The 124,009-nt window shown below is 32.8% G+C and overlaps 9 protein-coding genes across 13 annotated transcripts; 4 read left to right on the top strand and 5 right to left on the bottom strand.

Annotated features, from left to right (window-relative positions):
• The first annotated feature begins 3,788 nt into the window (after window positions 1-3,788).
• On the top strand, window positions 3,789-7,727 carry LOC137819685 (uncharacterized). 2 transcript variants are annotated; one of them, XR_011082374.2, is made up of 3 exons: window positions 3,789-7,128; window positions 7,235-7,286; window positions 7,368-7,627. XR_011082374.2 is itself a non-coding variant. In XM_068623602.2 (2 exons), the coding sequence occupies exon 1, from the start codon at window positions 3,803-3,805 to the stop codon at window positions 7,118-7,120; it is 3,318 nt and encodes a 1,105-aa protein (XP_068479703.1). In that variant the 5' UTR covers window positions 3,789-3,802; the 3' UTR covers window positions 7,121-7,128; window positions 7,235-7,727. The 2 variants fall into 2 exon arrangements, 1 of the variants encoding a protein (XP_068479703.1); XM_068623602.2 differs by having other exon boundaries at window positions 7,235-7,727.
• A 5,340-nt stretch (window positions 7,728-13,067) lies between these two features.
• LOC137818827 (uncharacterized) lies at window positions 13,068-18,870 on the bottom strand. Of its 2 annotated transcripts, XR_016516164.1 has the most exons (4): window positions 15,516-18,870; window positions 15,358-15,409; window positions 14,825-14,976; window positions 13,068-14,750 (listed from the first exon to the last, which is right to left on the bottom strand). XR_016516164.1 is itself a non-coding variant. In XM_090296192.1 (2 exons), exon 1 carries the CDS (start codon window positions 18,839-18,841, stop codon window positions 15,524-15,526), a length of 3,318 nt encoding a protein of 1,105 aa, XP_090152318.1. In that variant the 5' UTR covers window positions 18,842-18,870; the 3' UTR covers window positions 15,130-15,409; window positions 15,516-15,523. The 2 variants fall into 2 exon arrangements, 1 of the variants encoding a protein (XP_090152318.1); XM_090296192.1 differs by lacking the exons at window positions 13,068-14,750; window positions 14,825-14,976 and having other exon boundaries at window positions 15,130-15,409.
• Window positions 18,871-26,859: 7,989 nt separating this feature from the next.
• LOC137819090 (uncharacterized) lies at window positions 26,860-28,112 on the top strand. The gene is made up of 4 exons (XM_068622830.2): window positions 26,860-27,011; window positions 27,057-27,090; window positions 27,235-27,879; window positions 28,050-28,112. Exons 1-4 carry the CDS (start codon window positions 26,860-26,862, stop codon window positions 28,110-28,112), a joined length of 894 nt encoding a protein of 297 aa, XP_068478931.2.
• Window positions 28,113-31,784: 3,672 nt separating this feature from the next.
• Window positions 31,785-35,436, bottom strand: LOC137818966 (uncharacterized). Its single transcript, XM_090296211.1, has 2 exons — window positions 32,085-35,436; window positions 31,785-31,978 (listed from the first exon to the last, which is right to left on the bottom strand). The coding sequence occupies exon 1, from the start codon at window positions 35,405-35,407 to the stop codon at window positions 32,093-32,095; it is 3,315 nt and encodes a 1,104-aa protein (XP_090152337.1). The 5' UTR covers window positions 35,408-35,436; the 3' UTR covers window positions 31,785-31,978; window positions 32,085-32,092.
• A 7,641-nt stretch (window positions 35,437-43,077) lies between these two features.
• On the top strand, window positions 43,078-45,050 carry LOC137818656 (dof zinc finger protein DOF5.1). The gene is made up of 2 exons (XM_068622204.2): window positions 43,078-43,241; window positions 43,695-45,050. Exons 1-2 carry the CDS (start codon window positions 43,185-43,187, stop codon window positions 44,637-44,639), a joined length of 1,002 nt encoding a protein of 333 aa, XP_068478305.1. The 5' UTR covers window positions 43,078-43,184; the 3' UTR covers window positions 44,640-45,050.
• Window positions 45,051-64,637: 19,587 nt separating this feature from the next.
• Window positions 64,638-66,683, bottom strand: LOC137818738 (uncharacterized). Its single transcript, XM_068622319.2, has 3 exons — window positions 66,588-66,683; window positions 66,097-66,246; window positions 64,638-65,167 (listed from the first exon to the last, which is right to left on the bottom strand). The coding sequence occupies exons 1-3, from the start codon at window positions 66,597-66,599 to the stop codon at window positions 64,748-64,750; spliced, it is 582 nt and encodes a 193-aa protein (XP_068478420.2). The 5' UTR covers window positions 66,600-66,683; the 3' UTR covers window positions 64,638-64,747.
• Window positions 66,684-81,943: 15,260 nt separating this feature from the next.
• LOC137818822 (uncharacterized) lies at window positions 81,944-87,489 on the bottom strand. Its single transcript, XM_068622439.2, has 7 exons — window positions 85,841-87,489; window positions 85,653-85,743; window positions 85,407-85,564; window positions 83,468-83,519; window positions 83,241-83,320; window positions 82,943-83,036; window positions 81,944-82,804 (listed from the first exon to the last, which is right to left on the bottom strand). Exons 1-7 carry the CDS (start codon window positions 87,398-87,400, stop codon window positions 82,029-82,031), a joined length of 2,811 nt encoding a protein of 936 aa, XP_068478540.1. The 5' UTR covers window positions 87,401-87,489; the 3' UTR covers window positions 81,944-82,028.
• A 14,228-nt stretch (window positions 87,490-101,717) lies between these two features.
• LOC150024159 (uncharacterized) lies at window positions 101,718-104,721 on the top strand. Its single transcript, XM_090296240.1, has one exon. The coding sequence runs from the start codon at window positions 101,996-101,998 to the stop codon at window positions 103,919-103,921; it is 1,926 nt and encodes a 641-aa protein (XP_090152366.1). The 5' UTR covers window positions 101,718-101,995; the 3' UTR covers window positions 103,922-104,721.
• A 2,683-nt stretch (window positions 104,722-107,404) lies between these two features.
• On the bottom strand, window positions 107,405-123,999 carry LOC137819370 (cycloartenol synthase). 3 transcript variants are annotated; one of them, XM_068623190.2, is made up of 18 exons: window positions 123,712-123,999; window positions 123,384-123,569; window positions 121,960-122,049; window positions 121,684-121,878; window positions 121,519-121,603; window positions 121,224-121,390; window positions 118,538-118,726; window positions 118,267-118,380; window positions 117,602-117,724; window positions 116,929-117,051; window positions 116,037-116,135; window positions 115,386-115,442; window positions 114,619-114,665; window positions 113,846-113,989; window positions 112,916-113,093; window positions 109,467-109,547; window positions 108,422-108,505; window positions 107,405-107,673 (listed from the first exon to the last, which is right to left on the bottom strand). In XM_068623190.2, the coding sequence occupies exons 1-18, from the start codon at window positions 123,988-123,990 to the stop codon at window positions 107,563-107,565; spliced, it is 2,352 nt and encodes a 783-aa protein (XP_068479291.1). In that variant the 5' UTR covers window positions 123,991-123,999; the 3' UTR covers window positions 107,405-107,562. The 3 variants fall into 3 exon arrangements, 2 of the variants coding, with proteins under 2 accessions (XP_068479291.1, XP_090152680.1); XM_090296554.1 differs by lacking the exon at window positions 123,712-123,999 and having other exon boundaries at window positions 121,224-121,368; XR_016516342.1 differs by lacking the exons at window positions 107,405-107,673; window positions 108,422-108,505; window positions 109,467-109,547; window positions 114,619-114,665 and having other exon boundaries at window positions 112,953-113,093.
• Between the last annotated feature and the right edge of the window lie 10 nt (window positions 124,000-124,009).

Raw genomic sequence — 124,009 nt, 5'->3', positions numbered from 1 at the left:
CACCCTAATTTCGGCAATTTTTATTTTGCGTCCGTATTGTGCTGAAAAAATTCGCACAAGTACTTTCATATGTTGTTTGTGCCCAGGTAAGGAGGCATGTCCACAAAGGAATCACTAAAAGAATATACGGGGAAGAAAAGCCAAGACGTTTTGTTTTTGGAAAACCAGTTTTGTTCACTCTCGGTCTGGGACTTACTACTCCTTACCCCTCCAGTTTTTGGTATGACATTTTTACCAGACGTTCGGCACTGTGGCTATTGTGTTTTGGCTGAGATTTGAGCCCCATATTCGTCCCACAAGACTAGCAATAAACTTTTTATTGATCACTACTAGGGTTGAAAGGAAGGTTTTTTGTGTGAAACTGTTTGATTTTTTTCGTCGGTGAATACTCATCCATTAGAAGTGAAATTTGTCGCGTTTTGTCCCGAATTCAGTTGAGATTCTTACGTGGAATCTCAGGAAAAAAATATTTTGGGAGAATTTTTCGCGTAAACCAAGGTCTCTACCAAAACTGGTGAAATTTAACCCTACTTTCTGCAATTTTTATTCTGCGTTCGTATTGCGCCGAAAAAATTCACAAAAGTACTTTCATGTGTTTTTTGTGCCCAGGTAAGGAGGCACGTCCATAAAGAAATCACTAAAAGAATATACGGGGAAGAAAAGCCATGTCGTTTTGTTTTCGGAAAACCAGTGTTGTTCACTCTCGGTCTGGGACTTACTACGCCTTACCCCTTGGGTTTTTGGTATGACATTTTTACCAAACGTTCGATGAGCCCTAGATTCGTTCCATGAGACTGGCAATAAACTTTGTATTGATCACTACCAGGGTTGAAAGGAAGGTTCGTTTGTGTGAAACTGTTTGATTTTTTTCGTGGGTGAATACTCATCCGTTTGACCTGAAATTTGTCGTATTTTGTCCCGAATTTAGTAGAGATTCTTATGTGGAATTTCAGCAAAATACTATTTCAGGAGAATTTTTCGCGTAAACCAAGGCTATCCTCTGCCAACACTTGTGAAATTTCGCCCTACTTTCTGCAATTTTTATTCTGCATTCGTATTGCGCTGAAAAAACTCACACAAGTACTTTCATATGTTTTTTGTACCCAGGCAAGGAGGCACGTCCATAAAGGAATCACTAAAAGAATATACGGGGAAGAAAAGCCAGGATGTTTTGTTTTCGGAAAACAAGTTTTGTTCACTCTCGGGCTGGGACTTACTACGCCTTATTCGTTGGGTGTTTTGGTCTGAAATTTTTACTAGACGTCCGTCACTGTGTCTATTGAGTTTTGGCTGAGATTTGAGCCCCAGATTCGTCCCACAAGACTAACAATAAACTTTTTATTGATCACTGCTAGGGCAGAAAGGAAGGTTCGTTGTGAAACAATTTGATTTTTTTCGAGGGTGAATACTCATTCGTTTGACCTGAAATTTGTCGTGTTTTGTCCCGAATTAAGAGGAGATTCTTACGTGGAATTTCAAGAAAAAACTATTTTGGGAGAATTTTTCACGCAAACCAAGGCTATCTCTACCAAAACTTATGAAATTTTGCTCTACTTTCTGCAATTTTTATTATGTGTCCGTATTGCGCTGAAAAAATTCACACAAGTACTTTCATATGTTGTTTGCGCCCAGGAAAGGAGGCACGTCCATAAAGAATATATGGGGAAGAAAAGCCAGGACGTTTTGTTTTCGGAAAACCAGTTTTGTTCACTCTCGAGATTGGACTTATTACGCTTTACTCCTTGTTTGTTTTGGTATGAAAATTTTACCAAACGTTCGTCATTGTGTCTTTCAGTTTTCGCTTAGATTTGAGCCCCAGATTTGTCCCACAAGACTGACAATAAACTTTTTATTGATCAGTGCTAGAACTGAAAGGAAGGTTCGTTTGTGAATACGCATCCTTTTAACCTGAAATTTGTCACGTTTTGTCCCGAATTCAGTGGAGATTCTTATGTGGAATTTCAGGAAAAAACTATTTCGGGAGAATTTTTCAAAATTTTTCACGCAACCAAGGCCTCTACCAAAACTTGTGAAATTTCTCCCTACTTTTTACAATTTTATTTTACGTCCGTATTACGCTGAAAAAATTCACACAAATACATTTATATATTGTTTGCAACCTGGTAAGGAGACACGTCCATAAAGGAAATCACTAAAAAAATATCACTCTGACTCAAAATCCAGTTCTAAAAGTAATTAACTTCAACTTCTCCTTCCAAGCATAATGTTGGTCGTCTAGTACAGGTTGACTTGAAATTATTGATCATAAACAAAATTACTAAAGCACATGTTAGATGATTCAAACAAAATAAAAGCTGTAAAATATTATTTTTATGATATTTTTGTAAAAATTCTATTATTTTTGAAGAAAATACAAATTTAATAGAAAAGAAGAAAATAAGAAAAAAAAAACACTCAAGGAACTGTAATTTGTCTAGAAAAATACTGAAAAACTGAGTTATCACTGACAAAGCATCTAATAATAAAACTATTAAAAAACACATCCAATTAGTGAGTAATCAAAGATGATTCAAGCCTTAATGATTGAATATTCACAATGACTTCAGACTAAACAAACATTTAGGACATTCCAAATCATTCAGATCTTCATTGAAACTTTTTTTTTTTGTTGTTGTCATGTATAAGATGTTGACTGTAATCTATGTCAACATTGTTGATTCTTAGGGATAGGTACTAAAGCACTTTAAATATTCTGAAAAATCGTGTGGTTAAACAGAATTCCTAATTTCACTTATAGTTGAATAATGAAATGACAATGTGACAATAATGAAGGATGCACCTACTTGCTTGCTATGTCCACAATTGCGTGATGGACTCTCAGACACTCATATCTTATGACTAAGTCAATAATTGGAAATTTCACAAAATTCAATCATGGCAGTAAAGAAAATAAAATTCAACGATTATTTTTGTTTTCCAACAATAATACAAGGAAAAGAAAATAAGAAATTCCTTTTCAATCTTTTATATTCAAAGTATAATCCATATTTATTTTTCATATTATTTAATGTGTGTATTTTATATTTTTATTTTCTAATATTTTCATTCTAAAATTGTTAAGATTTTTATTTTCTAATGTTTTTAAAATATTAAAAATAATTATTTTAACATTAGTGTTCTGAAATTGGCATGAAAGTTACAGTTGACTCAAATTACAAAAATAAGGATGGACTTAAAAAAATTATAAAAGAAAAATGATCACTAAAATATATTTAACCAAAGGCCCGTGAGTGAAGTCACCAAAGTTTTAGTTTTGGAAATAAAATTCTCAAGAATCAAGAGATCTGATTTTTTTTTTAATTCCCTTTTACAATATATCTCTTTAAATTTATTTTTCAACAACTTAATAAAAAATTAAAAATAGTCCTGTTTACTACGAATTTTATTTTGATAATATAATTTACATATTCAAAGTATTTGTTTTAGTCATATTAAAAAATAATTTATTTTTTCCAACAGTAATTAATACATAAATTTATGGAAGCACGTTAAACCTTTCTTAAGATCTTAATTAAAGCAGGGATATAATTTTAAACTTATTTTCATTAATATAACTAATTAATTAAAGTATTAATATAAAATTATATGGCTTTTAAAATTGGTATCAATATTATAAGTTGGTTTAGGGTTTAGGTAAGAAGTGATTTTTACTTCCAAAGTGAGACTTAATTGCGTGATAGACTCGGGAGACTATGAATAGCACAACTTTTGTAGTCTATAAAAGAGAAAAAGATGTTTCAAATGAGAAATATCTCACATCACACACTTCTCATAATACACTATGAGAGGACACATACTTCTGTGCTTTTTTCTTATGCCATTTTTCACAATAAACCATAGTGCCAACGTTTTTCCAGCCAATGGCTATGTGCTTGGCAACGAGTGTTCCATGTTGCATGGTTTGAAAAATAACCTCAAATTCAACCCTGCAATATCCAAAAAACTTACTCTTTGGAATGAAGGTGAAGATTGTTGCCAATGGCATGGGGTGACATGCAAAGAAGGTGGTGTTATAGCCCTTGATCTCAGTGAAGAGTCTATCTCAGGAGGACTTCTTAATTCAAGCCTTCTTTTTGCTCTTCAAGATCTTCAAAGCTTGAATTTGGCTTTCAATAACTTCAGTTCTGTGCTTCCTTCTGAGCTATACAAATTGAATAATTTGAGGTATTTGAACTTTTCAAATGCTGGCTTTGAGGGGCAGATTCCGCATGAGATTTTTCATCTCAGAAGGTTAGTTACTCTTGACTTGTCTTCTTCATTTTCCTCACCTCACAGCCTGAAACTGGCGAAGCCAAATACAGCAATGCTTTTGCAAAACCTTACAGAAATCACAGAATTATATCTAGATGGTATAGCAATATCTGGCAAAGGACAAGAATGGTTTCATGCTCTATCTTCATTGCACAACTTACGTGTTCTGAGCATGTCATCATGCAATCTCTCTGGACCTATTGATGCTTCCCTGGCTAAGCTTCTCTCACTCACTGTTCTGAGATTAAGCTACAACAACATGTCTAGCACAGTGCCAGATTCCTTCACAAATTTTTCCAATCTAGTTGTACTACAACTCAGAAGTTGTGGCTTGAATGGTTCTTTTCCCAAAGATATCTTCCAAATACCATCATTGAAGGTCCTTGACATCTCAGACAATCAAGATCTTACGGGTTCTTTGCCAAACTTCAAACCAAGTGGTTCTCTTCGTGACATGAATCTTAGGCAGACAAGTTTCACAGGAATGCTTCCGGGTGCAATTTCTAACTTGAAAAATTTATCTACAATTGATCTATCTTATTGCCAATTTAATGGAACACTTCCTAGTTCAATGTCAGAACTCACCCAACTAGTTTATCTGGACTTGTCTTCCAATAACTTTTCAGGTCAACTACCTTCTTTTAATATGTCCAAGAATCTCACATATTTATCCCTCTTTCATAATAGTTTAACAGGGTTGTTACCATCTAGTCATTTTGAGGGCCTTCAAAATCTTGTCAACATTGATCTAGGGTTTAACTTTTTCAAAGGAAGTCTTCCTTCATCTCTACTTAAACTTCAATGTCTGCGAGAACTTAAACTTCCCTTTAATCAACTCACCGGTGTCTTGGATGAATTTGTGATAACCTCACCTACACTAGAGATGCTTGATTTGGGTAGTAATAATTTGGAAGGACCTTTTCCTTTGTCTATTTTTAACCTTAGAACACTTCGTGACATTCAACTCAATTCAAACAAGTTTAATGGCACAGTAGAATTGGACAGGATTCGAAGGTTTAGTAATCTAACTACATTAAGCCTCTCGCATAACAATTTGTCAGTTGATATATTCTCTAGATATGATCATGATCCATCACCCTTTCCTGCTCTAAGAAATATAATGTTGGCATCTTGCAAGTTGAGAGGAATCCCTAGTTTTGTGAAAACTCAGTCATCGTTATTATATCTTGACCTTGCTGACAACCAGATTGAAGGAACAATACCTTACTGGATCTGGCAACTTGAATATGTTGTTCACTTGAACCTTTCCAAAAATTTCATAACAAAATTGGAAGGAAATGTCTGGAACTTCAGTTCAAACCTTTTGATTGTTGATCTAAGTTCCAACCAACTAGAAGGGCCATTGCCTTTCCTTCCACCGTTTGTAAATTATTTGGACTACTCAAACAATAGTTTTAACTCCATTCCAGCAGACATTGGAAATCGTATCCCTTTCATAATAGTGTTGTCTCTTTCAAACAACAATTTTGAGGGAAAAATCCCTGAATCCTTTCTCAATGCTTCAAGTCTTCGTCTGCTCGATCTTTCTCGCAATAACTTTGTTGGAACGATTCCCAAGTGTTTTGTTAAGTTGAGTAGCACTCTTCGGGTGTTGAACTTAGGTGGAAACAGACTTGAAGGATATATTCCTAATACTTTGCCAACTTCATGTACTCTAAAGTTATTGGACCTAAATGACAATCTCTTGGAGGGTACTATCCCAACGACGTTAGCTTATTGCCAGCAACTACAAGTCCTGAACCTTCGAAGAAATTCATTAACCGACAAATTTCCTTGTTTCTTAAGTAATATTTCCACCTTAAGAATCATGGATTTACGGTTAAACAAACTTCACGGGTCAATTGGATGCCCAAAAAGTAGTGGTGATTGGGAAATGCTCCATATTGTTGATGTAGCCTCCAATAATTTCAATGGTACAATACCAGGAGCCCTATTGAAGAGTTGGAAAGCAATGATGCGAGACAATGTTAATGTTGGACCAGAGTTTGGCCACTTATTCACTGATATCGTTGATCACTATGATCCCAAGAATTATAAGGATTTAGTGTCACACTTAGACAAAAGAATTGTAGCAATGTTGACTAAACTTGTTACAAACATATCTCGATCTGTTCTTGACCAGGGGTCGTCAGATTTTAATGAAATTGATGGTTCTCGATATCAAAATTCAATTATTATTACAAATAAAGGTCAGCAAATAAAATTGGACAAAATCCAGAGAGCTTTTACTTACGTGGATATGTCAAGCAACAAGTTTGAGGGTCCAATACCAATTGAGTTAATGCAGTTCAAGGCAATGCTTGCTCTTAACTTGTCAAATAATGCCCTCTCAGGTCATATCCCATCATCGATTGAAAATTTGAAGAATCTTGAATCCCTAGATTTGTCAAACAATTCTTTGAATGGAGAAATCCCTGGAGAGCTTGGTAGTCTAACTTTTCTTGCATATCTGAATCTCTCAAACAATCACTTGGTGGGTGAAATTCCAAAGGGCACCCAGATTCAATCATTTGATGGAGATTCCTTTGAAGGAAATGAAAAGTTATGTGGACCCCCACTGACCCCTAATTGCAGCAATGGAATGCCAACACCTGAAACATCTCAATCTCATACTCAGAGTTCAATTGATTGGAATTTATTAAGCGCAGAGTTGGGATTTGTTTTTGGCTTTGGAATTTTCTTTCTCCCTCTTCTTTTCTGGAAGAGATGGAGGTTGTGGTATTCCAAACAGGTGGAAGAGATGCTTCACAAGATCGTTCCCATGCTTGATTTTTCGTATGAACACCAACGTGGGAAGACATATAGAACTCTAAGGAGGAGGAACTGAAATCTAAGGTAAAATACTTCTATTCATTTAGTTTCTACAGTAAGGAACTTTACATATTCTACATAAAATTTCAATGCTATATTTCTGAATCTATTTATCTTTGCTTATGAGCAGTGTCGAAATAAGGATGTTTCCCATTATCCATGTTGGTGAGAATGATGAAGTAGTAAGTAATTTTTATGAATTAGTGGTTGTTTCATAGTTCCTTCCGTTGAACTTACTTTCAGCTGTAAAAGGGATACGGTAGTTGGGTGATGTAGGTGGTAGAAGGAGAATGCTGAACTCAGTACCTTCTGAAAAGTGACAGCAGTTTCATGTCCACCAAAACCAGTTCTGTTCGTGGTTACATATGGAGCAAAAGGCACAACTCTGATGGTCTTTTACATGTTCTTTTGCTTTTAATTAGGTTTGGTTTTGGTGCTATGGTTTGATTATGGCTTAATGTTTTTTTTTATCATGTTTTTATCATGTTGTGGTGCTTATGGTGCTATGGTCTTTCATCATTTTTTTTTTTCTGTTTGTAGGATTGATTTTTTTTATAAGGGGTTAGAGTATCTTAAATATTTTTTTACTTAAATGTATTTTTGATAAAAAAAAATGTGTTTGTTTAAAGTGTCAGCATGCAAAACGAAATAATATAAGAATTCTTATATACAATATATGTTTAATATAAATATATTACTTAAAATATATTTTTATTAATGAATTTATATTTCCACGTACACAACACAATCTAATATAACACAACATAATATAATATTATATAATATGGTAAATTATATTATGTTATGCACATGTAATATTTTAGAAAATTAATTATAATTAATTAATAGAAATAATATTAAATTAAATAAAAGATGTGATAATTTTTAAGTAATATATATATATATATATATATTACATAATTTATTCCATTAGATATTTATTATTATTATTATTTATATAAAAGTAGTTTTTAATTTGAACATCTATTCTTTATAAATATGAATAAAGTAGCATGATAGTTTTTGCAATTAAAGGCAACCTATTAGTTATGTAATAAATAATGTAAACATATTTTTACACTGATTTAAAACTTTTATATAACTTCTTTAGTTTCTTTGATGATGTGTTATTTCCCGACAACAACTGTTTGTTTTTTTTATCATTAATAAACAATAAATTAAATATGGATTACTTCATGAATGATTTAACCTTTATATAGATCCTAACAATCCTCATAACACCAACTCTAGAAATATCCGACAAAATTACATCACTTAACCAATCTCATACAAACCAATGGATCAAGACACTAGTCAGAGTAGAAAAAAAACAGAATGTGATGACTTAGAAGTAATCCAAGACCAAACCTTTAATTGAATTATAACAAACATTTCTAAACAATCAACCACCCCCCTTTGAAAATGACATTATTCCTGTGCTTCCAAATCTCGCAAACTACTGCAATCCAAATTGCTCCGCAAACATCATTAACAGAATCAGAAGCGTTACACAACCTAAACTGAAACAAATTTAACAGTGGATCATTGTAACTCACTAACATTACACCAAGTCAAGTCAAGCAATGACTCCATACAGTCTAAGCAATTCTACATTCAAAAAACAAATGACGACAAGTCTCTTCCTCTACCCCATAAAGACTACATAAAAGGCTTTCAACCGCAATCCCGTGCCTTTCTAAATTGGTCCTAGTTGCAATCTTATTTTCTAGCACCCTCCAAGCAGAGACAAGTGCAGAAGGCATGACTTTACTCTTCCAAAACTTTTTGTACACAAAGACACTATCCCCTTCGTGTGCCCTCGTTAAACAATTGTAAGTAGAATTCACCATATAAACAGGGAATTCCCCATCTTTCCAAACTCAACTATCCTTCTCTTCCATGTCAAAACTCAACCCTTAAAGACCCTGGAAAAAATACTCACCAAAGGCTTTTCCCATTCAAATAGACTCCTCCTCCAAGTTAGTTGCCACTCCCAAGAACCATTAATCCATTTCCCAAGCTCAACCACCTTAGCATCTTTGTAAGAACTCGGGGAGAACAACCTCGGATAAACACGCTTTACAACCCCATTACCCGCCCAACAATCCTCCCAGAATAAAACACTATCTCCATTGCCAATCTTCCACTTGAAAGCATCTTCGAAATTCCTTCCCCATCCTTCTGACCACCAAACCTCCATCAAATCTTTCCACCATAGAGAGGTCCTACCAATGTTCACTCCCTCTCGCAGGCTTCTCCATCCACCATATTTAGAATCAAGTATCTCCTTCCACATACCGCCCTTATCCGACCCCAACCTCCAAATCCATTTACCTAATAAAGTTGTGTTAAAGACCCGCAAGTCTAGAATCCCTAGATCGCTAGCCTCACAAGGGTCACAAACCTTACTCCAGGAAGACCAAGCGATCTCGTCAGCATCCCAACCCCATAAGAAATTCCTTTGAATCCTCGCTAACTCGGTAGTCACTACGGAGGGCATTTTGAATAGAGACAAAACGAAAAGCGGGATAAATATAAGTACAAACTTGATCAGACAAATCCTCCCTGCCAATAACAACTGTACTCTTTGTTATTTTTCGTAATGTGACAACTTATGACAATGATCATGAAATTAATTACAAACTCATTCATGTCCTTTAATTTATAACTTTTATTAACATTCATCGGCACAAAAAAACCTAATTTACATAATTAAAATGACGTGAAAGAGTTAATGGAAAACTAATGCACTTTGGAAAGGGAAAGAGAGAAGGTAATAAACATCATTCGAGCAAAAAATTATTGGCTAAGAAGATAGAAGATGATAAAATTTTAAAGAAGACTCTATATGTGAAAAGTAGGGAACACTAGGATTTTCTTTTTTTTTCGTCTTTATACAAATTATATAAGTATTTATTTCTCTTGTTATTTTATTTTTTTAGAATTTTGTAAAGACATAAAAGGATTTCCTTTGGATATTGATTTGGACTTAAAAAGTCAACAAAAAAAACCATAAGAGACATGACCAACCAAGATATGAACAAGGTGAGGCTTGAAGCATGGAAGTTTTGCATCACAAGGGATAAACCTTTTTTTAGGATAATTCACTATAAAAAAATGTGTATGTGGTGATGGTTCTTTCTTTATAAAGTGGTGTTTATAACCACCACAATATACGTGTGGCAATCTATTCTGAATTGTCATAGCACACGTCATATAATATATTGTATAAAGTGACGGTTTTAAGTGTGTAATTTATGTCAGTTATAAATGTTGTAATTTTCAAATTGGGTAACCAATTTCAATGTAAATAATGACGATTTTAAAAATATTTAATACGGTATAGTATGACGTTTATAATAGCCTTATTATATTGTTTAAGTAGTTTTAGTAACATATGCAGTTAAGTTTATAGTGTAATTACACATCAATTATATTCTTCAGATGTGTGGATGGGTTCTTGTGCAGGGAACAAAACTACACAACATTCTTATCAACCGTGGATAAGACAAGTAACAGTTAATGGCCCCTATATCATCCATGAAAAGAGTTAGTAAATATTTGAAACATGAAATAGTATTAATTGACGACTTATAATTGAACTTACTCATTAATATAAGGGCACAAATAAATTTATTTTCCCTCTAAACTAATAGTGTTAGTGATGTATGACTGGATTTCCGATTTCTTTGTTCCAATTGGATTAATATAATAGGGATCCAAGAATCCATAAACATCTTGATTCCCATCATTAATAGAAACTCCAGACAAATACCTACAAGTTATTAGTTAAAGCATAATCAATAATAATTTAACTTAAAGTAAATTGAAATATAGGTAAAGATACATACATCATAAAAAAAAATTATATTTATATTGAGTTCCTGTTGTCCAATTGCAAATTCTAACAAATCTGACATGTATATGTACAACGACATGTAAGTGTTTCTTCCAAAAAAAGTACCACCCCACAGAATCTCCATAGGATCTTGACTAGTAGCTACTTTTAAGGAATCTACGTGATCGTCAATGGGAATCTCATGCTTCTTTTTTGGACTTGGTTTCTGATGACGTTTCTACAAAATAAAGAATATTTGTATTAAATTAGATGTAATACATAAATATAAATTAATATAATGAAATGAGATTATTATCGGGGGTTCTGATATAATTTGAACAAGGTGTCTAGGCTAGGCTATGAATGCTTGAAACACTTCGACCACAGTGGTAGATAAGTGCCAAATTTCAGTAATATTTCATATTAAAATATAGGCACTTATGAGTATTAATTCCTAAAATAAGCATAAAATAACTCTAAATTTATGAATTTATACCTTTTTACATATTTTATGATTTTAATTAGAATAGGAACGACTTATTTCCAAATTTGGTGTTAATTTCAGGATCCAAGGGGAGAATGGAGATGATTGGGCAGAAGGAGAATATACAAAGCTAAAAAGGAAAAGTTGAAATGCATAAAAACTCACCAAGCTACCAAAAAGTGCAAAAGAACCATCTCACCACCAGGGGAGCTCGCTTAAGCGAACTATATCTCACTTGAGCGAGATAGCACTAGTGAAGTTGGGTTGGACATCATTTTGCTTGCTCAAGCGAGTCCATTCTCACTTGAGCGAGAATCCACTTAAGCCCAATAAAATTTAGGTTAAATAGGGGGCTTGAGGCACAACCCTGGTGTGCAAGATTGAGAGGAAAACACCGTTGAATGATTTGTAACCCAATTGGGAGAATAGAAGGTGTTATAAGATATGTGGCTAAGTCTACCCTTTAGGATTATGAGTAATTTGTTCAAACTCTTATGTATTGAGGTGATCTCTAAACATAACATTTTGTTCTTGATTGATTATTGGTATTATTGTTTTGATTCTAATTCTTAATCTAGAATCTTAAATTTGATTGGAAAGTATTTTTAGGTTCTGACCTAATCAATAATGCTTAACATATTTGAGTGGTAAGAATAGACTTGAAATGTTAATTACTATCAACGTCTAATCAAAATGCTAAGTTGTTTTTATAAATATGCGAGAAATCAATATTTAGGAAACACCTTAATAATTTTATATGCGAGGAATCAATATAAATGATTTTTATATGGACATCAAGATCAATCAAAGGACATAATATTATGAGGTTAATTTAAATACAAAAGAGTGAGAAAGATGAAACCCAATTCCTATTTTTGCAATTAAAGCAACAACTATTTTTCTTGTTTTCTTGTTAATCATTGTCATCACAACAAATTCCAACAAACTTTTATTATTCTATTTTATATTTAGTGAATATTTTACTTTATTATTCATTTGTTCCTTGTGGTTTCGATATTAGTCCTTAGGGACACATTATTACTTCTGACAACGCGTGATACTTGCTGTAAAAAGTCATCAAGTTTTTTGTGCAATTGTCGGGAAACAATTTTATTTTTTAGTATAATTTCCTAAATATTGTGAATATTTTAATTGTTTTTATTTTTTATTATTGTGTTTAAATTTGTTACTGTTTTTAATCTACGTTATTTACATAATTGTTTTATTTTATTTTCTTTAAATCTACAGATTTTCTTTTATTGTTTTAATTTTTATTTGGAGTTTATTTGCTTTTATTTGTTTCTATTTAATTTCAGATTTATTATGTTTTTAATTTAGTACAGATCTTTGAATTTATTTGATTTCAGATTATTTGAATTTATTCTCTTTTATTTGTTTCAATTTTAATTTATTTTTTTAAACATTATTCTCTTACTAGTGAATCCTTGTGTTAACCATTGAATTAGTTGTCTTATATGATATCGAGAGGTCAAATTCTCAAAGACCAATTATTATTCGAAGTAGAGATTGAAAGGGCAGCCAAAAGAAACAGAAAGACAAAGACAAAAGAAAGACAAGGAGATACTAGAGAGGAATCCTCAAACACTTCTTCTTTTCCCACTAATAGTTTTTAGGAGGAAAGCAACATGACAAAAGAGCAAGAACCACCTCGAGATTATGTTGTGTATCAGGTGTCAAGGCATTTTTCTAGTATTGCAATACCTGCTACCAGTAGGGCCTTAGAGATGAAACTCGCTTTCCTTAGTCTCACCAGTACCCACCAATTTACAACAATGGACCATGAGGATCCATACACATATTTGGATACATTTTTTGAATTGGTGGGAAGAATGGACTTCCAAGCATGTGATATTGAAAATTTTTATATGCGCTTGTTCTTGCCGGCATACTTTGGTCGATCCCCGAGTTGAGTTTCGCTTTGACTGGCCTTCACTTGGTGCTCTGAAACACTGGTCCACTAGGACAAAGAGGGCTCTACCTGTTGATTACACTTTGACAATCGAGTCAGTGAGAGCATTCAAACTATAAAATTTGTTTAAGTCTAGAGTATTCAGAAAGCGTACCTTTACCTAGGGTCTCAAACCCCTTTTATAGACATTCCTTCAACAATTTTCATAAATGAGAATATAATCTCAACATCAATAATATCAGTCAACAATAACAATAATCTGTTTGCCGTGTACCTGTTATTTTCAGGTACAAACATTCTTAACTACTTTTACTTGCATTTAATAATATACTTTAACCAATTTAGTTATTCTTGTATACATCAACCAATTCAATTATTTCTTTTGTTATTTTTAATTATCTTTTCCATGTACACTTACTAGAAAATCTAGGCTCACCTCTCAACACACATGTAGGCCCATACTTGGCCTAGACTGAGCTGAGCACAACTCGCACAATCGACCTGGCCATACCTAAACACTTGGACCGAGGTCCCGAGTACATCTGGCCTGTACACAAGCCTCCCAGGCTCGAGCCGAGCTAGGTTAGGCAAAGAGATCTTTCAGTATTGGCAGCTGACATGACGTTTTTCGCATAGGGTAGGTGAGGCGCGGTTGCCGAAGCATTTCTTGATATGACACCTCACTATACTAAATCTGGAGCGTCCATGTGGCTTTGTATAAACGGTGGATACTACTGCTTCAACTTCTTCACTTTTCAAAACACCCCCTTTGTTCACTCACTCCTCACTTTCCCAGTCCACTTCCTTCTACCCTAGCCTCTTACGAACTCTTCGTCTCCTCCTTCACGCCATTGAACACCACCGTCCACTCATCGAAAAAATAAGTATGCTCTTTTCACTTAACTGCACTAATATTCATTCTTGTCCAAAATTTTTGAAAATCTTTCATTAAACGATTCACCCCCCTCTTGTTTAAGGCCTCTCATTCTAACAATTACCTAACCAAGATTTTTCCTCTTGTTCAGTTCCATCGAGTTGTTGCTTTAACTCTTTATTCTGCTTTTTGAGAAGGCGCACCTCCTTTTTATTCCTTCGTTGATCTTCGATGCCTTTTTGAGGAATCTCCTCTACTTGCGCCTGGTGTGTTTGAATTATTGTGATTTGTTCTTCAGTGACCCGATTGTGGTTGGTTGCGTTCCTTGTTGACACCATTGTTGCTAAACTGGAATTGACTGTTATCTTGGTCCCATGGTGGGCGCCAATTGTACATGTATAGGCAAAAGGAGGCTATATAGTACCTGGAACTGATTCTACAATTGTTGATGTGTCGGTGATCCCCTCGCTCTTTCCTTCCAGTCTCTTTCCTCAATTGTTGGTGCTCGGTCAGGGTAGACCTAAAAAAAGTACTCTGAGATCAAGGTAGTACTCTGTGTAAAGAGTATATATTTGTAAACTCGTTAAAGCGTACCTTACACCTCTGCAAATGGTTGATTTATAGTGTTGGTCATGGGTACTCATTGTGATGGGTTGAATATCAGTTGTTCAGTGATGTGTATCGTGATCCCGGATTTATAGGGAAATATACTAGTATATAGGTATGTTCGTATATCTGAAGAATATCTGTATCATATTTCAATTAATCAGTATTTAGCTGATTTGTTGGAGATATAAATGTGACTCATAAAAGATTCTTTATAATTATCGTTGTTGTCATTTATTTAGTGATTTAATATTATATTATATTGTGCTATATTAGATTGTATTGTGTACGATATTTAATTAAAAAATTTAATTTAACACCGAAGTATTACTTTTTGATAACTGTATAATCAAAGATAGTAGTTTACAACCAACTTTACAAAATTTCTTGATTACTTGACATATCCAGATTTCAATAATTTTGGATTGTAAACATAGGAGGAATCTCTCCATTTTACATCTGAAAGTAAATTAAATGGAAGGAACTATGAAACAACCACTAAATTCATAAAAATTACTTACTACTTCATCATTCTCACCAACATGGATAATGGACAACATCCTTATTTTGACACTGCTCATAACCAAAGAAAAATTGATTCAGAAATATAACATTGAAATTTTATGTAGAATATATAAAGTTCCTTAGTGTAGAAACTAAGTGAATAGAAGTATTTTACCTTAGATTTCAGTACCTCCTTAGAGTTCTATATGTCTTCCCACGTTGGTGTTCATACGCAAAATCTAGCATGGGAATGATCTTGTGAAGCATCTCTTCCACCTGTTTGGAATACCACAACCTCCATCTCTTCCAGAAAAGAAGAGGCAGAATGAAAACTCCAAAGCCAAAAACAAATCCCAACTCTGCGCTTAATAAATTCCAATCAATTGAACTCTGAGTATGAGATTTAGGTGTTTCAGGTGTGGGCATTCCATTATTGCTGCAATTACGGGTCAGTGGAGGTCCACATAACTTTTCATTTCCTTCAAAGGAATCTCCATCAAATGATTGAATCTGGGTACCCTTTGGAATTTCACCCACCAAGTGATTATTTGAGAGATTCAGATATGCAAGAAAAGTTAGACTAGCAAGCTCTCCAGGGATTTCTCCATTCAAAGAATTGTGTGACAAATCTAGGGATTCAAGATTCTTCAAATTTTCAATCGATGATGGGATATGACCTGAGAGGGCATTATTTGACAAGTTAAGAGCAATCATTGCCTTGAACTGCATTAACTCACCTGGTATTGGACCCTCAAACTTGTTGCTTGACATATCCATGTAAGTGAAGGCTCTCTGGATTTTGTCCAATTTTATTTGTTGACCTTTATTTGTTATAATAATCGAATTTTGATATCGAGAACCGTCAATTTCATTAAAATCTAAGGATCCCTGGTCAAGGAAAGATCGAGATACGTTTGTAACAAGTTTAGCCAACATTGCTACAATTCTTTTGTCTAAGTGTGACACTAAATCCTTATAATTCTTGGGATCATAGTGATCAATGATATCAGTGAATAAGTGGCCAAATTCTGGTCCGACATTAACATTGTCTCGCATCATTGCTTTCCAACTCTTCAATAGGGTTCCTGGTATTGTACCATTGAAATTATTGGAGGCTACATCAACAATATGGAGCATTTCCCAATCACCACTACTTTTTGGGCATCCAATTGACCCGTGAAGTTTGTTTAACCGTAAATCCATGATTCGTAAAGTGGAAATATTACTTAAGAAACAAGGAAATTTGTCGGTTAAAGAATTTCTTCGAAGGTTCAGGACTTGTAGTCGCTGGCAATAAACCAAGGATGTTGGGATGGTACCCTCCAAGAGATTGTCATTTAGGTCCAAAAACTTTAGAGTACATGAGGTTGGCAAAGTATCAGGAATATATCCTTCAAGTTTGTTTCCACCTAAGTTCAACACCCGAAGAGTGCTACTCAACTTGACAAAACACTTGGGAATCGTTCCAACAAAGTTATTGCGAGAAAGATCCAGCAGACGAAGACCTGAAGCATTGAGAAGGGATTCAGGGATTTTTCCCTCAAAATTGTTGTTTGAAAGAGACAACACTATTATGAAAGGGATACGATTTCCAATGTCCGCTGGAATGACCGAGTTAAAACTATTGTTTGAGTAGTCCAAATAATTTACAAACGGTGGAAGGAAAGGCAATGGCCCTTCTAGTTGGTTGGAACTAAGATCAACAATCAAAAGGTTTGAACTGAAGTTCCTGACATTTCCTTCCAATTTTGTTAGGAAATTTTTGGAAAGGTTCAAGTGAACAACATATTCAAGTTGCCAGATCCAGAAAGGTATTGTTCCTGCAATCTGGTTGTCAGCAAGGTCAAGATATAGCAAAGATGACTGAGTTTTCAGAAAACTAGGGATTCCTCTCAACTTGCAAGATGCCAACATTAAATTTCTTAGAACAGGAAAGGATGATGGATCATGATCATATCTAGAGAATATATCAACTGACAAATTGTTATGCGAGAGGCTTAATCTAGTTAGATTACTCAACCTTCGAATCATGTCCAATTCTACTGTGCCATTAAACTTGTTTGAATTCAGTTGAATGACACGAAGTGTTCTAAGGTTAAAAATAGACAAAGGAATAGGTCCTTCCAAATTATTATTACCCAAATCAAGCATCTCCAGTGTAGGTGCGGTCATCACTGATTCACCCAAGACACCGGTGAGTTTATTAAAGGGAAGTTTAAGTTCTCGCAGAGATGGAAGTTTAAGTAGAGATGAGGGAAGACTCCCTTTGAAAAAGTTAAACCCTAGATCAATGCTGACAAGATTTTGAAGGCCCTCAAAATGACTAGATGGTAACACCCCTGTTAAACTATTATGAAAGAGGGATAAATATGTGATATTCTTGGACATATTAAAAGAAGGGAGTGGACCTGAAAAGTTATTGGAAGACAAGTCCAGATAAACTAGTTGGGTGAGTTCTGACATTGAACTAGGAAGTGTTCCATTAAATTGGCAATAAGATAGATCAATTGTAGATAAATTTTTCAAGTTAGAAATTGCACCCGGAAGCATTCCTGTGAAACTTGTCTGGCCAAGATTCATGTGACGAAGAGAACCACTTGGTTTGAAGTTTGGCAAAGAACCCATAAGATCTTGATTGTCTGAGATGTCAACGACCTCCAATGATGGTATTTGGAAGATATCATTGGGAAAATAACCATTCAAGCCACAACTTCTGAGTTGTAGTACAACTAGATTGGAAAAATTTGTGAAGGAATCTGGCACTGTGCTAGAGATGTTGTTGTAGCTTAATCTCAGAACAGTGAGTGAGAGAAGCTTAGCTAGGGAAGCATCAATAGGTCCAGAGAGATTGCATGATGACATGCTCAGAACACGTAAGTTGTGCAATGAAGATAGAGCATGAAACCATTCTTGTCCTTTGCCAGATATTGCTATACCATCTAGATATAATTCTGTGATTTCTGTAAGGTTTTGCAAAAACATTGCTGTGTTTGGCTTCGCCAATTTCAGGCTGTGAGGTGAGGAAAATGAAGAAGACAAGTCAAGAGTAACTAACCTTCTGAGATGAAAAATCTCATGCGGAATCTGCCCCTCAAAGCCAGCATTTGAAAAGTTCAAATACCTCAAATTATTCAATTTGTATAGCTCAGAAGGAATCACAGAACTGAAGTTATTGAAAGCCAAATTCAAGCTTTGAAGATGTTGAAGACCAAAAAGAAGGCTTGAATTAAGAAGTCCTCCTGAGATAGACTCTTCACTGAGATCAAGGGCTATAACACCACCTTCTTTGCATGTCACCCCATGCCATTGACAACAATCTTCACCTTGATTCCAAAGAGTAAGTTTTTTGGATATTGCAGGGTTGAATCTGAGGTTATTTTTCAAACCATGCAACATGGAACACTCGTTGCCAAGCACATAGCCATTGGCTGGAAAAACCGCACTATGGTTTATTGTGAAAAATGGCATAAGAAAAAAACACAGAAGTATGTGTCCTCTCATAGTGTATTATGAGAAGTGTGTGATGTGAGATATTTCTCATTTGAAACATTCTTTTTCTCTTTTATAGACTACAAAAGTTGTGCTATTCATAGTCTCCCGAGTCTATCACGCACTTAAGTTTCACTTTGGAAGTAAAAACCACTTCTTACCTAAACCCTAAACCAATTTATAATATTGATACCAATTTTAAAAGCCATATAATTTTATATTAATACTTTAATTAATTAGTTATATTATTGAAAATAAGTTTAAAATTATATCCCTGCTTTAATTAAGATCTTAAGAAAGGTTTAACGTTCTTCCATAAATTTATTTATTAATTACTGTTGGAAAAAATAAATTATTTTTTAATATGATTAAAAAAAATACTTTGAATATGTAAACTATATTATCAAAATAAAAATTCGTAGTAAACAGGACTATTTTTAATTTTTTATTAAGTTGTTGAAAAAGAAATTTAAATATATTATTAAAAAGATATATTGTAAAAGGGAATTAAAAAAAAATCAGATGTCGTGATTCTTGATAATTTTATTTCAAAAACTAAAACTTTGGTGACTTCACTCACGCGCCTTTGGTTAAATATATTTTAGTGATCATTTTTATTTTATAATTTTTTTAATTCCATCCTTTATTTTTGTAATTTGACTCAACTGTAACTTTTATGCCAATTTCAGAACACTAATGTTAACATAATTATTTTTCATATTTTAGAAATATTAGAAAATAAAAATATAAAATACACACATTAAAAAAATATGAAAAAGAAATATGGATTATACTTTGAATATAAAAGATTGAATAGGAATTTCTTATTTTCTTTAACTTGTACTATTGTCCACTCGTTGGAAAACAAAAATAATCGTTCAATTTTATTTTCTTTACTTCCATGATTGAATTTGTGAAATTTCCAATTATTGACTTAGTCATGAGATATCAGTGTCTGAGGGTCGTTCACGCAATTGTGGAAATAGCAAGCAAGCAAGTGCATCCCTCATATGCATAATCACATTTTCACATTGTTATTTCATTATACTTTAGAATATTTAAAGTGTTTTAATACCTACCCTAAGAGTCAAGAATATTGACATAGATTATATAATGCATGACATAATAGTTACATTCTAAATTTTCTTGTTGTTTATTTGCATTAATATATGAATCAATGAAGTTAATTTATTGAAAAATTAAAAAAAAAAAATAGTTTCAATGAAGATCTGAATAATTTGGCATGTCCTGAATGTCTGAGTTCCAAAGTCTTTCTTTGATTGTGAATCTGCAATCATTAATGTTAAAATCATCTTTGATCACTGAATAATGTTTAAATGTCTGCTTGAATAGTTTTATCATTAGATGTTTTGTAACTCTCAGTTTTTCAATATTTTGCTAGACAAATGACAGTTCCTTGAGTTTTCTTTTGTTTTTATTTTCTGCTTTTATATCAGATTTGTATTTTCTCCAAAATAGTAGAGTTTTTACAAAAACGTCATAAAAATAATATTTTACAGATTTTATTTTGTTTGAATCGTACACGTGCTTTACTAATTTGAAAGTTCAAATAAAGATATTGAAGTAATGAAGCTAGAAATCGGAACTCGGAGCAAAAATTATGCATACAATCAATAGTTCCAAGTCAACATGCATTAGACGACCAACACTATGCTTGGAAGGAGAAGTTGAAGTTAGTTACAAGTTCTGGATACATCGTTTATGCATGCTTTGTATGTTCATCTTAGAGTATAGTCGAGTGTCTGTTGGGAAAAACGGGTAATTTTTCAAATAAAACAGAACCCTAACAGAGCTACCCGACAAATAATATTGAATAAATAAAGCGAAATAATAAAAGAGATAAAGAGGAAAAAACACACCAGAAAATTGTTAACGGAGTTCGGCCAATTTAGCCTAATCTCCGAGCACATAAAAAACAACTCACTTTTATTATTATGGGAGAAAATATTACAAATTGGGATATATAACAGTGAAGGAGAAGCGTTTAATTTATAACCCTCAAACCTCCTTTCCAAACAATGAACCCACCGATGTGGGACTTGGGATTAAGCCAAAATCAACAAATCTCCACCTTGACTTAAAATCAAGTCCCGCCTAAAACAAATCTTCTCAAAACATAACAAAAACAAACTTTGCAGTGCTTCAAATTTGCGCCTCCGGGTGCCAACTTCAAATGTGCAAGATATTAACCAAGTCTAAACAGTGTTCAAACTTGGTCCTTGTAACCACCTTGGTGAGCATATCTGCAGGATTCTCCGTAGTGTGAATCTTCTAGAGAACAATCTCCTCTTCTTCGAGAATCTCACGCACAAAGTGATAGCGAACATCAATGTGCTTCGTCCGTGCATGAAAGACTTGATTCTTTGCTAAATGAATAGCACTCTGACTGTCAGAATATAACTCAAGTTGTTTCTGACCAACTCCCAAGTCTTTAAGCAACCCATGAAGCCAAATTGCTTCCTTCACAGCCTCTGTAATCGCCATATACTCTGCCTCTGTCGTAGACAAAGCCACCGTAGACTGCAAGGTAGACTTCCAACTAACTGGCGCTTTTGCTAAAGTGAACAAATAGCCAGTTGTAGACCGTCGCTTATCCAAATCACCTGCATAATCAGAATCACAATATCCAACTATGCATTGACCAAGTGATTCATCTTGCTCAAATGTCAATCCAACATCTAAGATATTTTGGAGGTACCGTAGAATCCATCTCACAGCTTGCCAATGACCCTTGCCCGGATTATGCATGTACCTGCTAACAACACTCACAGCCTGTGAAATATCTGGTCTTGTACACACCATTGCATACATCAAGTTTCCAACTGCATTTTCATATGGGACTTTCGCCATGTATTCTCGTTCTTCATTAGTCGTTGGAGATAAACGGCTACTCAATTTCAAATGAGGAGCAAGTGGGGTACTTACAGGTTTTGTATCTTCATGTATACCAAAACGTTGTAGTACCTTCTGCAGATACTGCTTCTGTGACAGCCAAAGTTTTCCCCTCTCTCTGTCCCTGTTTATCTCCATGCCGAGAATCTTCTTGGCTTCCCCCAAATCCTTCATCTCGAACTCTTTACTGAACTGAGCCTTTAACTTGTCAATCTCAACTTGGCTCTTTGCTACAATCAGCATATCATCAACATATAAGAGTAAGTAAATGTAGGAACCATCTTCAAGTCTGCGCAAATACACACAGTGATCATATTTGCTTCTCAAATATGATCCTTCATGAACTTATCAAATCGTTTGTACCACTGTCTTGGAGATTGTTTCAGTCCGTACAACGATTTGCTAAGTTTACAAACCCAATCTTCTTGACCAACAACCTTGTATCCTTTTGGTTGAGTCATATAGATTTCCTCCTTCAAATCACCGTGTAGGAACGTGGTCTTTACATCGAGTTGAGCTAACTCCAAATTCAGCTGTGCTACCAAGGCCAACAAAATTCGAATGGAGGAATGTTTAACAACTGGAGAAAATACCTCATTATAATCAATTCCCTCCCTCTGAGCAAAGCCTTTAGCAACCAACCTTGCCTAGTAGCGAACATCTTCTTTATTAGGAAATCCTTCTTTCTTTGCAAATACCCATTTGCACCCAATTGCCTTCTTACCTTTTGGTAATTGTGCCAACTTCCACGTCTTGTTCTTCTTCAAAGACTGCATCTCCTCTTCCATCGCACATACCCAATTACCACTCTCTGAACTCAGAATGGCTTCTGGGTAAGTGGATGGAATGTCATCAACAACTGGAAGTGCATAGGCAACCATATCCATGAAACGAGCAGGCTTCTAAATATCTCGTCTCTGTCTTCTAACTGCAATTGGCGCCGATTGTTGTTGAGATTCTTGGGTAGGAACCTCTTCCTCATCTGACTCTTCTTCTGCCATAGGAGAGTCGCTTGTGGTATTTCGTGTTGGGATCACCACTGTCGGCTCAAACTCCACCAGCTTCCGGGCACACTCCACCTGTTGTGGAGTACTATCAGCTCCTTCTGGATTTACCTTCTTTAACATGGAAGATTCATCAAAGGTATCATCCCTGCTGATAATCGTCTTCTTTGTCTCTAGACACCATAAACGGTATCCCTTCACTCCAGGACTAAAGCCCATGAAAAGAGCCTTCTTTGTCTGTGGATCCAACTTTGATTCAATCACATGATAATATGCAATAGAACCAAAAACATGCAAAGAATCATAATCAGTTGCAGGTTTTCCAGACCATACCTCTAAAGGGGTTTTGCCATCTATTGCAGATGATGGCAAACGATTGACGAGATGTTGAGCGTATGCCACAGCCTCAGCCCAAAACTCTCTACCTAACTCAGCATTAGACAACATACAACGAACTTTCTCCACAAGTGTCTTGTTCATACGCTCCGACACCCCACTCTGTTGTGGTGTTTTTTGATGACTTTTTACGGCAAGTGCACCGCGTTTGTCAGAAGTAATAATTGTCCCTAAGGACGGATATCGATCCCACAAGGAACAGTGAATTATCAAGTACAATAATCGCTAAATATAGAACAAAACAATTAAAAGTATATTGAAAGTGGTTGTGTTGGCGATGATCAATAAGAAAACAGACAAAGAATTAATTGTTTCAATTGGAAAAATAGGGATTAAGTTTCATCTCTCTCCCTCTCATGTATTTTGATTAGCATGTCAATATTAAGTTCTTTAATTGAAATTGATGCCCGTATAAAAATCATTTATATCGATTCCTCGCATATAAAATCCTTAAGAATGTTCCCTAACTATCGATCCCTCGCATAATTATAAGAACAACTTAGAACGAAGCTCAGACGTTAATAGCAATTAACATTTCAAGTCTATTCCTAGCACTCAAATATGTTAAGTATTGTTGTTTAGGTCCGAACCCTAAAAATACCTCCCGATCAGATTTAAGATTCTCAATTTGTCACGGAAAATTAAAAGTAAAACAACAATACCAATAATCAATCAAAAACTGAATATTAATATATAAGATATCACCTCAATACATAAGAGTTTGAGTAGATTACTCCCAATCCCAAATGGTAGAATTAGCCACGCATACTTCTATTACCTTCCATTCTCCCAATTGGGTTACAATTCACTCTATGGTGTTTTCCTCTCAATCTGCACCCTAAGGTTGAGCCTCTAGCCCTCTATTTATCCTAGTTTTCTAGGGTTAGGCTAACGGGCTAAATGATAAAACATAAAAAAGGCCCAATCTTCATTTGTATCTTTTTCCATTCTGGGACCTTCTATCTTTATCTTTTTAGCTCAAATCATTCATCTTTAATCCAAATCTCCAATCTTCCTTAGAAATCTGCAATTAACACCAAATTTGGGAATAAAATACTCTTATTCAAATAAAGATCATAAAAAATGTAAAAAGGTATAAATTCATAAATTAGGGATTATTTTTTATGTAAATTAGCAATAAATCCTCATAAGTGTCTATATTTTAATATGAAATATTACTGAAATTAGACACTTATCATTTTTCTAACAGTGAAGTGTCGAACTATGCCACAATCTTGGCATACCTTCAGGAACGGATCACTCTTGTATTCTTCTCCATTGTCTGTTCGGAGAACCTTAATCTTCCTTCCTGTCTGGTTTTCAACTTGAGCTTTCCACTTAAGGAAAATTTCAAGCACATCATTTTTGTTCTTCATAGTAAACACCCAAACTCTCCTGGAAAAATCATCCACAAAAGTGATAAAATAATGCCTACCTCCGATTGACGTAGTCTTGGCAGGTCCCCACACATCTGAATGCACATAATCCAGAATACCCTTGGTATTGTGAATTGCATTGCCAAACTTCACTCTTTGTTGTTTTCCCAGAACACAATGCTCACAAAATTCAAGTTTGCAAGCCTTCGTACCTTTCAACAATCCCTGCTTGGTAAGAATTTGCAAGGATTTCTCTCCAGCATGTCCCAACCTCATATGCCACAACTTCGTTGCCTCATCATCCTTCTTAGAAGTTGATGTCGCTACTGTCCCCACCACTGTACTACCTTGATAGTAATACAGATTGTTCTTCCTCACGCCTTTCAACATCACCAGTGCTCCTGAAGTTGCTTTAAGAATTCCATCTCGCATCGTCACAACTAGGCCTTTAGATTCTAAAGCCCCCAATGAGATGAGATTCTTCTTCAACTTTGGCACGTACCGTACATCCCGTAAAATTCTGGTGGATCCATCATGATTCCGCAACTTGATTGAACCTATCCCAGCTGTCTTACATGGATTATCATTACCCATGTAAACAACCCCGCCATCGAGTTCTTGAAATTCAAAGAACCATTCCCGAATGGGACACATATGATAGGTACAACCTGAATCCAATATCCACTCATTTGGATACGATGATGCTGAAAGCGAGACAATTAAAGAGATATTTGTTTCCACATCACTTTTGCATTCTGCAACATTTGCATCTTGCGGAACCTTCCCTTTCTTCTGCAGTTTTGGACAATCTTTCTTCCAGTGTCCTTTCTCATGACAGAAAGCACACCCATCTTTGGCAACGGCTCGACCTTTAGACTTAGATCTCCCTCTTCTCCCCTTTGTATGGCTTTGTTGACAACCTCTTGCCACCAATGCTTATTCTTCTTGATTTGCCATTACAAACTCAAAATATAATATTCAATATTACAAATAATTTCAAACAACCCAAGGCGAACCTTCGGCTCTTGATACCACTTGTTGGGAAAAACGAGTAATTTTTCCACTAAAACAGAACCCTAACAGAGCTACCCGACAAATAATATTGAATAAATAAAGCGGAATAATAAAAGAGATAAAGAGGAAAAAAACACACCAGAAAATTGTTAACGGAGTTCGGCCAATTTAGCCTAATCTCCGAGCACATGAAAAACAGTTCACTTTTATTATTATGGGAGAAGATATTACAAATTGGGATATATAACAGTGAAGGAGAAGCGTTTAATTTATAACCCTCAAACCTCCTTCCCAAACAATGAACCCACCGATGTGGGACTTGGGATTAAGCCAAAATCAACAGTGTCTTCATCAAAATTGTCTGATGTGTTGAGCTTTGAGAACATTGTATTAGCCTTCGTCTAACACATAAGTATTAATCATGATGCTCAAAATTATTAGTCTTATGGACAACTACAACCAGGCCTACTTCTCCTACAGCTGCAGAACTCTATAAGCCACCATCAACATCTTCCAAGCTACATAGGATAATGAATATAGATACATAGATGGAATAACAGAGGCAATCACTGTGCAGCAGAATCAAGTCAAACATACCCAACTTGTTCCTTTTCCTCCAAGTGCCTTTATCACATTAAAATTAGAACTTTTGTATCATTAGGGGCCTAGGCTTCTCATTAGGAACCTAGTATTGCTTAGGAAAAGGAGATAGGTTTCCTCACCCTTCCACTTCATGAAAAATCTCCCCCTAAGACATCACAACTGCCTGAGAGCGTTCAGATAGCAAGTTTGGAATGTTACTTATGGCACATGATAAAAGCCTACAAGCATAACACAAAGGAGCCCCCCAACCATAGTGCCTACTAGTATTTTCCTTTCCACCCTGCATCTAAGCTCCCATTAAACAATACCTTCCCGATTCCCTATAGCTTCTAATGGACAATTCTGGATTCAAATGTCAATCCGAGAAAGAGAACATAAACGCGTGCACCCTGTGTTTCATCCATAACCATGATCTAAGTTGTGCTAAATGGAAGACTTCTTCCGCATTTGGTTTCCCTTGCTTAAAGATGACTGAATTCCTTTGTTCCCAAATATCCCTCACAACTACCGCCCACTTACCCTTCCAGACCAGATTCTGCTTAGCAATCACATGACCCAAATGTAAGTTTTTAAAGTGAGTCTTCAAATCCTTATTTTAAACAAACAGGATTCCTAACCATCTAAAACACATTGACCAACCCCGTTGAGCAACGACTACACTCTAAGAAAAAATGTTGATAAAGTCACACTTCGGAAATTTGCAGCGATTCTTTGTTGCGATACGATGGTTCCTCCGTTCATTTACCTGGGTCTGCCAATCGGAGGGAGTCACAAGCGCGGTGCGTTTTGGAACGGGGTGATTGAGAAAGTGCAGGCTAGATTAAGCAGGTGGAAGGGAAGAAGTTTGTCTATGGCTGGGAGGATTTGTCTGATTAGGTCTGTGTTTTCTTCTATTCCGTTATTTTTTATGTCTTTGTTCAGATTGCCTGCTGGGGTGGCAAGGAAGTTGATCAAGGTGCAAAGGGATTTTCTTTGGGGCTGAGGTGCAGAAGGGAGGAAGATCGCTTGGGCTTCCTTGAACCTGGTTTATAAACCTCGTGAGTTTGGGGGACTTGGAATAATAGATCTGAGATTGTTTAATTTGGCTATGTTGGAAAAGTGGATATGGAGGTTGGGCTCGGTTGAGGTAGGTCTTTGGAAGGACATCATTTTTTCTAAGTACGGTGGGTGGAGAGATCTGGGAGAGGCAAGTAATGGTAAGAGTTGTTCTCTTTGGTGGAAGGATTTGAAGGAAGTTTGGTATTCGAAGGGGTGGGGGAGATGTTTCGAAGATAGTTTTGAGTGGAAGGTTGGGAATGGGACGGACATTTGTTTCTGGAAGGATAGTTGGTTGATGGGTGAGGCGTTGAAGAATGTTTTTCCACGACTTTTCTCAATTAGCTCTAACAAAAATGCAAAACTGTCGAAACTTGGGTCTTGGTCTAATGGGAGATGGGTTTGGGGACTTGTTTGGAGAAGGCCTTTTTTCGAATGGCAGAAGCCGGCGGCAGATCGATTGAGTCAGCTCCTGCTTGGGGTTGAGGTTGTTCTTGAAGAGACTGATAGTTGGATTTGGAAGGGTGGGGGTTCTCAGTCATATACGGTTAGCTCTGCTTACAACCTTACCAGGAAGGATAATGAAGCAGTTTCCTCGCAGGAGCTTAGAAAGTTGTGGAGGAGTAAGGCAATTCCATCTGCAATGGCTTTGGCTTGGAGGGTGTTGGAAAACAAGCTTGCTACCAGGGTCAATCTTAGTAGAAGAGGGGTACTTTTAGAAAGGTTGAGGTGTGTGTTGTGCGGGAAGGAGGAGGAGTCGAGTAGCCATTTGTTCTTTGGTTGTTCGTTTGCTTGGCGAGTTTGGTGTTTATGTTTTAAGTGACTAGGAATCCTGTTTGTGACTCATATTGATCCAAGTAGCAACTTTGATCAATTTAGATTGAGCTTACCTTCGGAGACGGGCCTGGTTGTTTGGAACACGATCTGGGTAGGGGTGATTAGTGAGATTTGGAGCCACAAGAATCGTATTATTTTTAATAGAGGAGTGGCAGACGAGAAAGAGGTCTTTGCGTTGGCACAGGTAAAGGCTTGGTCTTGGGTCTTAACAAATTCCCGGTTAGTTTCGTTCTCTTATTCTGATTGGTGTTTGGCTCCTTTGGAGTGTACGAGGTTAGTTTCTTGAGGTTTTTTGCTTGGTTTTGTAAGGGGTAGAAGAGTTGGGTTGGTTTTTGGAAGGCGATAGCTGGAACTGATTTAGCGTTTTATGTATAAGGGTTGAACCACCCCTGAAGTGGTTCTATTTTATTTTATTTATTATTTATTGCCCATTAAAAAAAAAAGTTGAATCGCCTTTTCCGAACCTTATACATCTCACAATACTATTTGACTAGGACTGACTACCACACCTCTCCTAATCAGACTGCTTTATTGAAATGTAAATGTTTTCGTATTCCTATTTAAAATACTTGGGAATGAATAAATACAAAATGGATTACACTTTCAATATAAAGGATTAAAAATTATTTTTTTATTATCGTCCATTCGTTGGAAAAACAAAATCATCAATAAATTCTGCTTTGTTACTATCGTCATCATTTCAGTAGAAATTTAAAATTATTGACTTAGTCATGAGATATCTTTCTAAGGGGACGTTCAGGTAATTGTGGAAATAGCAAGCAAGCTGGTTCATGCTTCAAGTCAGCCCAATCCTATTTTCACTTTTTCTTTCTTCTTCTTAATACAATTAAAAATTCCCATTTCAGTGTTCAACTTACCTGAAATTAGGAATTTTGTTTAGACATTCAAATTGATAAATATTTGTTTATATAATTAAAAACTATAAAATAAATATTTAACTTTATAACGAATAATTTAAAATGCTTATATAACTAATTTTTTATTTTAAATTGCTGTGGAGGTCTACTTTCTTTTTTGACGGGATCATAGAAAATCTAGGCATAATTTTGAAAATAAAATTTAACCCTTTTTTGCATAAACATGCGAACTTATAATGCACCATGAGATCCATATACAAATTTGGATACATTTTCTGAATTGGTGGGAAGAATGGGCTTCTAATCATGTGATATTGAAAATTTTTATATGTGATTGTTCTCTCCGGCTGACTTCGATTGATCCCGAGTTGAGCTCCGCTTTGACTGATCTTCACTTGGTGCTCTGAAATGCTACTACACGGGACACAGGGGGCTTTGCCTGTTGATCACACTCCGATGATCAAGTCAGTGAGAGCATTCAAACTATAAAAAGAATTTCAGTCTATAGTATTCAGAAAGTGTACCTTTACCTAGGGTCTTAAACCCTTTTTATAGACATTCCTTCAACAATTTTCATAAATAAGAATATAATATCAACATCAATAATATCAATCAACAATAACAATAATTTGTTTACCGTGTACCTATTATTTTTGGGTACAAACATTCTTAACTGCTTTCACTTTGCATTTAATAATATACTTTAACCAATTTAGTTATTACTATATACCTCAACCAATTCAATTATTTCTTATGTTATTTTTAATTATCTTTTCCTTGTACACTTACTAGAAAATCTGGGCTGACCTCGCAACACACCTGTAGGCCCATACCTGGCCCAGATCGAGCTGAGCACAACTCGCATAACGGAGCTAACCATGCCTAAACACTTGGACCGAGGTCCCGAGTACTCCTGGTCACTACACAAACCTCCCAGGCTCGAGTCGGGCTAGGTTAGGCAAAGAGGCCTTTCAGTATTGGCGGATGACATGACATTTTCCGTAGAGGGTAGGTGAGGCACGGTTGCTGAAGCATTTTCTGACATGACACCTCACCATACTAAATCTGGAGCATCCATGTGGCTTTGTATCAACGATGGAAAAATCCTACCGTTTCAACTTCTTCACTTTTGAAAACACCCCCCTTTATTCACTCACTCCTCACTTTCCCATTCAACTTCCTTCTACCCAAGCCTCTTACGAACTCTTCCTCTCCTCCTTCACGCCACCGCACACCACCGTCCACTCACCGGAAAAACAAGTATGCTCTATTCACTTATCTGCACTAGCATTCATTCTTGTCCAGAATTTTTGAAAATCTTTCATTAAACAATTCACCCCCTCTTGTTTAAGGCCTCTAATTATACAATTACCTAACCGAGATTGTTCCTCTTATTCAGTTCCATCGAGTTGTTGCTTCAACTCTTTATTCTGCTCTTTGAGAAGGCGCACCACCTCTTACTTCCTACGTTGATCTTCAATGCCATTTTGACGCATCTCCTCTACTTGTGCCTGGAGTGTTTGAATTATTGTGATTTGTTCTTTAGTGAATCGATCGTGGTTGACTGCGTTCCTTGTTGACAACATTGTTGTTAAACTGGAATTGACTTTGAAATTGATTGTTATCTCGGCCCCACAGTGAGCGCCAATTGTACATGTATAGGCCAAAAGGGCCCCTATATAGTACCTGAAACTAGTTCTACAATTGTTGATGTGTCGGTGATCCCCTCGCTCCTTCCTCAATTGCTGGTGCTCGATCGGGGTTGACCTGAAAAAGGTACTCCGACGATCAAATCAGTACTTTGTGTAAAGAGTATATATTTGTAAACTGATTAAAGCGTACCTTACATCTCTGCAAAAATTTGATTTATAGTGTTGGTCATGGGTCCTCGTAGTGATGGGTTGAATATCAACTGTTCAGTGATGTGTATCGTAATCCCGGATTTATAGGGAGATATACTAGTATATATGTATGTTCGTATAAATGAAGAATATTTGTATCATCTTTCAGTTAATTAGTATTTAGCTGATTTGTTGGAGATATTTTTCGCATAATCTGAACTGTGAATGTGACTGAAAGGATTATTTGTAATTGTCGTTGTTGTCTTTTATTAAGTGCTTTAAGTATGCTTTGGCACGGTCGGTCGGTCACCAAAATTGAGTGACTGACTCATCCAATACTGACCAATACAATTACCATATTATATAATATTATATTAGATTGTGTTATGTACAAAGAAAGATAAATTCATTAATTAAAATATTACATAAATAAATTAAATAAAAATGTGATACATCTATTCTTTTTCAAGTAATATATTTATATTTAAATATATTGTCACTACAAGAAAATCATGAAATAGAAACCAATTTTTAGAGACCAAAATAATTAGTTGCAATAGTAACTAAATTAGAGATCATTTTATAAACTAAACAAAAAATTGGTTCCTAAATTAGTTTCTATTATTGTTAAATAGTTTCTAAATTGATATCTAATTAGCAACCAAGGTTTTAGAGACCAAATTTAGAAACTAAATAATTGGTAGTTAAAACTTTGGTTGCTAATTAAATACCAATTTATAAACTATTTAACAAAAATAGAAACTAATTTAGAATCCATTTTTTTTTTCTAAAATGGTCTCTAATTTAGTTACTATTGCAACTAATTATTTTGGTTTCTAAAAATTAGTTTCTTATATCATTTGATCGTGACATGTCAAATTCAGACATTACGCAAACACTTATATAATCATCAAAACTTTCATAAATTTTTGTTTATAAAATTGTCATAATTTTTTTTTACTAGTGTATTATATTTATTTAAAAAATTTAATTTAACACCAAAATACTACTTTTTGATAACTGTATAATCAAAGATAGTAGTTTACAACCAACTTTGCAACATTGCTTGATTACTTGACTTATCCAGATTTCAATAATTTTGGATTATAAACATAGGAGGAATCTCTCCATTTTACAACTGAAAGTAAATTAAATGGAAGGAACTATGAAACAACCACTAAATTCATAAAAATTACTCACTACTTCATCATTCTCACCAACATGGATAATGGACAACATCCTTATCTCGGCACTGCTCATAAGCAAAGAAAAATTGATTCAGAATTATAACATTGAAATTTTAGGTAGAATATGTAAAGTTCCTTAGTGTAGAAACTAAGTGAATAGAAGTATTTTACCTTAGATTTCAGTACCTCCTTAGAGTTCTATATGTCTTCCCACCTTGGTGTTCATACGCAAAATCAAGCATGGGAATGATCTTGTGAAACATCTTATCCACCTGTTCGGAATACCACAACCTCCATCTCTTCCAGAAAAGAAGAGGGAGAATGAAAACTCCAAAGCCAAAAACAAATCCCAACTCTGCGCTTAAGAAATTCCAATCAATTGAACTCTGAGTATGAGATTGAGGTGTTTCAGGTGTTGGCATTCCATTGCTGCAATTAGGGGTCAGTGGGGGTCCACATAACTTTTCATTTCCTTCAAAGGAATCTCCATCAAATGATTGAATCTGGGTGCCCTTTGGAATTTCACCCACCAAGTGATTGTTTGAGAGATTCAGATATGCAAGAAAAGTTAGACTACCAAGCTCTCCAGGGATTTCTCCATTCAAAGAATTGTTTGACAAATCTAGGGATTCAAGATTCTTCAAATTTTCAATCGATGATGGGATATGACCTGAGAGGGCATTATTTGACAAGTTAAGAGCAATCATTGCCTTGAACTGCATTAACTCAATTGGTATTGGACCCTCAAACTTGTTGCTTGACATATCCACGTAAGTGAAGGCTTTCTGGATTTTGTCCAATTTTATTTGTTGACCTTTATTTGTAATAATAATTGAACTTTGATATCGAGAATAATCAACTCCATAAAAATCTGAGGACTCCTGGTCAAGAATAGAGCGAGATATGTTTGTAACAAGTTTAGCTATCTTTGCTACAATAATTTTGTCTAACTGTGCCACTAAATCCTTATAATTCTTGGGATCATAGTGATCAAGGATATCAATGAATAAGTGGCCAAATTCTGGTCCGAAATTAACATTGTCTCGCATCATTGCTTTCCAACTCTTCAATAGGGCTCCTGGTATTGTACCATTGAAATTATTGGAGGCTATATCAACCATATGGAGCATTTCCCAATCAACACTACTTTTTGGGCAACCAATTGACCCGTGAAGTTTGTTTAACCGTAAATCCATGATTCGTAAAGTGGAAATATAACTTAAGAAACAAGGAAATTTGTCGGTTAATGAATTTCTTCGAAGGTTCAGGACTTGTAGTTGCTGGCAATAAGCTAAGGATGTTGGGATGGTACCCTCCAAGAGATTGTCATTTAGGTCCAATAACTTTAGAGTACATGAGGTTGGCAAAGTATCAGGAATATATCCTTCAAGTTTGTTTCCACCTAAGTTCAACACCCGAAGAGTGCTACTCAACTTGGCAAAACACTTAGGAATCGTTCCAACAAAGTTATTGCGAGAAAGATCCAGCAGACGAAGACTTGAAGCCTTGAGAAAGGATTCAGGGATTTTTCCATGAAAATTGTTGTTTGAAAGAGACAAGAATCTTATGAAAGGGATACGATTTCCAATGTCCGCTGGAATGACCGAGTTAAATCTATTGTTTGAGTAGTCCAAATAATTTATAAATGTTGGAAGGAAAGGCAATGGCCCTTGTAGTTGGTTAGAACTAAGATCAACAGCCAAAATGTTTGAACTAAAGTTCCAGACATTTCCTTCCAATTTTGTTAGGAAATTTTTGGAAAGATTCAAGTTAACAACATATTCAAGTTTCCATATCCAGTAAGGTATTGTTCCTTCAATCTGGTTGTCAGCAAGGTCAAGGAATAGTAACTTTGATTGAGTTTTCAAAAAACTAGGGATTCCTCTCAACTTACAAGATGCCAACATTATATTTCTTAGAACAGGAAAGGGTGACAGATCACGATCATATCTAGAGAATATATCAACTGACAAATTGTTATTCCCGAGGTTTAATATAGTTAGATTACTCAACCTTCGAATCATGTCCAATTCTACTGTGCCATTAAACTTGTTTGAATTGAGTTGAATGACACGAAGTGTTCTAAGGTTAAAAATAGACAAAGGAAAAGGTCCTTCCAAATTATTACTACCCAAATCAAGCATCTCCAGTGTAGGTGAGGTCATCACAAATTCATCCAAGAGACCAGTGAGTTGATTAAAGGGAAGTTTAAGTTCTCGCAAACATGGAAGTTTAAGTAGAGATGAGGGAAGACTCCCTTTGAAAAAGTTAAACCCTAGATCAATGTTGACAAGATTTTGAAGGCCCTCAAAATGACTAGATGGTAACACCCCTGTTAAACTATTACGAAAGAGGAGTAAATATGTGAGATTCTTGGACATATTAAAAGAAGGGAGTGGACCTGAAAAGTTATTAGAAGACAAGTCCAGATAAACTAGTTGGGTGAGTTCTGAAATTGAACTAGGAAGTGTTCCATTAAATTGGCAATAAGATAGATCAATTGTAGATAAATGTTTCAAGTTAGAAATTGCACCCGGAAGCTTTCCTGTGAAACTTGTCTGGCTAAGATTCATGTCACGAAGAGAACCACTTGGTTTGAAGTTTGGCAAAGAACCCATAAGATCTTCATTGTCTGAGATGTCAAGGACCTTCAATGATGGTATTTGGAAGATATCTTTGGGAAAAGAACCATTCAAGCCACAACTTTTGAGTTGTAGTACAACTAGATTGGATAAATTTGTGAAGGAATCTGGCACTGTGCTAGAGATGTTGTTGTAGCTTAATCTCAGAACAGTGAGTGAGAGAAGCTTAGCCAGGGAAGCATCAATAGGTCCAGAGAGATTGCATGATGACATGCTCAGAACACGTAAGTTGTGCAATGAAGATAGAGCATGAAACCATTCTTGTCCTTTACCAGATATTGCTATACCATCTAGATATAATTCTGTAATTTCTGTAAGGTTTTGCAAAAACATTGCTGTGTTTGGCTTCGCCAATTTCAGGCTGTGAGGTGAGGAAAATGAAGAAGACAAGTCAAGAGTAACTAACCTTCTGAGATGAAAAACCTCATGCGGAATCTGCCCCTCAAAGCCAGCATTTGAAAAGTTCAAATACCTCAAATTATTCAATTTGTATAGCTCAGAAGGAATCACAGAACTGAAGTTATTGAAAGCCAAATTCAAGCTTTGAAGATGTTGAAGACCAAAAAGAAGGCTTGAATTAAGAAGTCCTCCTGAGATAGACTCTTCACTGAGATCAAGGGCTATAACACCACCTTCTTTGCATGTCACCCCATGCCATTGACAACAATCTTCACCTTGATTCCAAAGAGTAAGTTTTTTGGATATTGCAGGGTTGAATCTGAGGTTATTTTTCAAACCATGCAACATGGAACACTCGTTGCCAAGCACATAGCCATTGGCTGGAAAAACCGCACTATGGTTTATTGTGAAAAATGGCATAAGAAAAAAACACAGAAGTATGTGTCCTCTCATAGTGTATTATGAGAAGTGTGTGATGTGAGATATTTCTCATTTGAAACATTCTTTTTCTCTTTTATAGACTACAAAAGTTGTGCTATTCATAGTCTCCCGAGTCTATAAATCAAATTATAATATTAATATAGTTTTAAAAGCTATATAATTTTATATTAATACTTTAATAAATTATATTATTGAAAATAAGTTTAAAATTATATCCCTGCCTTAATTAAGATCTTCAGAAAGTTTTAACGTTCTTCCTTATATTTAAAAAATAAATTAATTTTTAATATGACTAAAACAAATACTTTGAATATGTAAATTATATTATCAAAATAAAAATTCGTAGTAAACAGGACTATTTTTAATTTTTTATATAAGTTATTGAAAATGAAATTTAAATATATGATTAAAAAGATATATATTGTAAAGGGAATTAAAAAAAATATCAGATGTCGTGATTCTTGATAATTTTATTTCAAAAACTAAAACTTTGGTGACTTCACTCACGCCCCTTTGGTTAAATATATTTTAGTGGTCATTTTTATTTTTTTATTTTTTTAATTTCATCCTTTATTTTTGTAATTTGACTCAACTGTAACTTTTATGCCAATTTCAGAACACTAATGTTAAAATAATTATTTTTAATATTTTAGAAATATTAGAAAATAAAAATCTTAACAGTTTTAGAATGAAAATATTAGAAAATAAAAATATAAAATACACACATTAAGAAAATATGAAAAATAAATATGGATTATGCTTTGAATATAAAAGATTGAAAAGGAATTTCTTATTTTCTTTTCCTTGTATTATTGTCCACTCGTTGGAAAACAAAAATAATCGTGGAATTTTATTTTCTTTATTGCCATGATTGAATTTTGTGAAAGTTCCAATTATTGACTTAGTAACATTTTCACATTGTCATTTCATTATTCAACAAGTGAAATTACGAATTCTGTTTAACCATTACGACTTTTTCAGAATATCTAGTGTTTTAATACCTACCCCAAGAATCAACAATTAATGTTGACATATATTACAGTCAACATTTAATACATGACCAAAAAAAATTAATAGTTTCAATAAAGATCTGAATGATTTGGCATGAGTCCCGAAATCTTTCTTTGATTATGATTAATGTTTGAATATTTTTTATTTTGACTAATGTTTGAATGTTTGCGTGAATAGTTTTATCATTACATAGATGCTTTCAGAGTCATAATTCTAGTTTTTTAGTACTGCTTTTATATTAGATTTGTATTTTTTTCAAAATAATAGAGTTTTTATAAAAACGTCATAAAAATAATATTTTACAGTTTTTATTTTGTTTGAATTGTCTAACACGTGTTTTAGTAAACCGGAACTCAAAGAGAAAAAATTATGCATACGATCAATAATTCCAAGTCAACATGCACTAGACGACCAACATTATGCTTGGAAGGGGAAGTGGAAGTTAGTTACTTTTAAAATCGGTTTTTGGACCAGATTTAAAATCTCATTCATTTTGTAAAGATTATAAAATATATAAATAGAGTAGAAGTAACACTTAGGACAAACTTAGAAACTTAGTTAGTAGGTGAAACAATTTTTAGTTTTATGTTGTGTGAGGTTTTGAGCTCCAAAGTAATTTATTTAGGTTCTTCTTCTTTGCTCATTTTTTTCTTCTCTTTTGTTCTTGCATTTTCTCTTAGTTCTTTTAAAATGAATTCAATTCCAAAACAGGTTTCAGTGATTCGAACACCATGTTAGATGATGCTCTATTTTAGCATTTTTTTCTTCAAAATCTTTATAAAAATCTATTTTTCTATTGAAAATGGGTTTTTAATGATGTAAGACCAATTGTTTATATGATTTTTCCTTATCAGAATCCAGATTTTAGTCTCTTGCATTTGAAGTAGAAGAACACTGAACCATGGTTTTGGTCCGTATTTTTCATTGTTGGGTTGTGTTTTTCTTTACTGCATTTTTATTCAATTTACGTTTGTTTACGTTTTTGTCATTTACATCTGAAGTTTACATTTCCTTTTTACTTTTAATGCATTCTAAATCATTCTTAGTTTTACATCTCATTATGTCATGTTTTACGCTAACTTTTACATTTCTACAATTTACTTTTTCTGCAATGTATCTTTTTACTTTTATGTTTCTAACCCTTTACATTTCATGCACTTTACTTTTTGATCATTTACATTTCTCGCAATTTAATTTTCTCACAATTTACTTTTCACGTTCTTGTTTTTTTTCTTTTCATTATCTACAATTTACTTTTCACGTTCTTGCTTTTGTTTCTTTTCATTATCTGTAAATAGAACTATTACACAATCTAGTTAGCAATTGTAAACCAGAGTGTTTAAAAATTGTACTTAGTTTGTTTCAATTTATTTTACATTTTGCAATTTACTTTGACGCTTTATCTTTCCTCTTTCCCTCTTTGTATTACTATCAGACGGTCTAGCCGACAATGATCGTCTAGATTGTTTAATAGTTGTACTTAGTTTTTTTTCTTTAAAAATTTTCTTGTGTTACACTTTTTGTTTTAGAGTAGTTTTACTTTCGATTAAATTCATGAATTTACAGTTTGTCAATGTTCTTTACAATTTAGCGTCTACTTCTTATTTTGTTACAATTTCAATTTTTGTTCATATTGTTAATGTTTCCAATTTATAATCTAAATTCTCTTTTTAGTATTCTACGTTTTATCATTTAATTTCAAGTCATTTATATTTTTGGGACATTAGACGGTTTATCAGAAAATTCTTTTATTAGACGGTTTAGTGTACACTTTGTCTTGCATTTTACTTTCCTTTTACATTCTGCAATCCAAAAGCAAATTCCCCCTTTTTTATCTCTTGAAGAAAAGAACATTAAACAATTGCTTTAATTAACGTATTTTCTTTAGGATTCAACCTAGGTTGAACCTATATTACATTAAGGGAAAACTTAGAAATTTTGTTTGAAAAACTAAGCGCAACTCAACAATTATAAATAAGGTAACTTCAGCTTTGATAATATTTTGTTCGTCTTAACCAAATAATATCACATGGTTTGAACTTTGAAGTTTTTTCATATTTAGATAAATTTGAACGTTGAAGACTTGGGTCAATCAAAATCAATTTGAATCAAAAACTAAATCAATAATAATCATATTAACTTAAGTGAATGTGCCTGAACTTAATTCGCCATTTGATCAACTCAAGATAAATCACAGAATATAATACATGAGGGATAGAGAAAAGTATGCATAAAGATTTATACTAGTTACGTCTAGTATCCTTAAGCTCCTCGCTTAAGAGCCTTAACTATTAGACACCTCTCCTAGTATAAATTATTTTCCACCTCTCCTGGTACACAAGTATTCTCCACATCTCTAGGTACACAAGTATTTTTCATCTCTCCAGGCAAAGTATTAAACACCTCTCCAGGAAAAAAAGTTTTAATATCCCCCTGGGACCAAGACCTCTCAACAAAGTGAGAAAAAAGCTCTTGAAAAGAGAGCAAACAATGAAAGCCCACAAGTTAATCTTCACACAGTAAAGGATTTACAATACAAGGCTCGCTCCCCAAACTATAAGTGCTCTAGACAATGACCACTAGATCGTTTGTAGTAATCTTTGTATGCTTTTTCTTTTTGTTATTTTTCTTCAAAGTCTTTATATATTGTTTTAGATTGTGATCGTTAAAGCTTTCATTCATCTTTTTGTTCACATAGTCATTGAACGCGTGCATCCTGTGTTTCATCCATACCCACAATCTAAGTTGTGCTAAATGGAAGACTTCTTCCGTATCACGTTTCCCTTGCTTAAAGATGATTGAATTCCTTTGTTTCCAAATACCCTTCACAACTGTTGCCCACATACCCTTCCAGACCAGATTCTGCAAAGCAGTCATATGACCCGAATGGAAGTTTTTAAAGTGAGTCTTCAAATCCTTATTTTGAATTAGCAGGATTCCTAACCATCTAAAATACATTGAACAAACCCATTGAGCAACGACTACACTCTAAAAAAAAATATTGAATCGCCTTTTCCAAACCTTGATACATACTGTTTGACTAGGACTGACTACCACACCTCTCCTAATCAGACTCCTTGTAAATGTTTTCATATTCCTATTTAAAATACTTGGGAATGAATAAATACAAAATGGATTACACTTTCATATAAAGGATTAAAAATTATTTTTTTATTATCGTCCATTCGTTGGAAAAACAAAATCATCAATAAATTCTGCTTTGTTACTATCGTCATCATTTCAGTAGAAATTTAAAATTATTGACTTAGTCATGAGATATCTTTCTAAGGGGACGTTCAGGTAATTGTGGAAATAGCAAGCAAGCTGGTTCATGCTTCAAGTCAGCCCAATCCTATTTTCACTTTTTCTTTCTTCTTCTTATATACAATTAAAAATTGCCATTTCAGTATTCAACTTACATGAAATTAGGAATTTTGTATAGACATTCAAATTGATAAATATTTTTTTATATAGTTAAAAACTATAAAATAAATATTTAACTTTTATTTAACTTTATAACGAATAATTTAAAATGCTTATATAACTAATTTTTTATTTTAAATTGCTGTGGACTAGGCATAATTTTGAAAATAAAATTTAACCCTTTTTTGCATAAACATGCGAACTTATAAAAAAGTATGATAATGAAAAATTGTTTTGCTAATGCAATAGCAAAACATATCAATAATAATATCATTTCAGAAAACTTTGGCACCAATTCCCATTCTGAATGTGAAACCATTGACCATCCATCTAGAGATATACAAAACCACTAAGAAGTCAACCACTACAATTTTAGTGGTAATATTCGAGTTGCTTTTCAAGTATACGAGTATACATGTAATAATTATGTATAATGTCTCTCGTTTTAATTGTCTTAATAATTTTTTCCTTGACGATTTTCTGTTATTTCTTAGTCTACGTTTTATATATATATATATAGAAATTATTATATGTATAGATGAAATTCTGTATTTTGTACTAGATTCTGTGTATATAGAACCTTTTAGTTTCAGACAACATCAACAAGAAAGTTAAGAAGTTGATATTACAATAAAAATCAAAATTTTCCAATGATCAAAATTTGTGGAAAATTCTCTAAATCCACGCGTAATAATGTTTTTGCCACAGATTTTCCACGATCAAAAATCCCTGGGTAATTTGCTAGTAGGAACCACATGACAATATCAAGCCAAACCACATGAAATGAAGACCTAAAATAAACAGATATTGAACATAACCAAATAAGAATAGGAACAGTTTGAGGGACCATTATAGGATATAGCATACCCATAGGTTCAAACATTGCAAATTGTTTAAAGTTGACATGGTTGAACCTAAAGGTTTGTAATTTTCTATCTTCCTCTCTTCATTATTTTTCAAAACATCAATATTAACTTTTAATTAACATTGAATTGTAGTGTAATAAATGACAAGAAGGGTATGAGTGTGCCTACTACATTGTGCAATGGATGACTACCATTATAGGGCTTGACATTAACGGAAGTTGGGAGCAGGTAACCATATTTAAATTATTGTATATAATAAACTATATGTACTTTAACACTAATTTCAACTTATTTGTATTGCAATATTTTATGGATGCTCGACCATTAACTCAGGAAGCATCGGACTATGTGAGGAATGTTTGGGTCACATACTTTATTAGGTTCTATAACTCTATGATAGTTAATGAATATATGCTTAATTAATATAAGATGCTTCTGATATATAGGAAATTAACTAAATAGATATGAGTAGATAGAAATATATATTGGTGGATTTAAATAATTTATATATCAATAAATATATATATATATATATATATATAAAAGAGAGTTCTTATTTGTAAATCGGGGAAATTTAATGTATAAGTTGAAGAGAGTTTATGTATTCTAAAAGTAAGAAATAATCCTAAGAATACTTGTATTTTTTCTTAATTTTCTAATTACTAATTTTGAATACTATTTTTTATTTTTCTAATAACAAAATTTTTCCTTTTAATTAACTTTTTGAAATATTTTTTAACTTGGAGTATATACACAATAAGTTTTCTTTTTCAGATTATATCAAATATCAGTTAATTAAGCAACAAAATAATACTTTTGTATTTCTAAATATATGACTTATGAGTATGCTGTATGTAGTTTTCGTCGAATGAGTATTATGGGGGTACAAATCCTATAATCATTCTATTCCATGTTAGTTTGATTATCTTAATTTGGGCTAGAGTGATGTATGCCTTTGCTGCAAAGCGGGTCGGCCCATCCCACATATGTCCGTGCGCTTAGGTCCGAAAAAATGCGGGTCGGATCCGCATACAAAATGCAGGCTGGTTTTTATGACCCGTCTCGCAGGCGGGTTGGTCCGCGGATTTGTGGATTGGTCCGTTTTTTTTTTTTTAACGTAGAGGCGGAGTGGAGGCAGTAGCGGTGTGCAACAACAAAGCAGAAGTAACGCGCAACAATTGCAGGTCAAGTCACGCGGAGTCGTAAGCGGAGCGAGCGGCGGCGCTGCAAAGAAGAGTGCGTTGTGTGTTGTGTGCATTTTTTGGAACAATATAACTACGTTGTGATTTGAGTGAAAACTTAATTTTCTTTCACTCAAAGTTGTCACTCCTCCACTGGACCATTGCTGTCAAGTCAATTAATTTTTAATTTTTTTAAAAAATTTTCTTTTTTGCGAGCTAGCAGGCCAGTCCGCCCCGCCCCTGACCCACACGGGCCGCGGGTTATGTGGGACTGACTAATGCGAGTCAGCAGGTTAAAAACGTTAGTCCGCCCCGCATTTTTTCATCGCGGACCGGCCCGCATAGTCCGCCCAACTTTGCCCCTTCTACTTGGGGTCACGAAGAAGACTGAAAAATGTATCGATTATATAACTCATGTCACATGTAGAATTACAAGTTCATAACACTGCTGATGAAAAAATAACAAGTTTATAACACAAAATTTCATATTGTTGCTGGTTATTATAGATTTAATTTGTCAACTAATAGATGGCATAAAAAGTTCGATTTACATGTGTTGTTGAATCAATTATGTTGCAGATTCCTCCTATTCTCATGAATAGTGTACTCACTCACCATGTGGTGACGCGTGAGACTCACGAGGATAAACTTCCAGAAACAAAAATGAGTGTGGAAGGGAACAGACCGGACCAAGAAAATGTTTCGAGAAATGTCCATACTAAAGCACCAACAACAACCACCTTTTCTTCTCAAATAAAAAACATTTAACACCTTCAAATCTCTTTCTCTATTAATTTGAGACAATTGTTTTATATTCATAATATTTTTTAAAAAAGAGAAAATTGTCTCAGTATAGTAAAACTTCCTCATTCATCACATTCTTCACCTTAATCTATATATTATTCATTTAAGGATTGGTTTCACTACATAAGCGTATCATAATTAAGGTTTTTGACCTATTATTAGTTCCTGACATGTATAGGCTGGTCGATGAGCAGCTAGCTCTGATCTCAGTGTCTTAGCACAGTACTTGAAAAGCATGGAAAGAGAAGCTTGTGTTAAGAAACACCACCTTCTCAAAACCCTAGAAAGTTAAAAATAAAAGGTCTGTAACAAGGGTTACGAGAGAGAATGAACATGAGAATTATATATATAAATACTCAAAAGGCCATTCCTTTATTTTCACTCCTCATTACACACTCTTCTCTTCTTTCTTTCCTTCTCAACACACACTATTTCTCTCTCAAGCATGTTCATGTGATTCTCTCACCAACCTTTACCAAAGAAAATTAAGCCCGAGAGCAAATCATGGTTTTTACTTCCATACCAGCTTCTTATTTTGATGCAGCCAACTGGCAGCAACAGGTAAAAAACAGACACGGGTTTCTTCAATTTGTCCCCCCCCTATGGCTTCTTTGTCAAAAGATTTCAAAACATGAAACAAAACATTCTTGTTACTTTTGTTTATGTCTCTTATTGAATATACCCAACATTTGATTTCCTTCTTTTCCCTCATCATCATCATCCATTTTTTAAAAAAGAGGCTAGGCATTGTTTCTTTCAACAGTCTCCTTCTAATTTTTTTCTTTATTATTATTACTCAAAAAAAATTATGTATTACACATTTTAGTAAGTTTAAAACTTTTTGTACAAAAAAATATCTAATAAGACTCTGTAAATTAGGTGGGTAGGGCTGGTTTTGAGGGGTGCTATGTGGTTGGTTTTTAGCTGGCTTTAAAAGTACACTAGAGAATGTTATTAATATTTCTCTTTATTTTGAACCTTTTCTCATTTTCTTTCTGCTTTTTGACGTTGTAGCAACCAAATAGCCAAGGCGGAGGCAGTGGTTCCACCTCACGGCAGCTTCTTCCACCACCGCCACAGCCACAGCCACCGCTTCCGGGTGCAATGCAGTCTCATGGAGAGGGCTCAATCAGGCCAGGATCCATGGCTGATAGGGCAAGGATGGCCAACATGCCAATGCCAGAGGTTGCACTCAAGTGTCCACGCTGCGAATCAACCAACACTAAATTTTGCTACTTCAACAACTACAGTCTCTCCCAGCCCCGCCACTTCTGCAAGACCTGCAGAAGGTACTGGACCAGAGGTGGCGCCCTGAGGAGCGTCCCCGTCGGCGGAGGCTGCAGGAGGAACAAGCGGAGCAAAGGAGGCGGCGGCTCCAACTCTCCGGCAAGCTCTGACCGCCAGACAGGAAGTGTCAACTCCACCAACTCGGTATCTTCCAAGAGTGAGAGAATAGGGCTTGCACCCCACCTTCCACCGCTCAGATTCATGCCTCCATTGCATCAATTCGCTGAGTTTGGAGATGCAGATATTGGCCTAAACTATGGCCTCAGTTATGGCCCAGTGGGAGGAGTTGGGGACTTGAGTTATCAAATTGGAGCAAGTGCTTTTGGTGGTGCCACTTCAATCTTGTCTGCACCTGGTTTGGAGCAATGGAGAATGCCACAGCAGTTTCCCCTCCTTGCTTCCTTGGAAGGTTCATCACCAGCTTCTAATTTATACCCTTTTGAAGGCAATGCTGAGGTGAGTGGATACATGAGGCCAAAGGTTTCAACTTCTGGGATCATGACTCAGCTAGCTTCAGTGAAAATGGAAGATGGTAGGGAACCTAACTTGCCAACCCATTTCTTGGGAAACAATAATCAAGTGAGTGAACAATATTGGAGCAGTGCTACTTCTGCATCTTGGACTGATATTTCTGGCTTTAGCTCTTCTTCAACTACTACCAACCATCTATAGGGCCTGGGAAGAAGGTTCTGGTTTTGGTTGATGTGCATGGCTTCAATTTCCCTTATCTTATTGGAGACAAATTTTAATCAAACTCCATAAATTTCTCAATCCCAATAAGAAGAGCTTTGAACCTTGGAGGATAGCTAGAGTACTTTTCTCTTAGATTAAAAAAACTAGGGATATGTTCTTTGAATCTAGTGTGTTCTCCTAGTATTTTCTTTGTTTTACATTTAATGTTTTATGTTTCATTGTATGAGAACGTTCAACATCGTTTTCTTTCCTGAAAATAGTTGCCTTGTGAAGTTTGAATCTAGTACCTCATCTTAACTATTCAAAAATAGGCTGACCCAACTGGGTTTTGAATGTTGAATATGCTATAAGATTATGAATTCGAAATATAAGGATGTTATATCGACCCTTCCCAGTGGTTACAAACACTGTACGCTTCAAATGAAAACCCTTTTTTGGTGGATATTGTACATTACTTTCCTTCATGTTTTGCGTGAGTTTATTGATGAATTTTACCATGAAAAGCTTATACTCTAGTTTGTGTTAGATTAACCTTTTCTTTGATTAAAACTTACAGGAATTTCCGCTTCGGAAATTAGTAAAGGTATTAAGTAATGCTTAGTAAGATATATATCCTTATTTTTCTCATTAAAATTCTGTGCTTTAGCTTCTTTTTATATTTCTTTTATTAGGTTCATCTCAGATTTAGGATGTTTTACTTTATGAGTCGTTTTTCTCACAAATTTCATTCACTCAAGATAAAAAAAAAAGTGAGAAGATACTTTTTCTCTTAATTACTATTTATGACATAACAAATTTTATTTGAAAGATAACTTTGATTAGAATCTTCTTCTTCTCTTCTCTTTGGTTCTTCTTTTTCACATCTTTGTCGGAAATAGATAATGTGTTTTTGACTTCTCCATTTGAGGAAAAGGAGATTAAGGAAGCTCTATAAGACTGTGGAAGTTGTAAAAGCCCGGGTCGGTATATCCTTTAGCTTTATTCAGAGACACTAGGATGTTTTGAAAAAATGATGTGGTAGATGTTGTTAAACTGTTTCACAGTGAAGGAAAAATTTGAAAGGGTTGTAATGTCTCATTCATCACATTAATACCAAAAACAGACAACCTTAATCCTTAGATGAGTATAGCACAATCTCTTTAACAGGATGAATCTACAAGACGTTATTTAAAGTTATGCTAATAAGAATTAAGAACACTAAAAAAAAACTATAAAAAAAAACAGATTTATGGACGAATTTTTATCCACGAATCTATATCCATAAGTAAATTAAATATTATTATTAATATAAATATTTATATTAACATTATTAAAAATATAAATAATCTTAATAGTTTTAATACTATTAATTATAATAATTATGTACGCAATATTAAAAATATTATTATAATATAAATAATTATAAATAATACTCATAACTAAAAGAGTGAACTAAATCTGGTATTTTTCATAAGACATAACATCTCTTTTAATAAAAAATTTAGTAATTTTTTAAATCACTTTCTTGGTAAACCTTTTTATTTTAGTCAATAGTGATTGTTTTTCAAGATTTTAGTTAGGAGTGACTACATTCCAAATACTACTCAATGAGTTAGTCAAGAGTGAATGAGTTTCAAATAATATTCAAAAGTTTTTTTTAAGGTGACTGCAATCAAAATAATACTCCGAATTGTTTATCTAGGACTATTCAAACAATACTTGAGTTTTTAAGTTAGAGCTATTATGATTGAAATAATACTCGTTTTTATTTTTGCAATAGTGTTGGTGTATTAAGTTAAACTTGATCAAATTATCAATAACTGAATGTATGCCTTTTTCCAAGAACATAAAAACTAATCTTAAATACTCATTTATTTCCCCTTTTTCATGAAAAAAAGTCATGACCTTACCTTCAGTTTTTATTTATTTTCCACAAGAAAAATCTTTGAATTTACATATATTAGTGTTGTGTTTTTAGCGATAAATATACTAATAAATAATATTTTTTTCAATAAAAATTTAAACTCACGACCTATGCCTATTTCAAACATTTTTTACTGTCAAACAAACTTTATATCCTTATAGATTAAGGACATACTCTACTATCTTTTAAGATAGTCTCTTGATCAGTAACTTAATTTAAACAGTTATGTTGAATAATGGAAATGTACCATTGAACTGCTGTACACGTATATATGTACTGTAATTCAAATGGTCCATTGACTAACTTGCTTTCAACAATTGTATCTGAACTTCTTTACAATTTAAATCACATGTCCCCTAATGGAATTTATGTTAGATAGCATTAATTTCAAATTAGAGATTCATATATCCTCCTAACAATTAAAACTTTGTGTGTATTAATAGATTGTTTTAATAATTAATTTTACGTTTTATTTGTTCTAGACGTAGAAACTTCAAAAACAAAATAAAAATTGAAAACAAAATAAAAATTGAAAACAAAATAAAAATTGAAAACAAAATAAAAATTATAACATACAAAAAAAGGTTTATGCGTATAAATATTTCTACATAAATATAATAACATTTGTGTAAAAAATTAATAGTTAATTATGTCTTTGACCTCATTGATTATGTAATATAATCATTAGATATAAGCAATATATGGTTAATATTTTTATAATAATGACAATTGTTTCTATTATAATAAAATAAATAGTTTAATTTTATTTAATTATTTTAAATTTCAGTTATTCGCGTAATTTTATAACTTTTTTTTTATTTTCTCAATTTTCATCATTAATTCAAACAAAATATTAAAGTAAACAGTAATTAGGTTCAAGTTACTATTCGATTTTTGTTTAAACAAGGAGTGACAATACAGCATGCTCCAGAAAAGACAGAGTCTAACAATCACTTGAAAAGACTGTGATTGTCATACTGTTACGAATGTGATGAAGACTGTTGAATTACATAAATATTTCATCGCGTATATTAACAACTCTCTATCATATTATAAATAAAAATTATTTTTTTACTGTAATATAAATGAATAGATGAAACATATTTTTCTTATACATTCAAGCGCCGTACATTGTTTCTGTAAAAAAATCATTGTGATGTTACATCATGCGCAGCCAAACATGGCAGAGGTAGTTTCACTGTGGAAATTGTCGTGTTTCGAGAAACTTTTGTTGTTATACTATTCATGCAGGAATAAATATATGCTGCAACGAAGATGAAATTCTGAGATTTGAATTATATAGTAATTTTTTTACTGGTATAACCTACACCGTATCTGCCTTGGATTTAGAAACTTCCAACAATCCATGGAGAATATATTAAAGTTTTACATAATTAAAATTTTGTTATTGTTTTCTGCATTAGAATAAAGTGGATCATGTTGTTTGACTCCCTTTATTATCCTTTGAATATGGTAAAAAATAGGGTGTCTTTCAACAGAGGCTACATCTTATACTAGCTTCTCTAGTACAGAAATATGTGCCTTCAGAGAGTGGTGCATGTTTGTCACCCTTTTGGTTTTCATACTACATTTCAAGCATGGTAAAAAAAATGGAGATTAGGTCAATTTCTCTATTTCTCACATGATGTGTGATTCACAGTGACAACATCTAACGTCTCTTCTCGTGCTAGTACCAGGTAGCACCTAATAAGGATAATGTGTGTAGAGGAAAAATATATGATATGATAATAGGGAGAAAAAATAATATAATGGTGTTGGACATCGAGAAAGATTGAACTATTTGTGTTTGAAGTGAATGCACCTAAACCCAACTTTAGTTAGGAATATTCTTTCACTGTAAAAAAATTATTAAATAAAACTAATTATAAAAATAAAAAATAATTAATTATTATATTACTAAATTATAAATTATTTTATAAACTAAAAAATAATTAATATATAAACTAATTTTTCTTATTAATAAGATAGTTTAAATTAATTTTTAAATTGATATTTAATTAATTATCAAAGTTTTAATTACTAATTTTAATTTTTAATAAAAGTTAGTAATTAAAATAATAGTTAATTAGATATAGAAACTAATTTATAATTTTTTATTATTAATATAAATTACTTTAAATATTAAATTTTTTTAATTTATAAAATAATATATAACTTAGTTAATATAATAACTAATTAATTTTTATTTAATAATTTTTTAATGTTATCTTCTCATTTAACCTTTTCGAAGAGTGTTGTTTCTTTGAAATTTCTTGTGTCATTTTTTACAAGATAACATGTAGAACTAATATATTTAAAGAAGAGTATTATGGAGGGGATTTTTCATATGAGAATTTTTTTTCTTTGACAAAATGTTTTCCTTTTTTTTTATCTCTATGAAAAATCATTTGGAAAACGGTTTATACATGAGATTATTTCAAAAGAATTACTTAGTAATTCTTCTTCTCTGTCAATTTTATCAAGTTTGGATCTGTGTAAAATTGAAAAAAAAATGTTGTACTATTCGTCATCTTTTCTAGTATCATACTATATGCTTCTACATACTTGTATAATGCAAAACAATATCGTGTTTTGAGGGTCTCGTTTGTAATTATTAGAACTTTATGTTTTTTATCAGTAAAAAAAATAAATAATTTAATTAAAATATTTAGGATACTTTAATATGTATTTTTATTTATTTTTTTAATATAGTCGTCCTCGTAAATCAAAACGCTTGATTTACGAATGCGGTTTTACAAATAGCCGCTCTCTTAAAACCTTTTTAACTCTAATGTAGAAACGTGCCACTTAAGTTTTGATACTCTCTTTTCTCTCGCGCTAACTTTCTCTTATGTGCTTCCTCCATTAACTGTGTTTCCTCTTTTCTTCCTCTCTTCTTTGCATTGTCTTCGTGCCATCGGTAAGCATTGTCTTCCTCTCTTCTTCTTCACCATTGATTTTTGTATGTTTTGCGTTTCTCTTATGTTTTGTCTTATGTCATTGATAAAGTCAGCTTGGGAAGGTTTTTGTTTGCGCTTTCTGCTGCGCCTTCCTTGTTGTTGTTGCCTTGCTCCGTCATATATTTGCTTTCATTGAAAAAAATTTATTTGTGTTTTTTGGACTTCCATTGAGATGAAATACGAAGATGTATAATATGGATTCACCAAGAGATCAAAAGAAATGCTAAAATAATGATCATGTTCTTCAGAAAAGATCAAAGTTGAGAACTTTGATTACAAACCCAATCAACAGCGAAAAAGAAAAGAAACCCTAAACGCCTATCGTAAATATGATTTATAAATGCGGCTATGTAAATAACCGCATTTATAAATCGAATTTACGAATGTGGCTATATATATAGTCACCTTCTTATCTCTTCCATTTACAAATGCGTGTTCATCAAATGCGGTTATATAGCCGCCCTTATAAATGTAAAATAGCCGCACTCGTTTTGCTTTTCTGCACCAATGACACATGCAACACATTCAATCCAAATGCAATCATACAAAAGATTGTCATTACTGTTACTTGCTTTCATAAATTGATTTGCTCTTGTATTTGTGAAATTAGTGTGAAATCCACACCAACAACATCGACATTCATGTCATTTGTGCTAGACATCTCGACATTGTCAAAATATATAGACCAATGATTATTGTTATCCATAGTCAAAGATCCTTTAAAACAAACAATCATATAAGTTTAACTATTACATCTAACGAACCACGTTTTAGAAAAATAATATTTAAAAAAAAAATTATAATTATTATTTTATTAAAAAAATTATTTATAAGTCTATAATTTTACTAGAACCAAATCTTTTATAACCTTCTCAGACATATTTTAAAAAGTGTCAATTTCTCTAAAATAAATTAATCAAACATATTTTATAAAAATATTTTGTTGCACCAAACCCAATTTATGTAATTTAACAAACTATTCAAATACAATTCAACTCATTTATATTACCATTCTAACACTTTCAATTCTCAACCACAAACACTTTCAATAACTTATTTACTTTAAAAATCAGTATATAATATTCAAAATTAAAAATTTCAGTTAATATATTACTTTACTCTTAAAAAAGACAATCCTGCAAGCAAAATTGGAACTAGTGACCACGTCACCCGCACATCCAGATCTTCTAACTTAAGATTCTATTGAAATAAATAAGACTAGTTTCCCTTACCTGAACTTGAGCAGATGCTCACTAAGAGCTCCAAATCTATCAAAAGCTTAAAGGTATCTTAACCTACATCATAGAGTCCTGATAAAAATAAATCTAACTATATCACTAAGACCCCGAGCTAACAGAGATTAACCCTGAAGCTAAAAAGTCATATGCAAAGCCTAGAAAGAGACAAACCTAACAAGTTCAAATTTTGACTCAAGGAGAAGAACAATAATGAACTTACTCTATCAGAGATTCTGATCAAGCCATCTTGTACTCTTCACTACTAGGAGTCTAATGACAGACTCTGATCGTCAAACTAGTGAGCAAGGAGGTCAAAATCTTAAAGAGAAGGCAAATGAAAGGAAAAAAGAGTTTTTAGAGAGATGATGGTTCTTTTAAAATGAAACCCGAATAACTGAATTTCTATTTATATACTTTTTTCACTTTAATAATAAAATATTCAAGATCCCTTTTAATTGTATCACTTCTACTCAAAGACTATTTTCCTCGGTCTTTACACTTTCAGTTCCAAATTATACTTATTTTAACAATTTAGTTTTGTTCCAAAACTATAATTATTTTATAAATTCAAAATAAATTTTATAAAGTTTTTTCAATTATATCCTTATTTATATTATATCGATCAAAATCAATTTTACAAATATTTGTTGCAGTTAAATATAAACTAATCTTAATTTCTTAAGCTCTACTTAATATTATTAATTTAAAAATATTTATATATTTAAATCTAATTACCATTATCAATCAATATATTACATATTTCTTTGTGAAAAATACACCTTATTAAAAAAAATATTATATCCATACATCAAAATAAAAAACAAAATAAAAAATTATTCATTCATTCAAAGTAAAACAAACCCAACATATACATAAATCAAAATAAATCAAAGAAAATTAACAAACATTGATTATGGTTGGTAAAAATCAATTTCTAGCAAAAAAAACATAGTGATGATGGATCTTGCATTGGGGATAATCGATTATCTCTACAAATAAATATAAAAACGATTATGTCTTCCTTGAACATCGATTCTCCATTTAAAATACCTTAAGAATCGGTTGTCCAACATTCAATTTAAGCGCAGAGTTGTTACCTGAAACGTGGATGAAGTACAAATCACTCTTGGAAGAAACCACCACCACCACCACTGAGAACTACAATCGGAGTACCACTTCAACACTCTCACTTCACCACCATTCACACCCAATATCACACCCAAATATATGAATAACTTCAAGTATTTATGGGTGTAATAAACCCTTAACCACACACTGCACCGACACTGCATGGCTGGCAAAGGAATCTTACGAGCTTTTCAGAAGGGTAACAATGTAATAAGTCTTGTCTATATGTATTTCTTCTACAATCACAACACATTAAGAAGAAATTTCTTTTTCTATTTTATACATTTCTATACTCTTAATTCCTTTGTAATCAGTTGATACAAACAACCTTTTTCTCTAATATTCACAAACAGAACATAAAAATAAACATTTTATATTCATAAATAGAACATAAAAGTAAACATTTATCTACATTATAGGTTTTTTATGATTGTTCATGCATAACTTTTGGTGATACTTAAAACAGAAATTTTTAGTGAATAAAAGTTTTTGTGAAATTTGATCAATATACTAGTAAATTTTTTATATTTTGAAAGGAAGAGTGTGTGTGATTAGAAGCATAGTCAAAGCACAGAGATTTTAGCAATCTTGAAGTGAACAGTGTTACTGGCACAAAGACAGGGACACAAACTGCAATGTCATAGAATAGAATGTCGATTTTCTGACCATTTCGCAGATGTTCACGCGAGTGAGCGCGTGTTTATGCGAAGTGGCTAAAGAGGAGAAGGCATTGCTTTGTCAGTGTGTTGGTCCCAGTGATTTGATCCTACTGCACGCTCTTCCATGCTGCATGGGAATTTGTAGCTTTCAACATTCCAAATTCTCAACTTCTGATTAGTTTCCATGTCTTTAATTCGCATCACACTGTTTCTTTTCCTCAATGCTTTCGAGTAACGGATCTCAATGCACTTCATTCCTCCACAGACATTACTGTTTCCCTTTTTCTTTTCGTATTCACTCATCTCTGCTACTTCAAGGCAGTTTTCAAGGATTGGAAGGTGGGTTTCGCAGTGTATTAAGGTTGTGTTTATTTATAGAGAAAATATAATTGAAAATATTGTTGAGTAGAAAAAAGCATTTTTGAAAAAGGTAAGTAATTAAATTAATTTATGGACATTGTGGAAGTTCATATATTGCTTGCACTCAGGTAAGAAGGCGCGTTCATAAACAAATCACAAAAAGAAGATACGGGGAGAAAAGTCAGAATGTTTTGTTTTCGGAAAATCAGTTTTGTTCACTCTCGATCTGGGAGTTACTACGCCTTAGTCCTTAGGTGTTTTGGTCTGAAATTTTTACCAGACGTTCGTATCTGATTCTATTGAGTTTTGACTGAGATTTGAGCCCCAGATTCGTCCTACATGATTGACAATCAAGTTTTTATTGATCACTGTCAGGGGTTAAAGGAATGTTCGTTTGTGCGTAAAACTCTTTGATTTTTTTCGTTGGTGAATACTCATTCGTTTGACATGAAATTTGTCGCGTTTTATCCAAAATTCAGTGGAATTCTAACGTGAAATTTCAGGAAAAAACTATTTCGGGAGAACTTTTCAGAATCTTTTTGCAAACTAAGGCTATCCTCTACCAAAACTTATGAAATTTCGCCCTACTTTCCGCAATTTTATTCTGGGTTCATATTGCGCTGCAAAAATTCACACAAGTACTTTCATATGTTGTTTGCACCCAGGTAAGGAGGCGCGTCCATAAACAAATCACAAAAAGAAGATAAGGGGGAGAAAAACCAGGACGTTTTGTTTTCGGAAAACTAGTTTTGTTAACTATCGGTCTGGGACTTACTACGCCTTACTCCTTGGGTGTTTTAGTCTGAAAATTTTACCAGACGTTCATCACCGTTTCTATTGAGTTTTGGCTGAGATTTGAGTCCCAGATTCGTCCCACAAGACTGACAATAAACTTTTTATTGATCACTCACAGGGCTGAAAGGAAGGTCCGTTTGTATGTGAAACTGTTTGATTTTTTTCGTGGGTGAATACTCATCCTTTTAACCTGAAATTTGTCGCGTTATTTCCCAAATTCAGTGAAGATTCTTACGTTGAATTTCAGGAAAAAACTATTTTGGGATAATTTTTTAGAAGTTTTGTTAAAACCAAAGCTATCGTCTACCAAAACTAGTGAAATTTCGCCCAACTTTCAGCAATTTTATCCTGAGTTCGTATTGCGCTGATAAAATTCACACAAGTACTTTCATACGTTATTTACACCCAGGTAAGGAGGCACGTCCATAAACAAATCACAAAAAGAAGATACGGGGCAGAAAAGCCAACACGTTTTTGTTCGAAAAACTAGTTTTATTCACTCTTGGTCTGGGACAAACTACGCCTTACACCTTGGGTGTTTTACCAGATGTTCATCATTGTGTGTATTGAGTTTTGGCTGAGATTTGAGCCCTAGATATGTCCCACAAGATTGGCAAACCAGTTTTTTATTGATCATTGCCAGGACTGAAAGGAATGTTTCTTTGTGTGTGAAACTGTTTGATTTTTTTCGTGGGTGAATACTCATCCGTTTGACCTGAAATTTGTCTTGTTTTGTCCCAAATTCAGTGGAGGTTTTTACTTGGAATTTCAGGAGAAAGCTATTTCAGGAAAAAATTTCAGAAATTTTGTGCAAACCAAGGCTATCCTTTACCAAAACCTGTGAAATTTCACCATACTTTCTGCAATTTTATTCTGGGTCCGTATTGCGCTGAAAAAATTCACACAAGTACTTTCATATGTTGTTTGCACCCAGGTAAGGAGGCGCGTCCATAAAAAAATCACAAAAAGGAGATACGGGGAAGAAAAGTCAGGACGTTTTGTTTTCAGAAAACTAGATTTGTTCACTCTCGGTCGAGGACATAATACGCCTTACTCCTTTGGTGTTTTGGTCTGAAATTTTTACCAGACGTTCCTCACTCTGTCTATTGAGTTTTGGGTGAGATTTGAGCCCTCGATTCCTCCCACAAGATTGAAAATAAATTTTTTATTGATCATTGCCAGGGTTGAAAGGAAAGTTCATTTGTGTGTTAAAACAAGGCTATTCTGGTTAAAACAGCCAAAACATAATAGACACAGTGACGAACGTCTTGTTAATTTTTAAGACCAAAACACCCAAGGAGTAAGGCGTAGTAAGTCCCAGACTGAGAGTGCACAAAAATGGTTTTCCAAAAACAAAACGTCATGACTTTTCTTTGCCGTATCTTCTTTTTGTGATTCGTTTATGGACGTGCCTCCTTACCTGGATGCAAACAACATATAAAAGTACTTGTGTGAATTTTTTCAGTGCAATACGGACGCAGAATAAAAATTGCAGAAAGTAGGGCGAAATTTCACAAGTTTTGGTAGAGGATAGCCTTGGTTTGCGCGAAAATTTATGAAAAATTCTCCTGAAATAGGTTTTTCTTGAAATTCCACGTAAGAATCTCCACTGAATTCGGGACAAAATGCGACTTATTTCAGGTCAAACGGATGAGTATTCACCCATGAAAAAAATCTAAAAGTTTCATACACAAACAAACCTTTCTTTCAGCCCTGGTTTGGTAGAGGATATAGCCTTGGTTTGCGCGAAAATTTCTGAAAAATTCTCCCGAAATAGTTTTTTCTAAAATTCCACGTAAGAATATCCACTGAATTCGGGAAAAAACGCATCAAATTTCAGGTCAAACGGATGAGTATTCACCCAGGAAAAAAATCAAATAGTTTCTCACACAAACAAACCTTCCTTCAGCCCTGACAGTGATCAATTAAAATTTTATTTCCAGTCTTGTGGGACGAATATGGGGCTCAATTCTCAACCAAAACTCAATAGACACAGTGACGAGTGTCTGGAAAAAATTTCAGACTAAAAAACCCAAGGAGTAAGGCGTAGTAAGTCCCAGACCGAGAGTGAACAAAACTGATTTTCCAAAAACAAAAGGAAGTGGATTTTCTTCTCCGTATCTTGTTTTTGTGATTTGTTTGTGCACGTGCCTCCTTACCTAGGTGTAAACAACGTATGAAAGTACTTGTGTGAAATTTTTTAGCGCAATACACAAGAAGAATAAAAATTGCAGAAAGTAGGACGAAATTTCACAAGCTTTGGTAGAGGATAGTCTTGGTTTGCGCGAAAATTTCTGAAAAATTATTCGGAAATAGTTTTTTACTGAAATTTCACGTAAGAATCTCCACTAAATTCAGGACAAAACGCGACAAATTTCAGGTCAAACGCATGAGTATTCACCCACGAAAAAAATCAAACAGTTTCACACTCAAACGAACCTTCCTTGCAGCCATGGCAGTGATCAATAAAAAGTTTATTGCCTGTCTTCTGGGACGAATCTAGAGCTCAAATCTCATCCAAAACTTAATAGACACCGTGACGAACGTCTGAGAAAAATATCAGACCAAAACACCGAAGGAGTAAGGCGTAGTAAGTCCCAGACCGAGAGTGAACAAAACTTGTTTTTCCAAAAACAAAACATCCTTGCTTATCTTCCCCGTATCTTCTTTTTGTGATTCGTTTATGGACGTGTCTCCTTACCTGGGTGCAAACAACATATGAAAGTACTTGTGTGACTTTTTTTCAGCGCAATACGGACGCAGAATAAAAATTGTTGAAAGTAGGGAAAAATTTCACCAGTTTTGGTAGACGATAGCCTTGGTTTGCGCGAAAATTTCTGAAAAATTCTCCCGAAATAGTGTTTTGCTGAAATTCCACATAAGAATCTCAACTAAATCTGGGAAAAAATGCCAAAAATTTCGGGTCAAACGGATGAGTATTCACCCACGAAAAAAATCAAACAGTTTCACACACAAACGAACCTTCCTTTCAGCCATGGCAGTGATCAATAAAAAGTTTATTGTCAGTCTTTTGGGACGAATCTGGAGCTCAAATCTCATCCAAAACTCAATAGACACAGTGAGGAACGTCTGGGAAAAATATCAGACCAAAACACTCAAGGAGTAAGGCATAGTAAGTCCAAGACCGAGAGTGAACAAAACTTGTTTTCCTAAAACAAAACATCCTCGCTTTTCTTCCCTGTATATTCTTTTTGTGATTCGTTTATGCACGTGTCTCCTTACTTGGGTGCAAAGACCATTTGAAAGTACTTGTGTGACTTTTTTTCAGCACAATACAGATGCAGAACAAAATTTGCAGAAAGTAGGGCAAAATTTCACCCGTTTTGGTAGAGGATAGCCTTGGTTTGCACGAAAATTTCTGAAATATTCTCTCGAAATAGTTTTTTTCCATAAATTCCATGTAAGAATCTCTACTAAATTCGGGACAAAACGTGACAAATTTCGGGTCAAACGGATGAGTATTCACCCACGAAAAAAATCAAACAGTTTCACACACAAACGAACATTCCTTTCAATCCTGGCAAGGATCAATAAAATGTTTATTGTCAGTCTTCTGGGACGAATCTAAGGCTCAAATCTCATCCAATACTCAATAGACACAGTGATGAACGTTTAGAAAAAATTTCAGGCCAAAACGCCCAAGGAGGAAAGAGTACTAAGTCCAAGACCGAGAGTGAACAAAACTAGTTTTCCGAAAACAAAACGTTCTGGCTTTTCTTCCCCGTATCTTCTTTTTGTGATTCGCTTATGGACGTGCCTCCTTACCAGGGTGCAAACAAAATATGAAAGTACTTGTGTAAATTTTTTCAGCGCAATACGGATGCAGAATAAAAATTGTAGAAAGTAGGGCAAAATTTCACAAGTTTTGGTAGATGATAGCTTTGGTTTGCGAGAAAATTTATAAAAAGTTATCCCGAAATATATTTTTCCTGAAATTTCACATATGAATCTCCACTGAATTCTAGACAAAACGCGACAAATTTCAGGTCAAGCGGATGAGTATTCACCCACGAAAAAAATCAAACACTTTCACACACAAATGAATCTTCCTTTCAGCGCTGGCAATGATCAATAAGAAGTTTATTGTCAGTCTTGTGGGACGAATCTAGGGCTCAAATCTCAGCCAAAACTCAATAAACACAGTGACGAACGTCTGGTAAAAATTTCAAACCAAAACACTTAAGGAGTAAGGCGTAGTAAGTCCAAGACCGAAAGTGAACAAAACTAGTTCTCCGAAAACAAAACGTCTTGGCTTTTCTTCCCCGTATCTTCTTTTTGTTATTAGTTTATGGACGTGCCTCCTTACCTGGGTGCAAACAACATATGAAAGTACTTGTGTGAATTTTTCCAGCGCAATAGGGACGCAGAATAAATATTGCAGAAAGTAGGGTGAAATTTCACAAGTTTTGGTAGATGATAGCCTTGGTTTTCACGAAAAATTCTGAAAAATTCTCCCAAAATAGTTTTTTCCTGAAACTCCACGTAAGAATCTTCACTAAATTCGTGACAAAACGCGACAAATTTCAGATCAAACAGATGAGTATTCAGTTTCAAAAATATGAAGAGTATCTAGATATTTTATACACAAAATGGATACTAGTTCTTTAGTTTTTCTCTCATGCGAGTTTCACTTCTATGTTACATTGTTACATGGTGACAAGTTCTTTGAATCGTGGCTTACAAGAAAATGCAACACAGACGATGATAATTTTAGAGGGAATCTTTCTTTAAAGTTAAAAATTATCCATAAATAACAATTATATGACCTAAGAATTGTTGTTTGCGAACTTATTTACATGATCTCCTAAATTCTTCTTCTTTTGTGTCTTATTCTTTATTGATGTTATTGTTTTCAGTTCTCCGTTTTCCATGCCTTCGTTGTTATGCTCTTCATTGCTTATAATCTTTGCCTTGTATTGTGTTCATTTAATTTTTTTTTTTTGCATTTTATCTATTGTCTCATTGTGTTTTTTTAGCATTTTGAGTGACAGAGCGAGTTGGGTGTTGCTCGTCCACGCTACATCCAGTCCTTAACTAACCACTGAGAATTCACTATTAATCAAACCTTGATTACAAAACATACACCAAAAGTGATGATCTTGAACCCCTCAAGAACACACACCACCTTTGGAAAATCACACAATTTCCAGAAACACCTTTGAAACTGCACCACACAAGAGCACATAGAAATACAATGTTCAAGGAAGAAGAGGAACAAAATACACCTGGGTAAATCAAAGCTTAAAGTTCAGAAGTACAAGACGCAATCTTATTCCACACATGAGATGATCCAAAAGCTTTTTGAAATCTTGAAAATTGTTTTTGATTAATCTCTCTTTCTTAGTTAATGCAAATGAGCGTATAACAACCTTTATATGCCCCAATCAAATAGTCAAAGTAGTTCAGTCAAAAATCAAAAGTTGTTGGAATCATTTAAAACATATTAAAATCTCTTAACAAAATCTTGTTAAGGTTTTCATAAACAACTGGTTTAATCTGTTTGACAACAAAGCCAAAGCAAAGCTAAGCTTTTCCAAGCCATTTTAAAAACCACTAACTGTCAAACAACAAGTTGAATCGACATTTCAACAGGTTGAAATTTCAACCCTTTTTGAAAATACAAAATTCATATTTTCAAAATGATAAAGATTCAATTAACCTTGGATCATCTTAAGGAGTGAATTAACAAGTTTCAAACAACTAAACAACACACACACATCAGTAGGATTTTTAAGCTTTCCACTTGGATTTGGAGACATCAAAACATCTTGTTTAACAGTAATTACTATTAATATTATTTATATGAATATTAATACTAGTATTATTATTAACATAATATTTTCATTTTAATATATATTAATATAAAATAAAATTATTAGTATTATTATTATAATAATAATAATAATAATTATTATTATTTATATGAATATTAATAACATTTTTATTAATAAGAAGAAGATTATTAATATTGTTATTATAATTATTATCATATTTATTTTTAATACTATTGTTATTATTATTATTATTATCATAATTATTGTTATTATTATTATCATTATTATTATTATATTATTCTTTATTATAATTATATTTATAATCATAATTATTTTTCTATTATTTTTATTATTATCGTGATTATTATTATTATTATTATCTCCATAACTAATATTACAAATTATTAAATTAATATTTTATTTTAATATAAAATGAAATTATTAACATTACAATTATCATAAATTATTATTATTAATATTATTATTATAATTATTATCATAATTTTTTTTTTTATTATTTATTATTGTTATTATAACTATTATTATTATTAACTTTATTATTATTATATCCATATATTTAATTAATATTTTAATTTTCTTATATATCCATAGAAAATAAATTTATTATTATTAAAAAAAATATTATTAAGAAAAATAATATTATTATTATAATTATAATTATATTAATATTGTAGAATGTATCGATAAACTTACTGACGGATAATATTGATGTGTGGGTATCGACAAATATTACTGACGAATACAAATATTATCGATAGATATTGTTTCATGCTCAATTATGGATGGATTTTACCGACAAATATTGACTCACTCAATTATCGAAGAACTTTCATATCCATTGATTATTACCATCAACCAACGAATACAAATTTGTTGATAAAATTCGTCGGTAATTAATTAATTATCGATGAACACAAAGTTGTCTGATAATGTTTTCGTCGGTAAATGAATAATTTATTGCAATGATTGTGTATTTTTCTAATGGATAGAAGATATATTTCATGTGATTCTTTTATCATTGCACATAATATACGATAAGTGTATCATGTACCATACACAACACCACACACATATAACTATAGTTGGTGTGTTATAATCAAGACAAAGCCCATAGGTCGTATAGATTATGAAAATGTATAAGTGGAAGTGTCATAACAAGTTGATGAAATGTCACATGACAATGAAGTAATTGAAGTTAAATAAGCTTTTCAATTATAAGATTTAGAGGCTAATCTTGAAGAGGTGAACATCAATAACTTATCATTATTTGAAGATCAAATGAATGAAGAAAGAAATGAATAGGAGAAGACAAAGAGAGAAAGTGAAGATGACTTTAACATCTAGTGCTAAATAGATTTAGACACAATTAATTTTAAATGTTGTAATGAACTTATTAAACACAATTAATAATTAATTTTTTTTATGCTTTAATTAAAGTGTACAACATAAATTAAAAAAAATGATAATTGAATTTAGTGTTTGTTTAAACTGTAACTATTTAACAATGTACATAAGACGTGTGATGTATGAGTAAGTTCTGGATGGAGTATAAAAGTGAGACTTGTAGCTGAGGTGAAAATTTGAATTCTGGGTAGTTATTATAGTAAAAATAGTGGGTATTTTGTTTGCTGGGTTGTAGTAGGGAATAAACTAAAAAAGGGGGTGAAATTAAAAGTTTCAAGCGGTGTATTAGTAATTATATTTTTCTTTTTCACTGTGCTGTATGAATTAGTTCTGAATGGAGTATTAAAGTGAAACTTTCTAGTTGAGAGCTGGAAATTTAAATTTTGGGTAGTGCATATAGTAAAAATAGTGGGTCTTTTGTTTGTTGGGCTGCAACATAGAATAAACTAATATAGGAGTGAACTTAAAAATATTATGAGTGTAATTAGTAATTATAATTTTCTTTTTCAATTAAAAACATCACTGTTATCTGATTTTTTATTCACTCTCTGTTTCAAATATTTGCACAGATTTTTTTTTTAAATCATTATTTCCTAAACAAGTGTTAAAATATAGAAACCAAATTATTAGAAATACTATAACAATCTCTGTGTGAAGGAGTATATGAAGCAAGGGTTAAATTTTGGGACTAACACTAATCTCTCTATTTAATAACATGGACCATATGTTTGGATGGACTATTTAGGCAAACCTAATTAACTCAACAATTTTTATACAATTATAGCATGCTGATATTGATTGTATGTTTAGTTTGCAATATAAATGATAACATCTATGTATTTGTATATAAAGATGTTATCAGGAGGTTGTGATCCACTTCTTTCCTATCACCTTGTGTCACTAAAGGGAAAGGAAAAAACTTTGTGATAAAATTGTTATCACAAATAAACAATCCTAAACCTACCATCTACTCGAGCCACTACAACTACTTCATCCTCAATTATTGGATCCATCGTATCAGCAACAAATCTTGCTAAATCCACCCATCACCACCTCTTGTTGTTAGATCCACTACACTAATAGTCTATGTTATTGAATCCATGGCATTAGAAGCTGGTCGATAAAAAAAAAATGAAAAATTGGATCTATGCCCAATGGATCGCAATTACCCCATCACCTTATCCACTTGTTGGTTCTAATCCTTTAATCCTTACCCCAAATGTTTCACCATTATCATGTACACATATCCTATAGACACATTCAACTTTAAGAGACAATCACAATGATCATGTGCGAGACTTGGAGAAGATATCACATTTAGAGGAGTAGGTCCCTAGTTGGTGGTCGTCCTATGACTCAACATGTTGGATGAGGGTAAGAGTATAATAAATTTATATATATATATATATATAATTTATTAATATTTTCCTCTAAGATTAACTTCATTTTGGTATTTAGGTTTTATCCATGAAAAATTACACCAAAGGCCATCACAACCACTAAGAATGACCATGATTTATTATTTCAGAATTTTAAGTTAATTTTGTTGACTGTAGATAGGGCGATTTAGAGGGAGGCACCTTTCTTATTCCATTTAAAAATGCTTAGATTTTGCACTTTGAATTGATGTCTGTTGTTGTTTGTAGAAGAAGGTGACATGCAAGGTTGAAGATTAGGATAAAATTAAGAAAAAATTCCATTCCAAAGATTCTTATATACTTTTAGAATTGTTTAAAGAAGCTCACAAAAAAGTTAAGAAGCTTAAATGATTGGAAGTAGTGTTTATAATATTTTGAAAAAGTGAACATGCCTATATATGTATTGCTAAAATTTGATAAAGCTAAAATATATTTTCATCCTAACAAAATAAGAACTTGCACATCGAGGGATCCATTAGTGTGCATGAATACACCATTCGTTTTGTGTGACTCCTTTTATAATTTTTTTTATTAATCTATGATGCATTACTAATTCCTTGATTGATATTTTTGTTTGTTTGCAGATAATGCATGTTGATGAAGTGTTTCAACAAACATATATACAAAAGAGCACTGATGATTTCATTGATGATAGATCAAGGTGGACACATGTTTGTTTCTTTCAAGTTTATTGTCTATGAACATTAGTTACTATTTTATAAAAAAACATTCATATTTTTCATATGAATATTTTGAAAGTAGATTTTCTCGAGCAATATTTTCATCTCCTTTTATCAATACCTTATAATGCACTCCCATAAGCCCTATTGAGGAGGAAAGTCTATGGAACCTCTCTTAGTTACAAATTGTAGGTGGAAGGGATAAGTGTATGGGGTTAGACACGTCGATCCTCTTAACCATTATGTTGAAAGTTACTTCAACAAACATAGGCATGATCTAATGAGTAAGAGTTGATTAACAAGATATTAATCAACTTAGACAACAACTAGCAACTAGTGAGGAGTAGATTTGACAAATGAGTTTACAGGTCAAATCCCTATAGAATTTGATTGGTGCAGTCCTCCATTTATCTATTGGCTCTAGCAGTAGCAGCAGGAGCACAAAATATTTCTCATAAACCAAATACTCAAAAACAACAAAATCAAGTGAAAGATAATGACCAAGTGCAAGGAGATGACAATGATGAACAACAACATAAATCACATGCTGGTATGGTTCAAATGTACTATGTTTGGATTGGTTTGAATTTATATACCTAGGTTATACTTTTTTTCACATATTGAATTATTACTTTGAGTGACACTCCTATTTATCATAAATTTGATGGACTTTGAAATTTATAAGTATACAACTAGTTTGATTATGTTCAAGATTGTATATATGTTTTGCACTAAGAAAGGTTAATTTTATTACACTCTAGCAATTTTCTAGCTCAGACATAGGGTTTTATTCGAATTTTCCATATATAATTTCCTACAAATTTTATCGATATGTAGTTACATCTAGATTTTATCCATAAGAAATTACATATGAATTTTATTTGTATGTAATTACATATGGATTTTTTAGGTTTTTTCTATCTAAGTTTATTGTTCCTCCTTATGTATGAGTTTTGGGCTAGTCTCCATACTTGTTAGTACTTTTTTTTCCTTTCTTTAATGATAAATTTTTATGTAATAGTAGATGATTGTTGGAGTCTGGGATGTCAGCCTAGCTGAAATGTTAGGTTTCATAGTTATGCCTAACATAAAGTTTTATAAAAAATAAATCTTATGTAATTACCTACGAATTATGAATTTTATACTTAAGTAATTATTTATGAATTTTGTTCGTATGTAAATTACCTATAGATTTTGAATATAAATTGTACCTAGAATCCGTTAATAAATTTGCTGCTTTCCAATATTTTGAAATTCTTTGTTCAACTCAATTATTCCCTCCTTTCCTCTTCCCTCTTTATAAGTAATTGACAAAAAAATTAGAAGAGTTTGAAGAAGAAAAAAAAGAATGGACCGACAAATTGAAATGAGAAAAAGAAATAAAGTAATGATCATATAAAATTAAACAACAAAGTAGTTTAAAAAATTAAACATTCAATAAAATAGAAAATTTTAATAGAAATAAATTTGAAAATACCTAAATTTTGAAAGATGTTAAAACATATTTAAAACCTTTTTTTATCCTTATCTTAAGTTCTTATTTTCACTTATCAATTATTATCTTCTGAAGTACTTTCTTCGTAATTATTGTAAATTATGTAAGCTCCAAATCGGGGTTGAAAATATAAGATAAAAATTGAGATTATGAAGCAACAAATAAAGAAATCCAAGATCCTTTTGAACGAAATATGAAGAAAATGAGCAGCAAATGCAATGTTTTATCCATTTATCTGCAGAGACAACAGAGAATTATTGGTGTTCCGTAGCCATGACTTTGCTCCAATGCTTTATTTGGCTCTCTTCCATCAACACCAACAAATAGCGAGTTTGACTCTTGAAGCGGGGAGAAGTGATTAGGTCCATAAATGGTTGAACAATGATTATTCCTCCTATGATTTGTAGCTTTTCTTTCTGATACAAGATAGTTACCAAGTGAGGGAGCAGCAGCATTAACACTCACTGTATCAGTAGTTAGCCTTGAACAAAGTGAGAACAACCAAGACCTCAGCTTGTGATTCTTTTCGTTCTCCTTTGAGGGTTGCACCATTCTTCCCCTGCTTGATCTCCTTGAGACTTCTAGGGACCTAGAACTTCCAATGAGGCTCCCAAGCGTCATGCTCTTCTCACGGAAGAATGATCCAATGGACTTAACCCACCAATATGAAGTTAGCAAAATGACTTGTGAAAAATATGCTATATGTGAACATGCATAATCCAATCTAAAATTTCTGTTGAAAGTACTTCTTTCCAATTATTATATAGTCACTCTTGAATTATTCTAAGAATCTATGGAAAATGGCCTTCTGCATGAAAAGTTAAGCATTTGATTTGTGTTTAGAGAAGGACTTCTTTTGACTCTCTTTTATTTGTGTTTAGTTAAGCATTAAATTCATTTTTTCAATACCCTGAAAACAGATAATTGAATCAAGCTTTATTTTTTTCACCATGATATTAAATGCTGTTGGGAATAATTCTTCCCTTGAAGTAAAAGTTAATACTGTTGGGAATATTAAATACACACAATCAAAATATTTTTTTTATTGACTTATTTTATAATTAAATGAAGTTTTAATTGAGTTGTACTTTTTGACAATCTATAAGCCAAAAGAAAAGAAAAAATGGCAGAAGTAAAACCAAAACCATTTTGTCTCAAAGCATGATGCCCAGACAAGGTCATGTTCTGGACCATGGAACCAAACAACATCGATAACACCGAAGAGATTGAGAATAAAAAAGAGAACAACATGAAGATGGATTTGCTTTATGGGTGATTTTTCTACATGAAGTTGCTCATGTTTTCAAGGGTGGGTTTTTACATCATTAGAGAATAACCATGGTAGGTCTAATCACCAAAATCATGGTCACATATTTGGATGGACTTAACAACCGTGTGTGTCGTATATTACAACATGGTTCATTAAAGTGATAAATCAGTGCACATTGTAATGGCTGCTTGAAAAAACTCTCAAAACTCGTCAATGAATATTAAAACAGCACAGAATGTGTAAAGGTTTGGCTTCACGAAACGTTCACCATTGTTCACCATTATACAATTGTTGAAAGAAAGTTATTTACCTGTGTGTCAAGATCTGATGAAAAATGAGTTGAAGGAGTGGGAGAAGCAGTGAGAATGGTGCTGAAGGAGACTGATCCAGAGAAATCACCATTTCCAGCTAACCCAATTCTTGCATTCAATAGTCTCAAACCCAAAGGCCACCCTTCTTCCTGCATTGCTCCAAAACCAGTCAATGATTAAAAAAAAAGAAACATATAAGATAGAATATGAAAAACTTTTTTTTAATCAGTATATGTTCCAATGTTCTTGAACAGCATTCATGAATCTTGTAATATATTCAGTCTGAATGACATTAGAGGACCGTTTAAACAAAAAAAACTATCAGTGAATTGATTGACATGCATGATATGGATAGAAGTTTGATGTTGGTTCTGGTTAACAAAAACTTTCTCTAACTATGTAAAATCCATAGTTTCCTGAAAGCATTGTGATGTATGAAATAGAAACTGTTTGTGAGTGAGAGTGAGTGTAACGGGAGAGAGATGGATACCTGCAAAACCATTACTGTGTTTGGGTGGATCCAATGTTGGAGTGGAATGAATGATACCTGTTAAAATGGATTATACTCACCAACCTAAGATTCAGTAGGTCTACTTAATACGAGTTTCCGTCTACATAAGAAGTTAAAAAGTTATAATTTTTTACAAAATATAACTATTATTTTAATATATAAATTATTAATCATATATATATAATTAACCAAAAGAATATAACATTATTTTAATTTTTTATGAAGGTTAAATATTCATACACAAGATCACTTTATAATTTTAATTTTTTTTAAAAAAAGTTGTTTTTCTTCTCTCATATTCATAATTTATTGTAACAAAATTTTATTATTAACTATGAAATAGTGCACAATCGTGCATGAGATAATATTAATAAATAATAACAAGTAATACATAAGTTTTATAAACTCTCATTGTTCTCATACAATGTTTAAGAAATGAAATTTAATTTAACTTTATAAAAGTTGAAATTTGTATTTACTGATGATGTATTATGAATTGAATTGAAGTTAATTTAATCTCTAACAAATTAAAATATATTTTTTTAAAAGAATTAAAATATATAAACAGGGATCCATAAAATTAAGAGTGGGACTTGTCCTAATCAAATAAAGAATCAGTAGAAAAGTATTCTGATTCATTTTGACTACTTAGTATGAAATCTCTTTTGACAGCTCCGATGGAGAATGGTGTTGTTCCCTATTTCAGAGAAGAAAAGAATAACTGTGATATACTGAATATACCCTCTGACCAACGCAACAGAAAAGAGAGTAGAATTCAAAGACTGCACAGAGAACAAAACAAAGGAAACAACATTAATCAGACAGTGGCATACCCTTATGGCCATAAATCTGTGAGCGTGATAGAATGGATATGGACGTAAGAGCTTTTCCCGTTGCATGTTATCTGCATTAATTGTCGTCTCTGAAAGTCAAAAATGAGACAAGGTAGAGGGTGACGTGAGAGTGACTTCTTACCATCCTTTTTCTGCAACAATGGGAGCTCTGGTTTTGCAGATACAACATATGGTAGTAGCAGTGTGCTAGGGCGAATATTTTTTGTGCCAGTTATTAAAGAAGACAGAGTACAGTTGTGTGGGCCAGAATAAAACTCACTGTTTGCAAGGATTGAGTGGGGCAAAATAGCTAAAAGACTCTCCAAGGAACATAGTTTATTGAATGTTAAATATTTGATGAATAAAAATAAATTTATAGCTTCAATTAAATTTTTTATTTTTCAATTTTGTAAAATCTTACTTTTAATTTGTAAGATTAAATAAGAATATTGTAACATCCTATATTTTTCCATATCTAATAATCATAATCGGTATGAAATATTAAAATAAATATATAAACATAATACAAATATATCTAAAATTTCATTATTATAATGTTTCAAATTATCTCCCTCTTCATATGACTTCAAACATTTACATAAAATTTAAATCAAAATTTCAAAAGTGTAAAATACACTATCATCACATATTAAAGAAAAACAACCACAAAACAAAACAAAGGGTAAGCTAGGTATTTTTAAAACTTATAACACAAATATAACTTTAAACATCCACATAAATCCATCATTTCTCATGCATTTCAAATAACCATCAAGTGTCTATCAACAATTTCAATATTCATCTTTCTCATGTCAGACTTCTACTGACTCATAACACATAGACACTTAACTCTACTTCCGGAAGACTCGTGTATTGAAATTAGCATCCAGAGACCTGCACCTGTCATACTACTGCTGTGAAACCCACACAACCATGCACATAATTATCTCAATATTTCATCATCTTCATATGACAGGGTAAATCCATTTGATCTGCTCTGATCAGTTTTTTCAAACCTCAGAGTTAGCCAAATGGACCTCCTTCAACTCTCACCAATTGAATAACTTCATCTATGTGATTCCATTATATCAGTAGAGTCAGGATCGTCTCATTCACAGGACACACGCACACACACGCACACACACCCACACCCACACCCACACCCACACCCACACACACCCACACCCACACACCACGCACACACACACCACGCACACACACACATTGTCTTTGTAATGTGCAGACTTGTAATCTTAAAATTGTTTCTTAATTAATAGTTAAACATTCAACGTATTCCTAATTTAAGTAATCATGAAAAAACATTGTTTAAAGCATGGATAGCATACACCAAAAACAACCTGCGAAACAGTTCTTACTCCAAAATCACTACAAGAAAAACGCGAATTACATACAGATTTTTACAATTCAGCAATCTTTCAGCAACCAAGTAAAATTTAACCACTAAACTAAGCAAATTCTTTATTTTTATTATGATTTTTATTATACTTATTATTATTAATAATATTAATAATATTAATAATATTAATAATATTAATAATATTAATAATATTAATAATATTAATAATATTAATAATATTAATAATATTAATAATATTAATAATACTAAAAATACTAAGAATACTAACAATATTAATAATACTAAAAATACTAATAATACTAACAATATTAATAATACTAACAATATTAATGATACTAACAATATTAACATATGAATCACATTTAATTTATCTATAATCTACTTGAATCTAAACATAATTTATTATATTATCTATTAGTATGAATCAAATTTAATACATGTCATACTCATAGTCATCATATTACCTATTACATTAAAATCAACTATCATATTAATTATTATTTTACGATCATATTGACTTAATTAAGTTCATTATAGGTAGTTGGTTTTACTTGTGTGTTATATATAGTAAAGAATATTGTCAACAAACAATATTATCTTTTAACATAAAATGATGACTTTTACATTAACTATTAATTAAATCTCTAATACATATTACTAGTTAGCATATCATTATAGTTTAAACTATATTAATTATTCCATAAATCTATGTAAAAAGTTGTTACTAAATAACCCTTTCTACTAATATATAAATCATAATGACAAAGTGATTAAATAATTTATAATTTAAAATATTTTAAAAATTATACATTATATCAATTTTAATCTATGTAAGTAAATATTTGAAAATAAGATTTTTTTTATCGACAAAGAATAAAAAAAATTAAACAAAACATTTTAAGGATATTTCAATCCTTATACAAGAATCTCAAATCAGAAAAGAAGTGTAAGATACAAGCACCTATATAGTTATCTAACAAAAACTTCACAACTACCTATAATAACCTATATTTGAAAATAAGATATCAAATAATTTTATATTAATATATATATATATATATAATATGAAAGTAAATTTAAATTTAACCATGAGTTTTAAAAAATTAATTATTAAATAAAGAAATATATTAATCAATATATATATATATATGTATTTATAGTATTAAAGTTATATTAATATTATATAATTTCTTCCTTTTTCTCTCTATCTATCTATATCCGGATAAAAGTAATATTACTCAAGTCAAATAAAACTACTATACACACACAATAAATATCTAAATGTATATTTATATCAAAATTAATATTAATAATATGAATATAATATTGATAATATGAATATAATATTAATAATATGAATATTAATACTAATAATATTAATAATAATATTAATAAATATTAATAAATATTAATAATAATATGAATATTAATACTAATAATAATAATATTAATAATAATATTAATAAATATTAATAATATTAATAATAATATTAATAAATATTAATAATATGAATATAATGTTAATAATAATATTAATTATAACATTAATAAATATTAATAATATGAATAATATTTATATAATTTATTTTATTATTATTATTAATAATAATTATATTAATATGTATAAATTATATTAATATGTATAAGTATAATAAAAATGATAATATGACCAAAGAACTTGTCTGGTCTAGTGGTCAATGCTTCCCCGGGTCACTGGAAAGACTTGTGTTCGAATCCTGGCTGCTGCAGTTTGCTTGTAACATTATTTGGGGCTTGGGTTCGAGTCTCACCCTTATTCAATGGGAAAACTAATTGTATGATACTTATAAAGGTTAATCTTTTGGAAAAGAGATGCAAAGAGGCCATACTTGGGTTGCGGAAGAAATCTTATTGTCAATCTTGTGGAACGAATCTGGGGCTCAAATCTCGGCCAAAAGTCAATAGACACAGTGACGAACGTCTGGTAAAGATTTCAGACCAAAACACCCAAGGAGTAAGGCGTAGTAAGTCCTAGACCGAGAGTGAACAAAACTGGTTTTCCGAAAATAAAACGTCCTTGCTTTTCTTCCCCGTATCTTGTTTTTGTGATTCGTGACGTGCCTCCTTACTTGGGTGTAAAAAACTTGTGAAAGTACTTCTTTTTGTGAGTCATTTATGAACGTGCCTCCTTACATGGGTGCAAACAACATATGAAAGTACTTTTCTGAATTTTTTCAGCACAATACGGACGCTGAATAAAAATTGCAGAAAATAGGGCAAAATTTCACAAGTTTCGGTTATGGATAGACTTGGTTTGCACGAAAAGTTCTGAAAAATTATCCCAAAATAGTTTTTCCCTGAAATTCCACGTAAGAATCTCCACTGAATTCAGGACTAAACACGACAAATTTCAGGTCAAACGGATGAGTATTCACCAAGGAAAAAATCAAACGGTATCACACACGAACGAACCTTCCTTCCAGCTCTGGCAGTGATCAATAAAAAGCTTATTGTCAATCTTGTGCGACGAATATGGGGCTCAAATCTCAGCCAAAACTCAATAGACATAGTGACGAACGTCTGGTAAAGATTTCAGACCAAAACACCCAAGGAGTAAGGTGTAGTAAGTCCCAGATCGCGAGTGAACAAAACTGGTTTTCCGAAAACAAAACGTCCTGGCTTTTCTTCCCCGTATCTTCTTTTTGTGATTCGTTTATGGACGTGTCTCCTTACCTGGGTACAAACAACATATGAAAGTATTTTTGTGAATATTTTTAGCGCAATAGAACGCAAAATAAAAATTGCAGAAAGTAGGGCGAAATTTCACAAGTGACGGTAGTGGGATAGCCTTGGTTTGCGCAAAAATTTCTGAAAAATTCTCGCGAAATAATTTTTTCTTGAAATTCCATGTATGAATGTCTACTGAATTCGGGACAAAACGCGACGAATTTCAGGTCAAACGGATGAGTATTCAACTATGAAAAAAATCAAACAGTTTCACACACGAACGAACCTTCCTTTCGCCCTGGCAGTGATCAATAAAAAGCTTATTGCCAATCTTGTGGGACGAATCCGGGGCTCAAATCTCAGCCAAACCTGAAAAGACACAGTGACGAACATCTGGTAAAGATTTCAGACCAAAACACCCAAGGAATAAGGCGTAGTAAGGCCAGACCGAGAGTGAACAAAACTGGTTTTCCGAAAAAAAAATGTCCTGGCTTTTCTTCCCCGATACTTCTTTTTGTGATTCGTTTATGGACGTGCCTCCTTACCTTGATGCAAACAACATGTGAAAGTACTTGTATGAATTTTTTCAACTTAATACGGACGCAAAATAAAAATTGCAGAAAGTAGGGCGAAATTTCACAAGTTTCGATAGTGGAGAGTCTTGGTTTACGCGAAAACTTCTGAAAATCTCTCCCGAAATAGTTTTTTCCTTACATTCCAAGTAAGAATCTCCACTAAATTTGGGACAAAAAGCGAAAAATTTCAGCTCAAACGGATTAGTATTCACCCACGAAAAAAATCAAACAGTTTCACACACGAACGAACCTTCCCTTCAGTTCTGGCATTGATCAATAAAAAGCTTATTGGCAATCTTGTGCAATGAATCTGGGGCTCAAATCTCAGCCAAAACTCAATACACACAGTGATGAACGTTTGGTAAAGATTTCAGACCAAAACACCCAAGGAGTAAAGCGTAGTAAGTCTCAGACCGAGAGTGAACAAAATTGGTTTTCCGAAAACAAAACGTCTTGACTTTTCTTCCACATATCTTCTTTTTGTGATTCGTTTATGGACGTGCCTCCTTACCTGGATGGAAAAAACATATGGAAGTACTTGTGTGAATTTTTTCAGCGCAATACGAACCAAGAATAAAAGTGCAAAAAGTAGGGCAAAATTTCGCAAGTTTCGGTTGTGGATAGCCTTGGTTTGCACAAAAATTTCTGAAAAATTCTCTCAAAATAGTTTTTCCCTGAAATTCCACGTAAGAATCTCCACTGAATTTAGGACAAAACGCGACGAATTTAAGGTCAAACGGATGAGTATTCACTCAGGAAAAAAAATCAAACAGTTTCACACACGAACAAACCTTCCTTACAGCTCTAGCAGTGATCAATTAAAAGCTTATTTCCAATGTTGTGGGACAAATCTGGGGCTCAAATATTAGTCAAAACTCAATAGACACAGTGACGAACGTCTGCTTAAGATTTTAGAGCAAAACACCCAAGGAGTAAGGCGTAGTAAGTCCTAGACCAACAGTGAAAAAACTAGTTTTCCGAAATCATAACCTCCTGGCTTTTCTTCCTCGTATCTTCTTTTTGTGATTCGTTTATGGATGTGCCTCCTTTCTTGGGTGCAAACAACATATGAAAGAACTAGTTTGAATTTTTTCAGTGCAATACGGACGCAGAATAAAAATTGCAGAAAGTAGGGCAAAATTTCACAAGTTTCGGTTGTGGATAGCCTTGGTTTGCACAAATATTTCTGAAAAATTCTACCAAAATAGTTTTTCCCTGAAATTCCACGTAAGAATCTCCACTGAATTCGGGACAAAACGCGACGAACTTTAGGTCAAACGGATGAGTATTCACCCAGGAAAAAAATCAAACAGTTTCACACACGAACGAACCTTCCTTTCAGCTCTGGCAGTGATCAACAAAAAGCTTATTGCCAAACTTGTGGGACGAATTTGGGGCTCAAATCTCAGCCAAAACTCAATAGACAATGACAAACGTCTAATAAAGATTTCAGACCAAAACACCCTAGGAGTAAGGCGTAGTAAGTCCCAGACCGAGAGTGAACAAAACTGGTTTTCCACAAACAAAACGTCCTGGCTTTTCTTCCCCGTATCTTCTTTTTGTAATTCGTTTATGGATGTGCCTCCTTACCTGGGTGCAAACAACATATGAATACTTGTGTGAATTTTATCAGCGCAATACAGACGCAAAATAAAAATTGCAGAAAGTAGGGCAAAATTTGACAAGTTTCGATAGTGGAGCGCCTTGATTTGTGCGAAAATTTCTGAAAAATTCTCCCGAAATAGTTTTTTCCTGAAATTCCACGTAAGAATTTCCATTGAATACAGGACAAAACGCGACAAATTTCAGGTCAAAAGGATGAGTATTCACCCACCAAAAAAATCAAACAGTGTCACACACGAACGAACCTTGCTTTCAGCCCTGGCAATGATCAATAAAAAGCTTATTGCCAATCTTGTGGGACGAATTTGGGGCTCAAATCTCAGCCAAAACTCAATAGACACAGTGACAAACGTTTGGGAAAGATTTCAGGCCAAAACACCCAAGGATTAAGGCGTAGTAAGTCCTAGACCGAGAGTGAACAAAACTGGTTTTCCGAAAATAAAACGTCCTTGCTTTTCTTCCCCGTATCTTGTTTTTGTGATTCGTGACGTGCCTCCTTACTTGGGTGTAAAAAACTTGTGAAAGTACTTGTGTGAATTTTTTCAGCGCATTACGGACGCAGAATAAAAATTGCAGAAAGTAGGGCTAAATTTCACAAGTTTCGGTAGTGGATAGCCTTGGTTTGTGCGAAAACTTCTGAAAAATTCTCCCGAAATAGTTTTTTTCCTTAAAATCCAGGTAAGAATCTCCACTAAATTTGGGACAAAATGCGAAAAATTTCAGCTCAAACGGATGAGTATTCACCCACGAAAAAAATCAAACAGTTTCACTCACGACAGTGTTGAATAAAAAGGTTATTGGCAATCTTGTGGAACGAATCTGGAGCTCAAATCTCGGCCAAAAGTCAATAGACACAGTGACGAATGTCTAGTAAAGATTTAAGAGCAAAACACCCAAGGAGTAAGGCGTAGTAAGTCCCAGTCCGAGAGTGAACAAAACTAGTTTTCCGAAATGAAAACCTCCTTGCTTTTCTTCCCTGTGTCTTCTTTTTGTGATTCGTTTAGGGAAGTGCCTCCTTACATGGATTCAAACAACATATGAAAGTACTTGTGTGAATTTTTTCAGCATAATACAGACGTAGAAAAAAATTGCCGAAAGTAGGGCGAAATGTCACAAGTTTCGGTAGTGATAACCTTGGTTTACGCGAAAGTTTCTGAAATATTCTCCCGAAATAGTTTTTTCCTGAAATTCCACGTAAGGATCTCCACTGAATTCTGGATAAAACGCGACAAATTTAAGGTCAAACGGATGAGTATTTACCCACGAAAAGAGTCAAACAGTTTCACACACGAACGACCCTTTCTTTCAGCCCTGGCAGTGATAAATAAAAAGTTTATTGCCAATCTTGTGGGACGAATGTGGGGCTCAAATCTTAGCCGAAACTTAATAGACACAGTGACGAACGTCTGGAAAAGATTTCATACCAAAACACCCAAGGAGTAAGGCATAGTAAGTCCTAGACCGAGAGTGAACAAAACTGGTTTTTCGAAAACAAAACGTCCTGGGTTTTCTTCCCCGTATCTTCTTTTTGTGATTCGTGTATGGACGTACCTCCTTACCTGGGTGCAAACAATATATGAAAGCAATTGTGTGAATTTTTCAGCGCAATACGGATGCAGAATAAAAATTGCAGAAAGTAGGTCAAAATTTCACAAGTTTCGGTAGTGGGATAGCCATGGTTTGTGCAAAAATTTCTGAAAAATTCTACCGAAATATTTTTTTCCTGAAATTCAACGTAAGAATCTCCACTGAATTTGGGACATAACGCGACGAATTTCAGGTAAAACGGATGAGTATTCAGACACGAAAAAAAGTTAACAATTTCTCACACGAACGAACCTTCCTTTCAGTCATGGCAATTATCAATAAAAAGCTTATTGTCAATCTTGTGGGAAGAATATGAGGCTCAAATCTCAACCAAAACTCAATAGACACAGTGACGAACGTTTGGTAAAGATTTAAGACCAAAACACACAAGGTGTAAGACGTAGTATGTCTCAGACCGAGAGTGAACAAAACTAGTTTTCCGAAAACAAAACGTTTTGTCTTTTCTTCCCCGTATCTTCTTTTTGTGCTTCGTTTATGGACGTGCCTCCTTACCTGGGTGCAAACAACATATGAAAATACTTGTGTGAATTTTTTCAACGCAATACAGACGCAGAATAAAAATTGCAGAAAGTATGGAAAAATTTCACAAGTTTCGGTATTGGGATATCCTTGGTTTGCGCGAAAATTTCTGAAACATTCTACCAAAATATTTTTTTCCTGAAATTCCATGTAAAAATTTCCACTGAATTCAGGACATAACGGGACAAATTTCAGGTTAAACGAATGAGTTTTCACCCACGAAAAAATTCAAACAGTTTCACACACGAACGAACATTCCTTTCAGCTCTAGCGGTGATCAAAAAAATCTTATTGCCAATCTTGTGGGACGAATTTGGGGCTCAAATCTTAGCGAAAACTCAATAGACATAGTGACGAACATCTGGTAAAGATTTTCGACAAAAACACCAAAGGAGTAAGGTGTAGTAAGTCCCAGATCGATAGTGAACAAAGTTGTTTTTAGAAAACAAAACGTCCTGACTTTTCTTCCCTATATCTTCTTTTTGTGATTCGTTTATGGAAGTGTCTCCTTAACTGGGTGCAAAAAACATATGAAAGTATTTGTGTGAATTTTTTCAGCGCAATACGGACGCAGAATAGAAATTGCAGAAAGTAGGGCGAAATTTCACCGCTTTCGGTGCCTTCGTTTGTGCGAAAATTTGTGAAAAAATATCCCAAAATAGTTTTTGCCTGAAATCCCACGTAGGAATCTCCATTGAATTTGGGACATAACGCGAAGATATTCAGGTCCAACAGATGAGTATTAACCCACGAAAAAAATCAAAGAGTTTCACACACGAACAAACCTTCTTTTCAGCCCTGGCAGTGTGATCAATAAAAAACTTATTACCAATCTTGTGGGACGAATCTGGGGTTCAAATCTCAGCCAAAACTCAATAGAGACAGTGACGAACGTCTTGTAAAGATTTCAGACCAAAACACCCAAGGAGTAAGGCGTAGTAAGTCCGAGACCGAGAGTGAACAAAGGTGGTTTTTCGAAAACAAAATGTCCTAGCTTTTCTTCCAGTATTTTCCTTTTGTGATTTGTTTATGGACGTGCTTCTTTACCTGGGTGAAAACAACATATGAAAGTACTTGTGTGAATTTTTCAGCGCAATACGGACGCAGAATAAAAATTGCAGAAAATAGGGCGAAATTTCACAGGTTTCGCTACTGGATAACCTTGGTTTGCGCGAAAATTTCTGAAAAATTCTCCCGAAATTCTTTTTTCCTGAAATTCCACGTAAGAATCTCCACTGAATTCGGGAAAAAACGCAACAAATTTCAGGTCAAACGGATGATTATTTACCCACGAAAAAATCAAACAACTTCACACACGAACGAAGCTTCCTTTCAGCCCTGGGAGTGATCAATAAAAAGCTTATTACCAATCTTGTAGAACGAATCTAGGGCTCAAATCTCAGCCAAAACTCAATAGACACAGTGACGAACGTCTAGTAAAGATTTCAGACCAAAACACTCAAGGAGTAAGGCGTAGTAAGTCGCAAACCGAGAGTGAACAAAACTAGTTTTCCGAAAACAAAACGTCCTAACTTTTCTTCCCCGTATCTTCTTTTTTTGATTCGTTTATGAACGTGCCTCGTTACCTAGGTGCAAACAAAATATGAAAGTACTTGTGAATTTTTTCAGCGCAATACGGACGCAGAATAACAATTGCAGAAAGTAGGGCGAAATTTCACAGGTTTCGGTAGTGGATAGCCTTGGTTTGCGCGAAAATTTCTGAAAAATTCTCCCGAAATAGTTTTTTCCTGAAATTCCACGGAAGAATATCCACTGAATTCGGGACAAAATGCGACAAATTTCAGGTCAAATGAATGAGCATTCATCCACGAAAAAAATCAAACAGTTTCACACACGAACGAACCTTCCTTATGGCAGTGATAAATAAAAAGCTTATTGTCAGTCATGTGAGACGAATCTGGGACTCAAATCTCAGCCAAAACTCAAGAGACACAGTGACGAACATCTGGTAAAGATTTCAGACCAAAACACCCAAGGAGTAGGGCGTAGTAAGTCCCAGACCGAGAGTGAGCAAAACTAGTTTTCCGAAAACAAAACGTCCTTGCTTTTTTTCCTCGTTTCTTCTCTTTGTGATTCGTTTATAGACATGCCTCCTTACCTTGGTGCAAACAACATATGAAAGTACTTTTCTGAATTTTTTTCAGTGCAATACGAACGCAAAATAAAAATTTCAGAAAGTTGGGCGAAATTTTACAGGTTTCAGTGGTTTGCGCGAAAATTTTTGAAAAATTCTCCTGAAATAGTTTTTTCCTACAATTCGACGTAAGAATTTCCACTGAATTCGGGACAAAATTAGATCAATGTAAAACTTGTCACCAACTGAATAAGAGGTAGCAACAATCCCTTTTATCATTTTAATCGAGAAGTAGTGCAAGTTCACTAAGAAACCACCATAACATCACTACTCCGTTCCAAAATAAAAGCAACCAATAAGTTAAAAAAGAAAAAGAAAGAAACCCACTGATTCATTGATGAGGCCGAATATTTCATCATTTTTCCCAATCTGAGTCATGTTTTTGAGATAGATAGGAGCATTGAAAAGGGAATAAGCTTCGTTCCAATCGTTCGTAAGCTTCGTCACTACATCTCCCTCACATGCATGCATAAACATTGCAACCTCTGCATACACCAAACACCATTAAACGCCAGCAACAAAATTAACAAAGCAGGATACTTTTTAGGCTTCAGACACTGTTCATTAAATACCTAACAGAAAACAAAGAAATTGAAACATTTCTTAAGTTCATGGAAGAAAAACAACCTACGACTTTTGAAGGTGGCCTTTCGTCGCAAAAATCGCGCATCCTCCACCGCCACGACCAAATCCACCTCTACCACGACTACCATCGTCGCAGCCACCCTTGAAATCGCCACCGTCGCGGCCACCCTTGAAACCTCCACCGCACCCACCGCCTTTGGGGGTCTCATTGTTTAGTGATTAGAGAATGCAACCACAGAGGGTTGCCAAGACAACGTTTGGAGGTTTTAGGGTTTTGGGGACAACATTGACGAAAATAGGTTTTTGAAGAGAGAGGAATACTTCAATGTTTGGGCCACTATTGGGCTTTCTTGGGACTAAAATGGTGAGTGGGCGGTGAGTTGCAAAGAGAAGATGGTGGATGTGGCAGAGAGAAAATGGTGAGTGAGACAATGAGTTGCAAAGAGAAGATGGTGAATGTGGTAGAGAGAAGGCGGAGAGTGGCGAGGAGAAAATGGTGAGTAGTAGAGAGAAAATGGTGAGTGGGACAATGAGTTGCATAGAGAAGATGGTGGATGTGGCAGAGAAGAAGAAGAGCGACAGGGAGAAGACGATTTGTGGCAGAGAGAAGAAGAAGAGCGGCAGGGAGAAGACGATTTGTGGCAGAGAGAAGAAGAAAGGGTTTCAAAGATAAGAGAGAATTTGAAAGGTTTTAGAGAATAAATTTTTGGAATTATTTAGGAATTACATGGAGGGAACGAAATGCGGGAGAGAAATAATTTAGAAAGATAATTATGGCGGTTCTAAATGTCATATTTCGAAGGATAATTATGGCGGTTATAAAACTGTCGTATTATATAGATAATAATGGCGGTTTTTAATAACCGCCGTATTATAACCGCCACCATATACACGTTTATTTGTACTGAACCGACGAAATATCTAACCACGCATGACAAAGATTCCACACCAGCCAAATTAATCTGTAGTAAAAAAACATATGATTTAGCTCCTCCTCACTTACCCCATAAAAGCAGCAACAAACACTTTCGACCGCAATCTTGCGTCTGAGTAGATTAGCCTTGGTAGCGAGCTTATTTTCCAAAACGCTCCAAGTAGTAACCTGAGCTGAAGGCAAAGCCTTAATCCTCTAAAACAATTTAAACATCCTTTTCCAGTCCCCATAATTCACACCTCTTAGAATCCCATAAGCCGAATTAACTGAGAACTGTTGAAGTTTATCAACTTTCCAAACCCACCTATCAACTTTCTCCAGAACAGGGTACGAGACATGCACTACCTCGAGAAGTTGTCTAACATGCACCTTCTCCCAATAAAAAAAACTTCTTCTTCACTCCAAAGACCACTCGCAAACACCATTTGTCCAAAACCCACAACGATTCAACGAAGCATCTTTCTCAACGCTCAAAGAAAAAAGCCTTGGGAACTTAAACTTGAAAGATTCAACGCCTACCCACCGGTCCTCCCAGAACTTGATAAACTTCCCATTACCAACTTCCCACTTTAAGCAGTCTCTGAAATTACTACCCCATTTCTCCAATTTCTAGATCAACTTCAAATCTTTCCGCCAAAGGGAAGCATTATAGATACACCTATCCTTCTTCAAATTTCTCCACCCTCCATATTTGCACTCTACAACCTCCTTCCACAAAACTACCTCATTAGACCCCAACCGCCACACCCATTTACCCAGCAAAGCCAAGTTGAAATCCTTGATATTAACTACTCCAAGCCCATCACTTTCCCGAGACTCACAGACCTTTTCCCAAGAAACCTAAGCGATCTTCCTCCCTTCAGAACCCCACCCCCAAAGAAATTTTCTTTGAATACTCACGATCTATTTTATCACAATAGCAGGCAACATAAACATTGACATGTAAAACAATGGAATAGCGGAAAAAACTGACTTGATGAGACTAGTCCTTCCAACCATAGACAAATTCCTACCTTTCCACCTTCCCAATTTGGATTTGATTCTAGCCACCACTCCATTCCAAAACGCTTCCCTATTATGACACCCCCCAATAGGCAACCCCAGGTACTTGAAAGGAACTTTCAATACTTCGCAGTTATGAACTTGACGTAGACTAGGACTTGGAATGAACCAGTATAAAATCTATTTTGCTATTTTACTTTATGCTTAGTAGACAATTATGCATTTATTGACCTAAATGGTAGCGTAAACTTTGTCTCTTCACATCATTTTGCTTCCATCACAATGATGATTTGATTGGAAGAACAAATAGTAGACGAACCACGAGTATCACTAGAACCACGAGTATCCTAAAACCACGAGTATCGGTGGGTTTGAGCAAACAAATGAGATTCTGACTTGGTTGAGCTTTTTCTTCTAGGATTTTTCGAATTCTTGGGCTTTTGGTTTCGAAGGAGTTGATTTGGGAATCATATAAGTTTTGGAACAAGGCTTTTCAAGTATTGGAATGAGGTTTTTCAGGTTTTGGAATGTGTTTAGGTTGGACCGTGTTGAGATCAATGGAATCAGGTGAAATTGACCATTAAAATAACTAACATTATATGATATATTAAAGACAACACTTAATAAATGTGGTCTTAATTATCTACAATTTAAAAAATGTTGCCTAAAGTAAGTCAAAGAGAAATAAACCTTACTACCTAAGAAACAATAAAATGAAACGTATACCTACTTTGGGCAACATTTTTTTACCTATTGACATGTGAGCCTGACCTAAAGTAAAAAATTGTTTAATATTATGAATGTTTAGGATTTACAAATGGAATAGGAGGTGCAACATAGAAGTCAGCTATGGTTATACAAATTTTTTCTTATTAAATTAGTGTAATATGCTATGTAAAATTTTGCTTAATTGCCACTTTAAGCAAACTAGTAACTTCTCTTTATAAGAGTTGAGACACCCGTTAAGTTTTCCATTAATTCATTTTTTCATTGTTGATAAAAAAAATTGAATGTTGCTCATTTTTTTAAGTATTTTTACATATTATTTTGCACTAATGAAGTAAACCAAATTTGTTGGTGCAAAAATGCAATATTAAATTTAAATCTAGGAGGAAGAAAATATTAATATGCACGTTAAATTAGTTTTCCTTTTTACTTTTGTAATACATTCAAACAAAATTTAAACACACAAAAATAACTCTTTAAGAGAGCATATTATTCATCGGTTTCCATTCTTCGTCTCTCATCTAATCATATTTGAGGGTTATTATATGTGCATTTTTTATTTTTTTTTGTATGAATCTATAACGGTTTTGTCACTAAATTTGTATGTTGTAATACATGTATCAAAATTGTCACTAAATACAAGAGTTTGGAGAATATTTAAGATTTACATAAATTTGTAACCTACATTTGAATGGTGTTGGATACCCATTTTATGTTGGGACTAATGCTTGCTGTAAAATAGGAGTTGTGTTGAAAAAGAGAAATAAGAAAATGTTCTAAGCGTTACCATACCATGGTTGTCTACCTATCCTTCTAGGCAACCCAAAATTTTGATAGCATCTGATTTCACCTCCAAACCCAGCTGTCACAATTACCAAACCCCATGCTGAAGGAAGAACTGAGGAGGAAGCATGGCTAGCGTCCGATAATGAATAAGAGGAGGAAAATGATGCAGTTGAAGAAGGTGAATCACACCTTGCTGAGGATGTGGTTGAGTTAAAAGAATCACTAAATCCTGAATCTGTGCATGAAAATGTTTCAAGCTCCTCTTCCTCTGTGGTGAGGCAGTTAACTTTCAATGGAGACTGAGGCAGCATTCTCTTAATGCTGTTTGCAAATGAATCACCAAGTCCAGATTCTGCATGAGAAGTTCCTGCTGGGTCTTTCCTAGGAGAATTTGAAGCTCCTTCTGAGGTAAGGCTATTACTTTTCTTAGGAAGGGGTGGAAGATTTTTCTTAGCAGATGGAGATGCTGTTTCTTCTACACCATTAAAACCAGCCTGAAAACGTTTTGAATGCTTTTTGGAATGCATTTGCACTAGCGGGGGATCACCTTTGATGGTACTATTCCATGGTATTGCTACTGAAACATCTTTGCAATGGAAGTGCTCGTGAGAACGAGTAACTAGCACATTTTTACCTTTTCCACTGCCTGCACTTCTATGCTCTTCATGCTTCCATATATATATTTCAGAATCTTCACTTGCACTAATAATATATCTTCCATCTGGACTAAACGAAGCTGCAATTTGACTGTTTGCATTTCGAAAACCTGTTCATGTTCAACAACACCAATATTTTAGATCAACCGGTTCATTTTGCTAGGGCTGTGGAAGGAAATAGTTCTCATGCAAGAATTGATCATATTTTAAAACTTGAAAAGGTAACTTCAGATAATGTTTTGCAGCACCTCTGTACTTTTGAACTACTTCTGAACCGTCCAATATTCTTATCCTGGAATCTGCTGAAGTTACAAGAATTTGTAATGGTTTTCCCGGAGCAAACTGTGAAGACAAAAAAGCCAGTAAATGTCTTTCGAAATTTTCTTTCTTTTGGACTCTGGTAATGATGCAGAATATTATAGTTCAAAAATGTGAATATATAACATTTATTAGCACATCCGTGAAATGTTAGCACTGCACCATGGCTGAATCCGAACATAGATAGCAAACTCAATCTGGCTTGTGGCACATGAAAATAAGAATTACCTGAAAACCAGTGACCTTTCTTAGTTGGTTTTTCTTCTTGTGTCGAATCTCAATTGTTCCTGTTTGAGATAGTTTGCAATCTGGTTTTACCATAAGGAAATGGGAATTAACAACTCAATATGTTCAGTTTAAATGATTTAGATAATTTGGTAAATTTCTATTTAGATTCCAAGACAGTTTCAATAGAAATAAAAATATCAAGAATAGACCAGTCATGTAGTTGATACCTTTTGTGCTATATGTACGACAACCACCCTTGTGGGTACCAACAAGAGCACCCTGCAATAATATGAGGGAAATATGAACAAGGATCAAATCAATGCATAATTAGTATTTGCATTTAGTTTATCATGTTATCTAGGTTTAAATATGCACCAAAAAAAGAGTTTAGTTTTCATCTTGTTTTCTGTAATTTATGTTTTGTTTCTTGCAATATTTGTAATGATTGCTTTAATTACTTATTAGTGGAGATTAGATTTAGTTGCTGTAAAATAAGTTTATTTTATTTTTGTCCTTAAAATTTAAAATAACTATTCTTTATTTTTTACATATACATAAAAATACCGAAAACAGTGTAGTGGGAATTCTTACAATTTTGGATGATAGTGCTTTTAAATTAGAACACCATTTTAGGAAATGGTTTCGTTTATGTTTAAGAAATAATGTTTGATAAAAATCAATTAGTCGTTGTGGTAAATGTGTATTCTGTATGTAGTCAAAGTTAAAAAAAATTATGTGGAAAGATCAGTTAAAAATTAAAAAATAAAGTAATATTACATCGTGGTGTATGCTTGGTGAGCAACTTTAATGCTGTGAGAAAACAAGACTGAGAAAACAAGACGAGATAATAGGATGCAACCTTGGTTCATATAAAAAGGAAATGAAGGAGTTTAATGAGTTCATTGAAAATATGAAATTATTTAATATACCTATGATAGGTAGGAGATACACTTGGTATAAAATAAATGGGAGGCTAAATCAAGAACATTGTAAACGATATGCTCTAAAGATTGTGTTAAAAATGGTTGGGAAAATCATATTGAACAATCGATCAATACAAAATTAATTGATATTGAACAATCGATCAGTAGATTAGATATAAAAGATGAACAAGGTGGTCTAAAGGAGGATTAAAGAAAAAGAAGGAAATCTCTAATTGCTGATGTGAAAAATCTTTTCCTAAAAATTGAAATGCTTAATAGGCAGAAATCAAGAATCAAATGGCTGGAAGAAAGAAGGGGATTTGAATACACAATTTTTTCATAAGATTGTAATGTGGTGCTTATAAGGAATGAGTGGTGTGATGAACAATCAAAGGTAAAGGAAGAAGGAAGTTCCAAGATTTTACAAGGAAAGATTCACGAATTCAAGAGATGTCCAAGTGTTATTAGATAATGTTTCCTTTCCGGTCATAAGTAGTGAGGATAATGAGGCATTGGTAAAGACAATCTCCATGGAAGAAATGAAACAAGCAGTGTGGGACTGCGATAGTAACAAATGTCTTGGATCAGATGAATTTAATTTTAGTTTTTTTAAAGAATATAAGTAAGGAAATATATAAAGTTGAATGTTGTTTTTATAAATGGGTGTCTCTTTCGTCACAATTATTTTTAAAATTGCTAACATACCTTTGTGGAGATGTCATGCCTTATATTCTTGACATATAGGTTATGTTGTTACCTTATTTTATTTTAATTTTGTATTATAGTATGTTGTATATGTACGGATTTTGATTGAGAACTGGCATATTTTACATGGATTCAAGTATCCCTAATACTCCCATCTATATTATTCTTTATCGTTGATTAAAAAAATCATAAATAAATAATATTTATTTTACACATTGAGAACACCTAACCTTTTATTATTATTTTAGTAATTTGTTGTTAATACTTACATTTCTCCAACAACCTATTTATGCAGTTTGAGCACTTCTGTAGTCCATATTGAGAACACCAATGATGATAAATGGAGAATAATTATAGAAGAAAGTGGCCCTTTACACATTGTTTAAGCAATGAGCTTTATGGATTCCTTTCTCCTCTTTTCCATATCCATAACTAATCTTTTATATTTAAAAGTTTGCTTATGTAACTAGTTAAAGATCAATCACCCAAAGCATTAGGATATATGGCAGTAAGAAATGGTAAGAAGAAGACGATATACCTGACCATCAGGTGTGAAGGAGACTGCAGTAACCATTTCATGGATATCAATCCAATCCACAACCTGCCGTTCAGGGATGCTCCAGATTCTCACCTTTGCGTCCAGCGAACCACTTATGAAAATACCATCTTCGATAGGATTGAACTGTATGGAGGTTACTGCAATATCCAATCCCTCATCAAACAACAACCCAACAAAATCTAACTCATTAACTCAAACAAAACTCATATATATGCTCACTCTCACCATAGTCGTTATGGGTAAACGTGTTCAAGCATGTCTTACTCTCCAAGTCCCATAATCTCACCGTTTTATCCATTGAAGATGACAGAAGTAGCTGCAGTTCAAAATCATAACCCATCATCAAAACTTTAATCTTCTTCCATGCAATTGTCATAGCACTATTAAAACATTATTGTATGGGAAAGGCGTACCTGGGATTTAGACCATGACAAATCCAAAACATCATCGGAGTGTCCTTCGAAAGTGCAGAAGAGTTTGTCGGAAAGTGAGAAGACAGTTTCAGGAACATGAACATATTCAGGAATGGCGGGGCCTCTTTTGCTTCCGAACTTGGTCTTCTTCTTCTTTTCAGCAGCAGGAGACAAAGGCGAAAGGTCGTTGGAGGGAAGCAAGGAGGGGTGAATCGGAGTGAGACTTCCCTCGTCGGGTCTCAAGGACATAACCTCACACTCCTGCACTTCCCACACGTTGATCACCTTGTCCTCACCTGCACTCGCCAGAAACCTCCCATCCAAACTGAACCTGATCGTCCAAACGGAGCCCTCGTGACCCTGGATCTCCTGACACAGATGTAACGCCGACACCTCCTTGTGCGATTTCCCGCTCTGCCGCACTCGCACCCATTGACTCTTCTCCGCCGCCGCATTGGCGGCTGCTGCTTGCGCCGCCACGGCCTCTCTTTCTCTCTCCCCAATGAACCCACTCGCCACGCCCTTTATGTTCTTCAAAAATGCGGCGCCTCTTCTCTTGCTCATCCTCAAACTCCTCGAAATGTACGAACTCGACGTCAGCTTCCGCGACAAACTCTCGTTCCTCGCCCCGCGTCGCATAAGCTCGTTAACCACGCGCGATTTTCCCACCGTCTTTTCAAACTCCTCCATCGATAACTGCTTCCCCGTCTGCAAATCACTCAACCTGTTCCACGCACCGCTTTCGGTGCACTCGTTCACTATAAACTCCGTCCCCGTGTCCAAGTTCTTTATCAGGAAAAACGCTCGCACTCCCGAATCCTCGAGTTTCGTGCTTTTCGGCTTCGACTCCGCTGATTCGTCGGAATCCCTCACAACCGCTCTGTCTCTCGTTCCCCAACGCGGGCGCTGGAAAGCCGTCTCTGACACGGTTCTCGTCAACCGCTGCTTTGAACCCTTTCCGATGAAGTCTTCTCTTCTTGACCTCTCGATCGAGAACAACTCTATGTCTCCCTCGGAACGCGAACGAACGATAACTAACTGAAGAGAGGAATTCTCCGACGACACCTTGTCTGTTGAAACGGTAGCCGGCGGCGTTGAAACGGTAGCCGGCGACGTTGAAAGTTTATCGGTAACGGGAGTAGCGGAAGTAGACGTGAGTGTTGGTTTTTCGGAGGGAACGGGGTTTGTGTGCTTTGAAACTGAGTGACCGAGTTCCACCGGCGTTGCTTTCGAGAACTCTTTGTCGTCGTCTAGGCCCATTCCGTGGAGCAGACGCTTGCGCCGCTCGTTGATTGAGACGGGGGCCGCCATCCATACGCCGTAATCCGGAGCAGCATCCATCGTGGAGGAAATGCTTCTTTGTCGCGAGAGAGAGGAGGAGACGGCGGAGGCAAAGGAGAGGCGGGGGTCGTCGAATTCGCCGTCGTCATCGTCGGAGGAGGAAGCGAGGTCTTGGGGCACGGCGGTGGAGAGGCGGTTGTAAGACTCGAAGAAGGCATCGTCGTCGTCAACATCGCCGAGGCCGTCCCAGTTCATCGTGAGCGTTTTCCGGCGTTCCATGGCGGTGCATTGGCGCGAAAACAGGGGTTGGGGGATGAATGTGGTTGCTCTTGGATTGAACCTTGTATTTTGCTTGTGGTTGCGTTTGGGTGTTTGGGGGCAGAGGAAGTGAAAGAGAGAAAAAGAAGGGAAGAAATAAGGTTGAATACCGTTATGGAATTTTGGAGGCAAAGAAACGGTCAACGGATTTCATGCCTCATTCTCTCTCTTTTCTCATGTCTTCGCTTTCATAAAACAAAATAAAAATTTGTTTTGTCACTTTGGATAGTAAAACACAATTAAACAATCTTATCTTTTATATTTTGAACAAGATTTCAATAATTTTTTATTATGATGTTCATAAGTAATTCTGTTATTATTATTTGTACGGATGAAACACAACACCTAGTGTCTACGTAATTTTTAAATAAAATAATAACTTTTATAGACAAATCAGACATCGTCAAAACATTACAACAATAAAGAAAAAATAATAAAAAATGTGTCCAACACCATTAAAAAAATTGGGATCTCTTATATTTATTAATATAAATTATACCATATTCTTTTTTTCATAGCTTCCGATGCAGACGGTCTAACTACTATGATGAGATTATCTAACCAAACCAAATAAATGTATTGCATAGATTAGACTCTCTAACCTTAAAAGAGGCCTAACTTTATTGTATTAGCTGAATAAAGAACGTGAGAAAAGGAGGAGCAATGATATGAAATGTTTTATACTCTTTCAGCTACTACATTATCTAAAGATAGACATTTATTACAATCAGAAAATGAAAAAATCATTTTGTAGTAGGGGAAAAAATTTCATTTGTCACATAATATAATTACAATGAACCTGGTTTTCACCTCATCCTTAACTAAATGGTACTCTATTGTTTCATTTTGTCAATCCTACATTCATTGAAAATGGTCACCACATTTTAAAATCTAATTCACCAAAGGAGTAAGTAATGTTAAGAAAAAGTAATCAATAAGCAATTAATGAATAATTCAGTATTAAAGTCTCAAATTTAACAGGTTAGAGTGTCTAACATATGATGAGAATCAACTAAAGGTGGCTTTTTATAATGAAGAACAAGATCATTCGCCTTCACATTTAAAGTTTTTCTTGTTAATCTTTGCAAAAGATAAAACCCAAGCCCAAGCCCAAGAAGGTCAAAGCCCACAAAAGCCCAAAGACCATCCCATGAAGGGCAAAGCCAAGTTTTAAATAAATATTGTTTAGAAAGGTGCTTAGAGGGAAACATTAGAAACCTCTATTGTTAAAGCATCTTTTAGTCTTTAGTTAAGAGTCTTAAGGGGGGTGTGTTAGTAGATAGGTGTAGGAGTAAATAAGGAGGTGCCAAAGTGAGAGAAGGGATCACACCTTCCTCATGCTTTGTTTTAGGCGCAAATTCTAGAAGCTTTTTAGGAGGGAGTTTTTTTGAATCTGTGTAGCTTACTTTTCAGCACCTTAGGCTATAAATAGAGGTGCTCTCTTTGTAAAATTGAGATTGGAATTAATCTAAGAAAACTCTACTCAAATTTTGAGTGAACTTTGGAGAGCTTTTGGAGCCTTCTTCTCTAGTCTTATCTTGATGGATCAATGGAGTCCTCAAGTGGCGGCATCACTCTTATCTAGGAGCATTCCACACTTCTAGTGGCGAGATCATCCAACATTCTTCCATCTTCATGAGCACTCTCTTCTCCTTCCTTTCTTCTCTTTCAATTGTTCATGTTGTCTTGTGTTCTTGAGTTTTTTTGGTTCGGTTTTTCTGTTTTTCCAGCACCTATGTTCTGTTCTTGCCTTTTAATTTCAATTCTGTTCGGTTCCTTTTAGTTTCTCCTCTTTTTTGGTTCAATTTGACTAAAATTGGTTCATCCAAATGAGTTTGGGATTTGGTACTAGTTTTTGGTGAGTTCTTGTCTTAGAACAAATGATCCAACTCTAAGAAAAGTGCCTCTATAATGTCCAACTCAAGGTGATTCCTAAGAAGGTCAAGAACCTTTCTCTATGTGGCTAGTGGAATCACATCAACATAGGTTAAACAGTTTAATATGGGCTAGACGGTCTAACTTGTGCAGTACGGTTAAAACACTATCCTTATTGCACTAGATAATCGGAAGGCTATGAGTGTGGTTATTACGTTATGCAATGAATGATTATCATTGTAAGACTAGGCATTGAAAAAGATTGAGAGCATGTAATAATATTTAAATTATCCTTTATAATTCTTTAACATAAATGTATCTTAACACTAATTAATGTGAATCTTATTTGTAATTTAGTTCTTTACGGATGAGAATCCACTGCCTTTACCCGTCATAAATTATGTGAGAAATGCTTAGGCCACATATTTCATTAATTTCTATAACTCTAGAATAGTTAATCAATAGTATAGGATCTATATAGAAAGATAGATAGATAGGAATATGTATTAGTGTTTGTAATACAATTTTATCAATATATGTAATTTAATTATCTAAATTTATGTATCTGGCTGACTGCATTTAATTGAACAGGTTAATTTAGATCGAAAAACGTATAAAACAAAATGAACTAAAACAAATTCCATAATAAACGGCAGTTATGACCATAATCGTCATTTTATTCCTCTTGCATGTATTTTATTTGGCAGTGCGAAAGGATCGAAAACGACAGTTATGATAATAACTGCCGTTTATGTATGACATTAACACGACGGTCAAATAGTCGTCGTTTATGCCTGAAGATAATAAACTGTGTTTAAACACAGCGGTCCAAGAGCCTCCATGTTAATTCTAAAATAACCTCTGTTTTTCACATTTTCTGCAACAGTGGGTATTCTTCTAAACAAAATGAATCTAGTTTTGTTAACTATACTTGTTTCGGTTGTGGCAAGCCAGGACACATAAAAGTAGATTGTTCAAACAATCAAAACAAAGATAAATCATTGAGTAGAAAAGCATACAAGAGCATAGGCAAGAAAGCTTACATATTCCTTGTTTCTTACTCATCCATGAGATCAGGTTACCTCTTATGAAGTGGCAACCTCACTTATATTCTTCCTCTCCACCTTGTTTCCAACAAAGTCTACATCACAATATCTCTGCAATTTAATACTTTTTTTGTTCTTATAGCATAGACCAAGGTTAGTATAGTGCCTTTTAAATATCTAAAGATACATTTAACAACAGATAGACGAACTTCCTTTGGATTTGATTAAAATCGAGCACATAGGCAAACATTGTACATAATGTCAAGTCTAAAGGCTATAAGATAGAGCAATGACCAAATCACAAGTTTTTATTATGTGTTTTCCACGGGATTTAGAGATGTTGTTGAGTGCATTAGAGTTCTAATTGCTTTTGCTTCATCCAAATTAAACCTTTTTATCCATTCTTTTATGTACTTTGTCTAATGTAAGTAAACCAGAATATCTTCCTATTTTACTTGAAGTCTGAAGAAGAATCTTAATTTTCTCATGCTCATTTCAAACAATTCTCCATAAGACTTGAGAATTCTTCACAAAGAAGTTCATTATCGCCCAACTGTCGATTTGATGGTTGAGTTTTATGTGGTAGATCACTTGTAAGATTACCCATATAGTGGTTTAAATGAAGTTAATGGACAAAAAGAAGGAAGTTGTGTTACCGAAATTTCAGGAATTAATATAACAAAAGGAAACTTGATTTTCTAGTACCCCAAGTTTTAAGAGGAAGTTGTTTTTACAGTAGCTAAGGATTGCACCTAATGGGTTTAAAGGGAACCCCCTTAAATATGATATAATCTTAGAACTCTCATAAGAGCATTAGCCCATACACAAATTCATAACAATATCATTAACAAAAGCTTAGGAAGATCGATTAAAAATTTTAAACTAAAAGAAGTAAAATAAAATGTTAGACGTTAGAAATATACAAAAATGAGGAAGGCCCAACTGTTAGGATAGAGTTGGGTGGCAGGAACATTCATAATAGTTAGAATGATGCAATTATACCAATCATCAGTAGCCTGAAATAAGAAGACTCGGGAGAAGAGCTACACTAAAGAGATATAACTCAACATTAAATAAAGAGTTCTTATCCCAAGTCTTGTAAATAAATGTACAAAGTAGTATAAGATTTTATTTTATTTTTGGCTTTGTATTTAGGGCCAAACTAGTGTAGAATTTATTTTGGGCCCTTGTATTTGGGCCAAACCAGTATAGGTCTTTAAACCTGACCCTGAGAGAGAAAATACTCCTTCCCGTCATTAGAATTCCTAACTTGGGCACCAAGGTAAGGTTATGAGTTCCTTGCACACCAAGTTAGTGTATTTACCCTAGCTTGTGGTGCAAGCTTCTCTTCCATACACATGTGCTTCAATTTCCACCTAATGTTAGCTTAAGGTTAGGGTATTTTGAAGCTTAGGCTACAAGCTTCCTCACCCATGTACATGAAATTTCAGCTTTGAAGAAAGTGTTGAGCTGTTGCCAAAATTGGTATTCAATTTCTACTTGTTCTTACCTCCCTCCAGGTTATTTATTCTTCTTAAAACTAGCCTAGAATCCTTTCAAGGGTTCTTGAACCTTAAAGATTTGGCTAAACCTCTCACTAAAATTCTGATGAACCATACTTCACCTCAATTCACTTTCTACAACATCCATTCAGTTCACTTCTCCTCACGATTATAAGCATTAGCGCCAAGGAGAATTTCATCATAGAACCTCCTTCTCAAAGGGGTCTAAAGGAAGGCGAAATCAAGTTTTATGAATTGAGTATCATAAATATAATAGAAGGGTGTACAATTTTGCTAGTCTTTACAAACTGGTTCTTCGAGAAGGTAGAGTTGACAACAATATCGGTTTCAACCCGGAACGACCCAATACTTGAGCTTAACAGAAATCTTGAAGCATTTTCTTCAGAAAATGTTCTAGCCAGGAGATATAGGTAGGGGTGGAAAATTGACTCGTCCTAGTAGGTATTGTCCGAACTAGTATCGACTTTAACAAGGAATCATCGCACTAATCGATTATATAAGTATGAGTATGAGTAAGTCCCTTGATTTTTTAAGTTGGATTCGAGGATGGGATGGGTATGTACATATGTGACATGTCTCCATCCCCGTACTCATCCTCTTCCTTATAGTCACCCTCCTCGTTTTAAATTACTAAAACACTCATAGTTTGTTAGGTAACCTAAAAAGTTTTCTTAATTTTTCTCTCTTATCCTTAGTTTCGTTTCATTAGGAAAACCCTTATTACCTTCTTTTGCCACACATAATTTAATTTTCTCTCTCTAATGTTGTTCTACTTGTTCAATATTCACTTAGATCTTTAAGGTACTTTCCCTCTTATCACAACCTTGATTAAACATTTTTTTCTCTGTATGGTTTCCTTCTAATGATGTATTGTATTTTAGAAAACATAAACCTCAATTTCATTAAATCAAATAGTTTTTAGATATACATTTGATTATTTTTATTCTTTTTTAATATTTTTATTTATTTATTTTCACGTTAGAATATTTGACTCACAATTTCAGGTCTTCATCACTCTCATAAACCCTTAGAATGTATGTTTCTTTTGAAATTGAATTCTTGATAATAACATATTTCTTTTGTTGTTTATTTTTTTATAAAATTATTTAATTTGTATTTGAAATAATAAGGAGTCAAATATAAGAGTGAGTATGAACACGAGTAAGGATATACTCATTATTCAATAAGATGTAAATGAGAGAAAAAAATTGGTATCCATTAAATTTAAATATAAAAATGAGGATGAACTTTTCCTTTAGAAATATAAATGAGAATACTAAAAAATACACTCGTCCTATAATAGGAGACTCTAAATTAGTGTATTCAATGTTATATATCTTATCCTTTCAAAAATGAAAAAAAAACTCTTATTTGTACTATTTTCACTTTGATAATTAAGTTGTGATCATGATTGTTTCTTTCTTAAAGTAACAATATTTGGATTAAATAATTAAGTATTGATAATAGTACAAATTCACATTTTATTTTACGCTTTGATTGATGAAAGAATATTTGAGATTTAATTGACCAAGGGACAATTTCACATATGAAATTATTAGAATTTTCTATTATAATATCAGAATCTGACAATCCAATAATCCAGTTGCAAACTCTTGTACATTTGAAAGGAATTAAAAAAAATACTTATATTCAATAAATAAGATATTATTATAATATTCATTATTATTATTTTTAAGCTGTATAAACTGTTCCCGCATCATTGTATTTTTTGCATATTTTTTTATTTATGTTTTTATTATATTTTTGAAAAACGACGATACCTTTTTTCAATATTTTCATAGTATTTTTATCTGATTTTACATTTGTACAGCATTGGTCGAAAAACTATTTGCCACAGAATTCCTAAATTACAATTTTCTGAATTATATCCATATCTATTGTTTTGCTTTTGTAAATTCTAATTTCTTCTTTATGTTCATGTTTTAAAATTTTGAAATTATTAAAAATTTAATCTTCTTTGCGGTTTTATGCTTTTCTTTAAATGATTGTAAATATAACAAATTAGTGCAACACATGCTATATAATGTAGTAATTATATTTTAGTGTTGAGTTATACACATTAATTATTTAAAACAATTTTATTATATTTCTCTTATTAAAGAAAAACAAAAGCAACAAATTCCTACACTTTGCAGCAACATTGGTTTCGTTGGGTACACTCACCACCACCATGGTAGCGAAGGCTTAAGCAATGTTGGTTACAAGTAGCATTGTCTGGACAATTTCCCTCACCAGGGTTTAAGCAATATAACCAAGTACGTCCACCACTTGTTGCTTCTCCTACCATAAAAAAAAATATGTATGATTAAACGTAATTGTACGAGATTGTAAAACTGCTGAACTGATTCATTCATTTTTAAGCTAACTTAACTCCATAAAATCGCGGGTTCATGGAATTAGGTTTGTACCCACTTCTATACAATGAATTGTCTTCATCTCTAGTCGATGTGAGATCTTCAATAACACGAAATTGGTTTTTATTCATATTTCAAATTTTAGATCTCGTGTATACTTGTAATAAGAAAATTATTGAAATGAGTCATGGTTAATATTTTTACGTGACAAACAGATTTTCAATGTAAATTAGAATGTTAAAATATTTTATGTTAACTTACTGTTAACATAAGTATTGTAATATTATAATGTAGATCATGCTGAAAATTAGTTTGTTATGAAAAAAAATTGGTAACAATTTGGCAAAAATTAAAATAGAGTCAGAATGGTGAGGAACTTCCTAATTATCAGAAAAAGTAGCAATGAATAATTGGGAATTTAAGAACACACAATGGAATTAGTATTCTAAATCAATTTTGGGACTTTTTTATTCAATGGCTATTGTAAATTTTGTTACCTGAAGCAGCTGAAGCCAAAACGAAAATAATGCATATCATTCCCAGAAGAATGTTTTGCTTGATCATCTTCAAAGCCATTATGCAAAGATCTTCTCTTCTCTATTATGTCTTTCTCTTCTGAGATGATGAACTAGAACACATTATTTAAAGATGAACACGAAAACTAATTAAATGTGTTGTAAACACTACAAGAAAATTATAAAATAGAAACTAATTTATAAAAATTAAAATAATTAGTTGCAATAGTAACTAAATTAGAGATAATTTTAGAAACTAAAAAGAAATTTGGTTTCTAAATTAGTTTCTATTATTGTTAAATAATTTTTAAATTAGTATCTAATTAGCAACCAAGGTTTTTGCTACCAAATTTAAAAAAATAAATAATTGATAGTTAAAACCTTAGTCGCATACCAATTTATAAACTATTTAACAATAATAGAAAATAATAGAAATTAATTTAGAAACTGATTTTTTTTTAGTTTCTAAAATGGTCTCTATTTTAGTTCTTATTGTAACTAATTATTTTGGTATTTAAAAATTGGTTTCTATTTGATGATTTTCTTGTAGGGAAGAAATGTGTTGTATATAGTTTTAAAGTTATAAATTTATTTATTAATGTAAAGTTGTTTAATAAATTAATTAATATACTAATTAATAAATATAAAATGATATAACTATTTAAATATTAAAATCATAAATTCATTTATTGAATAAAACTGTTTCATAAATCAATTAATAAACTAATTAAGACATACAAAAGGATATAAGTATTTAAATATTATTATATAAATAAAATTTTAGATTTATTTTAAATAGTTAAATTTGTATTAATCATTTTACTATTTCTATTTACGTTTGAGAAGTTGAACACATTTTTTAAATATTTTTTAAGTACTGTTATTTAAATAAGTTGACAAAAGGAGTATTAATCAAATTTAACTTTTAAAAATTTAAATTCTTTTTCAATTTAAATTATCGTTATATTGGATTTTTTTACAATTTTATTGTGTATGTTTTTCACATAATATCATGTAATGAAATATTGGTTGTAATATTGTTTTATAATTTGAACTACATAAAAATTTAAAAATAACCTAAAAAATACTAAAGATGTTGTAAAAATGAATTGTTTTTGTAGAATTGAAATATATAATAATAAATAAATAAATGATTAAGGATAATAAAAAATATATTAAAATATGAAGATAATAATGACAGTATATTAAAATTTAGTGGAAGGACTTTAAAATAATTACTCAATATTTAATAGATTTCAGTATCTTTTAATGACAATATAGATAGTCATTAAATATTTATTAACAGTTAATTAATAGTCAATTAAAATATATATGGACCCAATACTATTATATTCTTTTATTCCCCTAATAACAATTCAGAACTTGTTCTTGGAGAATAAAATTTTGAATATCCTTTTCACGAATTTGACCAAAATATCAGTAGAAATTTAGTTTACAGGGAATTGAACTGATTTTATTTTTTTAAAATAAGAAAAGAAAATTCAGAAATACAAAATAGATAATAACTAATTTGAAAAACCAAGAACAAAACTATTTAGAAAAATAGTTATTTCAAAATGATACTTTAGAAAACTAATTATTTTAAGAAATGATTATTTAGAAAATATGTATTTTAAAAAAAATTAAAAATTTTATTTAAACTAATAATTATTTACAATTTTTATTATTAATAAAAATTTATAAAATAATTTCAAAATTGATATCTAATCATATTAATCATATTATATTCTAAATCTTTAATTAAAATAATAAATGATATAAAATATAAATATTTAATGATTAAAATTTTGGTAGCTTTAGATAATAATTAAAAAATTATTTTATAAATTTTTATTAATTATAAAAATTACTTTAGTTACTAAAAAATTTTCAGTTTATAAAATAATATTTAACTTAATCAATATAATACTAATTATTTTTATATTTAAATTATTTAATATTTAATAAGAAAAATAGGTTTAGTTTTGTGTTGAATTAAAATATTTAATGTTAACATTGATTTATTTTAATTAAAAAACAAAAAATAAAGAAAACTTAGAAATAAATAAAAAATAATTAAAATGTAAAAAAATAAATATTGTTTAAAAATTTTGTAAATGATAAAAAAATGTATCTCACTAATTAATAAAAAATTGATTAAACTAATTCCATGTTTCATAAGTATGATCAAAGAGATTACAAGATTCATTGTATTTTGAAAAAAAAATGTAAATATAGAATATTTTTTTTATAATTTTTTGTTTAATTAAAATTAATAATATACATAACCATTTTATATATAATTAAAATTATGTCGATAAATAAATATTTTATTGACTCTTTTATGATAGTCATATTACAAAAATACAGCATATTATTCAAGGGAAGTTGAACCTTAAAGATTAGATTGTTAGTAAAAAAAATTCAATTTACTCAGCTGAAATCCATAGCTAACTAAAAAATGTGCAAGTAAATCAAAATTACGTAATACAAATATTTCATATGTAATTTTCGGATGAATGAATTGTTCCTAGGTAGTTGAAATAGTGGATATTACATAGAGACATTTTGTGGGTATTACCTATGAACTACATTTTTTGTACGTAATTTCTCAGTATTCAACATTAATAGTAATATATTCACTTACTTTCATTTGTAGGTACTATCTATGTACACATTAACCACGAGTTGAGATTCATAGGTAAATTTCTCATTACTATTAATCCGTGGGTGTTAGAATTGCATAATTATCCATGAATGCATCCATGGGTAATATTATTCATGCATATAAATTCGTGAGTATATCATATATATATATATATATATATATACAAAATTTTATGGTTAAATTCGTAGATAAATCCTACTGACATCAATGTATAAAAAATCTATAAATAATTTTATTGGACATATAATATTTAGTACAATAATCAAACATCATCCAAAACAATCTCCAGTCATAAAACAAAACCTAAATTTAATTTCAAATTTAAACATAACATAATAAAAGTCAAGCATAATTAAATTCAAACATAACATAATTCAAAAGTCAAGTCATAAAAATTACATATTGAGTTGACACAAGCTTAGGTCGAGTCCGCCGAGACCCATATTGAGTCAAGTTAACCCAAAGTCGTGTTGAGCCAAGTGAGCTCAAGCCCATGTCGAACTGAGTAGGTCCGGACCCATGTTAAACTGAGTCGGCCAATGTCTAAATCAAGATGAATTTAATCTAATTGACAAAGTGAATTTAATCTAGATTTAATTTATTTAAAATGGATTTGAAAAAGTCCAAATAAATTTGATCTAGATAAAATGGATTTGAATTTTAAATCCAATCCATTTCATTGGATTTGTATTATATCTAGATTGGATTTTACCATGACCACCCTAATAATAAATTTATTCTCTACATTATGTTTTAAACTTGATGATGAAATGTTGTTTTAATTTTAATAACGAAAGAATTTTGATATTAGAATTTTGCAATATCTTGGTATGAAGTTAGATCTTAGATTTGTAAATTGTGATGTGCTCGACCCTTTACACAATAGCACATTATCACATATTGGTGTTAGGTCAAAGGGACAAAAATAAAAGATGGTTTTACAACTATAGAGAACTTGTTTGTGGTTATCGAGGTGAAAATGATAATCTCTTACATCAAAGGCAAGCATATAGTTCCTCCTAATCATAAAAGATTAACCAATTTTTTTTCCAAGTGAAGCGAATCAATAGATAAAAATCATTAAATATAAATTAATTTAAAAATAAAAAAATATTAATTATTATATTTAGTTAAATTAAATATAATTTTAAAAATTAAAATAATTATTAATATATAAAATAATTTATATTATTAATAAATAATTTTTAAATTTCTATCTAATTATCTATCTATCTTTGTATTATTATTTTAATCTTATGTTCTTTAAATTTATTTCTTTTAAAATTTTATATTATTTAATTTTGTATGCTACAAACTTGATATCTTATGCTTATGTTCTTTAAATTTAGTTTTTTTAAAGTTGATGGGTTTAAACTTATTTAAATATAAGTTTTTTTTTTAATATTTAATGATTAGGATGAAGCTTATGTTGGTATTGCCTTTTATTAAACAATATTTGCATGTATTAATTGGACATTTGATCTGAAGGAGGTGTGGAATTCAGACGGTTGGGGCAGAAGTTTTGAAGATGGGGTTAAGTGGAAAGTGGGAGACGGTAAGGAGATATATTTTTGAGAGGACAACTGGTTGGGTTGTGGTACTTTGAAGGGAGTTTATCCGAGACTTTTCTCTATAAGTTTGGCCAAAGACGCAAAAGTGGTTAAGCTTGGATATTGATATAATGGTGTTTGAGTGTGGAATCTAGAATGGCGTAGAGCCTTGACTGGGAGAAGTCTTTGGTGGAACAACTGGTTCAGTTATTGCAAGAGACGAAGTTGTTATATATTGGTATAATGTCTACGTAATTTTTAAATAAAATAATAACTTTTATAGACAAGATAAGACATCATCAAAACATTACAATAACAAAGAAAAAATAATAAAAAATTGTGTCCAACCCCATTAAAAAAATTGGGATCTCTTATATTTATTAATATAAATTATACCATGTTCTTTTTTTTCATAGTTCAATAAGACGGTCTAACTAAGATTAGACTATCTAACCAAACCAAATAAATGTATTGCATAGATTAGACTCTCTAACCTTAAAATAGGCCTAACTTTATTGTATTAGGTTAATAAAGAACATGAGAAAAGGAGGAGCAATGATATGAAATGTTTAATACTCTTTCAGCTACTACATTATCTAAAGATAGACTTATTACAATCAGAAAATAAGAATCACCAGAGAATACGAAATAAGTTTTCTAGTAGGAAAAAAATTTCATCTCTCACATAATATAATTACAATGAACCTGGTTTTCAACTTATCCTTAAGTAAATGGTACTCTATGGTTTCTTTTAGTCAATCTTACATTCATTGAAAATGGTTACTCACTACATTTTAAAATCTGATTCACCACAAATAAAGAAAGGAGTAAGTGATGTTAAGAAAAAGTAATCAATCAGCAATTCATGAATAATTCAGTATTAAAGTCTCAAATTTAACAGGTTAGATTGTCTAACTTGGGTTAGACGGTTTAACATGGGTTAGACGTGGATTAGACGATCTAATTTGGGTTAGACAATCTAATTTGTACAGTACAGTTAAGACACTAACCTTATTGCACTAGACAAGCGGAAGGCTATTAATGTGGTTATTAAGTTATAAAATGAATGGTTACCATTGTAAGACTAGACATTGAAACAGATTGAGAGTAGGTAATAATGTTTAAATTATTCTTTATAATTCTTTAACATATATGTATCTTAACAGTAATTAATGTGAACCTTATTTTGTAGTACAGTTCTTTACGGATGAGAACCCACTACCTTTGCCCGCCATAGATTATGTGAGACATGTTTGAGCCACATATTTTCTTAATTTCTATAACTCTAAGTTAGTTGATCAATAGTATAGGAATTAGATAGATAAATAGGAATATGTATTAATGTTTGTAATACAATTTTATCAATATATATAATTTGATTACCTGAATTTATGTATCTGGTTGGCTGGGTTTAACTGAATAGGTCAATTTAGATGGAAAAACGCATAAAACAAAATTAACTAAAAAAAAATCCACAATAAATGGTTGTTATGACCATAATCGCCGTTTATACCTCTCGAGGAAGGGTATAAAACAGTGGTTATGGTAATACCATAACCGCCGTTTTATACCTCTATCTTTGTTGAGCCTAGGAAAGGGTATAAAATGACGCTTATTACCATAATCATCATTTTATACCTCTTGCATGTATTGTATTTGGCAGTGCAGGGAAGGATCAAAAACGACGGTTATGGTAGTAATCGTCGATTATGTATGACATTAACACGATGGTCAAATAGTCGTCGTCTATGCCTCAAGAAAATAGACTACGTGTTTAAACACAGCAGTCCAAGAGCCGCCATATTAATTCTAAAATAATTGTCGTTTTTCACCTTTTCTACATCAATGGGTATTCTTCTAAACATAATGAATATGGTTTTGTTAACTATACTTGTTTCGGTTGTGGCAAGCCAAGACACATAAAAATAGATTGTCCAAACAATCAAAACAAGGATAAATCATTAAGCAGAAAAGCATACAAGAGCATAGGCAAGAGAGCTTACATATTGTTCCTTGTTTCTTACTCATCCCTGAAATCAGGTTACCTGTTATGAAGTGGCAACCTCCACTTGTGCTCTTCCTCTCAACCTTGCATAGTCTGCATCACAATATCCCTACAGTTTAATACTTTCCCTGCCCTTATAGCATAGACCAAGGTTAGTAGTGTCTTTTAAATATCTAAAAATACATTTAACAACAGATATAGACCAACTTCCCTTAACTTCCCTTGGATTTGATTAAGACCGAACACATAAGCAAACCTTGTACATAATGTTGTAAAGAATAGAAGATTGAGCAATGACCAGATCATATGTTTTTATTATGTGTTTTCCACTGGATTTGATTCTTTTTCCAAACCTATAGATGTTGTTGGGTGCATTGGAGTTCTAATTGTTTTTGCTTCATCTGGATTAAACCTTTTTATCCATTCTTTTACATACTGTTTCTGATGTATGTAAATCATACTATCTTTCTATTTTACTTGAAGTCCCAAAAAGAATCTTTATTTTTCCATGCTTATTTCAAACAATACTCCATAAGACTTGAGAATTCTTCATAAAGAAGTTCATTATCGTCTAGCTAATCTTCTTGATGGTTGAGTTTTATGTGGTAGATCACTTGTAAGATTACTCCACAGAGTGATCTAAAATGAAGTCAATGGACAAAAAGAAGTTTTGTTACTGAAAATTCAGGAATTAACATAACAAAAGGAAACTTGATGTTAGAGTTGGTCCATACATCAGTACAAGGTCCAGGAAGCAACCCGTTTGGATGAAGGATTTTATAATTGGATAGGCCCATGAAGTTTAGGAATGTCTGCCATTATTATGTTGTTTTATTTTAGTTGTTTTATTTTACAATTAAACTGTAAGGCCCATGGTCATCTTATGCCCTTAAAAGGGACCAACACTATGAATGAAGGCACATAAGTTTTTGGTTAGCCCTAGTTTTAGCATCACAGTAGCAAAGGTCTAACAAATTTGGTGCTTTCATTGATCCTACCATGGCTTCCCACCCTCCATCAAAAGATATGGAAGCAATCTTATCCAGCATTCAAGCAACCCTCACAGACATGAAAAGCCAACTTGAGGACACCACTAGTAGACAATCTACCCTAGAAGCCAGGAATGACCACCTTCAGTCCACCTTCACGACCATCCTGGACCAGGTAGCACTCCTAACTCAAACAGAAAATAGAACCCCCAATATGAACCAGCAACACAACCCTCATTCCACTCAATCTCACTCCCACCATCAACAATTTCCCACCCCTGCCCTACGACCACCAACACTGAGCCTACCCTTCTTTGACGGTACAAACCCCTTGGATTGGCTTTTCCAAGTTGATCAATATTTTTCCTTCTATCAAATTCAGCTAGATCAACGCATTTCCATAGTGGGATTTCACATGCAGGGAGAAGCTCTCTCCTGGTTTAAGTGGCTGCACAACAACAACCTCCTCACTGATTGGCATTCCTTCACAAGAGCTTTGGAGCTCCGTTTTAGCCCATCCACATATATTAATCATCAGGTTGAGTTGTTCAAACTCCAGCAAACCACTTCAGTCATGGAATACCAGAGCAGGTTTGAACGATTGTGCAACTGTGTTATGGGTCTCACTCCTGAGACCATTCTTAATTGTTTCATTTCTGGATTGAATATTGAAATCCGTAGAGAGCTCACCATATTGAACCCATATTCTATAGCCCAGGCCATTGGTCTATCTAAGCTTATTGAAGACAAACTTAGGGACTCTAAACCTAAACAACACCGTTTTCATGAACAACCCTACCACCACCCTACCTCCACTCCCCCTTTCACTACTCCATCCAAAAACAGTAACCCTACACCTCCACCACCTCATATGCCCATTAAACGTTTATCCTCCTCCCAACTGCAAGAAAGACGAGCCTTAGGTTTATGCTACAACTGTGACGAAAATTTTTTTCCAGGCCATAAATGCATTTCATCTCGGTTTTTACTTCTATTAGATGACCCAGATATTGCAATTCAACCCACGGAGGAGATTTCCCATTCCGATGACTACCCCAACACTATTCACTTTCACCTTTCACCTCAAGCCCTCTCAGGTTCTGTGTCTCCCAAAACCCTCAAATTCACAGGGTTAATTCATAACCTCCCTGTTACGGTTTTGATTGACTCAGGCAGCTCTCACAATATCCTTCAACCACGCATAGCCCACCATTTAAACTTAGCCATATCTCCCAGCCCACCCCTCTCTGTAATGGTTGGAAATGGGGAGTTCATTAAGTGTCAAGGTATTTGCCCATTGGTGGACATCTCTCTCCAGAACTCCACGTTCACTATTCCCTTTTACCTTCTTCCCATTGAAGGTGCTGATGTGGTTTTGGGCGTAGAATGGTTAAGCACGCTAGGGTCAATCCAAGCAGATTTCTCCATCCCTAGCATAGAGTTTACCCACAACAACCAACAAATGACTTTGCAAGCCTCCAACTCACCCAACCCCTCAGCTACCACGTATCACCAGTTTCGTCACTACCTGTCCAATAACTCTATTGCCTCTTTACACCTCCTATCTGTGGAAACCCAAGGCCGCTCCCACACATCCATAGACACGAACATTGATAATACCTCTCCAACGTTCTCCCACCTACCCTTACCCATCAAAACTCTTCTTCAAGAATACCAGGGTATCTTTCAAAAACCTCAAGGATTGCCTCCACAGAGACCACATGACCACCATATACCACTGTTACCAAATACACCACCAATCAAAGTGAAACCATACCGCTACCCACACCACCATAAGGAAGTTATCACCACCCTCATTTCTGAAATGCTGCAAGAGGGTATTATTCAACCCAGTACAAGCCCATTCTCCTCACCGGTGCTCTTAATAAAAAAAAGGATGGATCATGGCGTTTCTGTGTGGATTACAGGGCCCTAAACGCAACCACCATTCGTGACCACTTTCCCATTCCCACCATTGATGAATTGCTAGATGAGTTAGGCTCAGCTACTGTGTTTACTAAAATAGACTTACACTTAGGCTACCACCAAATACTTCTTATGCCAGAAGACACTTACAAAACAGCCTTTCGCACTATTGATGGTCATTACGAATTCTTGGTCATGCCATTTGGTTTAACTAACGCCCCTTCTACTTTTCAGGCAACAATGAATGATCTTCTCAGACCATACCTCCGCCGGTTTGTCTTAGTTTTTTTTTATGATATTTTAATTTATAGCCCAAGCTTGCAGAACCATTTTGTTCATTTAAAAACGATATTGGAAGTGCTTCACACACAAAATTTTTTTGCCAAGCTTTCCAAATGTAGTTTCGCAACCACAGAAGTAAGCTACCTCGGTCACATCATTTCTGCTCATAGGGTCCAACCAGACCCAGAGAAGATCATCGCCATTCACAACTGGCCTCAGCCACGCTCACTCACGGCATTAAGGGGTTTCCTCGGCCTCACCGGATTCTACAGAAAGTTCATAAAGCACTACGCCACTCTCGCCGCTCCTCTCACCGACTTATTACAGCATCACAAATTTACATGGTCGGAGCTCGCGCAGCAAGCATTTGACAATTTAAAATTACACATGACCAAAATGCCTACCCTACACCTTCCAGACTTCAAGCTCCCATTTGTGGTAGAAACCGACGCGTCTGCAGTGGCCGTTGGAGCTGTTCTCAGCCAAACAGGGCACCCACTGGCTTTCTTCAGCAAAAAGATGAACCCCAAGCTCCAAGTTTCCTCCGTTTATGTTCGAGAGATGTATGCCATAACAGAAGCAGTCAAAAGATGGCGTTAGTATCTCATTGGTCAGCACTTCAAAATAATCACTGATCAAAAGAGTCTCAACACCTTTCTTTCCCAAACCATACAAACCCTAGAACAGCAAAAATGGACAGCTAAACTACAGGGATATGATTTTCAAATTATTTACAGACCTGGAAGGGAAAATGCCGCAGCTGATGCTTTGTCACGACAGGGTCAGGATTCCACACTCATCATGCTTGCAGTATCATCCCCCATCCCTTAATTGATTCAAGAACTCCAAAATTTTTTTGGCACCACAGAAGGCCAGGACGTAATCCACGCGTGCACAAGCGGTCAACAGCAGCCGAGCCTCTTCTCCACCAGTCAAGGATTATTATTTTTTCGCCACCAGATTTTTGTGCCAGCAGCAAACAACTTTCGCCAACGTATCATGACGGAGTTCCATGCTTCCCCTTACGGTGGCCACTCTAGCATCAAACCCACTCTCAAGCGCATAGCCGCTTCCTTCTATTGGCCGAAATGGACCAGAGACGTCCACCTTTTCATCCAACAGTGTTCCATCTGTCAAAAAAACAAATATATGCCAACCAAAACTCAAGGATTACTTCAACCTTTGCCAATTCCAAAACAAGTATGGGAGGATATATCAATGGATTTTATTACTCACCTTCCGGTTTCCGCTGGCCACTCGGTAGTTTGGGTTATCTGTGACAGACTCACAAAATATGCACACTTCATTGCTCTGCCCACACATTTCACGGCCCAACAACTAGCAAGGCGTTTCTCGGTTGAAATCTGTCGCCTCCATGGCATACCAAAAACCATAGTTTCGGACCGAGACCCCTTATTCATTAGCACTTTCTGGCAACATCTGTTTAAGGCACAAGGAACCATGTTAAAATTCAGCTCATCATACCACCCACAAACAGACGAACAAACAGAGGTACTGAATCGCGGATTAGAAGCTTACTTGAGATGCTTTGTGGGGAGTCAACCGAACAAATGGTATCAATATCTTCACTTGGCGGAGTTGTGGCACAATACGACCCACCATTCGGCTATAGGAACATCCCCGTTCCATGCACTTTACGGTCGCCACCCACCCACCGTCGTCGACTTCTTACACGTCTCACACGAAGGCACCACCATTTCAACATCGCTGGCAGCGCACACCGTCATCCTCCATGAACTCCGAGAGCACTTGCGTCGCACACGTCAGCGCATGTGCGACCAAGCGAACCGCCACCGCACCAACCGGAGCTTTGAACCAGGAGATTGGGTGTGGGTACGCCTCCAACCCTACCGGCAACGATCATTGGAACCACGCAAGCACCAAAAGCTAGGCCCGTGTTTCTCAGGCCCATACAAGATACTTCGCCGAATCGGAGTTGTGGCGTACGAGCTCCAGTTGCCCGCATCTGCCCGCGTTCACCCTGTCTTCCATGTTTCCTTGCTCAAACCTTTCAAGGGGCCCTCGGGAGAACACCCTAATATGTCTTCAAAACCCACTGACTACATCTCTCCAACCACACTTAACTCATCAAGAAAAGTCACTCAAAACTGTCTGGACACACCGCGACCGGAATCCAATACCAACGCAACACGTGCCCCTTGCACAGCTGGCCCACACTTACCCGACCTCGAGCCCAATGCGCATGCACCCCCTACAAAACCCACTCACATGCCTAATTCAAATCTGCACACGCCTTCTCATACTTCCAAGGATGAAGTGCCACGTGTCAGGAGCTGCACAAGCATTAATGCTTCCCAAGGTCTCGAGCCCAACACCCATGTGCCCCACCAACAGATTCTTCACCCACCCAATCACCCTCATAAAACGCCCCATTATGAACCTAAGGCAAGGGAGCCACGTAACCACATCACAAAGGGCACAAGTTCCAAGGGTTTTGAACCCAGTGCAGGCACAGAGAACCTACTCACGCCAAACCCTAACGTGCGTGAGGCGCTACCCTCCCCAAACCCTAAAACGACACCCCATTCCCCAAACCCATCTGCGCAAGCGGTGACCCAAGACATTCCTAATAAGCCCAACATGCCTCCTCCAGCCCAACTTCCTTTCGCACCCCAATATCACTACCGAAACACCCCTCCTCACAGCCCAACAAACTCTCAAGTGACCCAAACCCAACCTCCTGACTCTCCAATAGCCCAACTGAACCCGGAGCTTCACTTTGAGGACAAAGTGTCTTCCGCGGCGGATAGTAATGTTAGAGTTGGTCCATACATCAGTACAAGGTCCAGGAAGCAACCCATTTGGATGAAGGATTTTATAATTGGATAGGCCCATGAAGTTTAGGAATGTCTGCCATTATTATGTTGTTTTATTTTAGTTGTTTTATTTTACAATTAAACTGTAAGGCACATGGCCATCTTATGCCCTTAAAAGGGACCAACACTATGAATGAAGGCACAGAAGTTTTTAATTAGCCCTAGTTTTAGCATCACAGTAGTAAAGGTCTAACACTTGATTTTTTAGTACTCAAGTTTTAAGAGAAAGTTGTTTTTATGGTAACTAAGGATTACACCTAAAGGGTTTAAAGGGAACCCTATAAATATGAGATAATCTTGGAACTCTCATAAGGGCAGTAGCCCATACACAAATCCATAACAATACCATTAACAAAAACCAAAGAAGATCAATTAAAAATTTTAAACTAAAAAAAAGTAAAATAAAATGTTAGACGTTAAAAATATACCAAAATAAGTACATGAATTATACGTAATTATACGTATTTCTGTATCTGATACATATCTATTAAACGATGTAATTAAATTAAAATTATTCATGAAATACATGACGTCGGTATTCTCCTAAGGCCCATATAGGAAATATGCTTCTGTATGCCGCAAATGAGATCATGCAATTCTTGTTGAACACTCCCATTATTTCCTGGTGAAAAAACTAAGATTTAAATTTAAAAAGTAAAAGATAAACGATGAAAGGTTAATTACGTATTAATATTAATTTTATCTTTAATAAACTCATGACACAATTATTAAAAACTAAACACATGTTGAATTACATTAACTATCAACAGAATTCAAACAAAATTAACAAAAATAATTTTTTTATTAAAATTAACGTTTTTACTATATTAAAAGAAAAATTGTTAATACTACTAAATCAACTATTTACCCCATTTTTTATTTAAGTTTGCCAAACTTTGTGACAAAAACTACACAAGATATATATAGAAAAAATATATATTAATTTGATGAAAATAAATTAATCACAGGAGAAATAGTTAATTTATCTCTTGAAAATAGGCGAGAATATTAATTTAGTCCATGACATGATAAAATTAAAAAATAAAGAAAAAATTTGTCATTTACTTTAGTTTAATATTAAGAAAGTAGTGACTTAAGTAATAATATTTTATCTCCTGCTGTTGAACAAAAATAAGTTATTTTATACAACTAAAAATTATTATAAACAAATATTTTGAATATAAATTATAAATTATAACTTAAAATTTTAATGAATAACTTATTTAACATATATACCGTATTTAGAAATTATGGTAAATAATTTATATTATGATATATTTTTATTTTTAAATACTGATAATTTATTGAAAGACTAAAATGATAATAAATTAAATTAAACAAGTCATATGAAAATATATTAAGTTATTTACCTGTTGCGGATAGTCACCATTCTCCATCTGTGAATTTATCAAGTACACAGCAGCTTTGTGCAGTGGTGTTGGATCTCTCTCTGCCTGTTACATTATCAAGAACATGGCAACAAGTTATATATTCAACCTCCTAAATAAATAAATAAAAACAGGGTTTTTAGGAAAATTTTGTAGGTTAATTGTCAAGATAAATAAAATCTTAAAAAAAAAATACAAAAATTGGTTGATCGTATCAAATTCACACAATTTTATTGTATTTAAATTAAAATCATTTTAATGTAACATGATTTTTTTAAAATTTTATTCATTTTAATAATTGACCTATAAAATTATTTTATTTTATAAAAAAAATAATATCCAGTAATATTCAATAATTCACTACAAGAAAATCATAAAAAAATTAATTTTTAGACATCAAAGTAATTAGTTGCAATAGTAATTAGATTATAAATTATTTTAAAAACTAAAAAAAAAATTGTTTTCTAAATTAGTTTCTATTATGTTAAATAGTTTCTAAATTGATATCTAATTTAGCTGTCAAGGTTTTAACTACCAATTATTTAGTTTCTAAATTTGGTAGTCAAAATCTTGGTTGCTAATTAGATACCAATTTATAAACCATCTAACAATAATAAAAACTAATTTAGAAACCAAAAATTTATTTAGTCTCCTAAAGTGATCTCTAATGTAATCACTATAACAACTAATTATTTTTTGTCTGAAAAATTGATTTATATTTCATGATATTTTTTAGGGATTTTCTGTCTAATCAAATTATGACTTTTGAGTATATGTCTTAATAATTTACTAATTTATAAAATTGTCAAATATCCAATTTCATGAGAAATATAACCGGAATATGTTGACAATTTGCCAATTTGCAATCATGACACAGTTATTTAACCATAGAGCAGAATTTTTCTTTATTAAATTTAAAAAGAAAAAATTATCCTACAAGAAATGAAAATGTGTTTGGTGCAATACTGAACTAATTTTTCAACATAATAATGTTATAAATAAAAGAAATTATTAAATTTTCTTATACCTGTCCAGCTTCTATTAGAGCCAGCATAGCCCACCCAGTGTTTACTACATGAGGCTTGTTGCCTTCAAGATTTGTATATACCTGAACAAAAAGAGGTTGCTATATAAATTATCCATGAAAAATCTCACCAACAAAATTTTATATTAAATAAAAATGAATAAAAGGAACAATGTGTAAGAAGAAGTTATCTAGGAACTTTTTATTTTAAAAATTATGTCATGATGATGTAAGTTTGTTTGAGTCATTAATGTTAAATGTCCTAGAGGTCTCTTCTCTAAATAATTAAACAATTTATGCATTTCTTTAGTATAATGTTCTACACCTCTCTATTTAAATATTTTAAATATATATATTCACAACGTGTTTTTATATATTACATATTTTAAGAGTAGTTTTGTTTAAAAAAAATAGGAGTCAGAAAATTATATAAAAATAGTATTTTTCTGTCTAAAAAAATAGGAGCATAAGTTGGCTAAATTTGGGTCTAATTAGGGTTTGACTTTGGAGTCAAAATTTTAATTTGAGGAGTCAACATGTATCCCTCTTCATTAAGGAAGTCAAAATCATACTTGGAGAGTCATGGAGAGAGTGCACACACCCAATCATCTACTAACACGGCTAGACAATCTACAAAGGAGTGTGGAACCTCATAAACCCTTAAAAGTTTGACAATATGCGCAATGTGGGACTTGTTTGAAAATTCACCTTGGAGTTACACTTGCTCTCTTAGTCTCGCATCCTCTAGTGCTTTGAGTGAGAGGAGTTTGTCTACTTATAAATAGAGGTCTACTCCCCTTTGAAGCTCACTTTGAATTGGAATGAGAATTGATGTTGCATTTTCGCATGTCTTCCTGTTCTTCAAAGTCTTGAAAATTGGAGTATTCTTCTCCTAGGTTCTCCACTAAAAGGTGAGTGTCTCGAGTTTTTCTAAGAAATTTGGGAAAAGTTAAAATTTCTTTTTTAAGTCTTTCGCTGTCACTTAGAGGATGCTTCCAACAATTTGGCAGCATGAGCCGGGCTTGGAGGATCTTCAAGAGCTAAGTGGTTCTTCCATTTTTAAATATATATATATATATATATATATATTATCAGCAAAGAATAAAGTAGATTAAAAAAGAACACTTTAGGGGTGTCCCAACCCTTATACAGAACCACGAAACATCTAGCCTAAAGAGCGTGAAAACAAAAACAAATCAAATCAAGCTCCCTACAAACAACTAACAATAGCCTAAGAGACTAGATGTAGCAGAGGTAAAACAGCTACAACACCAAACTCCTTAGCAGGAGCCCAAGCACACTTTCACATCACAACAGCTTAAAAACACCCCCCTTGCTTGGACCAACAGAAAACCAAAAAAAAGACAAAACCAGCAGGTGTTTATATTCCTTCAGAGACAGCTTTAGAACTATGCATTTTAACTTTTCTAACACCAGCAGAGCTTTGTTAACCTCCACCCAGTCCACCAAATTTAATGGAATTTTGTGATATAGAGCTCCACTAACCTACGGGATAGCTCCTGTGGTCCACCACAATTATCGTAGATAACAACTTCAAAACAAAGCACCAGCATAAAAGCAGAGTTCCCAAATCTCCATCCATGCCACCATTCGGGATAACCTTGCTTAGAACTGCATTATGCCAAACAAATTCCCAGCTTGTTTCCACTAAAAACAGCTTCCTTTGGATCAATCCAACAATACTTCACAGCACACAACTTTCTTCTTATATGTTTGTATGTGTCATGTATGCATCTCCTTAAGTGTAGGTTAGCTTGAAATTTATGAGTTACGTTTCCATATGCTAATTGGTTCAATTTACTTGTTCTAGTCTTGAATCAATGTCATGTTTAGGATGTTTTATTGCATGTTCTTGTCTTTTAATTTCTCTGGCTAGGAAAGACTTGGTATTTAAGAGTATCTATTCTAACCCACCTTTCTTTCCTGTGAGTAAATCTTTTGTGAAATTATTCTTCTTATTTGAATGAAAATGGGTGGTCATTCACCCTCACCGAGTGTGTATGGTAGTATTAGGAACCCATAGGAAGAGATAAATCTAAGGGATGAGGCGAGGAGATTCAGAGAAAATGAAAGAAAAAAGAGAAAAAGACAAACAAAATAAAAGGGATGTTCACTCAGCTAATGAGAAATCAAGAAAGGGCCAAGGGTAAAACATAATGAGGGTTCGGTAGGCAAAGGAATTATATTCATGACCCTCACTTCCAAAGTGAAAGGGTGCTTAGTAGTTACCACACTTATGACTACTATCAATCACCTCCAAGACATCATAGGCCCATAACCTAAACCTTTCTTTCCTAAAGAGCTTAAAGTAAAGATTTTCTTTTTCTTTGGAAAAGAATATGTTGAAGAGTATTTGGATTGGGAAATGAATGTATAGTAGATATTCGAGTGTCACCAGGTAGATCATGAGAGAAGAGTGTCCCTAGCTACATTGAGATTTTAGGGACTAACTATGTAGTAGTGAACATATTTGTTTAGAGACCTTAGGATCCATAACAATCTCCAAATAAGATATTAGAATGAGCTTAGAGCATCTCTTAGGAAGAGACATGTACCCTCATACTATGATAGGGAGTTAATGGATAAACTCTGAAGACTCTAAAAAAAAGAAATGAGTATAGAGAAGTACAAACAGAAAATAGAGTTGTTGCTAATGAGAGCAGGGATTAGAGAGGAGTCTAGAATATCATGGCTATAAGTAGCCTCAATCATGACATTATGGATAGGGTTTAAGTGCTACCTTATACTAATTTGAATGACTTAGTTCAACTATGTGTGAAGGTAGAACAACAACTAAAGAGAAAAACTACTTCTAGGAGAGATAACCCCACCATATTATACCCTAAGAAATATCACAAACCCCACCATATTATATCCTAAGAAATATCACAGGAGGGACAATTACCCTGTCTAAATCTTAGTATGAAGGACCACATAAGGGAAAGGGGAAAACAAAAACAAAAAAGAAAGAGAAAGAGAAACATAAAAATATAATTATAAGAACTTTATAAGGAGACTAAAACAAACAAAATGAGTCAAGTGTTTCAAGTGTCAAAGAGAACACTACTCTTCTGAGTGTCTTAAAAGCAACACTTTGTGTTGTTGTTTCCTAGTAATGATTGAAAACCTTGACTTTTTCTTAAACTAAAAATTGAACAAAATAAAAAATGATTAAAAGTTATGGAACTAAAATTGAATGAAAGAAAATCTAGAATCAAAACTACATATAATTAAAAATTAAGAAACTATAATTATGAAAGCAAAAACTACAGACTAAAGTTACAGATTTTATAAAATATAACACCTAAAATTATAATTAAACCTACTCTTTGTTGTGACTCAAAAGTTAGAATATCATGTCTAACTATAGTACAAATTTTCCAAGGCATGAACTAATCAAACAAATGTTGATATTAAAATTAGAGACAAACCTTGTTTTGACTTGACAGATAACTCTCTCCCCAGCCACCAGAAGGGAGTTGCTTAGACAGCAAAAACTCAGAAGCTTTTCTGATGTTTGAGCAATCACTGAAACTCCTTCCACTGCTTACCAACCCTTTTACTCCAAACCATGTTCCATAAGTGAAGCAAATTCCCCATGAACCATACCTGTTTAACATTTTATGTTCTTATACTTCTACTTAGCAAATCCTTAATTACACTTTAAATTTTCATTTTACTTTTTAATCTTTCAAAATAATTATTTCCATTCCTTTTAGTTCTGTACAAGCAGTTATGTTTTAAATTGTCTTTTAATAATTCAAGCCATGAACCATTTTTCATTGTGAGGGGTTTTGAATAAACTTTCTATGTAATTTTTTTAGAAGAGAAAAATAAAACAAATTTAGCTTTTGTCTTAGCAATCTGTGAAAATTATTTTATAAAATTTTTCTAAGTTCTTACTTTTAATTTGTGTGTAAATTAATTTTAATTTATAAAAAATTAATTTTGTTCCTTTTACATTTTCTGGTAAAACTTATAGAAATTTTATTTAAACAAACCCTAGATTGACTTCATGAAAAAATTATGAAACTAAATTGAGTTCAAACAAAAAATTATAAATATATTTAAATTCACATTAAAAGTCAAATTCATGAAAGAAAAAAAAATCTGATATTCAATTTTTTTTTAATTCTATATTGGTTAATAAATTTACTTTAAACCCCATTTTTTTTATCCTTTTTATGATATTTTTTTCATGTATTGAATTAGCAAAAATAATCCAAATTCATATTCCATAATTGAAAATTATTTTGTAGTGACACCGAATTGATCCAAATTTAAAAGATAAAAATATAAAATAACATTTTAAATAAAAAATTAGATAAATATAAAAATATAATTTATTTTAAATTTCAAACCATGAGCCGTCTGATGACTGTGTTTTCTGAATAAAGGCAACAGCTTTCTCAACACAGCCTTGTATTTCCTGTGGACGATGTTCAGGATACAATTTCCTAAATAATGTCAAAGCTTCAATCGATGCAGAGGTGCATTCCACGTAACTGTAACATAAAAAAAATATTAATTAAAGAGTCTCGAAAGATTGATAATCCATAAGTAAATGCTCTAAATTACAGTTAAAAAGAGAACTAATATTTTATTAAAACATGGATACTATGAAAAAAGTAAAGAAAAAATAAAGCTTGTAAATTGATACCTTTAATTATATAATTGTTAAACTAATATTTCTCTTAATAAAATAAATATTTGAAATTATGAATAAAGAGATATTAATAAAATCAATTTTAAATAGAAATTATTAAATATTAATCAAATTTAAAAATAAAAATAATTAATCACTATATTAATTAAATTATTTAAATTGATATTTATATTTATCAAAATTTTAAATTTTAATAGAAACTCATTTAAAATCTTAATAATTAAACTAATAATTAGATCTCAATTTAAAAATTATTTTATAATTTTTTATTAATAATAGAAACTATTTTCAATGTTAATAATTTTTTAATTTATAAAATAGTTTTTAATTTAGTTAATAATTAATTGTTTTAGTTTTTAAAATTAATTTTTATTTAATAATTTTTTAGTAAATTATGAATAAAAAATATTAAAAAAATCAGTATTTGAAATTATGGTCATGAATGCAAGACTAATTAAGAGAACTTACGGATAATCGAGAATTATGTCGCCAAATGTTTCAGAGGGATTGATTATCTGACATTACAGACACAAGTTAATAATTATATTTATATACTTTTACTTTTAGTTCAGAAAAAATTAATCATATATATTTTAGGAATGAGTATATACAATATATATAATTTCTTTTCAAACATATAAAAATATAAACAAAATGTATATTGATATATATTTTTTATTTTAACTTTAACAATATTTTAAACTCATAACAAGAGATTTAAAAAAAAAAACTAATCTGAAAAAAAAGAGAAAAAAAGAAATTAAAGCAACAAAAAAAAGGAACTAGATAATGAAAATGGACTCTTATGTATATTAGTAAAAAGTAATTGTTCATATTTAACATATAATTAAGACGTAAATATTTAAAATATTTGGTTTAGTATATCTAATTATTTTACTTTTATATAGTGAATAAAATTACATAAAATAATATATTTATTCATAAAAAAGCTATAACACAGCTTAATAACAAATTTTAAGACATGTGTTTTCGGTAGTTTTATAGTATATATAAAGTTTAAGAAAATTATAGAAATCTAATTATTTTATTCCACAACTAATTTTAATATATAGACCTCTAAAAATCATTGGTCACATAAGAAGAAATCAAAAATTATTTCTATAATAATGATGAAAGAGTTGCTCTTAAAAATAATTTAATCTTTATTTTTATATATATATATATATATTATTATTTTAATTGGATTCTATTGATTTGTTGAGAGACAAGGGTACCTCCATCCAGCTATAAGATCGTGTGAGCTCATACGTTGGAAAGCCTCCATCTTTATTCTACAATGACGTCAAAAAAAAAATTGATTTTAGAAAATTAATTAACGTTATAAATAATAATACCTTCCTTGATTACAATCAAACATAATTTAGTTTAAAACTATTGCTTATATTTTTTTATAACAATGAAAATATTTTACTAAACAAAAAACTAAATTATTACCTTAAAATTTTATGTTTTATCGCATTTTATTGTTATGATTTGCTACTTTTCTTTATTATGACGTTGATACATTAAATTATTTTATATCAAAAGTATTATTATATATATATATTTTGATAAATAAGTTTTTGATATTATTTTGATCTCTTATAAATTTATAAGCATCTACAAATTGATTTTAGAAAGTTTTATAAGATTATGTAAATTATGGAGTTTCTCTATCTTGACTATAATTGCAAATTATTTGAAAGAAAAATGTTTGTTTAACAATCTTTTAAAAATCTACACTTACATTATTACATAACAACCTACTTTAATAATATATATTAAAATTAAAAATTAAAAAATTAAAAATTAAAAATTAAAAAATTAAAAAATTAAAAATAAAACAAATATTATTAAAATAGTAGTATTTGAAATGAGTGTAGCACCTGTAATGAGAGAAGGATATTTACTGCATCATATAATCGATTTGCATCCAACGGCTCACCAACAATCTCTGGTGCCATCTTGGAGAGTAAGAGAACAGCCTGAAAGAAAAATCTACTAATAAAAAAATAAAATAAAAATAATAGATTTTCACTAGGATACTCCTATAATTTCTTTTCCCATTCTCTTATTATAGAAAAAAAATATTATAATATCATATAATCAACTAAAAACTATTCTTTAAAATACTTTTAAACGATATAATTGAGTATAAAAATTAGCAAGAAATAATCTCAAATCATGAATGAGTCCAAATACTTTGTTAAATATTTAGAGATGTACTTTTGATGTGTCCGATTTTAATATATTGAAAACATTAATATATTTTAAATATTAAAAAATATATTTTAAAAATAAATTAGAAAGAGACATTACAAGAAAAACATTAAATATAAATTAATTTTATAGACAAAAAATAATTAGTTGTTATAGTAACTAAATTAGATATCATTTTAAAAACTAATTATTTTGTTTTAATCATTTTGTTATAGTAACTAAATTTTAATCATTTTAAAACATTTTAAAAAAAAACAGTTTCTAAATTAATTTTTATTATTATTAAATAATTTTTAAATTGGTATCTGATTAACAACCAATGTTTTAACTATCAATTATTTTGTTTCTAAATTTGGTAGAAAGTTCCAGATTACTAATTAAATGTCAATTTAAAAATCATTTAACAATAATAAAAATTAATTTAAAAAATAATTCTAATTAATTTTTAAAATAGTTTTTAATTAGTTACTATAATAATTAATTATTTTTATTATTAAAATTTAATTTTTATTTAATGATTTTCTCATGATAACACAAAATCGAAATCATAGATGTTACTTTTAGTCCTTCAGCGGTGCAATCAGAAATGGGCCACCCATTATCTACGGTCGAAAATGGCCAACTGCCTTTTGAAATGTGACGAAACCATTTATTTAGATCACCCGGACAATCTTCTAAAATCTATGGAAAATAAAAAGAAATTTTGATTAAAACAGGGACAAACCAATGCAAAAATTCAATGATAGATGCAAGGAAAAGATTTATTTCACACTCACACTCCACACACAGAATAAAAACATATATTTGACATCACATTATAATAATATTATAATATTTAAAATTAAAAAATAAATTAAACATAATTAAAATATTATTTTATTAGTGTGTGAAGTGTATGTTATTTATTGTTTGTGGTATTAACATATCACTATCCTAGATATAAAATTATCAGGCAATTTTTTCATTCACTTCCATAATTTATGCATGCACCTTCATAAATATTTTAATTTCAAAAGCTACCATTCGACAAAAGATGCATGTTTTTTCCTTTTGGAATTGTGTAATTCGTAAACTTTTGGATCATAATATATTTTCAAACTCAAAAAATACTTTCTAAATTTTAAAATTTAAATAAAAAATTTTAAAGTTTGAAAAATATTTTCTGAATTTAAAAATATATTATAAAATTTGTATTTTGAATTGTATTTTAACTGTGGTATTATTTTATTACCTGTGAATTCTTGATGTATGTATGAGCTTTTCTTAGAGTTGGACCGTATTCTTCTGCTAGGTTAGTTGAAATAATTGCTTGGACAATAAATGCAGTATCCCATAGTTGACTTCCATTGTATCCCTGCAACAAAAACTCATTAATTACATTTTCATTCTACTAATTTAAACTAAACTAATTAGTTCAAATTTTAAAAGTAATTGAATAAAACAAAACATTAATAATATCAAATCTATTATTTATAAACTCAATGCATTATTATATATAATTTTATTATTACATGTACAATTTTTTTTTAACAAAATTATGTACTTCTTCTGTGTCAAAATAGAATTTTATCTATATAACTGAATCCAATCCAACTGAACTTTCGTTCTTGATCATGGTAGTTTAGTTTCAATATTAACCTTTTTTTTATAAAGTTAAACCAATCTAAACTAATGGAAATTAATTAGTTTGAATTTTTTTCTAATCCAACCAAATCAATCTTATTAGTTAAAAGTTAAATTTGAAACATTAGCTTCTTAAAAGACTCAATAGCATAGGGATCAACAATTATGTCCATATAATCCCTAACCATTTTAGAAATTACAATCTGTCCAATTAGAAGAAAAACACCCCTTAATAACTTTGACCATGTGAAAAATGTTGAGTTGTATGCTGACCTTCATTTTGAGACCATCTTCAGCAATCCATAGATAATCATGAATCCTTGGAAGATGTAACTTGAATGCCTCAGAATTTGGATCTTCCACCCAACAACACAGCATATTTAACACCTGAATTATTACCATTGAGAATATAACCAAGTAGTCAGTAGTATTGCTAATGCAAATAAAATGGTGCAAAGTATGTGTTTAGTATTCTAAACTCTTACTCAAAAGGGTAGAAAATAAAAGAACAAAACATGAATTCTTGTACACTCTCAACAATTACCTTGTTTACAGGACCTAAGCAAATATAATGACTAGTCTCATCTTCATAATGTATACGCTCCATTACATTCCTAAGAGCCTTTTCTCTCAACTTATTGCCTGGAAAATGCATCAAAATAGGCTCAATGATGTTGTGTAGAGTTCCCCAGAGAATATCCTGCACATGTGAGTGAGGATAGTACAAGTCTTCCTGCATAAGACGAAGGTATCAGAGCAATTTAATTAGTTGCTGTTGAACACACATATATATATATAAAAAGAAGTTGTGTTCTGATTTTACTTTTTAGAGATGTAAAGTCTTTCACGTGTTTTTGGCTAATAGCTTAAACATTAAGGAGTGTTTTGTCCACAAGGTTTATTTTCAATAGACAAAAACTCTTATAATCTTTACAATTCCAAACTATAATAGTAATTTATAGATACTTTTATCTTGATGTTAAAACAATTTTTGAAAGATAAAAAGGTGATAATTTATTTTTAAATTTGATAATATACCGGTTGGAGTTGAATGACCCATGTCACTCAACATCTTTGATCGACCGATCGGGTAATCAATCACATTAAAGAACAAACTAATAATAAATCAGGGTAACCTCCATACAAATGAGGGTCACATTCCACCAAATTCGGGTATTGTATCGGGAAATCAGGGAATCTCCCTACCTAGAAATCAGTTAACACTGATATTTGATAGATTCGGTCAATCACAACAAAGGGCTCATGACCAAATACGATAAAGAAACCGTCTACAGAGGAGTAAGACACAATTTTAATCAGTTCTTAATATACACTCTGAATACTGAGTACTTACTTGATCTTTAGAGTACCTTTTTAAGGAAGGCGTCTTAGAATATTAAAGTGCAAGGGAGTTATCGAATGAAACCTCAGTAATGTACAACCAATTTTATGTACTATTTAGACTCACTTTGTCTATACAAATACAGATAATATATCAAAAGATGTTATTAATATGATATTTTCACAACTACCGTCAAAACTTTCAAGAAAGTTGACCAGGACATAAAATCTATATGAATATCTAACAGAGGTTATAGACAGAACGAGAACCATCATAGAAAGTGTGATACCCCTACTTACTATATAAGTTAAAAATTTAGTCGATATAAATAAAAAGTGACATTATTCTTTCAAGCATAGTTGAGATCAACATATTTAATTGATTAAATTATAAGTTTGAATAAAATATTATATAATTAGATTATTTTTAATTTGGTCCTGATTTAAAGAGTTTTTATAGAAATAAAATGGTATAAGAAAATTATAGAGTGAGTTATTTTTCAATTTATTACAAAAGCTTATGATTTTTTTTTTCTTTAAATTCTTGGAGAACTTAGATCGAGAGAAACCAATTCTAGTAATAATTCACTTTGAAGATGTCTTTAATATAGGCATCATCCTAAATGAATCCAACCATAAATATAATTATAACTAATGGAGATGTACATCATAGAGATGGAAACATTGTCCTACATCTGTGGGAAGGTGAAACCTCCAAGAGAAGAATATGAGGTTTAGGGTTTAGGGTTTAACATGTGAGATTCAACGACTCCTTCTTAACATTGACACTCCTTGTCTTTTATGACACCACCAACAACAATACATTATTTTGTTTTGTGTTGTGATTTGTTGGTTGAGTTTTTTTCCTAGGTTAAATACTAGGTTCCAAATTGGTTTGTTCCATATGAGATTTGACCTCATATATGAATTTAATATATGAATTAAGCAGATTAAGTTGTGGTTGTTGTACGCTGTGATTTTAACTAAACTTTGAATTAGATTTCATCTTGTAGAATTTGAATCCCAAATTGATGTTATTTACTAATATGGATGAAAAAACAGTTCAGACCTGACGAGCAGGATTGATATTTTCAACTATCAACTAAACATGTTAGAGGCAAGACAAAACATGACTAACTCGTCAAGTAACTTTTCTTAAATTAAAAATAAAAATAAAAATAGTTAAAAAGATTAATTTTTTAGTATTATATTATTTGAAAGATTAAAAAATATAATAATATTATAAATTCAATCATTAAGATTTATAAATTAAATTTCAATTATTAATTATAATAAAATAATTTGAGACATAAATATAATAATCTTTTTAATTTATCAAATCAGTGACATTGATTAATCGATTAAAGACTTAGAAAATATTTCTAATATAAAATGTACTTTTAATATATATATATATATATATATATTAAAACAATTTTTTAAAGAAGGATTAACGATGAAATTTACAAGACAATTAACCTTCCAATTTTGTAACCCAAATTTAATAATAAATTCAAAGTTGTTTTGCATGACGAAGACACTTAAGATATGTATTTATCTAATTAAGGTTACATTTCTTGTGGTTAAATTACTATTAAATATAATAAAAATAACTTAGTTATTAAACTTTACTATTAATATAATTGCTAACAACTAAATCATTAATAATAGCTTATTTATAAAATATTCAAATATATATTGATACGTATAAAAACAAATATTTAACTTTAATTAATAATTTTATACTTTATAAAGTAAGACAAGTATCATGAAAACTAATATTAAAAATAAATTAAACAATGTAAAAAAATGTTACACATAATATATTAACAAGTAATGATACCTAACAACAATCCCTAGACTAGATATTATCTAATAATAAAACTAACCTTTGCACACAAATTACGAGCCTGATCCCAGTCTATATCCGCATAAGGTATGGTATAAAGCTCTTTTCTCAAAGACAAAACCATAGGCGTGATTGAACCAACAAATCTCTTCGCATATAAGTACGACATTGGCAAATACACCATCCTGCAGTGATTCCACATCCTTCCTGTCAAACACATAATCTTTCAAATAATTTATATAAGGCTTCATCCTAAATGATTCTCATTTATTTATTTTTTATTATTGATAAAAAAAAAATCTTTCAAATGAACCATCGTTTTCAAACGGTGTAACCTGGATGAAATGGAAGCATGTATGGAAGGAGCCATACTTCAGGGGGTAAAGGATTATTTCCTGACCATTCATACACTCCAAGGACCTATATAATAATTCCCACAATAAAATTATCAAATATAAATATATGTATAATTATTAAATTAAGGGCAGTAGTATATTAACTGAAAGCCACATCTTCCCCCACGATGTTATAAAAGTGGCTCCACCATGCCTTTGAATCCAGTCACGTGCAATCGTCATTTCCCTTTGTGCTCCACTTGCTCCCTCACCAAGCAGTCTCAGAGCAACATAAGTCAGAACAGAGCCAAACATTGTGCTTGAACCTTCAATATGCAAACCCCACCCACCATCCTCGTTCTGCAGTTACATTTTTAACCAAATAGGACTTTGGTTGGAGAAGCGCGTAAATTTCAGGGAAGGAGGATCTGAAGTTCTTACTTGATGATTATAGATGAAACGCCGAATTTCCTTTCTGTGCTCTTCTGTTAAGACTGAATTCACCGCCCCGCTGATATACAGAGCAATTATCTATTAAGTAAATAGCGCCGTTAGGTATGTAAGAGAATGATTCCCAAAACTAAAATTTAGGAATTTTAAGAATATATATGTATATATACAAAAATATACTTCCATAAAAGATTTATAAGAAAAAAAAAACTAAATTCATTCTTATTTTGATTTTTATATGTGTGTTAAATATGTTTTCATTCCTATTCCTATATTATGTGAAATTAATTTTTATTTTTAATTTAAATTTTAAATTTTCTGATTACTTATAACAAGAAAACTATTTAAATAGATTTTTATTAGTGTTTGTTTTTTACATAATAAAATAATTTTTAATGTGAATTGTATTATAATATTATAACACATGTCTTTTTTAAGTGTCTACATGAAATATTTTAACATCCTAGTTCTTACTAAAAACATGATTTGTCACGTAAAAAAAACTGACAATGACTCATTTCAATAATTTTTTTAATACAAGTACCCTATGTTTAAAGTTTGAACTAAAAATAAAAATTAATTTTATGTAAAAATAGAGAGACGAAAAACGTGTATATAAGTTATTCCATTTTAAGAATAATTCATTCTATTGTTTTAAGTCTTGTAAAAAAGTTTGTACAAACCTATTAAAAACATCTTCAACAAAAATACTTAAATACTTGTAATAAAAAAATTATTAGAACAAATTCTTATCAGTGTTTTCTTTATGTAACAAACTATTTTAGTATAAATTGTATTACAATATTATAACATCCATGAGTCAGCATGAAATATTCAAATATCATAGTTCACACTAAAAATTTGTCAAAGTAAAAAAACTACTACAAGTATTTAAGAGGTTTAAAGTTTGAATAAAGAACGAAAACCAATTTCGCATGAAAAATAGAAGGACAAAAACATATTTAACCTAATTAATATATATATATATATATATGAGTTAATTTAATTTTAAGAATATTTCATTTTATCTTTTCAAGTCTTGGAAAAAAGTTTGTATAAAGCTATTGAAACATCTTCAACATAAATTTATTAATACTAAACCAAAGGAAAACACTACTAACTGCATGTTTTAACCATACTAATTAAAAACATCTTCAACATAAATTTCTTAATACTAAACCAAAGGAAAACACTAACTACATGTTATAATTTTCGTAAATCTTTCTAATGAGAAAAAAAAGGAACTGGAGTATTTATGGACTAAAATTAGTTTGTTTATAAATTAAAATAATTAAACAAGTTAATATAGATGAACTAATTTTATCTTATAAAAAACAATTTAAATGTCTTTTCTTAAAAATATTAATTGAAAAATTTGTTCATTCATTCCATAAATTTGATAAGCCATAACTTACCAGAGAAGGAATCATGAACATGGGACCTCCATAATCACCTGGCCAGTGTCCATCGTGACTCTGAAGAGTTGAAAGGAAACTCGTTGCTCTTCGTAACGTTCTCGTCACGACCTCTTCAGTTACATCCTCGGTGCCTTCAACTTCCACTTTGGGCAAGACTTCGTGCATCGGGTTCTCTTCCGCAAACTAAAATTTTCAACAAGAGAGATGAACTATCATTCAACGAAATCAATTTTGGGGAAATGATTTTACCAGAACGAGCGCGTTCATGTTATTTCAAAAACAACTTGTGAAATTTTGGAGAATTGATTCTTGAAATAGAAGGAACCTGCATGCGCAAAAGTAAATCGGCGCTCTGTTTCTGAGTGGAGCGGTTATGGTGGAAACTGTGGCGAGCGTTTTCGATTTGGAGGAGTTGTTGCGGTGGCTGAGGCGTCGGATCGAACTCCCAGACCTGTCTTCCAAGGTGATTGTTGCGTGTTCGAAGCCATGGACTCTCTCCCTCTGCGACCTTCAGCTTCCACATTTTCCCCAAAAAGAAAAAGGAACCACAACTAGTGTGCTCTGCCACTTGCAGATGAAGTGATGAATCAAATGAAATGATCATTCAGCAATTAATACAAGTT

Source organism: Phaseolus vulgaris, chromosome 10 (genome assembly GCF_051622355.1).
Source record: "Phaseolus vulgaris cultivar YP4 chromosome 10, ASM5162235v1, whole genome shotgun sequence".
Taxonomy (NCBI): Eukaryota; Viridiplantae; Streptophyta; class Magnoliopsida; order Fabales; family Fabaceae; genus Phaseolus; species Phaseolus vulgaris.
Note: the sequence above shows the minus strand (reverse complement) of the source record. Positions and strands in the feature narration are given on the sequence as shown.

Excerpts from the sequence above, each read along its gene's own strand:
- LOC137819685 (XM_068623602.2), top strand. The coding sequence starts at position 3,803 with ATGAGAGGACACATACTTCTGTGCTTTTTTCTTATGCCATTTTTCACA.
- LOC137818827 (XM_090296192.1), bottom strand. The coding sequence starts at position 18,841 with ATGAGAGGACACATACTTCTGTGTTTTTTTCTTATGCCATTTTTCACA.
- LOC137819090 (XM_068622830.2), top strand. The coding sequence starts at position 26,860 with ATGGTTCCTCCGTTCATTTACCTGGGTCTGCCAATCGGAGGGAGTCAC. Across the intron at positions 27,012-27,056 it reads GGGAGGATTTGTCTGATTAG|ATTGCCTGCTGGGGTGGCAA; the intron begins GTCTGTGTTTTC and ends GTCTTTGTTCAG. Across the intron at positions 27,880-28,049 it reads TCAATCTTAGTAGAAGAGGG|ATTGAGCTTACCTTCGGAGA; the intron begins GTACTTTTAGAA and ends TGATCAATTTAG.
- LOC137818966 (XM_090296211.1), bottom strand. The coding sequence starts at position 35,407 with ATGAGAGGACACATACTTCTGTGTTTTTTTCTTATGCCATTTTTCACA.
- LOC137818656 (XM_068622204.2), top strand. The coding sequence starts at position 43,185 with ATGGTTTTTACTTCCATACCAGCTTCTTATTTTGATGCAGCCAACTGG. Across the intron at positions 43,242-43,694 it reads CAGCCAACTGGCAGCAACAG|CAACCAAATAGCCAAGGCGG; the intron begins GTAAAAAACAGA and ends TTGACGTTGTAG.
- LOC137818738 (XM_068622319.2), bottom strand. Across the intron at positions 65,168-66,096 it reads CATCAGATCTTGACACACAG|TCCATTGGATCATTCTTCCG; the intron begins GTAAATAACTTT and ends TGGTGGGTTAAG.
- LOC137818822 (XM_068622439.2), bottom strand. The coding sequence starts at position 87,400 with ATGGAACGCCGGAAAACGCTCACGATGAACTGGGACGGCCTCGGCGAT. Across the intron at positions 83,321-83,467 it reads TCGTACATATAGCACAAAAG|ATTGCAAACTATCTCAAACA; the intron begins GTATCAACTACA and ends TGGTAAAACCAG. Across the intron at positions 82,805-82,942 it reads AGTAGTTCAAAAGTACAGAG|GTTTTCGAAATGCAAACAGT; the intron begins GTGCTGCAAAAC and ends GAACATGAACAG.
- LOC150024159 (XM_090296240.1), top strand. The coding sequence starts at position 101,996 with ATGGCTTCCCACCCTCCATCAAAAGATATGGAAGCAATCTTATCCAGC.
- LOC137819370 (XM_068623190.2), bottom strand. The coding sequence starts at position 123,990 with ATGATCATTTCATTTGATTCATCACTTCATCTGCAAGTGGCAGAGCAC. Across the intron at positions 117,725-118,266 it reads AAGATGGTCTCAAAATGAAG|GGATACAATGGAAGTCAACT; the intron begins GTCAGCATACAA and ends TTTTTGTTGCAG. Across the intron at positions 114,666-115,385 it reads GATCTTATAGCTGGATGGAG|ATAATCAATCCCTCTGAAAC; the intron begins GTACCCTTGTCT and ends CTGTAATGTCAG.